Genomic DNA, 143,823 nt, shown 5'->3' with positions numbered 1-143,823 from the left:
AAAAAAAACATTGAAGAAAAATAGAAGAGAAAGAGAAAAATTCTACTTTGCACCAGAAAAAAAGGTGGTGGACAAAAATTCTCAAATGTCTTGACCTTCTAGGTCTCTCAATAATAGATAAATATGCTTCCCTTTGGAAACCACCTATGAAATATTTTCATGTTTTAAATTTGTTTTGGTTATTAAACTTATATAAACTACTGAAGCAGAAATTAAGTTAGAAAATTCTTGTCAGGGTTGAAAGTGGCACTAACTCATTAATCTAGACCTCTTTAACATGAGACTATTTCTTGGGGCGCCTGGATGGCTCAGTTGGGTAAGCATCCAACTCTTGGTTTCAGCTCTGGTCATGATCTCACGTTTCATGAGTTCAAACCCCACATGGGGATCTGCACTGAGAGTATGAAGCCTGCTTGGGATTCTCTCTCTCTCTCCTTCTCTCTGACCCTCCTGTGCTCCCCCTCTCAAAATAAATAAATAAACTTAAAAATAAAATTAAATGAGACTATTTCTTGCAATGAATTTTTTTCTTTTCTTTTCTTTTCTTTCCTTTTCTTTTTTTTAAAGTCATCTGCATACCCAGAGTGGAGCTCAATATGGGGCTGAACCCCACGACCCTGAGATCAATACCTGAGCTGAAATCAAGAGTCAGATACTCAACCGACGGAGCCACCCAGGCACCCGGCAATAAATGTTTTTAATTTCTAAAATGCTTGTCACCCGAGACCATGCAATTACCAATACTACAAATGGTCCCATTTTCCTGTAAACAAAAATATTTAATAATATTTTGAACGCTAGATAGTGTTTTTTATGGGAGCTCTAACCAAGGTCACTGTTAGCCCCATGAGGGAGGTATACCTTGAGAAGAGAGGATTCTATTTGGTAAGGGAAAAAATGGGCACCGAGAGGCCAAGTGACCTGACATTTTACCAGAGGAACAAATGAAGCTCTGGAGAACTCTAGAAAGCCCAGAGGACTTCTGGAGATCACTGGCCCTGAGGAAAAAAGGAAAGGTGAAGGCTTAGTTTGTCCTATGTTGACTTTTTTTTTTTTCCTTTCAACCTTTTAACTCACATATGATACTGACCTATTCCCCACTCTTATATACCATTAGGGCACACATTTAGAAGAGCTTTCCTGGTATTTTGTGTTTGTCAAACATGAAGAGAGCACAGTGTAGCAGAAACAAGAGTATGCTGAGCTCCCTTGAGTCCCGGCCCTGCCAATAACCAGCTGTGTGTCCTTGGGCACCTCCCTCACTACTCCAGCCTCAGTTTCTCAGCCGGCAGGAAGGAGAGGTGGAACAAAAATGGGCATGAAGCTGTTTTTCAGTAGTAATAGTCAACACCATGATTCTTTTGCTTTATTTCCTTTTGAGTTTTGTTCTTTACAACAAGCTCACAAGAGACACCCCACGACAGAAAGGGTGAAGTCACAGTTGATGCACATAACTTTCTCCCTTCTGGTTTTGGTTGGGTATCTAATAATTCGTTTCTAAAAAATTATTTGCTCGGGAGCCTGGGTGGCTCCGTCGGGGAAGCATCTGACTTTGGCTCAGGGCATGCTCGAATGGTTTGTGAGTTCGAGCCCCCACAATAGGCTCCATGCTGATGGTGCAAAGCCTGCTTGGAATTCTCTCTCTCTCCCTATCTCTCTGCCCCTTCAGCTCTCTCTCTCTCTCGCTGTCTCAAAATAAATCAATAAGCTTAAAAAAAAGTATTTGCTTTGTGTGTTTTCACAAAAAAAGGAGTAGTTAACCACCAGTCTGGGTCATAAGAGAATGTCCATTCTGCTCAGTGGAATTAAATCCTGTCTAGCAAGGGCAAAATTACTGCCCACAGGTGAAGATGCTGCAGGGGGTTCCTGGCCATTGATTGGTCTGATTTCATTCTGGCACCTTCTCCATGCTAACCTACTACCCAGACCTTTCCCTTACACCACATGGATAGTGAATGGTTGCCTTCCGTTCTGCTTTGCTGTTAAATCACATCAATATATGCGTACCACATTTCTAGAAAATAATGTATACAGTATGGGGAATATAGTGATGTCAAGGCACCTCCCTACCCTAGTGAGATGCGGATGGGCATTGAGAAACGTGCTCTTTCTTTTGGGGTATGCCACTTGTCTTCCCGTTTGTTTGAGACTTTCAGTTGCAAAGATCAGAACACTCTAAAATTGCCCTTAGCAAAATGAGGAACTCCATTGGCTTTTCACACCCAATAATTCAGGCATAGCTGGATTGCAAGTCTTTGAGGATATCACTGGAGTCAGGTCCATCGGTTGGCTAGATCTCCCCCGTGTTGACCTTGTTGTCAGGCAGGCCTCTGTTGGAGAGGTGAAATCCAGCAAGCAGGTGGCCTAATCCCGACAGCTTGCATTCAGCAGCATATAGAGTACCCATTGCCTGGTCCCTTCAGCAAAAGTGATGGCCTCAGCTGAAGTGGTCTGATTGAGTGGGGTGCCATCTCTGAACAAGCCACGGTGACCGGGGGTTGGGGGTACAGGGGCGCAGGGATGCTCTGATTGGTCTTAGTTACACGTCAACACAGGGAGCTGAGAACGTGCTCAACCCCACCCATCTCAGAGGCAAGGGCTGTGAGTGGTGGAGGAGAAGTAATATTTCCAAAGAGAAAGGCGGGACAACATCACTCCAAGAAGCGTGAATGAATGCTGGGCCGGCAAAGAGGACCAATACTGACGTTATCTCATAACATGAATTGATTCAGAATAATAAGTGAAGGGGGGCTGGAAAGGCAGAGAGGACCAGGAGGGCTACCAGGTATAGGCTAGAAACTTGACCAGCCCAGGGTGGTCTTGTGCCAAGGATCGACTGGAGTAAGTACTATATTCACTATCTACTTCTCCGGTTATTTTCATCAGTATTTACAAGTTAGAACTCTTACAGATCCTTGGGAAAGCTGTTCCTTACAATGAGTACCAGAGTTTTAGTACACGATTATTTAAGTGTTGAAAAGGGTTTCTTTTTTTCCTCCCTCATTGCATTCTGGCTTTTCATAGGGTGCAATTTTGCTGCATTTATAATCATTATGTACTTTGTTTGGGGAGAATGCATTTTGTCATAAAAGCTTTTCATACAGCGAGAGGAATGATCAGCCTCGCGATCAATATTCCGGCCCAACCTGCTTTTTCCCTCCGAGAATATTGAAAATAGGTTGCAAAACTCAGACATATAGCAGTTGAAAAGCTAACGCCAACTTGATTGTCTTGAGAAAGAATTCATTTGTGCATGACAATATTAGAGCTCTACAAAAAAAGACTCCGTGTATGCCTCTCACTTTCCCTTTCACAAAGTTACCATTTAAATCTAGCTTTGTTTGTGACATAATAATGCCGTGCTTGTGCACAAAGTGAGACTAAACTAACGCAAAGACTTTTCTTATGAATAGGAAAAATGAATGTTTTTTTTAATTTAAAGGAAACTGTATTTAAAATGTAATTTTTGGAAAATATAATAAAGTCAAACATAAATATTGTGAACAGATGTTTCTTAAGAAGTTTTTGAAATGAATAGTCGCCATCTGGAGCCATTTACAATGAGAAGAAGGTGAGCACGCACCTGTTCTTTTCTTTAAAAAGATGTAATTTCTGCACCAAATTATAAACAAGTATGGCAGTTTCCATAAAAATGCAATATTCAATTTGCCAAACTGTTTAGAAAAATATTGATAAGAGTGTGGTTTAGAAAAGGATGCTTCTAAAAGGCTCAGTCTCTTTTCAGATTCCATTGCTTACTTGTAAAATTTTATTAAATTTTTTTTTTAACGTTTATTTATTTTTGAGACAGAGACAGAGCATGAATGGGGTAGGGTCAGAGAGAGGGAGACACAGAATCTGAAACAGGCTCCATGCTCTGAGCTGTCAGCACAGAGCCCGACGCGGGGCTCGAACTCACAGACCGTGAGATCGTGACCTGAGCCGAAGTCGGCCGCTTAACCGACTGAGCCACCCAGGCGCCCCATTACTTGTAAAATTTTAAGGGTAAAACTCAGGATGCCTGGGTGGCTCAGTCGGTTAAGCGTCAGACTTCAGCGGGGGTCATGATCTCTCGGTTGGTGGGTTCGAGCTCTGCGTCGGGCTCCGTGCTGATGGCTCAGAGCCTGGAGCCCGTTTCCGATTCTGTGTCTCCCTCTTTCTCTGCCCCTCCCCTGCTCATGCTCTGTCTCTGTCTCTCAACGTTTATTTATTTTTGGGACAGAGAGAGACAGAGCATGAACGGGGGAGGGGCAGAGAGAGAGGGAGACACAGAATCGGAAACGGGCTCCAGGCTCTGAGCCATCAGCCCAGAGCCTGACGCGGGGCTCGAACTCACGGACCGCGAGATCGTGACCTGGCTGAAGTCGGACGCTTAACCGACTGCGCCACCCAGGCGCCCCTGTCTCTGTTTCTCAAAAATAAATACACATTAAAAAAAAAAAAAAGATAAAACTCTTCAGAGCGAGTGACTGTTCTATGTTGTTGGAGACACACACAAACCTCAGTGGCCACTGCCACTGCTGCCACCACCGTCCAAGGGCCCTATTTGCCCATCACCACAATTTAGATACTCCACGATATGACCTGGACCTCCAATCCTTGCAGCCTTGGTAAACTGATCACATTAGTGGCTCCCGTTCATGGTCTCCCGCAACCCCATCCTTTGCACCAAGACGTGGAGTTTTTTTTCTCCATCCTTTGAATCAGAGCTGACCTTGCAACTCGGTTTGAACAGCAAAATGCAGGATAAGGGACAGCCTGCCAGTTCGGAGCTTGGCCTCCGGGGGATTTGCACATTTTCATGTGCCTCGTGGAGCCCTGCCACAGCCGGGTAGATGAGCCCAGGCAGCCAGCTGAGACCCCATGGAGGAGAGCCCAGCCATCCCTGCAGGGCCACCCCAGAGCAGTCTGCAGCCACCCGAGTCCCCAACATGTGAGAGAACCAGCCGAGATCAGCAAAGCGGCCGGTATCATAGACACTTAGGCTTTTGCTGACAGCAAGAGGAGTTTAATTTTTTGACGATCAGTAATTGACGGGGGGGCGATGCGGGTTGGTAAAGAATTTTGCCTTCTGGCTGCTGTATTATCTCCTTGAACAATAGTCAGGTAGTTCAAAAGAGAGGATGCAGGGGACCTACAGGTAGGTCTCAATCTACAGAGTGGAAGTTCTGAAAAAATGAAATAGGAAAAACAAATTGGATGCAAGACTATGGTTAAATAACTGAAGAGGAGAATTGGTTTTTAATAATTACAGCATAATTTTGAATATAGTTACAAATAAGGCTAATCGCTGTGTTGAAACCCATTCCTTCTGCGAGTGAATGCTTCTTGTTTCAACACCTGGTTCCACATGCTGTATGTTTTTTTTTTTTTAATTCAATTAATTCATTTACACATGAATTCTACTTGTTTCCTGGCTGATGAATCTTAATTAGAATAGTTTCACCGTAACTGCACTGATTGGGTTATATTAACTCGATTAACAGAGTGACACGTTAGCTATTGACAACGGATTTCAAAGAATAAAGCAATCCAAGGTTGTCTTTTACATTTGTGATGATCATTTACTGGTCACCTCCCTGGCATCCGTCTTCTACTTTTCCTTCTGTCCTTCAAGATTTCTTTCCCTTGGTCATGTGATTTGGGTGGGAATAACCTTACTCCACATTCCAGGGAGAGGCTCTGGTCAGCCTGTTCCGTGGCCACTTGTGATGGTTCTGGGGTAAAGCACAACGCAGTCGAAGTCAGTAAGATGTGTTTGTTGTTTTCCTGATATGGAGAAGCTTGGCTGTTTCCCAGCATGACGTGAGATCTGGAATTATGGAGGTCATTTTTCTCTAAGGAGAGAAGATTCTGGAGTTGTCAGGGGCCACGAAATGAGACCTAAGGGTGAAGCCACACCATAAAAATTAGAAAAGGGGGGGGGGAGGGCTTTTGAGAAACAGTTTGAACTGCTGGATCCAGCCTTGCCTGAAGTTAATTTTGCCTGTGGAGTTTTCTCGGATGTGACTAACAAATCCCTATTTTTATTTAGGTCGCGTTGAGTTGTTTTCTTCTCTTGTCGCTGAAAGATCACTAACCAATGAAGCCTCTGTCTCTTACTTTCTAGCTTTGCTGCAAGCATCCTAATTCCATGTGCACTGGCAGGACAGTGGTAAGCCTAGCCGCCTTCCGCGCACCTTCTTCGTTCAGGCTCTCCTCCTTGCCTGGACTATTGCAGTAGCCTCTTTTTTTTTTTTTTTCAACGTTTACTCATTTTTGGGACAGACAGAGACAGAGCATGAACGGGGGAGGGGCAGAGAGAGAGGGAGACACAGAATCGGAAACAGGCTCCAGGCTCTGAGCCATCAGCCCAGAGCCCGACACGGGGCTCGAACTCACGGACCGCGAGATCGTGACCTGGCTGAAGTCGGACGCTTAACCGACTGCGCCACCCAGGCGCCCCATGCAGTAGCCTCTTAATCACACTGTCTACTTCCAGTCTGTGCCCCTCTGATCTATACTTTCTCACTGAGTTAACACCTTTTAAGCGCAGCTATTATCATCCTCTGTTGCTTAAAAACCTTCAGTGGTTCCCCAGTGCCTACTGCATTAAAAACAAACATCTCTTTTTGATATTTCAGGCCTGCCTCAGTGGGCCCCAGCCTCTCTCCTTAAGGCTTCCTTTGATCTCCATTCCACGTTGGTAAATACAGAAGATAATTTCTACTCTTTCTTATTTGACGGCTCGGGAACATTTAATATTGTTGGTTGCTTTCCTAACACATTCTCTGCCCTGGTTTCTGAGATATCGCACTCTCCCTTTTTGGTCAGCTCCTTCTCTACCCAATCATTAACGGTTGGAGATTTTTTCCAGGCTGTATTCTAGGGCTGGTGCTCTCAGACCATACATATTTGCTGGGTGTCTCATCAAGTCCCGTGACTTAAAAATTCCTTTTAAATGTCAATGACCCCTCAACGTGAGCCTCCGACTGAGACTTCTCTAAATTTCCGACTTAAATATCCACTTGACCATTGGGCATCTCCAATCTCAGACTTGTCATCTGATCTTCAAACCTGCCCTTCCTCCAGGGTCTCCCACTCTCACGGGTACGTGTCACCACCTATGTGGGTGCTCAAGTGAGAAATGTGGAAGTTGTGCTTGGCTGTCCCATCTCCCGAGTCCTTCAAATCTAATCAAAACACCAAATCCTGTCAATTCTTACTGCTGAACAGCTCTTGTCTTCGTCACCTCTCTCTGCTCCCTATTATCACCCCTTACTGCAAGCCAAATCACCTGTCCCCCTAGACTGCTACAATAGTCCCCTAACAGGCTTCCTTGCCTCCACTCTGGCCTCCTTGCTGTCTTCCCTCCACCTGGGTATTATCTTTTTTAAAAAATGTAAAATATGGGGCGCCTGGGTGGCGCAGTCGGTTAAGCGTCCGACTTCAGCCAGGTCACGATCTCGCGGTCCGTGAGTTCGAGCCCCGCGTCGGGCTCTGGGCTGATGGCTCAGAGCCTGGAGCCTGTTTCCGATTCTGTGTCTCCCTCTCTCTCAGCCCCTCCCCCGTTCATGCTCTGTCTCTCTCTGTCCCAAAAATAAATAAACGTTGAAAAAAAAAATTAAAAAAAAAATGTAAAATATAATCATGCCACTCTCTTGCATGTGACTTCTCGATGACTTCCTAACGCCTTGAGAATCAAGTCCAAATTCTTACCATGGCCTGTGAGGTCCTGATGAGCCAGCCCCTGCCTACTTCCCCAGCCCATCTTGGGGCCGTTCTGCCTTCCACTCTGTTCACCACACTCTGCTTTGTTCTTGGGCCACCTTGGGCTGTTTTCTGTACCAGTGATATTGTCGTCCTCCTTTCTGCTGCCCAAACTCAAGGGTCCCAGCCCAAATATCCTTCCCCGACGCCCCCGGATTGGTGGCAAACCTCTCCCCATCCTGAGTCCCCTTGTACCTCTTTTCTTCTTACGCTGTTTATACTTGTGACCTGTTGTTCAGTGTCTGTCTACTCTCCTGGACCTTAAGCTCCCTTAACGTGGGGACTGTATCTGTTCTGCATAGTTTGCCCCTGAACTTTAATTTTCCATTGGAAAAAAAATGCTTGGTACAAAGAAAATGAAATCCAAAAAGCACCTTCTTTGGGGTGCTTACCTAAAAAGAAACACAAATCATTTCTTTTTTTTTTTTTTATTCATGTTTATATAAACATAAAGAATTGGAACTAAGCTTAAAAGGAAAGTACATGTTTTGCATAAAATAAATTTCTTAAAATATATTCCTAGCTCTTAAAATAAAGAAGTGTATACAGATGCCCTTTTTAAAAGGATATTTAAAACCCATTATTTAAATAAGTCTCTTACAAGGCAATCAATTCGGGGAAGCAAAGAAGGAAACTCTCAAACCTCTCAAACATATTTCTACTTTTGTACCTATTTGTTACAGCAGACGGAATTGCTGACAAAAAAAGTTAGATAGGTGATGTAAATAGGCAATTGCTCACGACAAGGTTACAAGTTAAAAATTTGAATTATAAACATTGACTAATTGTCACTACACGCGATTTCTTTTGATAAGATCCTTTTAAAACTAGTCCCAGTTTTAGTTTAATGAGCTTAAAGATAAAATGTATTTATCAAAAGAAAATGTGGGCTGATTGTTAGTTCAACCTTTGTATTTGGGGTAAATGAGTCAGAACCTTCTAGCACCTAAGCTTTTCATAGGTGGTAGACTAAGATTCTTGGAAATATTTATTAACTCTTTCTAGCCCCAGAAGCAAGTGTTGAAGAAGCTACCGTTTGAGAGCTGTGCTAATGGAAAACATAGGAGAGAACAGAACGCCCAAGGATTTCCTTTTCCTGATTCACTCAGTAAAGTTCCTCCCCATGGCCATCGGTTATCAGAGCCTTACTTTTAGATAGTTTGTTTTTTGTTCGTTTTAAAGAGAGATAGAGTACGAGCCAGGGAGAAGGGCAGAAGGAGAGAGAAATTCTTAAGCAAGCCCCATGCTCAGCTCAGCGCGGAACCTGACGTAGGGCTCGATCCCACAACCCTGAGATCGTGACCTGAGCTGAAATCAAGAGTAGGACCCTCATCCGACTGAGCCACCTAGGCACCCCGAGATGGTCAGTTTTAAAAATTAGCATATTATAATTATATTTAACGTCCCAAACGCAGCAAACATAATTTTAGGTATTTTGTGATCTTAATGATAATAATTGATATTCTTCATAACATTATGCTAAGTGCCCTGCCTACATTGCCCTGTCTAACTGCCACAAAATTCCTATGTGATAGGTACTGTTATTTTTTATTTCCTTAATGCAGTGGAGGTAACAGAGGCTCAGAGAAGTTAAGTAACTTGCCCACCGTCACACAGCTCGGGGGGAGCCAGAATCATCAGCCGTGTTTCTGACCCCAAAGCCAGTGGGGTCACCACTGTCACAGTAGGGTGACCACAGTCACCACAATGGTGTACTGACACTTGTCAGATTATGAATTTAAATGCTACCGTTCTGGTAAGGTGTGGCAATGATGATACCAACCCCAGATTACACAATAATAAAAAGTTTAATTTGTTAACTATATGTAATTTTTCTAACTCAGGAACTATTTTCCCTCACAAAGGGTTTTAACAATCAAACACGTTTCTTTTTTTCTCCCCCGGAAAGGAGAGGGCTTCTCCTATCTCAGAACAAACAATGGCTGTCAGTATCGGTTTGATTTTCATTTTTTTTTTTTTTTTTACGTTTATTTATTTTTGAGACAGAGAGAGAGACAGAGCATGAACGGGGGAGGGGCAGAGAGAGAGGGAGACACAGAACCGGAAGCAGGCTCCAGGCTCTGAGCCATCAGCCCAGAGCCCCACTCGGGGCTCGAACTCACGGACAGTGAGATCATGACCTGAGCGAAGTCAGACGCTTAACCGACTGAGCCACTCAGGAGCCCCTTGGTTTGATTTTCAAATACTTCTGTTTTAAAATAGTTTCGATGCTATGTATGTAGATAAGGCCTGCCCATCTCCCTATCGGTCCAGAGCGAGGATATCCTGGAAGGCAGTCTGATGGGAAAACTGCACACAGCCCTGGGGAGATCTGCCCTGGGGAAGGTAAACTACACAGACACTTCGAAGATTGGAACATTTTCTGAAAAAATAATACAGCTTGGGCATAGAATCGGGAAGCCTCCAGTCCGGCTCACAGCAGTGAGTGCTGATACCGATCACAGGCTGGGTGCTGGCCTCGCTATTTTTACCTGGTTTTCTTTCTTCCTGCGGCCCTCCCCCCAGAGCCTCCTGTGCAGGTTGGAGTCTGGCTGGGGCTCTACTGAAACATACACGAGTCTCCCTTTTTTCCTGCCTGTGCTCAAAGACACATCAGTAGGTTCCTACCGGCAGTGGAAAGAGAAGCACACAGGCCAGTCCCTAAGCCTGGCATTAAATGAGCAGCAGGCATGGGGCGCCTGGGTGGCGCAGTCGGTTAAGCGTCCGACTTCAGCCAGGTCACGATCTTGCGGTCCGTGAGTTCGAGCCCCGCGTCGGGCTCTGGGCTGATGGCTCAGAGCCTGGAGCCTGTTTCCGATTCTGTGTCTCCCTCTCTTTCTGCCCCTCCCCCGTTCATGCTCTGTCTCTCTCTCTGTCCCAAAATAAATAAACGTTGAAAAAAAAAAAATTAAAAAAAAAAAAATGAGCAGCAGGCCATTAAACGAGCTGAAGTGACCCCACTCCATGGCTACACCTTGCCCTAGGCCGGTTTCCATCCCGATTGTGCCCCAGGACAGAAGCGGGGAGGTGGGGGGGAGTGAAGAGGCATCCAGAGGCTCCGGAGGCCCAGGGAGGAAATGGCTAGGTGCCAGATAAGGACAAATCATGAAAGCAGTGAGCGCTGGGGAATTTATGACCTGCGCTGCCAGGGCTCTACCTTTATCACCACCAGCCCGAGTGAGGTGAGATCACTGCAGGTCACAGAGGGGGACTCTGCGGCTCAGAGAGGCCGTACGCCCACCGTCACGAAGGCAGTGCAGGACTGGGATTTGAGGCCTGGAGCGTCTGACTCTGATCCAGCCCTCTCTCCCGCAGCACGGAAGGCAGGGACAGAGGCCGGGGTCCAGGGACTCAAGGCCTGCAAAAGCGCAAGGATTAGGCAGCGCCACTCAGCACCTCCAAGGCTGCGACAGCCTGGGACGTGGTCCCTTGGCTTTTCGGGAGGATGCAGTCTCACTTGCTCTGGGACTCCAGTCCAACAATGATGCCTACGCTTGACTGCATATTCCAATCTCTCGCCTCACTTACTATTTTCTTAATGTTTATTTATTTATTTTTCAGGAGGGGGCAGAGAAAGAGGGAGACAGGTAATCCCACACAGGATCCCCATTGTCAGCACAGAGCCTGACGAGGGGCTCAAATTCATAAGTCGTGAGATCGTGACCTGAGCCGAAACCGAGAGTTGGACGCTTAACAGACTGAGCCCACCCAGGCACCCTTTTCCCCTCACTTCTTTTAAAAAAGATTTTTTTTGGGGCGCCTGGGTGGCGCAGTCGGTTAAGCGTCCGACTTCAGCCAGGTCACGATCTCACGGTCCGTGAGTTCGAGCCCCACGTCAGGCTCTGGGCTGATGGCTCAGAGCCTGGAGCCTGTTTCCGATTCTGTGTTTCCCTCTCTCTCTGCCCCTGCCCCGTTCATGCTCTGTCTCTCTCTGTCCCAAAAATAAATAAACGTTGAAAAAAAAAAAAAAAAAGATTTTTTTTTAATGTTTGTTTATTATTGAGAGACAGAGAATGAGCAGGGGAGGAGCAGAGAGAGGAAGAGACAGAGAATCTGAGGCAGGCTCCAGGCTCCAAGCTGTCAGCACAGAGCCCGGCGCGGGCCTCGAACTCACAGACGGAGAGATCATGACCTGAGCTGAAGTCCGACGCTCAGCTCAACTGACTGAGCCACCCAGGCACCTCTCCCCTCACTTCTTAATAGGCTTACATTTTCTTTATCTCGGGGGGGGAAAAAAAGGTGAAAACCTTTTCCTTGACCTTGCTTCACCTTTAAGCACCCACTTTATTTTTCTATTTGTTGCCCAATATCTTAGAAGTTGTCTACACTAGGGAGGGAGGAGTGGGGCGTTCTCATTCAATGGGTATAGAGTTCCAGTTCTAGAGGTCGAAAAGGGTAATAGAAAATAGATGGTGATGGTTGATATGTACTTAATGCCACTGAGCTGTATGAACACTTAAAAATGGTTCAGATGACTAAATATCAACAGTATTTCAAGAAATAAAATGGTTAAGATGGTAAATCCTATAGGCATTTTATTCCAGTAAAAAAAATTGCGGTAAAAATGGCCTCTACACCACGCACCGATGCTTAGATGAACAGCAGTAGCTTCTGGAAGACAGGACTTTCAGTGCTAAACCTTAGCGTGTCCTAGACAGACCAGGACAGACGGGGACCACAGCACCACCCTCACTCACTCCTCACGCCGGGCTGTGTTCAGATTTCTCCTTAAGAATCTGCCTTTCCCCTTCCGTACCCACGGAATCAGATGTGAGCAGATAAACCTGGTGGTCATTTTTTTAGTCCTGCAGCATTTCACTGGTGAAGGCCTCCTTCTTGAAATCCCTTTTTTAAAACCTTATTTTATTATTTATTTTGAAAGAGGTAGAGAAAGAGAGAGGGAAGGAGGGAGGGGGGAGGGGCGGAGAGAGGGAGAGAGAGAATTCTAAGCAGGCTCCGTGCTGTCAGCACAGAGCCTGACGTGGGGCTTGATCTCATGAACCATGAGATTATGACTCACCCGACATCAAGAGTCAGACGCTTCAGAAGGAGCCACCCAGGTACCCCTTTGAAATTCCTTTTTTAAAATGTTTCTTTCGTGACCCTCCGTAGCCTACGGCTTTACGATCTTTTTCTCCTAACAGCTCCTTCTCTGTTTCTTTCATTGACTCTTCCTGCTACTACTGAATCCTGGCTTCAGACATTGTGAGGTTAGGCAGGTCAAGTTCCAGTCCTTTATTTATGGACTATTCAATCCCCCTGTATCTCAGCTTTCCCGTCTGTCAGACAGAGCTAATAATGCCTATGTGCAGCGTACCCTAAGAAATGGGAAAGGAATGTTTACAGCATTTAAGGTAGTTCTTGGCAGAAAGTAAGCCCCCAATAAGTGGTGGTCATTGTCATGACTTCATCGTCTCTTAGCTTCCACTTGCCTTTCTGTGCTGCTCACTGAACTTCAACCTCAGGGAGCTTTTCTAGTTCCACGACCATATTCCAGTCTGTCTTCCAGCTCCGTCAGCTCAAAATATTTTAGACCGAAGCCATCTTCCCCTCACACCCACTCTAAGATAAAGTGCCTCTTCCCGTTTTTAGGATTCCTAGAGATTCAGGTTGAAATGCTCCTGGCTGTCTTTGACTCTCTCTCTTCTCTCTCCTCATCCACGTCTAAGCAGTTCCAGATCTGATTAATTCCCTCTGAGGCACAGTTTCAAGTGCTTCTCCTCTCCTTTTGATTCCCAGCGTCACTGCTGGCCCCCTGCCCCTCCCATCTTCGTACCTCATTAGCTTATATCTGGACTATTTCAGTAACCTCTTAACCAGCTCCTCAACCCATGAAGATGTGGTGCCTACTTCTGCCTGAATAATTTTCCTAATGCAAGACTCCGAAGGCCTTCAGAATCAGGGCACAGACTCATTAGCCTGGCTTTCAAGGCTCAATTTTCAAGCCTTTCCAAAAAGGCTCCATAAACTGACTGGTCCACACCATTTGCTTAATAAATGCTTTTCAACTATTCAGATTCCAGCCAATTCCAGAAGAAATAATGGCATTATTTCTGCCAGGTGTTCCAATCGGGATTTTGACAGCATTCTCCAAAAACGTTGTTCTTTTCCAAGTCGCGATGACCTCATAGTACCAATTCCTATAATCACTTTTCTGTGCATTCATGTTACCCCACCTCTGGGCTGTAGGCTTTTGTGTTCCTTTACATACTTTCTCTCCTTTGCCATGATGAATGGAGTCAAGAATGATCCTGACGTTTTTAGCCTGAGCAACCTGAAGAATGGGGGTAGGAATATGGGAAGGGATGAGCTGTGTTGAAAAACAAAATTCACTGGTGCCTGGATGGCTCAGTCGGTTAAATGTCTGGCTCTTGACTTGGGCTCAGGTCATGATCTCACGGTTCGTGAGTTTGAGCCCCGCATCAGGCTCTGTGCTTCATCACAGAGCCTGCTTGAGATTCGGTCTCCCTCTCTCTCTCTGCCCCTCCCCTACTTGCTCCCTATCTCTCTCTCAAAATAAAATTTAAAAAATAAAAATAAACTTAAAAAAAAAAAAAAAGACTACGGTGCACTTCTGGGAGAGCTTGAAACGATAATTAGGTTAGGTATTAAGTCTCAATATGGTAACTTGGCCTAAGTGACTCCATTTTAGTTCTGTGGTTTTCTTTTTGCAGATAGAGAAATGGTGGCTGGAGATGGGACGGTTGATTGAGACTACAGATGAGATGCATAATAAAGGAGTATAGGATAAGAAAATCTACAGACTACCTTGGGAGTAAGTGACTGAGGTAGAGTAGAAACAAACTCATTAGAAATGAGAAGATTAAGGGATGCCTGAGTGGCTCCGCCGGTTAAGCTTTAAGTGTCCAACTCTTGATTTTGGCTCAGGTGATGATTGTAGGATTGTAGGATCAAGTCCCACATAGGACTCTGCACTGTTAGTGACAGCCTGTTTGGGGTTCTCTCTCCACCCCTCCCCTGCTCTCTCTGACTCTCTCAAAATAAATAAATAAACAAAACAAAACAAAAAAAGAAATGTGGAGATTAAGAAAATGAGAGGCCAAGATACTGGGAAGAATATTGTAGATTGTAAAATCAGCAAGCGTTTTGAGAGCACCGTGTAAAACTCTCAATATATGTCTGGTCAATTAAATCAAGGAGGGAACATTTTCTAGAGATATCCTAAGAGGAATGTTGAGACTAGAACATTACTCTGAGAATACATTCCCATGCCTTATAGTTTCAGTTAGAGGTGAACAAACTTTTACCCTAAAGGGCCGGGTAGTAAATACTTCAGCTTTGCAGTTTGCACAGTCTCTGCCGAGGTTGGCACAATCAGGCACAAAACAGCCATAGACAATATGTGAGTGAGCATGGCTGTGTTCAAATAAAACTTTATTTATAAAAACAAGTGGAAGGTCAAATCTGGTCCACAAACTGTAGTTCCCTGACTCCCGGTCTGAATCAACACTGCCCAATAGAAACATGGTTCAAACCACAAATGCAAGCCACACATGTCATTTCTTTTTTAACTTCAAATTTTGTACTTTTTTTTTTTTTAATGGCTTCAGGAGTAGAATTTAGTGATTCGTCACTTACACATAACACCCAGCGCTCATCCCAACAAGTGCCCTCCTAAATCCCCATCGCCCCACCCACCTCCCCTTCAGCAACCCTCAGTTTGTTCTTTGTATTTAAGAGTCACTTATGGGGGCGCCTGGGTGGCGCAGTCGGTTAAGCGTCCGACTTCAGCCAGGTCACGATCTCGCGGTCCGTGAGTTCGAGCCCCGCGTCAGGCTCTGGGCTGATGGCTCATGATGGCTCAGAGCCTGGAGCCTGTTTCCGATTCTGTGTCTCCCTCTCTCTCTCTGACCCTCCCCCGTTCATGCTCTGTCTCTCTCTGTCCCAAAAATAAATAAACGTTGAAAAAAAAAAAAATTAAAAAAAAAAAAAAAAAAGAGTCACTTATGGTTTGCCTCCCTCTCTCTTTTTGTCTTATTTTTAGTTCCTTCCTCTACGCTCATCTGTTTTGTTTCTTAAATTCCACGAGTGGAATCCTATATTTGTCCTTCGCTGACTAATTTCGCTTAGCATGATATACTCTAGTTCCATCCACGTTGTTGCAAATGGCCAGATTTCATTCTTTGTTTATGGCCAAGTAGTATTCCATTGTGTATATATATATATATATATATATATATATATATACCACATCTTCTTTATCCATTCATCCACCAATGGACATTTGGGCTCTTTCCTTACTTTGGCTATTGTTGATAGCACTGTTTTTCATTTGTTTATTGCTAGCATACAGAACTACAGCTGATTTTTATATATTGATTTTATATCAAGTAACTGTCCTTTTGAGCCAGTATTTTCTTCTTAAAGTTTTCTTCTTAGATGACTTCCCCCCTTCCTCTCCACCCTGCCCCATAGGTGATATATTTACAATATTGAATCTCCACTCCATTTTTTAAATGTTTTATTTATTTATTTATTTATTTTTTCAACGTTTATTTATTTTTGGGACAGAGAGAGACAGAGCATGAACGGGGGAGGGGCAGAGAGAGAGGGAGACACAGAATCGGAAACAGGCTCCAGGCTCTGAGCCATCAGCCCAGAGCCCGACGCGGGGCTCGAACTCACGGACCGCGAGATCGTGACCTGGCTGAAGTCGGACGCTTAACCGACTGCGCCACCCAGGCGCCCCTGTTTTATCTATTTTTGAGAGAGAAAGAGAGACAGAGTGCAACTGGGGAAAGGGCAGAGAGAGAGGGAGAGAAAACCTGAAGCAGGCTCCAGCATCCTAGCTGTCAGCACAGAGCCCGACACGGGTCTCAAACTCACGAACCGTGAGATCATGACCTGAGCTGAAGTCAGATGCTTAACCAACTGAGTCACCTAGTGCCCCAAATCTCCACTCCATTTATGTGATATACCTGTTAGTTTACGTAGGTCTTTTTTTTTTAATTTACTTTATCAGTATTTTGTAGTTTTCTGTGTAAGGATCTTGTACATATTTTATTACATTTATACCTAAGTATTTATCTCTTTTGAGGGTGCTATTGGAAACTATCGAAAATATTATTTCTTGTGTGTAATGAACATAGGGAGTATTGAGTTATTTTACATTTTTTTCAAGCTGAGTCTTCTAAATCTCATGTATTTGCAGCACGTCTCAATTTACAGTAGCCACGTTTTAAATGCTCAATAGTCATGTGACTAGTGGCTATTGTATTGGACAAGACAGATCTGGAATTTTTCTTGCTTACTTAAGATCGAAAGCTAAGTGGAAAGTAAGAAGAACTCTACTAAATTTCTATTGAACCGTTTGTTCTTGGTCTCTAAAGCTGTTCTTTTTGTAGATTTTTTGGTGGTAAAATTGTTGTCACTTGTTTTGGGCAAAGTTGAGTTGGTTTTATAATTTAAAAAAAATTTTTTTTAACACTTACTGATTTTTGAGAGAGAGAGAGAGAGAGAGACAGAGCACGAGTTGGGGAAGGGAGAGAGAGACGGAGACACAGAATCCGAAGCAGGCTCCGTGCTCTGAGCTGTCAGCACAGAGCCTGATGTGGGGCTCGAACTCACGGAGTACGAGATCGTGACCTGAGCCGAAGTCCAACACTTAATGGACTGAGCCACCCAGGTGCCCCAAAGTTGAGTTGGTGTTAAAGGAGTATCAGTTAAAGCAGGCCATGTCATGCTGTGGTGACAAGCAGCCCCGGTGGCTTCACAAAAGTGTCACATAGTGTATTATAACACAACTTAACACAATCAAGCACATAAGCAAAATATCCACTATGAGTCAGTCATTCCCGAGTCAGGCAATGAGGCTCCATGTTAACCCACGAGTCAAAGTCTCAGGGGCAGGAATGGGGCTATGTCTCTTAAAACTCATCGTTTGGAAGTGTAATATGTTACCTTTGTTTCCATCTCATTGGCCAAAAGCAGTTATGTGCTTACACCTAACTTCATGGACGAAAGGGAAATGAAATCTTACCTTGTGTTTAGAAGACCAGGAATTTGTGTGATGAGCCCTGGTATCTATCACAAGTCAGCAACCTGCAGACTTCCCCAAATGCCAAAAATTGAGAAACAATCATCATCTAATAAGTGACTACTCTGATATGCCTGATTTGTAAAAATACATATAAAGGAAAACCAGGGTCAAGGACTTTTCAATATTCAAACGTCAGTTCTGGCTAGATTACAGACAAAAACAAAACTCTAAAACTTTTAGGAGAAGACATTAAAAAAAGTATCTTTATAAGTCCAGGGTTGGGAAGGGTTGATTAAGGCACAAAATGCACAAATCATTCATCCATTAATTCATTTCTCCATTTACGCAACAAATATTTATTGGAAATCTACTGGATGCCAGGCACTGATCTAGGCACTGGGAAGGATAAGACAAACACAATTCCAGTCTAAGGCCATACCACCCTGAACGTGCCCGATCGCATCTGATCTCGGAAGATAAGCAGGGTTGGGCCTGGTTAGTACTTGGATGGGAGACAAATACAATTCCTAATCCCAGAGAATTTATAGTTCAGTGGAACCACAGAGGCAAAGAGGATTACAAAACGTAATTAAATCAAATTTAATTATGTTACTATAAAACCCTAATTAAATTACATTTAATTATGTGAAAATGAAAAAGCTTCTGAAGAACAAAAGGTGTCATCAACAAAATCACAAGACAGACCACAGGCTGGAAGAAGATATTTACAATGTACACAACAAAAAAAGATTAATATCTGGAATATATAAAAACTCTTCCTTTTTTAAAAAGTTTTTTAATGTTTATTTTTGAGAGAGAGAGAGAGAGAGAGAGAGACAGAGCACAAACAGGGGAGGGGCAGAGCAAGAGAGAGAGAGAGACACAGAATCCAAAGCAGGCTCCAGGCTCTGAGCTGTCAGCACAGAGCCCGTCGCGGGGCTTGAACCCACGAACGGTGAGATCATGACCTGAGCTGAAGTCGGACGCTTAACTGACTAAGCCAGGCGCTCCTAAAAACTCTCCCTAATCAAAAAGAAAAAGACAACCCAAGAGAAAAATGAGCAGGAGATATAGAAAAGGAAAGCTGGTCAATAAACATAATGAGATGTTCAGCACCATTCATAATGAGGGAAATGCCAATTACAAATGCAAATCATTAGATACCATTTAATGCACAGATTAGCAAAAATCACACGTATGACAATACCATGTACTAGCCAGGCTGTCGACCAGTAAGACTGCTTATACAGAGCTGTGGAAAGTGCCAGTAAGTATGACTTTTGGAGAGCAATTTGGCTAAAGATATTCTTACCCTCCCACCTAGTGATTCTACTTCTCCCTACACACCTCAGTGAAAATGTTTGCACCTGAGCTCAAGGGAACAAGCAATGTTTATTGCCGCATTGTGACTGTGAAGAAATGAAACCAATTGAAATATCCGCCAGTAGGAGATTAGATACATAAACACATTGTAATCTGTTCATGCTACGGAAAAGGATTCAGCAGTTAGATGGCCTTGAACTGCCTGTATCAAAATGGGCACATTTCTTTTTTTTTTTTTTTTAATTTTTTTTTTCAACGTTTATTTATTTTTGGGACAGAGAGAGACAGAGCATGAACGGGGGAGGGGCAGAGAGAGAGGGAGACACAGAATCGGAAACAGGCTCCAGGCTCCGAGCCATCAGCCCAGAGCCCGACGCGGGGCTCGAACTCACGGACCGCGAGATCGTGACCTGGCTGAAGTCGGACGCTTAACCGACTGCGCCACCCAGGCGCCCCAAAATGGGCACATTTCAAAAACATAATTTTGAGTAAAAAGAACCAAAACTGAAAACAAAAGCAAACACCATGCTCCTATGGTTGCAGATGATACTAGGTTGTCAAGTTTTAAGGGGCGCCTGGGTGGCTCAGTCGGTTAAGCGTCCGACTTCAGCTCAGGTCACGATCTCGCGGTCAGTGAGTTCGAGCCCCGCATCGGGCTCTGGGCTGATGGCTCGGAGCCTGGAGCCTGCTTCCGACTCTGTGTCTCCCTCTCTCTGCCCCTCCCCCGTTCATGCTCTGTCTCTCTCTGTCTCAAAAATAAATAAACGTTAAAAATAATTTTTTTTAACTTGCAAAGCAATGCTGTACCTTGTTTATGAATATAAAACCAGATAAGAAAGGGTTGAAAACATACTTGTGAATGAAAATATTAAATTTCAGGGGAGAGGAGACAAAGGAAATAGGAAAGGAGAGAGAGCTGCAATTATTATTACTTTAATACGATCAGAATATTACAGAAGAAAAATGAAATTACGCGACAAACTTTTTTTAATGTGTGTGTTTGAGAGAGAGAGAGACAGAGTGTGAGCAGGGGAGGGGCGGAGGGAGAGGGAGACAGAATCCGAAGCAGCTCCAGGCTCTGAGTGGTCAGCACAGAGACCTACAGGGGCTTGAACCTACAAATCTCTAAATCATGTCCTGAGCCAACGTTGGACATTGAACTGACTGAGCCACTCAGGTGCCCCAAGACAAACTTCTTTTTTTTTTTTAATGTTATGTGTTTATTTTGAAAGAGAGAGCATGAGCAGGGGAGGGGCAGAGAGAGGGAGAGAGAATCTCAAGCAGGCTCCATGCTCAGTGAGAAAACTGATGCAAGGCTCAATCTCACGACCACCAGGAGATCACAACCTGAGCCAATATGAAGAGTCAGAGGCTTAACCAACTGCGCCACCCAGGTGTCGCCAAGACAAACTTTTTTTTAGTTTGAATCATTTACAAATAAGTGGTTGAGGGGCACCTGGGTGGCTCAGTCAGTTAAGCCTCCAACTCTTGATCTCGACTCAGGTCATAATCGTGCACATCATGAGTTCAAGCCCCGTGTCAGACTCTGCACTGGTGTCGTGGAGTTTGCTTGGGATTCTGTCTCTCCTCTCTGCCCCTCCCCCGCTTGTTCTCTCTCTCTGTCTCTCTCAAAATAAATAAATAAACTTAAAAAAAATTCTTAAAAAAAGAGTAAGTGGTTGATGGGGCACCCGGGCAGTTCAGTTGCTTATGCATCTGACTCTTGACCTCAGCTCAGGTCTTGATCTCAGGGTCATGAGTTCAACCCCCAAGTTGGGCTCCAGGCTGGACATAAAGCCTATTAAAAAAAAAAAAATAGAAGTGGTTGATGACATTATGCCCATCAGAACTCAGGAAGTTCAACGTGTATTTTCTAAAACAAGAACATTTATCTAGATAACAAAAATACCATCCTCAAAATGATGAAATTAATATTGATATTGCTGTTATCTCGTCTTCAGACCCCATTCAATCAAAATGATTTGATTTGGAATCAAGCACCGCGTTTAGTGGTCATGTGTCTTTAATCTACTCTGTCATGGAATGGAATGGTGCCTCAGTCTTTTACTGATTTTCACGGCCCTGTTTGGAAGATTACAAGTCAGTTATTTGCAGCACATCTTTCAATTTGGGTTTTTCCAATGTTTCCTCGTGATTAGATTCATGTTATGCGTCGTCAGCAGGACGATCACAAAAGCGATACTTCCTATGTTCTCCCAGTTTGTCAGATGGTGACAATTTCAATTTGTCTCATTACTAATAACGTTCATTTGGATCGTGTGATTACAGTGGTGTCTCGCGAGCTTCTCTATTGTAAAGGTGCTGTCTTCTCCTTTAGAGGTAGTAACTATGTGACTTTCCCATTCTTCTTCAAACACTCAGTTTATGCATTTGTTTAGAGCTGTATGGGCTCACGATTCCTGTTTTATTCAACCGGCTATACTTTATTACTGTCGTTTAAGTTGATGTTGAATCATGTCCTTTTTGACCATTGGGAGCCCATTCTGTCTCACTTCTGTGTCCTTTGACAGGCCCTCACCACTGTTTGCCTTCTTGCTTTCTGGTACAAGATGTATATTCCAGGCTCAGCTTGCACTTTCTTAGTCCTAACTCTGGAATCAACCAGTCCTTCAAGAAGCCCCCACTCCCCTTAATGGAGAATGGGATTTAGAAGTCAAGCTCTGAGTACTGGTGTGCCCACTGTTAATGGAGTGTTACTGCTCCCTCTGGACAGAGCTAGGAAATATAGGTATATGTACGTGTAAACATGCATTTACATCCACCGTTTTTGTTGTTGTCGATCTCTATATATGGAAAACCATATGTTTTTACCAACATATCTAATTCTAGTCCAACATCTCAGAATTTATTCTAGTTTTCTCCCTTTCCATAGAAACCTGGCTCCTATTACCCTTATTATATTTATATATTATTCTATATATATTTATATATTAGTATATATATTATATATTATTATATTTTATATATATATATATTATATTATATTGCCTGAAATATGGTCATCTCCTATCTCTTCCAGCACCCTCTTCCCTATGGGAAAGCTTTCTTCCTTTCCCCCCGTGTAGACATCCTCCTCACCCCTCCTGGGCTCTGACTCTCCACACCCTTTCTTTCATGTGGGGGTCTCTTGTATCTATTGTGCTTAAACTTTGTTTCTCCATACTGGGCCACTGTGGGTCCTTCTCCCCAGTCATGGAGGCCTACCATGCTCTATCTACCTAAAAGGAAAGAAGAAGGGAGAAGGGATAGGAAGAGGAAGGAAAGGAAGGGGAAAGGAAGGGAAGAATGAAGAACAGAACAAGAAGGGGAAGGGCAAGCAAGGGAAGAAGAAGCAGGGGAGAGACAGGAAGGGAAGAAAAGGAAAGGAAGCAGGAAAAGCAACGTGTAGGGTTTTATCTCTTAAAAAAATGTAAAGACAGGGGTGCCCGGGTGGATCAGTCAGTTGAGCATCCAACTTCGGCTCAGGTCATCAGTCGTTTGAGCATCCAACTTCGGCTTAGGTCGTGATCTCATGGTTTGTGGGTTCGAGCCCCACGTCGGCCTCTGCGCTGTCAGCTCAGAGCCTGGAGCCTGCTTTGGATTCTGTGTCTCCCTCTCTCTCTGCCCCTCCACCTCCCCCAATTGCACTCTGTCTCTGTCTCTCTCTCTGTCAGAATAAATACACATTAAAGAAAAAGGTGAAGACAAATATGGCAAAATGCTGAGATTTGACAAAGCTTGGGTATATGAATGTTTTCTAAAGTATCCTCTGTGATTGGTTTGCTTTACAAACCATACGTGGTGAAGTGTTTTTCTTTTTAAATTTCCGGCCCATCACAGGCTAACATCTTTGTAACTACAATAAAAATGAACATCTAGAAAAGAGAAATTAAAAAACCAAACACATAAGATACAGGACCCTGAATTTTTATTATTAGATGCAACATAGTTCACTCCGTGAAATCGCTATGAAAGTTTCTCTTTTTTTAATAAATTTTTAACGCTTATTTATTATTATTGAGAGACAGAGAGACACAGAGCGTGAGCAGGGGAGGGGTAGAGAGAAGGGGAGAACAGAATCTGAAATAGGCTCCAGGCTCTGAGCTGTCAGCACAGAGCCCGACGCGGGGCTCGAACCCACGAGCTGAGAGATCATGACCTGAGCCGAAATTGGTCGCTTAACCAACTGAGCCACCCAGGTGCCCCCGCTATGAAAGTTTCTAAACACACTCTCTCCACGCCTGCAATCTACCCTCTACTGACCAGAGTGGTTGTGGGAGGCAGCAGCCAGTCCTGGCCCGCAATGTGAGTGCCACTGCAGCCCACGCTTTTGATGCAGGCTGGTGGGGCCAAAGGACCCAGAGAGGGGGGGCTCGCAGCACCCAGCCAAGAGGGTCCTTGACTTCACGCAGGAAAGAAATTGAACATGAGCCAAGAGGAAGTGAGAACAGAGTTTCTTAAAGATATAGAAGAGTGTAGATATGGACAGAGTGTCTGGGAGACTCAGAAAAGAAAGCAGCATGAGTGCTGCCTTTGCTTGGGGCCCATGGTTTTCGCTGGGGACAGTGGTCCGGTGCAGGTGTCTTCTCAGGTATCCAGGAGCAAAGACGGGTGTTTAGCTGTCCTCCATAAGTCACCTATACTCCAGAACCTGGCGACTCGATGAGTCAGTGGTCTTGGAAAACATTTGTGATGACCAGTCCCTCCTTAGATGTTATCTATTGGGCTGGAACATGCCAAAGAAATCATCAAATCCTTGACCTTTACGAGGACACACATGGTCTGTTCTATAAGGCATGTGTAAGGTGGGGGTGTAGGTCCCAGTAAGAATAGAAGCAGGAAAAGGAGTGAAAAAAGTAGTTTTTCATGGCGTCCCTTTAGTTGCCCTGTCTCATTTTTTCATGCTTCACATGACATAAAAAAATAAATAAGTAAAAATAATAATAAGAAGAAGAAGATTAGGAGCACTGGGGTGGCTCAGTTGATAAAGCACCCAGCTCTTGGTTTCAGCTCAGGTCATGATCTCACAGTTCATGAATCTGAGCCCTGCATCAGGCTCTCTGCTGTCAGTGAGGAGCCTGCTTCAGATTCTCTATCCCCTCCTCCCTCTGCCCTTCCCCCACTCGTTCTCTCTCTCCCTCTCTCTCAAAAAATAAAATACAATTTAAACTTTTTTTTAAAGTAAGATTAAAAAATATAATAAAGCCAACGGCCCAGATTCTACTTTGAAAAGTCAAAGTTTTGCTCTTGAATTTGCGGGTGTCTATATGAGGGCTCCAGATTCTTTTTTGCAGGCATTCATCGTTTTTTCTTTTTAATTTTTTTTTAACGTTTATTTATTTTTGAGACAGAGAGAGACAGAGCATGAACGGGGGAGGGTCAGAGAGAGAGGGAGACACAGAATCTGAAACAGGCTCCAGGCTCTGAGCTGTCAGCACAGAGCCCGACGCGGGGCTCGAACTCACAGACCGTGAGATCATGACCTGAGCCGAAGTCGGACGCTTAACCGACTGAGCCACCCAGGCGCCCCCAGGCATTCACTGTATTGTCAAAACATTTTGCCAAAATAATGGTGTTTGGGGACCAGAAAGGTAAGGTGCCCTGACCCTGACCTCCTGGAATCTAGGAAGGAAAGGAGGGAAGGAGCCAAAAGAGTAGGAGAAGGAAACGGTAAAATGGTGGCCCACAGAGCCATTAGAAGTCCGCTTACAGAGTAAGATCTTCTGCTGGGGAGGAAGTGGGCAAGCATTCCCGGAAGGTTACATTAGAAAAGTTGCATCCGGGGTGCCTGGGTGGCTCAGTCAGTTGAGCATCGACTTTGGTTCAGGTCATGATCTCGCGGTTTGTGAGTTCGTGCTGTGCATTGGGCTCTGTGCTGACAGCTTAGAGCCTGGAACCTGCTTCAGATTCTGTGTCCCCCTTCTCCGCCCACCCCTGCTTGCGCTCCGTCTCTCTCTGTCTTTCAAAAATGAATAAACATTAAAAAAAAATTTTTTTAAAAGAAAAGAAAAGTTGCATCTGTGTTCCTGGCACCGCCCTAGACAAGGCCAGCTCCTTTCCATCGTGCTTCTGGCTCCTGAGCCTGAGTCACCCGGCGAGGGCTGGCGGCCACTCTGAAAACCCCACCTTTGGCTCTGCAGTTTGCAGACAGGCTATCTCCCTGGGAGTCTTGTCTTCTGTCCTCTGCGTGGAGCGTCCACAGTCCCTGTCGTTTCTGGGATCCTTGTAAACAGAACCACCATGGAAGACGAAAGATAAGGAACAGATGTGATCACCACCATCGGAGAAACAAAACAAAACAAAAAAGAGGTACTGCACAGTTTTCTCTACCGGCCAACACGGACAAGACTCAATCCAGATTTCCAAGTTGAAGTTCCCGTGGTGCGGGCTCACAGCGGGGAGCGAGCGTCCTCGGCACAGAGAGAGAATGGGTGTCTCAGGGATTTCCTTCGAAGGTACATGTTTTTAGAGCAGCCATTTTGATTTGAAAACATTTCAGGCTAATGCCCTCTCCCTAGGAGCCGCAAACGCCATTTCTTCAAGTGTGATTTTCCCAGCAAAATATTGACCAGCTTTTTTTTTTTTTTAAAAAGTACATTTAACTTGGAATTTTCCATAATATTTCCAAATGTTTTTTTTTTTTTTAATGAACTCTTCAGTGCAGCCATGTGGAAAATATTATTCTTTATATTTCCTCTGCTAGAAGACTTAGACTGCATTTTCCTTCAGGCGAATGGTGCTGCTCTCTATTGGCTGACAAGCCACCTTGTGAGGTGGCCCTGAGAATTTTCTGGAGGCCACTCCCAAGGTGGTCTGAGCACAGGGTGTTCAGAAGCTAACTCTGCATTCTGGGTCTGGAATCATCCCTTAACTGGCTCCTCAGAGTAGTGCTGCTTTGCTCTGTGAGACTGTTTTCTTTCCAGTGCGTGAACCGGGATTTTGGGCCGTATGTGCGCATTAAGAAAACCCGTGTCGCTTGTCACAAGCGTAAAAAGAGTGTTTCAAATGTTCCTGGAAACCTTTCAACTGGCTCGTGTCCATGCCTCGGTCCTCCCTGCGACTTTTCTTAGTCCTCCGCTCCTCACGACGCGGAGAGGAGTTCCTCCTGGTGCAGAATGATTGCAGGGGTTCAGCCAGGCAGACAGGCTGGGCGTAGGTAATGGATGAAGTCATTGATGTGAATGACTAACTGACATTGTAAAGTTCTTCAGGGATGGGGTGAGGGGGTTGCCGGGCTGGGTTTCTGTCAGCGTGGCCAAGAAATAAGATTTACAACCCATCAAGGATTTAATACCCTTTTGGGGCGCCTGGGTGGCGCAGTCGGTTAAGCGTCCGACTTCAGCCAGGTCACGATCTCGCGGTCCGTGAGTTCGAGCCCCGCGTCGGGCTCTGGGCTGATGGCTCAGAGCCTGGAGCCTGTTTCCGATTCTGTGTCTCCCTCTGTCTCTGCCCCTCCCCCGTTCATGCTCTGTCTCTCTCTGTCCCAAAAATAAATAAACGTTGGAAAAAAAAAAAAAAAAAAGGATTTAATACCCTTTTGCGGACATGCTCCCAACGGAACTTATTAAATACAGAGGCTTATTCTAAAGCAAGGAAACCTGATGGGTGTGAAAGTACAGGGGAGAAAGCCTAGCCTTTATTTCCAAACATTTGTTCAGGACAGGATTTTTCCCAATGAAACTCCATTTAAGTGTGGTTTTTCTGATGCTGTTTGATCCCATTTGTTCTAATCTCTGACTACCAACAGAAAATGTCTAGTGAGAGCCTTCTGCATTTGTAGCCAACATTGTTTATTTTATTGACGAAGGTAGCACTAATTCTAACCCAATGGCACGGTGGATCACTAACCCTAGGGGATCAAGGAATATTAACTTGCACCCAAAAGAATCTGACTCTTTTAAAAAATTTTTTCGTTTTATAATTTTTTTTTTCAACGTTTATTTATTTTTGGGACAGAGAGAGACACAGCATGAACGGGGGAGGGGCAGAGAGAGAGGGAGACACAGAATCAGAAACAGGCTCCAGGCTCTGAGCCATCAGCCCAGAGCCTGACGCGGGGCTCGAACTCACGGACCGCGAGATCGTGACCTGGCTGAAGTCGGACGCTTAACCGACTGCGCCACCCAGGCGCCCAAAAATTTTTTCGTTTTAAAAAAATGTTTGTTTATTTTTTAGAGAGGCAGAGACACGGAGAGAGTGCACAAGAAGGGGAGGGGCAAAGAGAGAGAAGGAGTCATAGAATCCGAAGCAGGCCCCAGGCTCCAAGCTGTCAGCTCAGAGCCTGACGCAGCGCTCGAACTCACGAACCCGTGAGATCACGATCTGAAGCTGAAGTCAGATGCTTAACCAGCTGAGCCACCCAGGTGCCCCCAAATAATATGAAGAATGAAAAGACATGCCACAGCCTGGGAGAAATGCTTTTGCCAAACATGTACTTGATAAAGAACCTGTATCCAAGAGATAGAAAGAAATCTTAAAACTTAGCAATAAAAAAATAAGCAGTCCAATTGCGAAATGGGCAAAAGACCCGAACAGATACCCACCAAAGAAGATAAGCAAATGGAATAAGCATATAAAAAGGTGCTCAACATAGATACCATTAGGGATCTGCAAGTTAAAACAATGGGATGTTACTAAATTCTTCTTAGAATGATGAAAATCTTAAACACTGACAAACTCCAAATGTTGCCCAGCATGTAGAACGTCAGGAACACTGCTGGCGGGAGCGCGAAAATGGCACAGACACCTTGGAAGACCCTTTGGCAGCTTCTTACAAAGCTAAACAGTCTTACCATCCGATCCAGCAATCGTGCCGCCAGGGATGTGCCCAAATGAAAACCAGGTCCAGACAACACTCTGTGCACGTGAATGTTTATAGCAGCTTTATTTGTGATGGCTCAACACGGAAAACCACCACAATGCCTTTTCATAGGCGAAGGGACAAATAAACGAGCGCACCACACAATGGAATATCACTCAGTGATAAAAAAAGAAATGAGCTACCAAGTCATGAAAAGCCATGGAGGAATATCAAATGTATATTTCTAAGTGAAAGTAGCCAGTCTACACACGCCACATATTTTATGATTTCCACTGTATGATATTCTGGGGGAAAAAGCAAAGCTATAAAGACAGTAGAAAGATCAGTTGTTGCCAAGGGTTGTATGGGGTGGGGGAAGGACGAAGAGGTGAAGAACAGGCTTTTTAGGGTGGTGCAGCTATTTGGTATGACACTATCATGGCAGATGCATGACAGTGTGCTTTTGTCAAAATCCACAGAACTGCACAACACAAAGAGTGAATGCTGATATTAGTTGAGGCCTCTGTTAATAATTACATACCAATATTGGTTCGTCAATTGTAACAGACGTACCACACTAACGTTAAGACGTTAATGATAGGGGAAACTGTGTGTCCGTGTGGGAGGGGTTTGTGGGAACTCTGCATTATCTTTCCATTTCTCTGTACACTTAGAACTGTCCTACAAAGTGAAGTCTATTAAAACAACGACAACAGCAACATGACTCAAGTGATCAGTTTTCATCCTAAAGGAAAACTCTTATCTTCTGCTTTCTTCGTCTTGTTTCTGTGCCCTCGTCTATCTTGTCTACCACTGTAACCCCATGGCACATAGTAGGTGCTCAGTAAAGACGGCTGAATGAGTCTGCTCACAGAAGTTTAGCCAACAAAACTCTGCCCTTGTGCCTTTTATACTCTAGTTGATCAGATAAACTTTGACCAACTGCAATTCACTGTAATAACAGTTCACATGTGTGGAACATTCAACGTGTTGTCAGACATTTTTCTAAACGCTTGACGTGTAGTAATTCATTCATTCCTCATAACAACCCTATGACATAGATAGTCGTTTTACAGATGGAGAAACTGAGCCATAGAAAGTTTAAGTAATTTGTCCAAGGTTAGAGGACTAATCAGTGGTAGAGGGAGGATTTGAAGCCTAGCTCCAGGGGCCCCACTCTGGACAATTCTGCTAATGTAGGAACTGTGGGAATAAGGAGATGTATCAACAAATAACCTCCTTTAAGGAGGTTATCCTTAAATATCCTTTAAGGATATTTCAGCCCATCAGGATAGGCTGCACAAAGACTGCAAACAATAATAGAGGCCTGACCTCTTTCCATTGGAATGTTCACTCAGGGCCAGTCCAAATTGGCATGTGTCAGGCTGTTGAGTTGTTTCTCTGTGTCCTGAGTTTAGTTTTCCCATTACACACCATCGCAGTCAACATTCAAGAGCTTTTGACATTACCAACTAATTGCTTCCTCTGTGTTTGTCCACCACCAATTAGACTCAAACTCCTTTAGGTCAGGGATAACTTTTTATTTTTAATTAATTTTAAACAATTTTTTAACGTTTTTATTCATTGTTTGAGAGACAGAGAGGGACTGTGAGCGGGGGAGGGGCAGAGAGAGAGAGGGAGACACAGAATCTGAAGCAGGCTCCAGGCTCTGAGCTGTCAACACAGAGCCTGAGGCGGGGCTCAAACCCACGGAACAGGAGATCATGACCTGAGCCAAAGTCTGCCGCTTAACCGACTGAGCCACCCGGACGCCTCAGGGATAACTTTTTTTTTTTAATTTTTATTTATTTTTAAAATTTATATCCAAGTTACTTAGCATATAGTGCAACAATGATTTCAGGAGTAGATTCCTTAGTGCCCCTTACCCATTTAGCCCATCCCCCTCCCATAACCCCTCCAGTAACCTTCCGTTTGTTCTCCATATTTAAGAGTCTCTTAGGTTTTGTCCCCCTCCATGTTTTTATATTATTTTTGCTTCCCTTCCCTATGCTCATCTTTTCCGTGTCTTAAAGTCCTCATATGAGTGAAGTCCTATGGTATTTGTCTTTTTCTGACTAATTTCGTTTAGCGTAATACCCTCTAGTTCCATCCATGTAGTTGCAAATGACAAGAGTTCACTCTTTTTGATTGCCGAGTAATACTCCATTGTATATATATATACCACATCTTCTTTATCCATTCATCCATCGATGGACATTTGGGCTCTTTCCATACTTTGGCTCTTGTTGATAGTGCTGCTATAAACATTGGGGTGCATGTGTCCCTTCGAAACAGCATACCTGTATCCCCAGGGATAACTTCTTATACGTCACTCTCTACCTGCATGGTAGGTGGTTAATATTATTGCATTGATTAACTATTGGGAGAATGCTCAATAAGAAAACAAATTTAAGTCCAACTTTCAATAAAATAGAGCTCAAAAGTTATCGTGTGTGTGTCTGTTTTTTTTTTTTTTTAGGACTTTCCATGGCAAATTTCCACTTTATTTACATTTGATTAACTATGAAAGTCCTCATGTTTCATATGCACCATTATCTTTGATGGCCCATGAGAGGGCAAAGCGCTTGAGTAAACCATTAACCTACAGGTAGAGAGGAGCTCACCTTTCCATCCGAGAGCTCAGAGGTCAAGGGTCAGAAATCACCAAACCTATAGGGAGAGGAGTCAGTCTTGGGGCATTGGAGATCTGTGTTTTACCCTGATATTGTCACAGACTGTGTGACCGAGGCAGATCATTGAACTTCCCTGAGCCTCAGTTTCCGCATCCATTCCATGAAGCTAATTCTAGCTGCCCTGTTTATTTCTCGATGTTTTTTTTTATCAACCGAGGCTTTGGTGGATGAAAGATCAGGATGTTACATAACTTGGAAGAGAGAAGGTGATGGGAAAGGATAGCGATGGAGTATTTTGTGATTCACCTTTATTATACTCTGCATCAGAGGCTTATTGTTTGAAACAGGGCAGCATAGAACCACTTTTGTTTGCTGCTTTAAAATATACGAGTTTCCAGAGGAGAGTTTGCTCATCTGGGTCAAGGACTGCTGAAAGACACCAGGTTTAATCCCGTTTTCTCTCTTGTTAAATTTCCCTCGAATGGGCTTGAAATATTCGTAACCACTCCAGTGTGTGGAACTGAGTCGTGAGAACTGAGTGCATACTGGCTGCTAACGGCAATGACTGTAAAAGTATGTCTCCTACTGGGGGAAAATTGAAACAAGGACTGAACCATCATTCCACAGTTTTTCTACCAGTCAATCGGTGGTTAAATAAAGACGAATAGCAATTAAGGGTTAATACATCACCTACATTCTAGGTCATATTTGTTGGCGGCCATCAGAGCACTCTACCGTCATTGGTAGGTGACAGACACAATTACCAGGCTACCCAAGAAGAGTTTTTTCCAAGAGTCAAATATCTCTTAAAGAATTGACAAGGTACGCTTACGATGGTATCTTGACCAGCCTTACCTTTGGAACCAGAAGTCAATAAATAAGGTTTTGAGAGCTAGATCCAGGCTCGAGGAAGAGGTATGAGAACGGTTGAAGCAGGGATATGGGCCTCTTGCCCCTTCACGTTCGCCTCCATTACCTCCCACGGATACTGCTATTGATCCCATCTGTAGGCATGAAGACAACTGGACAGGGAGCTTGTCCACTGTCCAGCCATCACTGTTCCTTCTTCCCATCCCCAGAGAATAAGGAAGCCGAACAGCCTTGACAGAAGCTCCAGAAGCAAGCTCCGCCAATGTGGAGATGGCCGGGAACTGTCAGGCTCAAGGCACACTTGACCAGTCTTTCCCCCACTGCCTCCTCAGCAAAGAGGGGTGGCGCCAAAGAAGGAAGAGAAGGAAGCCTCATAATTGGGAGCCATTCCAATGTTTCAGTACCTGCCCACGGTCATGAACTACTTTGGAGCAGAAGCCCTGGGGGAGGGAAGTTTGAGGTGTGTGTGTGTGTGTGTGTGTGTGTGTGTGTTTCCAGTTGAAGGTTCAGAAAACCACTTTGCAGTTTGGAGGAGGCACTTTGGCCCCTGGAAGTTAGTTTGTGAGACATGGTGCAATTGTCTGGAAGTGAGATATGGGAGGTGGGAGGAGGGGAGGGGGTAAGAAAATATTTGGGGAGAAGGATGCCACAGTGGGGACACTGCCCAGAGCAGTAGCTGAGATAGAAGACCCCTTCAGGACTAGGTTCTGGAGCCCCACACTCATGCAGGATACTGTCTGAGTTTGAGCCCCCATCCATTTCGGAGCCTTTGGTGAGGTGCTGCAAGGTGGTCCTGATGTACCCCTGGGTACATACAGCCTCGGGAGACATTTCATGGTAAGAGGCAGGGGGCTGAAGAGGGTGGAAACTATTTGGGACTACGTTACTTAATCTTTCCAGGCCTCATCTTCATCATTGGTAAAATAGGATAATAATGATCATTTCTGACCAGCAATTCTGCTTCTGGGTATTTACCCGACGGAAACGAAAACACTAATTCGAAGAGATATATACACCCTTCTGTTCCCTGCAACATTATTTACAATAGCCAAGGTATGCAAGCAACCTAACTGTCCATCGACAGATGAATGAATAAAGAAGATGCGATATATATGCAATGGAGTATTGCTCAGCCATAAAAAAAAAGAATGAAATCTGGCCATTTGCAACAATGTGGATGGAGCTAGAGGGCATTATGCTCAGTGGAATAAGTCAGACAGAGAAAGACAAATACCACATGATTTCACTTACATGTGGAGTTTAAAGAACAAAACAAATGAACAAACAAAAGAAAACAGAACTGATTCGTAGATGCAGGAAACAAAATGGTTGGGGTCGGGGGTGAAACGGGTGAAGGGGATTAACAGGTACAAACTTCCACATAAAATAAATAAGTCACAAGGATGTAACGTACAGCAAAGGGAATAAAGTCAATAATATTGTAATGACTTTATATGGTGGCAGAAAATAACTAGATGTATCGAGGGGATCATTTCATAATGTATGAAAATGTTGAATCACTCTGATGCACATCTAAAACTAATAGAATAGGGGCTCCTGGGTGGCTCAGTTGGTTAAGCGTCTAGCTCTTGATTTCGGCTTAGGTCATGACCTCATGGTTCGTGGGATTGAACCCCTGTCCGGCTCTGCCCTGCCTGCATACAGCCTACTTGACATTGTCTCTCTCCCTCTCTCAATGCCCCTCCCGTGCTTGTGCACTCTCTCTCTCTCTCCCACAAAATAAATAACTAATTTGCAGAAGTGAATTGCATATATGCAAATCACTCCCACCTGATTATTGAGTATATTCATCTTTGTTTGTTTGTCTTTCAGGAGCTGAAAGCCCCTGGGATCAAGGACCTTTTCATATTCTTCTAGATATCTGTTCCTGGCAAAGGGCCTGGCTCATGGTAAACAATGTGGAAGCTATGTCTGGTGAGTGAATGAATGAACGAGTGAGTGAATGAACGAACAAACAAATGAAAAACACACCGAAGTGAAGAAAATGGGACTCTGAGAACAACGTGTGATTCCACGTGCCTGTTACTTTTGCTTGAAAATTAATTCTCAGATCTCTGCTGGGATCTTGGCTGACATACATTTACTGGGGTTGACTAGATTATATAATTGCTGTTTTCTGTCTCTAACTACTGTGATTATGACTCAAGCAGTGGATACATTTACGGTGCTATGTAAATAATGATTATTTTAATTATGGTTTGACCTGTACAATGTCTTCTAACAACGTAGCTGGCTGTGCGTTTGGGTATGTGTACTCTCCAGAGTGGTGGAGAGATCTATTATGAAGGTACAAAGGCATCTCCCCTCCATGCACATGGTAATTTTAGAATTATAACACAGAGAAGTACAATACCACTGTAATTATAGCAAGTTTGCAGAAAGAAATGGCTTTGAAATAGTATATAAGTGTGTTGTATTTAGATAATATAAACTTTAATTGTATTGATATTATTGTATTCTTGGTGCCAGGAAAAGTGGGTAACAGCAATTTTTTAGGCTTCCTGTAAGATTATGAAAGCGCCTTATACATTTAAGTGTGATTTGAGCAACGTAACTTGTGTCACATGTCACTGACATGTCACTGACACATGTCACATGTGTCACTAAGTCAAGTGCTTGGCGTATAGTTAAGTGCTCACTAAGTATTAGATATCATCATCTGGCAACAAGCATATATGTAAGTAAGCATTTGATGTAAATGCTGCGCTGTATGCATTTTTAGAATGATCTCCAGGAGGAACTCAAATTTCATCCACATGGTACCTGGTAGACCATTATCGACTACAACAAATGTTATATTTTGTACTTGAAATGTACAAGGGACCATTTTAGACACTGGATGGGGTGGAGATAAGGTTGGGGCTTTTGGGTAGGATGCAAAATGAATACCAGAGCACCTGCTTCTAAGGCAGTTACAATAAAATGAAAGAAACAGAATGCTTATGGAAGAGATCTCTAACTGAGCACTTACTACTTGCCAGGCACTATTCTGGGTGCTTTACTCCTACTAATTTTTGCTTATTTTATTTTATTTTATTTTATTTATTTTTAATGTTTATTTATTTATTTGAGAGAGATGGGGGGGAGGGACAGAGAGAGAGGGAGACGGAGAATCCAAAGCAGGCTCCGCACTATCAGCACAGAGCCCTCTGGGGGCTCGAACCCACAAACTATGAGATCATGAGCTGAGCTGAAGTTGGACGCTCAACCGACTGAGCCACCCAGGCGCCCCACTCCTACTAACTCTTGTGATCTCCATACAGATGAGGAAACTGAGGCACAGGAAAGTTAAGTAAAGTGTCACAGATAGCAAGCAGCTGACAAGGCTCCAATCTAGGCTGTCTGACCCTAGTCCACACTCCTGACTCCTACCGTAGATTGCCCCTCCAGGGTGTGAAAACGGCAGGAACACAAGTATCATCTTCAGAGAGGGGTAAGAAGACCGCTCCGGGGGTATTCCAGCCAAGAGATTGGGAAGGCCTCTCCAAAGACTGGCTTCTGAGTTGAATTTCTGAAAGACTGGGGGAAAGAAATGTCGAGCAAGAGAGAACAGTGTCCTAGAGCCTTTGCCGGCCCCCACCACACCCTGTAATTCTGGCGCGAATGCCTCCCATGGCTCCTATGTCAGCTATAGTCCCCCGCCCCGCTGTAACCCTTACTACGCTTGGCTGCCCTTGCCTGCTTACCCGTCTCTTCCCCCATGAAACATACACGCTGGAAGTCTCTGTATCCCGAGCACCTAAGAGACCCTCAAGGGTTTACTGCTAGGATCTACCACTGATTACTGATTTTCTGAAATTAGATGTTTTACATAGCAAAATGACTACATTGAACTTAAAATACCAGTGCCCTGCAGAAATGCACATTTATATGGTGCTAAGATACACTGAACACACAGCTCATTATTTGAAACATACTTCTGCAGCTAAATCAGTAGGATTATTGGAGCCAAAGTAAACCTTTTAAACGCATATGTCACGGAGGATGAATGCCTTCCAATTATCTGGAAGTTAATATGGCATTTTAAATGAAAATGACAATAAATCCTACTCTTGTTCTCATCTGAATACTCTGTATTTTTCTATTCTACTCACACACAGAGAATGCTTAGCCTCGCCAGTCCAGTAGGGAAGGCAGAGCAGCGGTTGTCAGATGGGTGCTATTTGATGGAATAGACTATCGAGGAAAATCAGGTGTGCACAAGGGAGGCTGCACACATTTAAGAAATACACATTACCAACTTATAAAAATTAATGCATTTTCTCTTTTTTTTTTTTTTTTTAGTGCTTATTTATTTTTGAGAGAGATAGAGACACAATGCAAGTCGGGGAGGAGCAGACAGAGAGGGAGACGCAGAATCCGAAGCAGGCTCCTGGCTCTGAGCTGTCAGCACAGAGCCCGATGCGGGGCTCGAACCCAGGGAACAGGAGATCATGACCTGAGCCGAAGTCAGATGCTTAACCAACTGAACCACCAGGCACCCCAATCAATGCATTTTCAAAATTCTTGCCAGAAATATTACTTTTCACATTATTAAATTCTGTCCCTATTGTTATTGAAACAGTAGAACATTTGCAGCTTATTTCTCCCTACCCTAAAGCTACTGGCTTTAAGATCTGAGTCAGCTGAGCTCCCAATTCCTATACTGCGCTGTAGGAATAATTAAGTCCCTTAATAATTTAATGTCCCTCTTGGGAGACATCAGGGTGCTTCCTGGGCATATGGAAGGCTATTTGATTTTGAAAAAAAAATTTACTTCCTAGAAAACCCAGACCTTCCCCCAGGGACTAAGTCATTTCTTCCTTTAGAAAACCTCTTTGGATGAACTTCAACTCTGCTTTTTTTCCCCAGAGCCTTCCTGCTCATGAATAAGCTCTGGGCTGCTTGTCTAAGAGTTGCTGGTTCATCCCTCAGGTCTCTCTGCCTGTCCACTTCTGGCTAAGCTTGTCCAGGCACCCAAGTAAAGACACCTTCCTTCAGTGGATGTCAAAACTCCACATTCAAGGATGATATTAAACATTATTTCACTCATAGTCTAAAATGGACTGGATTTATTCACTTGTTCTTTCAATAAACATTTGTTGAGCGCCCAGCCTATGCCAAGCACTGTCTCCCAGGCGTAGGGGCTAGAGTAGTTTTCAAAGGAGACAGATTCCTCGTCTTCATGAACTTTACAGTCTAATGGGACAGACAGAACAAAACCCCAAAAAACCCCACAGGGAAACAGAAATATGTAACTATAAACTGTGATAAGTGCTGTGTGATTAGTTCTGTGAAGGGAAGCACAGGAGGGAGCGGTCAGAGATCTCCTCAGGACAGACTTTAAATAAGCGACAGGAAGGGTGGGAGAGAGGGTGGGACAGAAGGAACTTTTCCCAGGCTAAGGAAGAGAAGTGTGGTGGTCCAGAGGTGGGAAAGGGCTTGACAGATTTGAGAAGATCAGTGTAGAAACAGGAAGAGAGTGGGTGTCACTGGGTGACATTGGAGGGGTAGGCAGGGCCACTTTAAGGAATCTGGGTTTTCTTTTAAATTCATCGAGAAGCCTTGAAGGTCATTAAGTAGGAAGTGATATTGGTCAGATTTATGACAGCCCACTGTCCATGAAAATGACTAAAATGAAAAAGACAGACAAACATCAAGAGTTGGAAAGGATACAAAGTGAATGGAACACTCATAGTTTGCTAGTGGGGGCAGTGTCCCAACACATTGGGACATTGGCAGTATCTACTAAAGCATGTACATTTCATGACCCAACAATTCCACTCCCAGGTATATTCCCAACAGAAATGGGTTCATAGGCTCACCAAAAGATAGGCATGAGAAGGTTTATAGCAGTATTATTCTTGATAGCTAAAAGCTGGAAACTACTCAAGTATCCAACAACAATGGGATGGTTAAATAAATGGTGAATTCATACAACAGAACACTTTCCAGAAATTAGAATAAACAAATTACAAGTACAAGCAACAACATGGATGAATTTCATTAACAAAATGTTTACTGAAATGAGTCAGACACAGAAGAGTACACCCTGTATGATTCTATTTATCTATGATTCATATAGAATCTGTAATTCTGTGACAACGTTTTCAAGCAGGTGAAAACCAACCAATGGCGTTGGAAGTTAGGACAATGGGTACCCTTGGAAGAGGCTAGTGTAGAAATAGCGGAAGAGGACTTCTGGGATACCAGTCATGAGTGTGTTCATTGTATATAAAATCCCTGAGTTATACACTACGGTTTGTGTTCTTTTTGTATATATGTTACATTTCAACAATATATATTTGACTTACATAAAAAAAATAAGAGTTTACATTTTAGAAAGAGTACCCTGACTGCTGTGTGGAGAATGGATTGACAGTTGGCAACAGAAGATGTAGAGAAACAACTGGAGGGTGAGTCCCGATGAGAGGAATCTCTTGGCACTAGTGGGGTGCAGTGGAGAGGGAGAAGAAGGGACAGATTTTAGATATTCTTGGAAGGTAAAATCGATAAAACTTGTTAATAGCCTGCATATGGGGAGTCAGGGAGAAGGAAAAACAAAGGAAACACCTGTCTTTGAAGCTTGGGCAACTGAGAAGATGGTGGTCTCATTATCCGAGATAGGAAAAACTAGAGGAGAACCAAGCTTGGCTGAAAACCCATAGTTTGTAAATCAAGGCTTCCCAGCAGCTCCACTGGGTACAAGGCTGATCTCAGGGGAAGTGAAGAAGGTCAAAATGACTCAGAACACCTACAGCCTTGGGGTGCCTGGCTGGCTCAGTTGGTAGGCTTGGTAGGATGTGCAACTCTTGATCTCACGATCTTGGTTTCTAGCCCCATGTTGGATGTGGAGCAAAAAAAATAAAAATTTAAAAATAAAATAAAATAAAAACAACCTAAAAAACCCATCTACGGCCATGTCAGACCTAAGAGACAGAAGAGAAAAAATGGGGAACATTCTCATTCACAATGAGATCATTTCTTCCTGGGATTTTACTGTCTGTTTCCAATCGCTCCCCACTCCCTTAGTTCTGGATCTAACATGCAAACTTCTGCCCCCGGGAAGGCCACAGGGATATCCCTATATTCCTCTCTCAGCCATAAAGTAGAAAGTTCCCTTCTCTTCCCCTTTAGTCATAGCTAGCCACAATGGAAGAAAAGACTTTTACCGGAAATAAAAGGAAAGGAACCCAAATGTCAGCCAGAGAACATGAAGACGGGAGGAAAGCAAGAGTGTATTCTGAGTTGTCTAGGGTCTGGCTCAGACAACGGGGCGCTGGGTGTCTGTCATGCTGAAAGTGCTGGGTGCAGACAGAGATGTCATACCAAGGCGAAGCTGGGGCGGGGGGGGGGGGGGCAGCCAGGACCCTTTATGGTGGGTTTTGCAGGCTGTGCCAAAGGTTCTGGAACTTGATCTTATTGGAGTTGGGACAGGCAGTTGGGAGGCTGTGATCAGTCTAGAGGAGAGATGGGGAGACGGGCTAGTCAAGGATAATGCCCAGGCTGGAGGGACCTTTTGGACTGTGATATCAACAAGTGAGGGAATGCAGGTCAAGGAGCAGGTTTCGAGAAGTAGCTTGAATTGGGTCAGTTGAATCCTGACCTGGTGACAGCTTACATCTTGCTTCCCACAAAAATCCCCATGGCTCCGACCACATCCAAGCCCCCACCCTGGGGACTTGAATGAATGACCCACCGCATTTGTTCATACGCTAATGGGTGCTTCTTTTTTTTTTTTTTTTTTTTTAATTTTTTTTTTCAACGTTTATTTATTTTTGGGACAGAGAGAGACAGAGCATGAACAGGGGAGGGGCAGAGAGAGAGGGAGACACAGAATCGGAAACAAGGCTCCAGGCTCTGAGCGGTCAGCACAGAGCCCGATGTGGGGCTCGAACTCACGGCTCACGGACCGCGAGATCGTGACCTGGCTGAAGTCGGACGCTTAACCGACTGCGCCACCCAGGCGCCCCTAATGGGTGCTTCTTAACACATAGATTTTAAACTTCTGGGGATAGCGTTCTATTTCTTGAAATTTCTTTGGTGTCTCTTCCTGGCCGCCTAACACCCAGCTTTGCACATAGAACGTCTTCAAAATGCCTTTAGAAGTTTGTGGCATTTATACAGTGTGAACCATAATAATAGGAAAAAGGCCCAGGAACATGAAAACCTACCCCACTCAGATTCCAGGAGGAAAAAAACATTTTACTTCTGACTTTCTTGGTTCACAACTCTACCCCTATTATGTCCACATAGACTCTTTTTTTTTTTTTTTTTCAACGTTTATTTATTTTTGGGACAGAGAGAGACAGAGCATGAACGGGGGAGGGGCAGAGAGAGAGGGAGACACAGAATCGGAAACAGGCTCCAGGCTCTGAGCCATCAGCCCAGAGCCTGACGCGGGGCTCGAACTCCCGGACCGCGAGATCGTGACCTGGCTGAAGTTGGACGCTTAACCGACTGCGCCCCACATAGACTCTTTTTAACTGCAAAGAGCATGATGGTGGTGGGGAGACCACTGCTGGGACCCGGGAGGGTGTCCGTTCTTCCCCTACCTGGGAATGATGGCTTGTATAAGTCAGCAACCTCTCCTACTCAGTGTCTGTGTCACTGTTCCTTTTGCCCACGGCTGTGAGGGACATCGGATGAGCTCGCAGATTCAGGAACACTTTTGGAAGGTGGAAAATGGCATGGGAGCATGGGGGTCGCAACAGCGGAATAGAAAAACTGAAATGAAAGTGACCTGTACCTCCAGCGTCTGGATTTGAGAGTATCCGAAACACTGAAATGTTTTTCATCCACCCTTCAGGTAATATGTAGATACCGCTGGCCTTCATCCTCTGGATGGTAGGCGTGATGGTGGGGTAAGGATGAGCTATTTGCCACACGGCTTTAGAATGAAACTTATCAATGGTTATGGACAGGGCTGTGCATTTTAGCCGAGCATCTTGGCAAGATCACGGTGCTCAAAGACCAAATAGTAGGCAATACTCACAGTACCCATCAGACCGGCTCTTCCTCAGTCATCCAGGTGGGGTGGGGCAGGGAACTCTTGAATGGCCAATTCCACTTTCTCAGGTTTTATTGGTGGCTTGAGGGAAAGCAGACAGCACTCAGATAGGCAGATAAGATAACCACTATCTGAAGTGTGAGTCCGCACTTTTAAGTTGTCTTTTATTTGGAAATACATTCAATCTCATTTAAATAGTGGGTCAAAACTTAAAGATTCAACTCTATACAGCTATAGACAACTCATTTTTTTAAGTGGGCAGAATAACATCATGTGAATTAAAAAGAAACTTTTTAATGTTTATTTTTGAGAGAGACAGAGAGAGAGACAGAGAGAGAGAGAGAGAGAGAGAGCGGAGGAGGAACAGAGAGAGAGGGAGACACAGAATCCGAAGCAGGCTCCAGGCTCTGAGCTGTCAGCACAGAGTCCGACGCGGGGCTCACACTCACGGACCTCCAGATCATGACCTGAGCTGAAGCTGGATGCTCAACCAACTGAGCCACCAGGCGCCCCTATAATGGGAATTTTTACCTGCAATAATAGTTTAGTAGGCTAGGTTATTGGGTTACACCATCAGAATTGTTGATGCATAACCAGTTTGGGACCCACAGAGACAGTAGTTAATTATGCCAGAGTTGTCAAATTTACCCCAGCTTCTGTCACTGGGAAATTCAGGTGACTCAGGGATCTTCATTTATAGCAGTCATTCTTTACCTTTCGTGTGACAGTCTGGCGTGTCTCTGATTACCACAAGGAGTACTGAAATACATCTGAAATGAAATTTACAATCATGCCACTGTGCCCTGAATTTGGTAGACGATGGGTTTGGGGCAGAGCATTGAGTGCAAAGACCTGAAGTCATCCCAATCTTGCCTGAACTCAACTAAATTGGAAATAGGTGTTGGATCTCAACGATCAAAATTCTTCTTAGAGATAAGTGTGTCTGTTGTTATCTGTGTCCGTAGTAACATGACTCAGCCATAAAAGCATGAGTGTTTTTTAATCGGATAAATCACTCTTGTTCAACTGGCCTCACTGTTTCCCAAGCGGAACAAGGGGGCTCACCCACAGTAATAATATCAGGGTTTTCACAGGGCTGCCGTGGAAAACTATTGGATCAGAGGTATTTTCCTCGATGCCTGCCCCTTTCAGAGGGCCATTTCCATAGGACAACCTCGGAAAATTACATCTTTTAGCTCCGCAGTGCAGGACAGTCTGTCCAAACACTGTTCTTGTGGTAATACGTGCAAAATGTACTACGATATTCCTTACCCGCAGGTAAAATTGTTGTTTCAGTGTCTGAGACTTCCAACAGTCAATGCAGACTAAATGTGATGGGGCACTGATATTTGTTACAGGTGCCAATTTTAGACCTTTTAATTTGAGCTGAACTTAAGCGCAGGTCCTGAGTTAGCTCTTTGAAGTCCTCAGGCGCGGGATGGAAACTGGCTGTAGTGCTCGTTGCATCCTGTGCCCTCCCCCCCTCCTCCCCCCTTGTACTGACACACAAACCTTAGTGTTCTGAGGATGAGCCCAGACGGGGTCAGACCTTCGAGACGAATCTCCGGCTTGCTGAGGGCTGGCCTGGAACTGAACCAGTTTCTAGGGGTGACCGGGGAGTCTTAGGGAAGGGAGAGGCCCTGAGCTGGTTCGTCTCCAGTGTATTCGGGAACCCTTGGCTTCTTTTTCCGGCACTAACGTGGACTTGCGGGGTGGACTTGGATTCTGAGCCGGCCTCTTGCGCCCTCTAGTGGTGCAAAGTCACAGTCGGGCAGAGGTAGAACTCCGCCAGGGGTCTGGCTTTTCTTGCTTTCATTGGAGTTAACCACTTAGACGTCTACCAGTCAGTGAAGTCATTTCATAAACACACTCAGGGAGCAATGCAATAATTAACCAAATGCACACACAATAAGGGAACTGGTAACATTTTGTATTATCCTCGATGGGCCTTGGGTTCTCTGTTTTGTAATGCAAACTCTATCTAATAGGCTGTATGTACCCAGTGGATAATTGAAAACGTGCTTTAATCAAAGGCAATCATTCTGTCATTGTCAGCCTGTGAAACATTAGCTCAGGGAGTTGGATGACAGCACGCCTTCCTCTTATCTCCGCAAGACAGCCCCACCCTCAGGATGATAGAAGAACCAGGTTTGGCTTTGTCTCGAATCTCCGTTATATTCAAATTTCATGATAGCCAATCTCAAGGGAGCGGAAGGGTCTCTTTTGAACAAGGACAATCCCCTAGATGAGTGTGTTCAATCATTCTGTGATTTGGTATCAGAAAGTTACCGTTCCTTGGGGCACCAAGAACTGCCATTTCCAGAAACAGCAGAGTACGTTTTGTTGTCTTTCTACCTGCCCCAAACAAAACATTTCTCGTGGGACCTAACTTACTGAATGACTTAAAAATAATAGCAGAACATAGCCACTTTCCTCAGAACTGCATGCAACTTTAAATAGCACCTCCTCAGGGGAGCCTCAGTTGGTTGAGCATCAGACTTTTGCTCAAGTCAAGATCTCACAGTTCGTGGGTTCGAGCCCCGCACCCGGCTCTGTGCTGACAGCTCAGAGCCTGGAGCCTGCTTTGTATCCTCTGTCTCCCTCTCTCTCTGCCCCTCCCATGCTTGTCTGTCTGTCTGTCTGTCTCTCTCTCTCTCTCTCTCTCTCTCTCAAAAATAAATAAACATTTAAAAATAAATAAATACCACCTCCTCAGGGATGATTCCTTGAGGTATGGAACCAGCTCTGGCTTCCTGTGATAGGCTCGTGGGTCAGCAGATGACAGCAGAGCTCTTGTCACATCTGCCATTTAATCAGGGCCTGGTTTGTTTTCTGTCTGTCTCCCCCCAGCCCCCCAGAAGCCGAGCCCAGAGAGCAGAGGTCTTGTTTGTTTCTCTACCACAGCATCCCAGAGTCTCGCACCATGCCTGGCACAGGGTTGCTGAATAAACATTTGTCAACTGACAATGTCCAGAATGCTAAGGAGACAGGCCACAGAAGAAAGCTGGTTTCCATTCTTCTCTTAGGGCTATGAGGGACCCCTTCACTCATTATGAGCTGGAAGAATATATGCTTAAAGACTCAGCGATACCTGCTTGGAGGGTCGGGAACAGCCCTAATACCTTGGCACATTTGCAGCTATGGATATAGAGCAGGGTGAGGAGAAACTCAAGTTCTCTTATTAAATTCCTGCGTCAATCAGAAATCATCATCTCCTGGCCTCGTGGGGCTGCATCTCTGCCAAGGAAGGGTCTGGTGGTGGAAGTTGACCTAAACTCCGTGGCTGTTTACCTGCAGGATCGTTTTATTACCTCAAAATGTGGGCGTGAAGTTTACCTCTCGGCAAGGGCATCTTTAAAGTGGTTCAAAACCGAACAAGGACGTAAGTATGTTAAGGATCTGGAGGCAGCAAAGAGAGAAGGCCAGAAGTGTGCAGACTGTAAGAATGTAATTAAGGGTAAGAACAGGACCCTAATGAGGAATGAAAATAGGAGACCAGGAGAAAGGGTGGGGGAGGAGAACTCATGCCTACTTCCTGTTGTTTCTTTCAGAGTCCTTTTTCTAGAAGCGCTGACTTTCCAAAGACAAATTGAGTAGGTAGCATGTCTGAATCGCATGTTGTAACACACACACACTTAGGTCCCACAGGGATGTTGTTAATGTCAGCACGTCAGTGGAGACACGTCCAGGTCTTGGTAGGCTTAATGGGGATGTCATACAGCTGTGTATGTGCTTCAGCCCTTCTATCCCCAGACAGTTTTCAGTTTTGAGTGAAGGTGACTGTAGTTAGAATGAACAAACGCTTTCTGATTTTGTTAGTTAGCCTCAAGCTGGGCTGCCGGTAACAGAAAAATTCAAAATAAGAGGCGTCATGAGCTAGAATTTTGTTTTGCCTACATTTTCAAGAAGATAGTAGGGAGTCTCTCAGGGTTTGTTTGGGGCTTCACAGGTTGCAGACCTTCCATGTACTACACCATAGTGCGTGGTTTCCATTTTCAAGGTTGCCTCATAGTCTAAGATGGCTGCTGAAGCGCCGGTCATACATCTGCTTTCCATTCAGCAAAAAGACCAGATTGAGAAGAACGTGCCCTCTACTATTAGGGACATTTGTTGGCAGTTGGACCCACAGCTTCAGCTCATCTGCCGTTGGCCAGAGCTTTTCTTCATGACCACATCTAGCTGCAAGAGAGACATGAAAGAAAGGTTTTGTCCCAGGAAACAAAAAAATCAGAGTCTCAATTACTGAGAAGGAAGAGACATTGATTACTAGGGGACAGTATGTAATCTTTGTCACTGAAATCATATATATATATATATATATATATATATATATATATATATATTTATTATTTTTTTTTTCCCCCTGAAAATGAGCCCTACTTCAGTCTCTCCAGTGCATGGTAAGGGCTGGGGGTGAATGATAGAGGGCTAGTACCTGAGGATCCTTTGGACAAGAATCCGGCTTCAACCACGCTTGGGTCTTTTGGTGATTCAAATCCAAATGTGGATACAAAGGTACATCTAAGAGTGTGAATGATGGAAACAAGAATCTAGTATTGCCATTCATCTCATAATTAAAGCTCTCATGGTTTCATAGAATGCTTATCCGCATTCATATACAAAGCCAGCAGATATGTTCGGCCACAATTGATACTGTTGGACTTAGATGGTAAGTGTAGCTGGCTCTTTTAATTCAACCAACTCCGAATCAATCCATTGTCTGGATTCAGAGCTGAGAGCCGAATATTCGAGAGATAAAGATTGCCGGCTGTTCCTTCTCAGCTGCTTCTTTGCCCACCAGAAAATGTTGGGAGTTACCCAACACTCCGTTCTGGATTTTCGACTCATTTGACTCTTGCCTTCCTGAGGTTTTCAAATGTATCATCTTTAGGAGTGGGCTCAATGTTTTCCTTCCCAAATTTGGTTCCTTTTGTTCCCCAACTGAGTCAACAACACCAGCTATGGCCTAAACCAGAGGCTTCACTCCCCCCCCCCTTCCCCCCTCCACCCCAGCTGGGGGGGATGTGCATTCTGTCAGGAGGGATGTGCATTCTATTTGTCCCTTTCACATTCACTTTCTTCAAACCCCTGCTGTTAACCCTGGGGCAAGGGAAGCATCCTCTCTTGCCAGATTACAGCAGTAGCCTCCCTGCCTTCTGGCTTCATTCAGTCTGATCTTGCCTAAAATTCAGCTCTGTTCCAGTCTTGTCCTTCCGGAAACCAATTCTGGCACTTCCCTAACATTAAGTCCAGACTCAACGGGACCTGGAAGGCCCCATGATCTTGCTCCTCCCCATCTGGCCTTTTCCAAGTTCCGGCCATTCCAAACCTCTTTCGCTTCTGATTACCTTGTGCTGTCTCTCACCTCCAAGTCCCTGCGCATGAGACTCCTCCCCAGCTAGATGATCATTTCTCTTAGGTTCAAAGAGCAGATGTCCCTTCTCTCTAAGAAGTCCTCACTGGCCCCCACGTTGGGTTAGGCTCCTCGTATGTGCTCCCCATCGCTGTGCTCCTCTAAAATTTGCTAACAGCACTGTGGTGCAACTGTACGTTTAATTGTTTGTTCCACTAGCGTATAAACTCCATGAAGGCAGGGCTGTGTCCTTACCACTTGGTACAGAGTCTTAGGCATCTTAGGCTCGGTAAGAATATATTGCGTTGCATTGGAGCTCCTCCCAGCCCAGGCTGGAGATCCCAGTTGTCCACAGGCTGGAGAGTTTGGGAAGGTTCTGTGGCCCATGATTCAAAACTACGCTTCGTCTGGCTTCCCTAGCCGTCTTCTTTCGTAAGAGTCTCACAGAGAAATGAGTGTGGGTCCAGTGAGCGCTCTCTCAATACTCAGCAGGGAGGCTGCAATGGAGGAAACTTTGGTGGCGAGACAAGAATATTCTAGCAACTTCCCTGAAGGCAAGGACCCTATCCATTCTGCTTACTACTGTATCCCCAATGCCTAACAGAGTCAGACCCAAGGCAGATGTTCAACAAATGCTTCTTGAATCAATGAACCAACTCTCCAAAGCTGAGAAGAAATTCTGATTAGTGGACACCATGAAATTTTGATGAATTAAAAAGTGAGAAAAGCGGGGCACGTGGATGGCTCAGTCGGTAGAACACGCCACTCTTGATCTCTGGGTCATGAGTTCAAGCCCCACGTTGGGTGCAGAGCTTACTTTTAAAAAAAATGGAAAAAGAAACTCTTCCAAAACCAAGGTTAGGGGGAAGTCTGCTGGGGGAGGGTAGCCACGAGAGGTGCGTGCATGGGACACTTTGCCCTCCCAGGGGCATCCTCTCCAAGTGAGGGCAGGGCGTCAGGCGCAGAGCCCCACAAGACACCCAGAGGGTTCCCTCATGGATCCTTACCTCAAGTTCCCCATGCCAAGGCCTCCGCTTTCCTGCAGACCCTCTGGTTGGTGATGCCAGGCCTGTCTCCCATTTTTGGTCGCTCTCTTTATCCTTCCTGGCTCCCCCTCCTTCTGCCCTACCTCCCAGGGCCCCCTTTTTTGGGGAGGACCTCAGACACTGGGGAGTAATAGCTGAGAATCCAGATGTGCCTCGCCCCCTCCTTGAGGATACGAAATAGAAAACTAGACTGGCTTTCGCCCAGCTTTTGAGGCCAATCCAAGGGACCTGGCGATGGGTGTGACAGTCATTATGTCTGTGGAAAAGCCTGAAGAAGGAAAACAGGGACATAATGCAGACCTTATGCCTATGTGTGCAAGTAAGGAAACTGAGGCTCAGAAACATGACCAGTCTTCACTAGATTACACAGTACCTGGAACTGGGACGTGGCCAGGCAGATTCTGGCACGGCCGTATGCAAATTGCTTACCCCCTCTGACTTTGTTTGCTCCTCTGCTAAACGGGGGTAATCTCGCACAACCCCCAGGGTTGCCTCAGGGATTAAATAGAATAATGCCTCGATTAAATAACGTTGCCCTTATTGAAACTTATGTACCACACTTAATGTCACTGTGGGACACGGGTCCCTATGGCTTTCCACTATCCCAACGCCTCTGCTGGATTTTTTTTTTTTTTTTTTTTTTTAACATCACAGGGTCCTGCTCTACTCCTGGGACTCCCAGAGGACAAGGCCCTTTCTTCAGTCAGCCTGACCTAAACGCAGCTGTGTGTTGGAAAGCTGGACACTCAGGCCCCTAATAAAGAGCAGACCTCCCAATCGCTTCAATGCCTCTCCCTCCCCTCACGTAGGGTTTCAAATTAAAAGTAACTAAAAGCTAAATCCTAAGGAGCAGAGGCAAGGGGGCGGGGAGGGAAGCCAAAAATATCCCGAGATGAAGGAAGTGGGGGTCTCTCCCTAGGAAAGGATACTCTAAAATCCAGATCCAGAGAGGGGTTCAGTCCTACCACATCTTTCCCAGCTCTCAGGAGCGGAGGCCCGCCTGGGCTGGGCCACAAAGGGGAGCGCACAGTCTGCGGGCCTCAGGTCCCAAAGCAGGCTGCCTGGTGGTCGTCAGCCACAGGGAACTGCTTTCCATTTCTCCCTGGACACAAATCTTCGGAGAGAGAGAAAGAGAGAGACCCAAGGAACCCAGAAGAGACGCTGCACCCTTAGCTAGCCAGCAACCGCCAAGGAGAGGAGGTGCGCCGGGGGTCCTGGACGGAGAACTGTCACCCCAAGTTATACACGCCAGTCTGAACCTTTTTGGAGAACTGTTCCTCCTCCTTTTCCAAGACCTGGGCCTCTCTGCATCCTGAGCGTTCAAGGACGCTGGCAGCAAGCTTCGAAGCCTCAGCTGGGGCAGACCCGAGGCAAGGGCGGAGTCCTCGCCCGGTCTCCCCGTGGGGACCCCGCAACTGTGCGCCACGTCCGCACGCCTCCCCTGAGCGGTCCCTTCGCGGGGCCCTGGGAGGCGGCTTTTCCAGGCGCTGGCAAGTATTGATGGCGGGGTGGGGTGGGGTGGTGGGGGAAGGGGCAGTTAGCGCCGTTTTCTTTTTCAAACCACCAAACGGCCCTTCATTTTCAGACTATGAAGCTAGAAATGTGCCCCCGTCCCGTCGACTTTATGGGGGGGGGGGAGGAATCATAAGTTTGTTTAACTGTGATTTGCACAACTTAACGGCTTTGATAACTACTACAACCCCAAGTCTTCTAAAGCAAAAGGGCCCTCTGAATTCCCGGAGGAAAGCAGAATTGGGGGTGGGGCTGGAGGGCGGGGGAGTAGAGGGGAAACAAAAAACCAGCTCAGCGGGGAAACGCCCCCGAGAGCCGAAGGTGTGCCTCCCGGCGTGGAGGCCGAGGCTGCGGAGGGGTGGGGGCCGCAGGAGCGAGCCCCGGGGCAGGGCAGGTGGGTGGGTGGGGGGCGATTTTTGTTTCTTTTCAGGGACCATTTTGGTTTGGTTGTGCGAAGTTTGCGGGGCCTTCTTTTTGATGGCTGGTTCTACTTCACCCCTTTTACACCCTTGCACCCAATTTTATGTCGCCTGCGGGCCTAGACGCGCGAGGCCACGCCAGAACGGCCATGCTCTCTGCCCGCCCCCCGCACCCCATCCCACCGGCTTTCCCCAAACTTCTCGACCCAGCTCAACTCCGAGTTAGGCCTCCTTCCCAGAAGGTTTCAGCAACCCCCCACCCTCAACCCCGGACTCCCGGTTTGGGGAGAAAATTCTCATTTTTAACCCCATGATGATCCCACAAGGAAGAGACACGAGAGGTTAAAATAAAAAGCCGGGGGCGGGCTGGACCTTCGCACAGCTGCCCACGTCCGCAAAAGTCACTGCTAGGCGCGCGCCGGGTGGCCTGGTGCCCCGCGGTGCCCGGGGCAGGAGCCAGGGGAGAGGAGAAAGGACCTCGTCGTCCGCCTTGGCCGGCGGCACTTCTGGCCCGCGGCTGCTCCAGGACCACCCAGGACCCCGGGCGCCCAGGGAGCAATCTGGAAGGATCTTAGAACAACAAGGGTAGAGTGCGGCTCGCCGCCCCCCCCCCCCCCCCGCCCCGCCCCACCGCCCGGGCTGACTACGCGGCAGACCCGTCCTCTCCCGAAAGCTCGGAGCCGCGGCGGAGGGCGGACGGCAAGATTCAAACCCGCCTATGAGCCGTGGGAGGCGCGGGTGGGTGGTGGCTGCAAGGGCAGGACGCGTTTTAAGGCACGAACCGCCTCTCTGGTTCCTCCCGACCACTGGGTTTATTTTGCTTTTGCAGGGGAAGCAGATGTTGACCTCTCTCCGTCTTTGCTCGGCCCAGACTCGGCGAAGTGATGCCCCAACCATTTGCTTCCCTGCGCCACCCCCCACCGGTGCGCTATCCCGGGAGTCAGCCTCCCAGGCCTTTAAACCTTCTGGAATGTCACACATGGAAACCTTTAGCAAATGTTTGTTAATGATCATAACAAAGGCATCATTCAAATTAGGCAGGTAATTACTACCAGAAGGACAACTGGGTGCTTTGCTCACTTGCTCATGCGTTCTCCATGCTTCAAACTCGCGAGGAGTTACGACCCGAAGACACTCCCGCCCAGCCTGCTCTTCGGGCTCCTTGAAGCATCTCTGAAATGAGCTGTGAAGTTACCATTTGTGGGCGGGGAGCCCTGTGTTCAGGAGACCCCGACGCGACCGGGCGGGCCCTTTCGCAGAGCCTAACGGGCCTTCCCGGGCAGCCTCCCTACTTTGTCTCCTATTCATTTGGGTAGTCTCTATAAAAACTTCGACTTCACTTGTTTTTATTAATGAGATGAAAGCCAGCACCCGCCTTGTCCATTATTCCGCACTGTGATTTTTTTGGGGGTCGTGCGTCCCGGTTCATTATCTACAAACATTACGGTATCCTGTTAGCATTCCGAACAAGGGGCCGTTCATATATTTGCCTTCAATGATTTCCTGAAGGAACATGTGGAAGTAATAGTGAGCAGTGCAGTCGCCCGAACTGAAGATGCACGAGAGGCGGGCGCGCAGAAGAGCTGGGGGAATGGGGCCCCTAGCGCAGCCCCAGGCGTCTTCCCGAGCCTGACACCCCAGGACCCCATCCCAGTTAAGCGCGAGATCCCTCGGAGCCCTTTTCTGGGACCCTTTCCTGCCGGCTGTTCCCTGTCCACCTTCCCGATGAAGGAGGTGATGGCTGTCCGACGTTCCAGGCTCAAGCTGGCCGCCCTAGCCGCTCCGAGAGTGTAGGTGGAGTGGGCGTGGGGATAAAAAACGACCCCCTCAATCCTACGGGAGAATTCAAAATTAGAGAAGGCGGGGAAGGTGAGCGCGCTCCCCTCCCCCCTCCGTCACTTGGAAGCCCCACTCGGCCCGGTCTGGTTCCTGGAGCGTCAGCGCCCCCTTTCCTTCGCGAGCAGAATCGTTCTCTCCCAGTACCATCTCTTGCCTCGCGCCTTGGGCACAGGATTTGAGGCCCCGCTCAACCCCAGGGCGGCAGTAAGTTCAGCCCAAAGCGGCAGGAGGGAACCCGCGGAGGTGAACCTTCCCTGAACGCGGAGGTGGCAGGTTTTTTGCAAGTGATTCCTCGAACCGCCAAGCCCGAGCCTTTTTGTGTGCGTGATAGAAGCCAGGGCAACCTCGCCTAGATAACCCCCAAAACAAAGGCACGACAAGATAAGTGCTTCCGCGGGAGTAAAGGTCGTTCTGTCGGAGAAAGTTCCAAACCTACGCAGACCCTCGATTGTTTGTACCTTCTTTCAAACCCGTTTTCAAAGCAAAGCAAAACAAAAACAAAGACCATCATCTTCATATTGGACTCCACAGTTTGCCTGCATCCCATTTAAGGACTGGCAGCTACCCGGCATTTGCCCTAAAAGACCCCAGGTTGTAAGGACGCCACCGCTGGGAGACCTCTCTCGACAGCCCCCCCTATGCAGTTGGGCTAGGAATTTCTACAGAAGGCACATTCTCCATTCCAGATGTATACTCTTTCTGGGCATTAACTGCAATTTCACGAGTTCTTTTTTTCTCTTTCAAAGAGAATGCAAAGCAGTGTAGCAACATAGGAAAATATCCCCCTAAGTCAGGAGGCAAACTCATTCTGGAATTGATGGGCAGTTTGTATTTTCACGAACCTCTTTCCCGGCAGAACATCAACACCTCCCCCTTCCACCACCCCCACCCCATCTGGTCTGCCTCTCTCCGCCCCCCAGTTGTTGTCGAAGTCTGGGGGTTGGGGCTGGACCCCCTGATTGCGTAAGAGCAAAAGAGCGAAGGCGCAATCTGGCTGCGTGGAGAGTCAGAGCGCACGGAGTTCGAGAGAAACTTTTATTTTGAAGAGTCCAAAGAAGGGGGGGGGGCGCTTCATTTCCTGACAGCTATTTACTTAGAGCAAATGATTAGTTTTAGAAGGATGGACTATAACATTGAATCAATTACAAAACGCGGTTTTTGAGCCCATTACAGTTGGAGCTAGAGGGAGAAAAACAGGAGGGGACTACGGGAGAGGACTGCAAGCCGTGGACATACTTTTTACTCCATATGTAGGATTTTTCATTACGCATTGACATAGGAGGAGAAGGTAAGAAAGGAGAAAAAGCATGATTTTTGTTTCTAAGAAAAGTACTTGATCAGGCCCTTTGGGCTAGCAGTGAAGTAACTTCACTCAAACTTTAGGCGATGAGGAAAAAAAAAAAAAATGGAGTTGAATTCCAACTGTGTGTCCAGAGTCATTTATTTTGAATAAACTTTACTTGGAGGAAAGATAACCATAGAGTTCGAAAGTCTAGGGATTTAAAAAAAAAAAACACACACATTTTCCAGACCTATTTTTAAAAAGCAGTGTTTTTCTAACAACTCTACAGTCTCCCAAAGAAATTGTTTAGGCTTACATTTTTGAGGTTTCTTTTGGGGCTGGGGGTGGTATCCGTGTATACCGGGACGAGCACCAAGTAATGCTGGGAGTGGGGGCAGAGGTGTTTGCCCTCTTCTTGGCAGTAGGTCCTGGAAGGCGACAGGTTTTTAATGAGTATTTTCATTCCTCGCCCGCGGTTTGGCGGGACAGCGCTGCAGCGGGTGGTGTGGAGCGCGGCAGGAGGACTGGGGGAAGTGGGGGGGAGAAGAGCGCCGAGTGGGGCGCGTAAGGGGTTGCGAGGAGGGGAGGCGTGAAGGGCTCCGCAGGAGAGGGCCGGACCTTGGGTGGCAGCCGGGGGCACATGGCGCCGGCCGAGGGCGCGTAATTACTGGACGGCGCAGCGCCGGGTGCGAGCCGGGGCCAGACTCAGCACAACCGTGGCGGCTGCGAGAGGAGTAGAGGGGGCGCGGACGTGGGCGAGGGTTTGGGAGACTCCCCAGCTGTTTGCAGGATCGGTGAAGTGAGAAGGAGAGAGGGCGCCAGCCCCGCAGTGCGCTGGCGTTGCGCGACCCTAGCGCGGGGGCGAAGGCGGCGCGGGCGGGCGGGCAGACGGTCTGGAGTAATGACAAACACATTTGGCCCCGAGTGAAGAAGTCGTCGTCGCCTCGCATTCCAGCAAGTGGGATTTGAGGAATTTAGAACTGCGCTCCAAGGGGCCCTCCTTGTGCGCTGTGGTCCCCACCCCCACTCGTCTCTGCGCGCCCCCTTTCCTCGGTGGAATCATTTTTGCAAAGCCCGGGGCTCTGCTGCTGCCCAGTCCCAGCCACAGGAAGGAAAAAAGGAAGATTGCCAGAGAAGTGCAGAACTTCTGGGGAAGTTAGGGACGACTTGGAAGAGAGAGATTTGGTTCCCAGGTAAGAGAAAGATCGTACGGGAACCGCCCTCGCCACCTCTCTCCAGGCACCTGAGCTCTGGACCCCCCTCGCGGGTCCCTTGCCTCGCGGGGATGCGTGGCACTCGCCGCCTGCACTCGCCCTGCGCTGCTTCATCCTCTCCAGTGCCTGTGTCTATTCCAGTCCTTGCGCCGGCCTCCTTGCCAGCCTCGGAGCCGGCTCCTCGCGCCCCTCCCTCCTCCTCCGTCTGTCCCCTTGGAAATCGGCTTTTACTTGTGAGACTAACTTCCCCCGGCAGCGCCGGGGGAACGGGCGGCATACATTTAGCTCGGAAACAACTGGGATCAGCGGTTCTGTTCGAAAAGGGTCGCAGCCAGCTCAGAGCAAGAGGGACCCGAGCACGGCTGCCCTAGGGGCGAGAAACCGGGTTGCCTGGCCAGGTGTGCGGGAGCTGCCAGTGCTCTGGCCAGGCGTCTCCGACGGGAAGCAGTGCTGGGCTGCCTGAATGTCGGCTGTGCGTCTTTCCAGCAGCCGGAGCGCCCGTCCCTCTCTTTGCTTCCTTAGCCCTGCTAAGACCTCACGATTTCGGAAGGCTTGCCTGGAAGAACGTGCCACTCACTCCATCTCTCAGGGTGAGAGGCAAACCCGGGCTGGAGAGGGAGCGTGGATGGCCTTTATCAGGTCCGGACTGCCCAGAGCCCGGCCCAGCTGCCTGGAAAAGCCCTGGGCTGTGCCGTGTGGGAAATGGCTTTTTGGCTTCGCAGCCGAATTGCTCAACGTTTTGGACCGACTCGTCTCGCCGCAGTCGCTCCCAACCAGAACTAGGCAGCTTTTTAGAGCAGAGTGACATCGGGCAAACGGGGGAGACAATCGGCCGCACCGCTCTAGGGACTAACACCCCCCGGAGCCCAGCGGGCGTCTGGGCAGCTGGAGGGGAGAGGTCCTGCGGGTTTGCGCACTTCATCCGCAGTCGTGCTGGCTCGGGTTTTAACATCCCTCACCTTTACCCGCATCTGCCCCACTAGGATCCTAGCGCTGCGGCTTTGTGTCCCTTCCCTGTTGTTTTCCTTTGCTCTTGGTTTCCTTCTTGCCACAATCCCATGATAAAGGGGGCCCTTCCACCGCTCCCGGACAGGCTAGGGCCCGTCCATCGTCGCTTTGACACCCTGGCTAGTCCCTGCTTCGAGGCTCTTGCACAGTCTCGCGTTTGGTTTGACCCAAATGTAGCTTGGGTGAGTCCCCAGAGCGGGTATGGGAGTGGGAGTGGGGGGCTGAGAGAGGAGGTCGAGGCGGGAGGCACCGGGAAGGAGCGGGGAGCTGACCCTCGGCCCTTGCGCCAGTCCTTAGGTGGACCGAGAGGGACTCGAAGCAGAACGCTGGCTCCCGGCCCCAGGTCTGCTTTCCTCCCGGGGCGCGGACTGGGGAGGGGAACAGGGGGAGGGGCATCGGGCCGGGCTTTCCAGCTGCAAACGCGTCTGGCGCCGAGGCGGGCCCGTTTTGTGCCTCCTGGGGACCGGCCGTGGGCGGCGCGCAGCGCCTGGACGCGTCCTGCGGACGTGGTGGCCAGCGCCTTCCTGCAGACTCCAGCGGGTGGGACTCCCTCTGGCCTCCGGGGAGCTGCGACAGGGTTACATGTTGCTGATGGACGAGTGGCAATTCTGGGGGAAAAGCTAAAAGCTCGGTGACTGAAAGGTGGGGCTCTCAACGTCCCTTGAATCTGGCTTCAAGGGGCCCACGCACAGCATCAGTCGTCGGGGTGTGAGGGGGGAGGTCCCGCGCGGGATGCAAGCTCTGGGCAAATTGCTTTGCCCCATTGCGCTCTAGTCCAGGCTCTGCCGGTCCATGTCTTTTGCTGAAGTGGCTCTGCGGCATTTCCTTTTGTTTTAAACTGAACAGTAAGCCAGGAATCGGCTCGAAAAATAGATTGGAGTAGCTAAAGAGGACCTTAGACTTGGGGCGCTCCCTCCCAGCCAACCGCAGTCTTCCCTTTCCCCTAGAAAGGGAAGCGAGGGGCGCAGGCGGGCGCGAGTGTGTGCTGGGCAGCGGGGACACAGGCGACCATCGGGCAGCGGGGCGCAGGGGAAGCCGGGTTCTTGAAAGACGAGGGGTCGCAGTTTCCGCGCACCGCGGCCTTCTCCGAGAGCAGCTGCCCGCGGCCGTGCCGCTTTTGGGCCCATAGGAGGCGCTGGCGCGCGACTGTAACCCTAAACCCCCCGGCCCCTCTCTCTCCACCCCGCCCGGCCCCTCTCCCTCCACCCCGACCGGCCCCCTCTCAGGTCTCAGCCGAAAACAATGCAAACGCCTAGCGTCGTGCCTAGGGCGCCGAGGCCGCTGCAGCTCTGAGGCCAGGAGCGCGACCGACAGGGACGCTAAACTCCGAGCGGGCGGTCGTCGCCACCAGCTCCGGGGCGACAGAGCGGCCCAGGGCGTGGGGGCGGCGGGAGGAGGAGCGGCGGGCGCCAGTTGTGGGGGCGGAAGGGCAGGAGGCTGGACGGTGCGGAACGTCCGCCGAAGGTGGTGGAGCTGCGGGGCGGGCTGCGCTGTCCGGGGACCGCGAGCCGGAGCCGCCGGCGGGCGGGCGGCCGAGCGGCCGAGCCGGGTAAGATTCTCGGGGCTGCTGCGCCCTCTAGCGGCCTTCCGGAGCGCGCGCCGTCCCGCTCTCCGCCAGCCTCGCGCGCTCCGCGCCGCGGCCGCGTCGGAGTTTCAGCGCTGAGCCCGAGGGCCGCGGGCCGACTGACCTTGTCACCCTTCCCGCTGCCGGGGGCCTCGGATAGACGCCTGCAACACGGTGGGGGCTCGGGAGGCTCGGGGTGGGGGGAGACTCAGGAGGGGCGGGAGGGGGCAGGGGGCAGGGTTTGGGGATAGGCTGGGGGCGTCGTAATGAATTAAGCGTGGGACAAGCGGAGGGAATGGAGGGGGTAGGGTTCCGGGCGCTGTTAGGGGGTAGCCGCCGACTTTTGTTTTGAGGCCCCTCGCAAGGTCCGCTGCGGCGCGGGCGGCCCCTGGCTGTTTGTTTGTCTTACAACTCTGCGCTATTGAGCCACGGGAACAGTCGTTTCCAATCAACCGAGGTTCCCGGCCGCGCGGCCGTCGCGGCCCCCGCCGGGCTGGTTTACGAGGGGTGACAATGGCCTGCGGATAAATCGGGCTGCGCGGCCCGGGCTACGGCGTCGCGGTCCCCACCCGGCGCGGCCCAGGTGGTGTCGCTTCTGCGGGTGGGTGCCATCCCCGGGGCGGGGACAGAGTGGGGGAAACAAAGCCCTGGATCACCCGAACTCCTCTCCAGTGGCTTCTCCTGCCGAACCCTCTGAACCTGTGCCGCCTGGGATGGCAGCGCTGTTTTCCGGGGCTCCCGAGGCCCCGCTGCCCCAGCGGATTCGTTCGCAGCGACGGTGCTGGTGCCTGTCCCTCACCGAATTTCTCCTGGGGCCCCGCGGACAATTAAGCTTTTTCGGCCGCAGTTTCCCTATTCCTGTTTCTATTCTGTGGGCTCCGAACTGAGGTCACCACGAAACCTAAAAGTATAACCCAAGAAAGGAAGAGATTGGAAGTTAAGATTTGGTATATTTTAGCACAGAACTTGTAGCCGCATCTGTCTCCGTGGACCCCGGGACGCATGTCCTTGGACCAACACTGTCATCTGCTGGCCGCACTTGAGAACTGCAACGACCTTCTGCTGGGGGTGGGGGGCGGCGGAGGGAAATGGGCTTCGCGGAGATTCTAAGCAAGTTGCGGCATCGGGAAGATGCATTTTCTGCCTGGTAGGACCCAAGCAGAAGATGATGACTGGTTTCCTTTTCCTAGGAAGCGGCAAGAATCACTGGGCTGAGCACATTTATTTTGTGGACCTTTGTGTAGTTTTTTCGCCTTAGTTCATTCTTTGCATTTGTGTGATGAGTCAAGTACTGACCTACCACATCTGATTATCAAAGCCGACCTGTGAAGAAGTTGGGCAGATACTTGCATATCCCCCCCACTTTTTAAAACTATTTATTTATTTTTAAGAGAGAGACAGAGTGTGAGCAGGGGGAGGGGCAGAGAGAGAGAGAGACAGAGAGGGAGACACCGAATCTGAAGCAGGCTCCAGGCTCTGAGCTGTCAGCACAGACAAGAGTGGGGCTCAGACCCACTAATGGTGAGATCATGACCTGAGCCGAAGTCCGGAGCTTAACCTACTGGGCTACCCAGGCACCCCTTGCATATCCCTTTATGAGTGAAGCCTTGGGGGTTGGGAGCTTGGTGACATTGAGTTCGAGTGCCCTGAAACTTACTACACCCAGGTTATCCCATTAGGAGTCACACCAGTTTGGTGGCAATCAGAAGGAAGTGTCATTTTAGTGTCCCGTGGTTCAATATCTGAGGCAGGAAGAGTAGAAAGGTTTATGAGCTCAGATTGTCCGGTAAAATGCTCCCACTTAAAAATACTCCAGCCAACACCCATCCCCGGAATGTCCCACGGAGCTCAGAGAGATCAGAACAACAAAACAGGCTCTGGTGGGGTGCAGATCCTGGCGAACACACCCTCCATGAAACGCCACCAATGTAGCCCAGCATTTGGATTGCCTGGGCTGATGTTACCAGACAGAGCAGAACATTTGTCACAGGGAAAAAGCAGGATATGTAATTTTCACAGTTAGAATTAACTTAGAGCTGAAATTAACCGAACCTCCGAAATTTGAATCTTATAGCCGTCAGTGGCTTTGGGGACTGTGAGAGTTTCCTGTGGCCTTTAATCACGCTAGGGTGGGGTGAAATTCAGTATTCAGTGGCTTTGCAGTCGGCTACACTGAGCAGTTGGTGATCGGGAAGCTAGCTCTCTGGCTTTCTGAGAATAAGATCATGCTCTTACTTCCGGAAATAGTGCCCGTGTTCTGTTTACTCTCTAGCTTAGCATGTTGTCTTTGATTATTGAGTCTCACTTAATGGCTCTTTCACTTTTGTTTGCAGGGACAGAGGTGCCGAGTTGTTAAACAATAGCGGCTCCAAACGGATTTCTTTTTCTGTTTTCAAGACTGTGTGTATAGGTTCCTGTTAAAACAGCTTGGCTAGTTCATCGGGCCTTCACGGAACCCGAATTTAGATCCACTTCTCCACTATGCAGGTGATGCAGGGCAAGTCGAATGACCCCTGGGCCTGACTTTCTCAGTATGTAGACGTGGAAGTCAGCCCTCTGACGTCCCTGTCATCTAAAACATCTTCAGAGTCTGCAGGAGGAGTCCATATAAAAACCCCATAGCTGCAGTTTTCAAAGCACTTTTGACTAAACTCTGTAATTCAGTCCTTATGATGATGAAGTAAGGCAAGCCAGGAAGTCAGGTGTTACTAGTTCCCCTTTATGGAAGAAGAGCCCGAGGTTCAGAGAGCGGGACTGAGTGTCCGATGTGGGATGAGCCTAGTCCAGAGCAATTTCCATCATGCTTCTGAGAGAAGGAGAGAGACAAAAAAGTGTGAAGGAACCACAGGTCACTAGCCTGACAGTGAACGTGACCGACCTCTCTTTCCCCTGTTTATTTCTCTAACTCTCGGTTTTGCTTCTTTTGCGTTGTGGCTGTAGCGGTCGGAGGCTGAAACCCAACCTGTAGTTGGCACGAGAGATAGGATTCTGATTTTTTAAAAACCAGATTTGGATGAAGTTCCTCCTCGTGAAGTGATTTGTTCTTGCTGACTCCTAATATGCCAGGTTTCTCTGACATAAGCGTGACCTCACTTGCTTCTGCGCGCACATCTGACTTTTGGGCCAGCTGCAGGATAGAGGTTACTGATTGAGGATGAGCCTTTACACCCAGAGCAGGTAGAAAAGCGCCAGAAACAGCAAGCCGGCCTCCCAGAGAGTCTCACTGCAGGACCAATAGGCAGGGAGCCCTCCACCCTCTCGTGTTTTCCATTACCTCCCCATAGGGCACACACTGTGCGATTATTCACGAGTAAATTGTCTTGAGTTACCGATGAGTAACGACATGAAACTTCACAAATGCCCTAGGTTTCTAGCCAGAGAACTACGTTTATCAGAGAAGGGAGTTTGCAATCTGCAGCAAACACATGTTGATTCTCAGTATTCGCATCATTATCGCTGGCTCGGAGGCCCTGTTTTCATTGCCCACTTTGTATGTCAGTAAATAACCCTCTCTGGCAACAGGTCTGCCGTATCTGCGTGCACAGAAGGAAATCTGGTGGGGCTGGGCCAGGGCAAAACGCTCCTCGGAGCCTGCCCTATAAAAGCAGGGAGCCCTTCTCTTAAGCTCGGGAATGCTTTAAAGATGCATCATTGGCAAGCCCTGCTAAAGAAATACAGGATATAAATGTGATAAAACCCAAGACATCAAGCTGGCTCTGGAGGGCTCCTTTGAAGTTCGCTAAGTGGATTATCAGTGGGAGGCTGATATTTATATGTACAAACATACAGGCCGTTCCTGCTAATTGTGGTACGTCAGGCTGGCCGGGCTGGCTCTGGGGCCCGCTGTGCCCGTCACCACAGCAGTGAGGAAACCCTGCAACCCCCCCGGGCACATGCCAGGATCCGCAGAAGCCATCAGCGAGCCAGCATTGTGCAAATTGCATTTGGGTTCACAGCCCTGCAATTGTACTTCTCTCGCTGGGGTGAGCAGAGAAGGAAAGCCAGGCCCCAATTTGCATTAGGAAATAGTGTTGGGCGGGGGAAGGAGGGGACCCACAAGACTGAAACCTTGACCTTTCCTTGAGGGAGACCATATGGTGAATTGGAGAGAGCATGGCTTTTGTGTCACATAGACTTTGGGTTAGAATTCTGGCTTTATCACCAGCTGTGTGACTTGGGGTGAGTTGCTAAACTTCCCTGAGCCTCAGCTGGCCCTTCTTAAAATTAAATATGTGTCAAGGCTATTATTTTTTTAAAAAATTTTTAATGTTTATTTATTTTTGAGAGACAGAAACAGAGCACGAGTGGGGGAGGCGCAGGGAGAGAGGGAGACAGAATCTGAAGCAGGCTCCAGGCTCTGAGCTGTCAGCACGGAGCCTGACATGGAGCTGGAACTTACAAACGGCGAGATCGTGACCTGAGCTAAAGTTGCACCCTCAACCGACTGAGCCACCCAGGCGTCCCTCAAAGTTATTAGGTTATTATTAACAGACACGACATAATGACAGCTTTGGCTTAGTAAATACTTTTTTCTCATTCCTGCCTTGGAGAGAACAGAATTATTGTTTTTTTTTGCTGTCTACCCCCACCCCCTACACACACCATGGTTACCAGCATTCTGCCTTTCACTCTTTCTTCCTCCTGGTAGAATTCAGTGAAGCAGAAATCAGGTTTGTGCATATGGGTCACCTTAAAGCGGAAATACATGATCAGACTCGCCCAGAAATGACTAGGCTGTTATCTGCTGGATCTTTTCCAACCAACCAACCAACCAACCAACCAAACAAACAAACAAACAAAAACAAAACCCCACAAAACTACAGGTGCTTAACACAGGCATACGTTGAATTTCTCTTTTTTGTTGTGGTTGGTTGGTTGGTTTTAAGCCAATTTACTCAGGAATCGTGAACACACATCTTCGTTTCCAAAGCCCATGATGGAACCAGTTAAATCCCATGAACTCCTTCCACTGCATGCTTGGGGTTTTGAGCAACTCAGGGGCCCAGTACATCCCCGGCCAAGGCTTAGGTGACTTTTTTATGGCATATCATATTGCACCCCTGCCCGGGCCCCTCAGCGGGGCCTCTCCAGTTGAAACTTGGGTGCACGGTTCTTTCCCTAACTGCAGTCAGATCACTTTATCAGTGATGTCATGTGGGCAGTGAAGGGGGAGATAAAATAAGGTAAGCGGGATGTGCATGAAAAGGAAGAGATAAGGAAAAGGGGGCCTTTTCAGAGGATTGCCCAGAATAGGCTGTTCGGTGGTTTCACCTCGGGGCTGCCTTGATCCTTCTTTAATGTTTCCCTGCTTTCCTGGTTTGTGTCTTCCGGACGTTCAGTTTCAGTGTCTCTCCCCACTTCTCTCTTCCCCTGCTCACATTTTGTGGCAGGAGGTTGGAGTCGAAGACTTGGTTTCTGCAGCTACTGTCACCCGATTGTGAGAATCCCTCGTTGGTCTCTGCTGCATTTTATCGTGTGGTTTCCTGCGTCCTCGGGAAAAACGGGCATTCAGTCACGCTTTCCTCTCCCGTGTCCTCTCCCTGCTTCACCTGCTTTACTGCGCCATCCACTCCCACGTCCTGGGCTTCGGGTGCCTTGTTTAGCCCCACTGAGGTGCAGCAGGCCCCCGGGGGAACGCGGGCCGGGAGCCCAAGGCCTGAGCCTGGTCCGGGTCTGTGCACGGCAGAGTGACATCGTCTAAGTGACGTTGGTTAGCGGGACTTTCACAAACCCTAGATCAGAAAGGCTTGTAAGTATGGAGATATTTGTTGTAGCCCAAGCATCTCTTGCAGAGCTTGTAGCTGATGTGAGCTTCATGTACTTTCTGTAGCGAAACACAAAGCAAAGGACAACGTGTTTTGAGTGAAAACAGCTCCAGTTTGGAAGTTGAGTAAATAGATGTGCTCGTGTTTCACATTCTTAATTTAAATGGCTTAAAAGGAACAGTTGTCCTACACTCTTGGACGCATTCTAAGACCGTAAAGCAAGGCTTTTTGGAATTCGAGAGCCACACGCAATCAAAAAGGGTTTCAGCTTCACGTGGTTTCTGCATGATCTTGGGGTCCCATCGGACCATGCGGTGACCATTTTAACCATGAATCTTAGATCGAGGTGTTTTTCACTAAAACGATGCTGTTAACATGTTCCCTACTGCGAAGCACAAGAACGAGGCTTACCAGTCATTTTATTGGCTAATGCTGTTTCTGTTTGACTTTTGATTTTCCAGTTTTCCAGAATTATGGGGACTTCCCACCTGGCGCTCCTGGTGTTAGTCTGTCTCCTCACAGGTATGGGTCCCCGTTCTCCTCGAGTTCCTTGTTCTGGGGAAGACTTGCTTTCCAAGTTCTCTGCTCCGGGAATGTTATTACCTGGACTCTGCAAACACAGTCCACAAGAGTGAAGGAAAGCAGAAAATTGTGAGAAGTTATCTAGAATGACCACAAACCTCCAGGCCCTTCTGCTGTATCGCACTAATTCCAGGTCAAAAAGAATGCTTGCCAGTGGCAACTTTAGCGTATGTGTGATCCTGGCCTTGAATCGTGGGAGAAATAATAGCCTAAATTTCCCCACTGTTTTTTATTTTTCCTGGGACATGGATCTCCAGTAAAGGGGATCAGAGACCTTCAAGAGTGGTCAAAAGAAATAAACAATGGAAACTTGTTTACAGGAAATCATACCTGTCTTAAGTGGAAGATGCTTACATTGCTGGAGAAATCTTAGAGCCGCCTTTTGCCTTCAAATCTAATTGGTAGCCTGTTTGACTCTTGGGTAATCTTATTAATGCTTTTCTACCAGGAGGATACTACTTGGACCATTTGCTGAAATGCTTACTGGGAATTTTTAGTTTCCATCCAGATGTTTATACATCACAGATGTTCATCACGAACCCAATGTTTTTCTAGTCTGAGGAGTTAACTTAAGTCTGTTAGTGTCTGTAGGGCTTATCTATAAGGGCATGTTAGAAATGAGCGGTTTGGCAGTTCTGAACTCCAGCAGGAATATGCCGCCTTCAGGACAGAGGTGACCAGATCCACTTACGACTTCTGCCGTAAGCTGCAGGAATCCTAGTGGGCACATAAGTGAAGTTGGGTGGGTTCCCACATTGGGCTCCAAAGGAGATTAAGAGGCCACTGATGAACAATTAAGCCATAATATCTCTTCTATCAGTTTTATAGACAGAGACAGCTAGACTGAAATTTTAGGTTGTAAGATGAACCTAGAGTTTTCACTCTTGGACTTCATGTATTCTTACCTTTTTTTTTTTTTTTTTTTTTTAAAGTTTATTTATTTTGAGAGAGTGAGAGAGAGAGAGATCAGGGGAGGAGCAGAGAGAGGAAGAGAGAGAATCCCAAGCAGGATCCGCACCGTCAGCATAGAGCCTGACATGGGGCTCGAACTCACCAACGGTGAGATCATGACCTGAGCCCAAATCAAGAGTCAGACACTTAACCGACTGAGATACCCAGGTGCCCCTGCGTATTCTTACTTTTTAAATTAGAATCTACATCATCCGGCTTGGGCTTCTGGGAAGTCATTAGAGAGAAGGCACGCCAGAGTGTCGTGAGAAATGGAAACCGTGTAATTCTTGAGCACAAATCTGCCTTGTGCTTTGTTCAGTCTCCCTGGTCCTGTTCTCATCCTGTTTCTTACTAAGGGAAACCTCCGCAGGGAGTGTGGACAATAAAGAACATGTATGTGCTTCAGCCTATGCCGTCTTGGGATATTTTATGGTCACCCATGAGCGTGTAAAATATGGAATTGGGATCAGATGTCCTCTCTCCATTTGAGTGTTTGGACGGGTGAATCTAGGGGTTGGGGGGGGGTGCTGTTGAGGCCTTTGGAGCATTCGCTGCTCTCGGCAGATGCAGCGGCCGTTATAATGGGGGGCCTTTCATGGGCATCCAGGCTAACGGATTTTTGCGGAGAAATGGTCATTGTTCGTATAAGCTGCTACTGTTGTTTCTGTCAGTTCTCTGGGTGAGACTGTCCTTTCTGGCTGCATCCTATTCAGAGCATGTTTCCTTTTACAGGACCGAGCCTAATCTCCTGCCAGCTTTCATTACCCTCTATCCTTCCAAACGAAAATGAAAAGGTCGTGCAGCTGAATTCTTCCTTTTCTCTGCGATGCTTTGGGGAGAGTGAAGTGAGCTGGCAGTACCCCATGTCTGAAGAAGAGAACCCCAATGTGGAAGTCAGAAATGAAGAAAACAACAGTGGCCTTTTTGTGACGGTGCTGGAAGTGGTCAATGCGTCGGCGGCCCACACGGGACTGTACACTTGCTATTACAACCACACTCAGACGGACGAAAACGAGATCGAAGGCAGGCGCATTTACATCTATGTCCCAGGTGAGCTGTGGTGGGTCCCCTGGGCCAAGCTTCTGGCCCTGTCTCTCCTGTTAACTGTATTCAAGTTTTAAAAAATACAAAAATAATAAATATCTATTGGAGAAAATGTGAAAAACCACAAGAGGACGCACAACGGTCAAGGTCATTTGTGACGCCGTTACCGAGAAATATGTATCGTAAACATTTTGGAAGTGTGTTAAGTTTTGGAAATCGTTTTCATCGTGGCACATCTTTCTTTTTTTTTTTTTTTTGGCATTGTGCAAAAACAGCTGAAATGTACTCATTTCTGTTCAACCAAGTTTGACAAATATCTGCTGTTTATTTATTGCATGTCAGGCACTATGCCAAGTGTTGGGGACACAAAAATTAGGTAGGTCCTCTCTTGGAGCTGCTTGTAGTTCATTATAATAGCTTCCAAATAACCGGGCTATTTTTCAGATTGAATAAAACATATATTTACTCTTGATTAATTAGATGGGCTTTTTTTTTTCTTTTTAATTAACATTTGGGGGCAAATTCCATACTAATGATGTTGTCTCCTGACCTGTGAGATGCAGACGGCAAGATAGGAGTAAGATGGGATTAAACACGCTAGGGTTTGATTAGGGGAGAAGCCTGTGGGAGAAAATGGGGAGGGGGGGATGCCGCAGAGCCTGCGAAGGCTCTCTGCCAGCACTGTACTCGTGACTCTGAAAGGAGGAGAGAGGGAAGAAAGGTGGGGTAGATGAGTCGGGGAACTCCGTGGAAAGGAAGTCTAGGAGTCCTGCAGCCTATGGAGCCCCAGTTCCACCCAGTCTGTGGCTGTGGCTGGCCACGCCTCCAGAGGGCGTGGCCTTGGCTTGTGATGGATTTCAGGGCCTGCCCCCTACAGTGGAAGATTGTGTGGCTCTTTGTCACAGCAGCCCTGTGAATCAGCTAGGCTTAGCTATGAGCTTGAGGTTCATTTGGTTTACCACCCGCCTGGCATTCCTCGTAATGATCTAAATCTAAATCTGTAGGGGCGCCTGGGTGGCGCAGTCGGTTAAGCGTCCGACTTCGGCCAGGTCACGATCTCGCGGTCCGTGAGTTCGAGCCCCGCGTCAGGCTCTGGGCTAATGGCTCAGAGCCTGGAGCCTGTTTCCGATTCTATGTCTCCCTCTCTCTCTGCCCCTCCCCCGTTCATGCTCTGTCTCTCTCTGTCCCAAAAATGAATAAACGTTGAAAAAAAAAAAAATTTAAATCTAAATCTGTATATATGTCTCTATCTGTATCTGCATCTTTGTCTATATCTCTATCTAAATCTATATCATGTATATCATGTATATCTGTGTCTATCTATATCTGTACCTATATCTGTATCTGTATCTATACCTTTATGTCTATATCCATATCCATATCTGTGTATCTGTATCTGTACCTGTATTGGGTACCTGGGTGGTTCCGTTGGTTGAGCATCTGACTCTTCATTTCAACTCAGGTCATGATCTCACAGTTCCTGGGATTGAATGCCCCACCTCCAGCTCTTGCGCTGACAGCACAGAGCCTGCTTGGGATTCTCTCTCTCCTTCTCTCTGCCCCTCCCCTGCTTGCACGCTCTTCTCAAATAAACTTAAAAAAATTGCATCAGTATTGGAGTGCCTGGGTAGCCCAGTCGGTTAAGCGTCCGACTTCAGCTCAGGTCATGATCTTGTGTGTGGTTCATGAGTTTGAGCCCCGCGTCGGGCTCTGTGCTGACAGCTCAGAGCCTGGAGCCTGCTCAGATTCTGTGTCTCCCTCTCTCTCTGCTCCTCCCCTGCTCGTGTTCTGCCTCTCTCTCTCTCCTTCAAAAATAAATAAAAACATTGAAAACAATTTTTAAATTACATCAGTATCTATATTTATGTATTTGTACCTGTGTCTGTACTTAGATCTGTATTTAGATATACTTAGATAAGACTTAGATTTGTACCAATATCTATATCTGTATATATTGGCTTCTACAAGGATAGTTGTTAGAGGAAGGGCCATGATGTTTTTTAAACATTGCATAGCAAAAATAAATAAATAAATAAATAAATAAATAAATAAATAAATAAATAAAAATAAACATTGCATAGCTAGTGCATAATGGTAGGGAAGCTGTGCATTTTAAAGGGAGCCGTGGCTCATGTGTTATGGATACCAAGTATATATCTTAACCTGAAATGAATTCGGACTTTTGTTCGCTGAAATCTTTACTAACAGGGTTCAAGGATTTGGAACTCTAAACATAAATTCAGGTAATGGCAATCTTCGTATGTGATTTAAAGGAACTATAGCTAGTGTTCTTGGCCTTAAAACAAACATACGAATATTGATAACTCTTACCATCCTGTTTTGGCAGAGGTGAAATAAGGTGGTCTCCAAAGTACGTCTTCCTATTTTCCCATCTTTTCAAGTTCTTTTTTTTTTTTTTTTTTTTTTTAAGTCAGCTACTCTTCTCTGTAACTGTGGGCGCTTCACGGACCTAGACCCTGTTCACTTCTTTCATGACACTCTTATTTATCTGAACCTTCCTTCCTAACAATAAAAGGTTTTGTTTTAAGAAAGGTAGGTATTCAGAACTATCACCCCAGCTTTGTGCACACATAAATGCCCCTTGCTTTGAACAGAATAGTCGGAATGTGGGCTTGTTAAAGTTATATATGAGTCCTGGAGTTTGATCACCTAAGCTTGTCTAAAAATTCTTGTTCCTCCCCCACCCCCAGCACAGACATCACCCAAGTAGGCTCTGCACTGGTGTCAGTTAGAGATCTTTTTATTTGTAGTCGTGGGGAGTAAGGGGCCCTTCTGATGTTTGAGTCTCTTAGTACTTTGTACCGTGGTAGCCTCCGTAGCTGGTTTTCTTTTGAAAATAAAATTCTCAGGTTATGGAATTATAAATTTTATTTGTTACTTGACAGATTATTACTTATTTATTTTTAATGTTTATTTACTTATTTTTGAGAGAGGAAAAGGGTGCACGCACAGGGGAGGGGTAGAGAGAGAGGGAGACACAGAATCCGAAACAGGCTCCAGACTCTGAGCTGTCAGCACAGAGCCTGACACAGGGCTCGAACTCATGGACCATGAGATCATGACCTGAGCCAAACCTTAATGGACTAAGCCATCTAGGTGCCCCATTGATAGATTATTTTTTAATAGACAACTTTCTGTATTGCTTTTCAATAATACTACCTATAGGCAATAAGAATTTTTGAAATCATGAATATTTCTCTTGTTTTGAGTAGACTTGATTATTGATCATGTTTTTAGTAGTGTTTAAATTTTGATTGCAACGTATTTATATTTATCACCAGTCTTTTTTATTGGAGTATAGGCAATTTGGTGTTGTTCATACTTTATTTTTTGTTTTATTTTATTATTTAAAAAAATTTTTTAAATGTTTATTTTTGAGAGAGAGAGCGGGAGCAGTCAGGGGAGGGGCAGAGAGAGAGACACACACAGGATCTGAAGAAGGCTCCAGCGCAGAGCCTGACACAGAGCTCGAACCCATGAACCGTTAGATCATGACCCGGGCCGCAGTCACTTACCCAACTGAGCCACCCAGGCGCCCCCTGTTATTCATGCTTTAAAATCACCTTCTAGCTGTGATGATGATTAATGTCAGCGTGGGGACAAGTCTGGATATATGTGAAGGTAGAATTCATACCTAATGTGACTCAGGCCAGCGGGATGATTTTTCTGTATGTGTGTGTAAAGGTGAAGTTAATGCCTAACATGTTTTTCTTTCTTTTCAAAACCACAGACCCAGACGTAGCCTTCGTACCTCTAGGAATGACAGATTATTTAGTTATCGTGGAGGACGATGACTCTGCCATCATACCTTGTCGCACAACTGATCCCAAGACTCCGGTTACCTTACGCAGCAGTGACGGGGTGGTACACGCCTCCTATGACAGCAGACAGGGCTTTAATGGGACCTTCAGCGTCGGGCCCTATATCTGCGAAGCCACAGTCAGCGGGAAGAAGTTCCAGACCATCCCATTTAATGTTTATGCTTTAAAAGGTACTTGTACCTTCTCTCTCCTCCTTTAAAGAAGAGTTAAAGGCAAGATAATTAGATGTATATATGATTAAAAAAATAAATCACAGTCCCTGGTGATGGAGACCCTGAATATTTGGGGATTTAGGACCCAAATATTTAGGACCCCACATTTACCGTACAATGTTAGGCTGCCCTCTGTGGCGATAATCATACTAAGTGTGGCATTACTAAAAACAAGTGCTTCTTTGCTACCGTAAGATTTCATATTTCATCAGTTGACTTCAAAATACTGTAAGGAATTCTTTTCTTGCATAAGCCTCTTACTGTTTTACCCACATTCCTGACCACAGAGGACCTAAAAACAAACACATACCTGTGGGGGGTGGATGCCTAGATTAACTTTAGTAACTTAAGAAAAGTGATTTTGATTTTGAGAAAAGCTTGTGATTACAGTCACCCCTTTGATGTGGGTGGTTAATGTGAATGGAGGGTATAATACACGTTTGGGGCAGCAGATTTATTGAACACTCACGTGCAAGAAGGCAGCAGCAGAGGGCCATTGGACTCTCGGTAAGGGCTTATTTTGTGCCAGCACTGTGGTAGGTTCTAGAAAAGGGCTGAGAATAGCCCGGTAGGAGGGTGGGAGAGAGGAGAGAAAGGGTAGGGTAGGAGTGCCCCGAGCAGTGCTGGTCAGTAAAGATTGGTTGAGTAAATGAATAAATACATCCATAAAGGTGATTGCAGAAGAGGAAAGCCATCATTGACCCCAATGCTAAGGAAGGTGATGTTCTGTTAAATTGGAATTTACTTTTACTATCGTTACCGTTTTGTATGTAGGTATTTGTGTGTACGTGTGTATGTGTAGGTGTGTTATTTTATAACTATATGCCAGATTGTGTATGCCAACATAAAATCAAGGCTCCTGAGACTTCAAAAATTTCTTCTTGATCACAGTGGTTTGAAAATGATTTTTCATTTCTTTTTAAAAAAGAAAACAAACCCCAACCTTAGAAGATTCTAACTATACTGTGGATATTGAGGTCCTTGTGTTTATTCTTTTTTTAAATAGCAACATCAGAACTTGATCTAGAAATGGAAGCTCTCAAAACTGTCTATAAGTCAGGGGAGACGATTGTGGTCACCTGCGCCGTCTTTAACAACGAGGTGGTTGACCTTCAGTGGACTTACCCTGGAGAAGTGGTAGGTAGCTTCTGGGCTCCTGGTGGAACGGGGTGGGGCACAGCAGGACTCAAAAGACCCGTCACTGACAGGGCAGGACATGAGCTTGTCCAGACCTCAGCTTGCCGCCTCTGTAGTGAGCCCATTTGTCTAGATGACTTTCTGGCTTTTCGGGCTATGGAAGAGGCTGAGACAAAAGCCGGACCAGACCCTTCAGAATGCATAAAGGCTGCACGCTCAGCCTTCTTATTCATAAGTTAGAAAGAAATAGGAAAGCTCTATGGCTACAACTTAACAACCAAAAAATTAGAAAAAGCAAAAGGGGGTGGTGTTTACAATTTATGAACTGCTGAGAGAGTCATTAATTCCCATTTTCTTGGCTCCCATCCTTTTGGGTTTTGAGGCATTTGATAATGTCGATGGCCCGCCCCCTTTCATTTCTGCTTCTTTGCCACCCAGGACGCTGTTCTCGCTCCTTTTGGCCTGGTCTTTCTTTGCATGGCCTGCCTTCAGTGAGCAGGCTTAACTTGAATCATTAGGCAACGATTGAGGAATGTTTGCTAAATCCCAAACACTCTGCTAGAAGCTGGCCCATGCACCAGAGGAGGGAGGAGTGCGGACAGAATTGGGGAAAGGGGAACCCCATGCCAGCTCTAGGTCCCTGGGGATTTACACACACACAGGGCCTCATTCATTCTGACGCATTGTGATAAGCGTACAAGAGAACCGTGTGTAAATGGCTGTGACTGTCCGATGGAGTGATGCTCAGCAGGGCTTAATGCAGCAGCCTCATGGAGAGCAAAAACCATGTATATATTTGTATATGATTATATGGGTATATATGGTTATGTATATGTGTATATATATGTATATAATATGTACTTTTTCCCCTTCAGTCCTGATTTGCAAATTTCTGCTCCCTGCTCTTTTTGGCAATTGAGAGCTTCTCTCCTTTTATCCATTTTTCTCCGCTGTGCTCTTACTGCCCCTTCCTTCCTTTCTCTCTGGGGCATCTGACTGGAAGTTGGGCATTTTCACATATGACCATTATCACATATCACATTTTCACCTACTACCTTCACATAGACCTCATGCATTGAAGAGACATTCATAGTCCAATATATGTACCTCTTCTCTGAAACATGAGGCGTTTTTATTTTACCCTTCACACTTGATTGCCCTTAGTCCTTAAAACATAAGCATTTCTTTTTATTTATTAGAGATAGACATTTCCCCCCACTCCCACCCCCAAACCACAGTACCTGCTATTTGGACCAAAAAAATACATAAGCAAAGTATTGCTTTGTAACACAAAGTTTTCATCAGATCATAAATCATGCAGGTTTATTATTTTACTATTAGAAAATTCAGAGAAACAGAGGAAAAGCCACTTCCCAGAACATCACCGTTAATATTTCAGGGAGACAAATCCTTTCAGTACTTTGTATACAAAATACATGCGACCATTAATGGGTATTATGCTTTAAATAGTACTTTGTTAGATCCTTTTTCCTTCGGCGGTATACCACAAACACCTTACTGTGCCATTGAATGTCCTCTTAAAACATGATTTTCTAAGGAGTTAGCTTAAAAAAAAGTCTTTTTTGTCAGACTTTATTGTTTAGAGCAGTTTTAGGTTGACAGTAAAATTCAGTGGACGGTACAGAGATTTCCCATATAGCCCCTGCCCCACACATGCACAGCTTCCCCCCTTATCAGCATCCCTACAGGGTAGTACATTACCATCTGGGAGTCTATACCGGTGCCCCATCACCACCCAGAGTCCAGACTTTCCACGAGGCCTCACTCTCAGGAGCTAGCTTTTTAAAGTTGGTTTTCCTCCCCTTCTGCTGTATTGTAGAAAGGCAAAGGCATCACGATGCTGGAGGAGATCAAGGTCCCGTCCATCAAACTGGTTTACACTCTGACGGTCCCCGAGGCCACGGTGAAGGATAGTGGAGATTATGAATGTGCTGCCCGCCAGGCCACCAAGGAGGTCAAAGAGATGAAGAAAGTCACCATTTCCGTCCATGGTACATTCTGCTTTCTAAAATGTCAGTCGTCCGGGCTGCTCAGGATCGATCATGTGGTAATCGTTACTTAATGGAAACTCTTCCCTGTACAGAGAAAGGGTTCATTGAAATCAAACCCAACTTCAGCCCGTTGGAGGCTGTCGACCTGCATGAAGTCAAACATTTCGTGGTGGACGTGCAGGCCTACCCCCCTCCCAGGATATCCTGGCTGAAGGACAACCTGACTCTGATTGAAAATCTCACGGAGATCACCACCGACATAGAAAAGATTCAGGAAATAAGGTAAAGAAACACCCTTCCCACGCATGCCTGTCCTTTTTATGGTGTGTCTGTAGACAGAGCGAGGTTCGCGCGTGTTTCGCAGCACAAACCGAGAATCAGTCTAGGAGATGTAACAAACCAGCACGGGAGACCCTTGAAATCAGGTACCTTTGGTGGTCACGTTGCCATGTGGTAATACTATGCTGGTAAATACTTAACAATAAAATAAGAAGAAAGAACTGAAAAGCTCTGTTCCCAATGAAAGACCGTTTCCTGCCTCCGGGAAGGGATGGAGGGAGGAACATAAAATTGGACCCACTTGGATTGAATACATTCCATGACATCCCCCCTCTGTGTGGCAACTAGACATGTTGGTGATTCCAGTGACGAGGCCATTATCACATAAACCTACATGAAACAAAACATCACTGGTTTAATTTGAAACACATCTGCCCTAGCGAGGCCTCCACAGGAAAGAAGGGTAGAGTCTGGCCAGATTTGGTTTGGAGAAAATGTACAACGACTATAGTTTGGATCCCTGCCCTCTGATAAAATAGTATATCGCTCTCATCTCTTAACTAGGGGTGGAGTTAAGTCACCTCAGCCTCAGTTTCCTCCTCTGTAATGTAGGGTTAATAATACCTTATTTTAAAATTGTTATTATTTTATTATTATTATTATTATTATTTATTATTTTTTTTTATTAATTTGTTTTACTTTTTATTTTTTTAAATTTACATCCAAATTGGTTAGCAGATAGTGCAACAATGATTTCAGGAGTAGATTCCTTAGTGGCCCTTAACCCATTTAGCCCATCCCCCCTCCCACAACCCCTCCAGTAACCCTCAGTTTGTTCTCCATATTTATGAGTCTCTTCTGCTTTGTCCCCCTCCCTGTTTTTATATGATTTTTGTTTCCCTTCCCTTATGTTCATCTGTTTTGTCTCTTAAAGTCCTCATATGAGTGAAGTCATATGGTTTTTGTCTTTCTCTGACTGACTAATTTCACTTAGCATAACACCCTCCAGTTCCATCATGTAGTTGCAAATGGCAAGATTTCATTCTTTTTGATTGCCGAGTAATACTCCATTGTATATATATACCACATCTTCTTCATCCATTCGTCCATCGGTGGACATTTGGGCTCTTTCCATACTTTGGCTATTGTCGATAGTGCTGCTATAAACATGGGGGTGCATGTGTCCCTTCGAACCAGCACACCTGTATCCCTTGGATAAATGCCTAGTAGTGCAATTGCTGGGTCGTAGGGTAGTTCTATTTTTATTTTTTCGAGGAACCCTCATACTGTTTTCCAGAGTGGCTGCACCAGCTTGCATTCCCATTAATAATACCTTATGTGCTTCAAGGCAAGGAATTAGACCTGATGACATTTTGAGGTCCCTCGCAGATTAGTTTTAAGCTCTGATTAGAATCCCAGAGCAGAAAGTACATCTTGAGGGACCAGCTACTCCCACGCTGTGCCGTCCTCAGAAGCCGTCCTAGGGAGACACAGGGCAGTCCTCGATTTCCAGCCTTCAGGGAAGAGGGGAAGAACCCTTCTCGTCCGTTCACTGAATCTTGGGATTTGCTTTCTTCTTTCTGAACTAAATCCCATGTGCAGTTGAGAAGTGGTATCTGAGAAAATGGAATTTGACAGCCTCTGTGGAACAGCGATGGAAAAAGTGGTGAATACCGAATCTGGAAGGCTTTCTGATGACATGAAATGAGGGTGTGCAAAGCGGTGGGCAGTGCTAAACTTTCCATTAGGTGTGAGGCCAGAGAGGAACAGGGTAATTCTGGCACAGCTAACACTTAGACGCTTGTAGGAGTGCTACACGTGAGCCATGATCAATAGTAATGACCGAGCAAAGCTCACCAACGAGAGGTTCGGGAAAGCTGCCTGTCACAGTGATTCAAGAGTCCCTCTAGGACATACCACTGTTCCCATTGTGGGCCAGGGACTGTGAGGAGGGAGTGTGAGGTCGGGGTGTCTGGCTTCCTGAAGCTTAGAACAGTGGATCCACCAGTTTTCTTGGCTGAGCAGGTGTAGGCATTGAGTGAGAGGACTGTTCGGTGACGCGTAGCCAGGAGCGCCTGTGGGGACTCACTCAGGAAGTCCAGGCCTGAAGCCTGTCCAGTATGGTGCAGCAGAGGAAAAGCCAGCCCAGTGTGTGCTCTTGCCCCCCGTGCTGGTGCCCAGCATCTGGGGCTAGACGACTCGACGTTTACAGGGTACTTCTGAGCCCTCAAGATGCTTTCACGCATATAATTTCATTTAACGAATTCTGAAAATGACAATGTGCTATGCATACAGTTATCCCATGCTACACATAAGGAAGCTGACGCATGGAGAATTGCAGTAATGCCCAAGGTCTCCTCACTTCCTGACCAGCACTCTCTCCCCTTCCATCCCGTTGCCTTTTCCTGCTGTGATGTTTTATAAAGAAGGAAAAGAAATCAAATGGGCCAGTACTTTATTGATGTACATACATAGAGCCAAATGTCATTTATAACACATGTAAGAAGTCTTTAGGGGAAACTTCCCTTTCGTAAAGTATGAAGAAATGGAGTTTCTTAATGTATTTATTTTTTTTTAATTTTTTTTTAACGTTTATTTATTTTTGAGACAGAGAGAGACAGAGCATGAACGGGGGAGGGGCAGAGAGAGAGGGAGACACAGAATCGGAAGCAGGCTCCAGGCTCTGAGCCGTCAGCCCAGAGCCCGACGCGGGGCTCGAACTCACGGACCGCGAGATCGTGACCTGAGCTGAAGTCGGACGCTTAACCGACTGAGCCGCCCAGGTGCCCCTTAATGTATTTATTTTTAATAGGTGATGGAATCTTGTGCATTCAAAACATTCGGACATCAAGACAGTGCATTGTAGGAAGCCTCACTCCGTCCTGTCACCATTTTCCCAGGTCCCCCTGCCTCCCCACGCAGAGAAATACCTCTGTTAGTTTCACTAGGTTCTTCTGAAACCTTCCAGAGTTTCTTTAAGCAAATACCAACGAGTAGGAATGTTATACCCTGGTGACCTCTCCATATGAGTTTGTAGACCATGTCCTCATTGTTTCTTCCAATGGTGGCCCATTGTTTGGCTGAACCACCTAAACGATGGATATGTAGGAGAAGCAAGTGTTTTTTAAAAGGTAAACATGAAGTTTTTTTTTTTTTTTTTAAAGGGAAGTTGGTGGGATATGTCTACTTTCATTCAGAAGTCAGGCCTTACCAGAGCTGATCAGTGTTCTAGCCACATAACCTATCCCTCATCTCAAGATGTCTGGTCTTCTGTTTAAGAATTAAGTGTCGGTGACACTTAGGTGGCTCAGTTGGTTAAGTGTCCGACTTCACCTCAGGTCATGATCTCACAGTTCGTAGGTTCAAGCCCGGCTCCGGGCTCTGTGCTGACACCTCTCTCTCTGCCCCTTGCCTGCTCGCACTGTCTTTCTCTCCCTCAAAAAGTAAATAAACGTTAAAGAAAAATAAATAAAATAAAAATAAAAGAATTAAGTGTTGGGGTGCCTGGTTGGCTCAGTTGGTTAAGTGTCTGACTCTTTTTTTTTTTTTTTTTTTAATTTTTTTTTTCAACGTTTATTTATTTTTGGGACAGAGAGAGAGACAGAGTATGAACGGGGGAGGGGCAGAGAGAGAGGGAGACACAGAATCGGAAACAGGCTCCAGGCTCTGAGCCATCAGCCCAGAGCCCGACGCGGGGCTCGAACTCACGGACCGCGAGATCGTGACCTGGCTGAAGTCGGACGCCCAACCGACTGCGCCACCCAGGCGCCCCTTAAGTGTCTGACTCTTGATCTCACCTCAGGTCTTGGTCTCGGGGCCATGAGTTCAAGCCTGTGTTGGACTCCATGCTGCGCATGAAGCCTACTTAAAAAAAAAAAAAAATTAAGTGTCTATAAGTCAGACCTTCAACATGTAGAAAGTGCACCGAAAATCCCAGAAAAGTGATGATGTGGTCAAGAAAATAAGTTGTTTTTCCTTTTTTTTTTTTTTTTTTTTACAAAAACAAAATTTAAATTGAACGTGGTAATTGCTTGAATGGCTGGAATCTATCTGGCTACAACCTGCTGAGACAGAGTACTTTTCTTGTCAGGTATCGAAGCAAATTAAAGCTGATCCGTGCGAAGGAAGAAGACAGTGGCCATTACACTATTGTCGTCCAAAATGAAGACGACGTGAAGAGCTATACTTTCGAACTCCTAACGCAAGGTGTGTAAGGGCAGTACAAAGGTAATGTCAGCTCAGGGAATAAGTTCACGGGTGTCCCCCAGGGAGGGTTTAGCACTATTCGCCCAGGTCGCGGAGAGAAAAGCAACACTTCATGGGAGAAGCAGGGGGTGTAGATGTCACGTGTCAGGGAAAGCTTTGTCGGGCTTAATGAATTCACGCAGTTCTGGGAAGTTCCCGGCTCTGCTCTGAAGCACCCTGACTGGGGAATTCCTAGGTTACAACACCACCTGCTTCTCAGTCTGGCACCTCCAGTTCTGGGAAGAGGAAAATGATGCTTTTTTTTTTTTTTTGTCCAGATGATCTTTAGATTGTTCCGGAGACTTTTGGCCTTTTTGCTTAGCTTCCCTTGAAGATATTGGACAATAGCCCTTAGCAGGAGGGAGTGCCTGAGTCTGTTTACGTTCAGGCTCAGCACCTGTTTACCTAGGTGCCTACCTTGTGCCAGGGACTGTCTTAGGTGGGCTCAGTTGACCCTCGCAGTACATCTGTGATGAAGTGTTAGCATATTTCTAGTTTGTTTGACCACAGGGGTGCCTGGCTGGTTCCGTTAGTAGAGCACGCAGCTCTTGATCTCGGGGTCATGGATTTGAGCCCCACATTGGGTGTAGAGATTACTTAAAAATACAATCTTAAAAAAAATCTAATTATTTGATCGTGGATTAAAAAAAGTCTTTTAGGGGCACCTGGGTGGCTCAGTCAGTTGAACGACCGACTTCAGCTCAGGTCATGATCTCACGGTCTGTAAGTTCGAGCCCCACGTCAGGCTCTGTGCTGATAGCTCAGAGCCTGGAGCCTGTTTTGGATTCTGGGTCTCCCTCTCTCTCTGCCCCTCCCCCACTCATGCTCCGTCTCTCTCTGTCTCAGAAATAAATAAACATTAAAAAAAAATTTTTTTTTAAATCTTTAAAATGTAGTCACATTCCACAGAGGCACTTTGGTAGATGCTGCTTTAGATTATACTCTAGCTGAATCCATTAGTCGAACCCCAAGCTGTAATACAGTTTTAAGAGCCCTCTTTGCCTTTTAAGCCAAATAACCACAGGGGCTTTTTGCTTTCCTCACTCCAGATTTCAAACACCACAGGCTACAAATCCCCAAACACTGAAACTGTGAAAATGCTCTTAACCAAGTGGGTCTGCCCGAACTGGAGCATTATTATTATGCACATAATTGCTTTCAGCCCCTTCTTGGGCGGTTACTTGCTCTGTAGGTTCAAGTGCCACGTGGACAAGTTCTGAACTTGTGTTTCACGGGAGTTCTGGGACACAGGCCATCCCGTTCTGATTTCTTTTCCCTTCTTGCAGTTCCCTCGTCTATTCTGGACTTGGTCGACGACCACCATGGCTCCACCGGGGGACAGACTGTGAGATGCACAGCAGAAGGGACACCTCTTCCCGATATCGAGTGGATGATTTGCAAGGATATTAAGAAGTATGGAAACGAGATGTTTCTTTTCCATGTGTGGTCAGAATGTTTCCTCCTTGATAGGAAGAACTTCAAATGCATTTTCTTTCTCTTGCTGGTCATTTTCTTGTTTTTTTTGTTGTTGTTGTTGTTGTTGTTTTTTGTATTTGTGATTCTTACTTGGCCTAAGTCTCATAAACTACAAGGTAGGGTTCGAAACCCGGGCCCGGTCTGCACACGTGCACGTTATGTATGCGTGTGCATTTGTGTGGTTGTGAAGAGACGTAAGGAGAAGGTCCGTGGCTCTCACCAGATTCTCAAAAGGTCCCTAATCAGAAAAGAAGACGGGGGCACCTGGGTGGGTCAGTCGGTTAAGCATCCAGCTTCAGCTCAGGTCACGATCTCACGGTTCCTGGGTTCGAGCCCCGCATCGGGCTCTGTGCTGACAGCTCAGGGCCTGGAGCCTGCTTCGGATCCTGTGTCTCCCTCTCTCTCTGCCCCTCCCCTGCTCACGCTCTATCTTTCTCTGTCTTTCAAAAATAAATTTAAAAATGCTTACAAAAATTTAAAGAAATAAAAGAAAAGAAGATGAATTTAAAGGACTACAGCGATAAGAGGATTTTTACTATCCTGGCCCACTTCACCTTTCACTTCTTATATGGTGAACTTTATTTGGGAGCTAGACTGGCATGGGAACGTAAACGAAAATATTGCCCATGTGACTGCTCACGTCATTTGCCTGCCTGCTGGTTTGGCAGGAGTTACCCCACCGGTTCCTCCCATACCCCCCATTTGTGAACCTTCCATGATGGGCGCTTGAGCGACATGGTCACACTTTGACCCGTGGTGACTGGTTGTGTTCAGAAGCCTTGCCTCGACTGTTTCTGCTGGAGGCTGAGACTCCTGGACCTTCCCCTTCTTGGGGGCTGAGAGCCTGGACTTAGATTTTGACGAAAGCTGGAATCTAGGTCTTGTAACTCAGCCAGGGATCACTCCAAACCTTGCGACATCTTACGGGCTGTTGACAGTGCAAGTGGAGAGAAAAGGACAGAGCCAGGCTTTTTCAAGGGGTGGAAAATGGGGATAGTTAAACATTATTTTTTTCAAATTAATTTATTTATTTGCGAGAGTGAGTGGAGGAGAGGGGCAGAGAGAGAGGGAGAGAATCCAAAGCAAGCTCTACACTGTCAGCTCAGGGCCCAACTCAGGACTCCATCCCACAAACCATGAGATCATAACCTGAGCCTAAATCAAGAGTTGGACGCTCACCCGACTGAGCCACCCAGGTGCCCCTAAACATTCTTGAGGTGGAACTGTTCCGTTTGCTCATGGGGTCCAGACTTGGGATTGGTAGTTATATTTGATTGAACTTATTTCTACCTCGTGTACTTCCTAACAGTCAACTTTTTTTAAAATTATTTTTTTTAAATGCTTTTATTTTATTTTTGAGAGAGAGAGAAAGGAGAGAGAGGGAGTGAGTGCGCCAAGGAGGGGCAGAGAGAGAGGGAGACAGAGGATCTGGAACAGGCTCCAGGCTCCATGCTGTCAGCACAGGAGCCCAACGCGGGGCTCGAACTCACGAACTGTGAGACTATGACCTGAGCCGAAATCGGATGCTTAACCGACTGAGCCACCCGGGCGCCCCTATTCTTTTTTTTTTTTTTTTTTTTTTAATTTAAATCCAAGTTAGTTAACTTGTAGGTTGACCTATGTGTACGTTTCAACAGTTACCTTTCATTTATCCACCTATAGGTTATTCTCTCTTGGGCGTGTGCAAACAAGTTTTAGCGTTATTATGTGCATAAAATGAGAAAGTCAACCTGTAGCACCCCCAAATGTAGGCAAGGTCAGAACTGCTTGCCACCTTGGAGGAGTCTCACTGCTTCAGTCACCTCCATTATCCCGATAATTGGCTCTACACTGATGTCCTCTTTCTCTCCAGATGTAATAACGAAACTTCATGGACGGTTTTGGCGAACAACATCTCGAACATCATCACGGAGGTCCACCGCCGGGACAGGAGTACTGTGGAGGGCCGAGTGACGTTCACCAGAGTGGAGGAGACCATCGCCGTTCGATGCCTGGCCAAGAATCTTCTTGGAGCCGAGAACCGAGAGCTGAAGCTGGTGGCTCCCAGTGAGTGGCTCTTAGACATCAGCCAAGCCCTTCCTCCCTCAGCCAGAACTTCGAGTCCCAGATGGGGTTCTAAAGGAATGAAGGCCCCAAGGCAGAAATTCAGCTCCGAATGCTCTCAAAGGGCCTTCTCTGGGCATCCCTATGGGAGCCCTTTTCTTTCAGATTTTGACCCCAAACTGCATCTCACAGAAGCATCCTAGGCATTTCGCTTGTCTAACAGGATAGCTGCTCAGTCTCTTTAGTCTGAGCGGGGGAGGGGAGGGGTGGTGAGGGGGAAGGAGGATCTTCTGCCTTGTTGCTCCTTACAACCCTTGAGACAGGTTGAATTCTTAAAAAAAAAAAATAATAATAATAATAATGAAGCCAGAAGTGATAGAAACACACTGCAGCCTTTCAAAATAAACTGAACTTACACAGCGTTCAGTGTCATTTGTCAGTCTTTATATTCCCAGTTCACGTTCTGTCTAGAATGTTAATGCTGCGGCACCCTTGGAGGAAGTATGGCATTTTGCGCAGTTGTGTGCACTTTCACAGAGTTGATTGAATTTTGTCCCTTTCTCTGCTAAGGGAAGAGACTGGACTGGTTTCATGAGCGTAGGTGATGGAGAGATGCTATCGCCCGTCCCTAAAATAAGCCAAGCAGCCTCCTGCTTTTCCACCAGCGGTGTGAGAGTTCCGGCCCAGGCACACCCCCCTCGCCTTCCTGCGCTCTGGCACATTTGTACGAATTCTTCACCATGCCTCTTTCTCCTCCAGCGCTGCGTTCTGAACTCACAGTGGCGGCTGCAGTCCTGGTCCTGCTGGTGATTGTGATCATCTCCCTCATTGTCCTGGTTGTCATTTGGAAACAGGTAGATATTTTCTTCAGAGAACGAAAGATACGAACAAGGAGCAGCGCAATCTAGTTCAGTGCTTGGCACAGAGAAGGAGCTCAGTCGTTACGTGTTGAACGAGAGTGTCGCTCGGTCCTACTGTGTGTGGTCGCCTTGTTGTAGTTAAGTTTTGGTGCCTTTGGACTTTGGTAATTCACCAGCTAGTTGTCCCGGTCATTTACAGAAACCGAGGTATGAAATTCGTTGGAGGGTCATTGAATCGATCAGCCCCGATGGACATGAATATATTTACGTGGACCCGATGCAGCTGCCTTATGACTCTAGATGGGAGTTTCCAAGAGATGGACTAGTGCTTGGTAAGCGCCTACCCGGCTGATCTCCCAAGACTCCCTTTTGATTTCTACATAACTTTACTTTTTATAGCCTTGTGCAGGAATAAGGGATCTGGGCTTGCTTAGCAAGAGCTAGGCAATGGAAGTTGGCCGTCAGAAGTATTTTTGTCTTGAAAATGAGTTAATTGCATCACCGCAGTAGTTTTTGGGTTTTTTTTTTTTTTTAAATCTTGTCCTGTAGCAAATTATGGTTAAAGAAAATTTTACAAGAGGAGAAGAGAATATGAGGAGGTCCTGCCAAAGATAACAAGCAAAATGGCTTTGCTTTGGGAATGACACAAATTGAAAATGAGGCGAATTTCGGTGACCGAAAAGAGATGAGAAACGAATGAGGACAACCACAAAGGGTATTTTAATCCAGTACATTCTGAGGATGTATTAGATACTTCTTTAGAATATACATATTTAATAGGTACTTTTTTGGGGGTGCTCGGGTGGCTCAGGCAGTTGAGTGTCTGACTCTTTGATTTCGGCTCAGATCATCATCTTGAGGTTCGTGGGTTCGAGCCCTGCGTCGAGCTCTGCGGTGACCGCCTGGAGCCTGCTTGGGATTCTCTCTCTTCCTCTCTCTGCACCTCCCCTGCTCTCTCTCTCCCTCTCTCTCTCTCTCAAAATAAATAAAATAGGTACTTTTCAAAGCAGAACGTGTAAAAATAATCAAGCCAACTTCTCAACTATTGCAATCTTGGGCTGAGACCAACTACATGAAGCTTTAGTCCAAGGGTTTTGTTTTTTAATTTTAAATCATATTCAGAATGAATGAAAACAAGACAAAGACAAATGAAAGAGCTAGAAGTTGTGTCATCAGGAATATGCTAACGGTATGTATTTCAGAGGATGCCAGAGGCAGTGTTTAATTATCCACTTGTCTCATTCCAGAGTATGGCAAGGTTAGGTCTTCTTAGAGACTTACTTAAGCTGAAATCAAATATGGTATCCTAGCTACTTCCAAGTTCAAATATTACAGCTGGGAATTTAGCTTTCTTTATTATCTCTCTCTGCTGCCAGTCCCACCCCACCACCACCCCCTAATTTTACAAAATGGAGCGAGGAACTTAAAGTAATAAAATGTGGTGGAAAAGGGCGACATCCCTAATATGCTAAGAGGCATTTCTATGTCTCTCTCTGCTCCTGTGTATTTCCAGGTTGCTAGGGAAGCAGTACCTTTCCGGGTGCAGCTTCCGACATGAAAACATTCAGTCAGAGTTGCTGCTGGCCGGGGCGCCTAGGTGGCTCAGTAGGTTAAGCGTCCAACTCTTGACTTCGGCTCAGGTCATGATCTCATGGTTTGTGAGTTCAAGCCCCATCTCGGGCTCTGTGCTAACAGTACAGAGCCTGCCTGGGACTCTCTCTCTCTTTCCCCCTCTCTCTGCCCCTCCCCTGCTGGCACATGTTCTCTCTCTCTCTCTCTCACAAAATCAATAAACATTAAAAAAAAAAAAAAAAAGAGTTACTTCTGGCTATTAGTCCCTTATGAGCTGAGTCTTTTCCTGGTTTGGCTCTGCGTGGTGGGGCTGGCCACTCTGGGAAGCATTCCTTTTTAGACTGCGAGCTCTTTGGGGGCACCTGAGTGGCTCAGTTGGTTAGGTGTCTGACTTTGGCTCAGGTCATGATCTTGCGTTTGTGGATTCAAGCCCCGCGTCGGGCTCTGTGCTGACAGCTCAGAGCCTGGAGCCTGCTTCCGATTCTGTGTCTTCTTCTCTCTTTGCCCCTCCCTGCTTGTGCTGTCTGTCTCTCTCTCTCTTTCTCTCTCTCTCTCTCAAAAAATAAAATAAAACCTTAAAAAAAATTTAGACTGTGAGCTCTTTAAGAGTGGGGACAGCAGCTTCCATTTCCTTTTGCTCCCAGGGCGTGTTTAGCCTTTGTTGTGCCTGGGCTTTCTGACAAGCAGGCAGCTAGGACACCAGCCTGAAGTTTACTCCGTCATTCCTCGGAATCAGCGATATCTTGAATGCTGCAGTCTTTCCAGTGGATAAGGACTTATTGATGCAAAAGATGCCTGTGGAGAACAGAAGGGTAGCGAGGCAGGGGGTTTTGGGTGAGAGCCACAGAAAACGAGCACATGGGAGCCTGCAGTCTGGCCCAGCGCTGGAGCTAGCCGACAGGATGCTCACCCCAGGGAGAGCTGCACCCTCCCTATTCCTCCCTGCGTTTTCCTTTTCCTTGCAAATGTTATTTGACAAAAGCAATCGTGCTAATGTCCTTCCCCGTGGGTTCGGTGTTGGTCTTGACATGGTGACTTGGAGGAACCATTAGGCTTACTCCACGCTGGAAGAATGCCCCCGCTGTGCCCCTGCGAGCGCTGGCCATGGGGAATAGAACTGAGGGGACGCCACCATCTGCCTGAGTTAGTGGTTCTGCTCGCCCACAGGTCGTATCCTGGGATCTGGTGCGTTCGGGAAAGTGGTCGAAGGAACTGCCTATGGATTGAGCCGGTCCCAGCCTGTCATGAAAGTAGCAGTAAAGATGCTAAAACGTAAGTGCCCCATCCTGGGATTTCTTCGAAAATGGAGATAGTAAGTGAATCGCTCCAAACCCCACAGCCAGTAAATGCCAAACTTAGGACTCGATCTTGGTTCTTTCGACTCTAGGTTTCATGGGTAGTTAGACTCTTTTCTCAGTCGGGTTGTTTAAATTATTCTTGTTGCCTGTATGTTGGAAAATCAAGAGTTGTTATTTTTGGTGACTTCTTTTTTCCCTGAAGACTTGGGATTAGTTATCAGTCTAGACCAAGTCACTATGTGTTTCTCTTTTAGACTCTTCGCTAAATAAAATGACATCCAATCACAGGATTAAAGCCATGTTGCTGGCTTTTTCTGGGAAGTAAATCAGTTGAACTGATAAGTGATTTATTTCTTCAACAGCCACAGCCAGATCCAGTGAAAAACAAGCTCTCATGTCGGAACTGAAGATAATGACTCACCTGGGGCCCCATTTAAACATTGTGAACTTGCTGGGGGCCTGCACCAAGTCGGGTAGGTTTCCTGACCTGGGGGTAGGGATGTTTTATAGATCTATAGTTGGGAAGACTGCCCAGGATTTTTTTTTTTAATGTTTATTTATTTTTGAGAGAGAGAGAGAGGTGCAGAGAAAAAGGGGAACAGAGGATCCGAAGCAGGCTTTGCACTGACAGCAGAGAGCCTGACGTGGGGCTTGAACTCACAAACTGTGAGATCAAGACCTGAGCTGAAGTCAGACGCTCAACTGACTGAGCCACCCAGGCACCTCCTTTTTTTTGTTTTTGTTTTTTAAAGTTTACTTATTTTGAGGCAGAGAGAGAGAGAGAGCCTCCCAAATGATCTCATGACTGTGAGATCATGACCTGAGCAAAGTCAAGAGTCAGATGCTTACCTGACTGAGCCACCCAGGCTCCCCTGTCCAGACTTTTTTATTTTATTTTATTTTTTAATTTTTTTTAACGTTTTATTTATTTTTGAGACAGGGAGAGACAGAGCATGAACGGGGGAGGGTCAGCGAGAGGGAGACACAGAATCCGAAACAGGCGCCAGGTTCTGAGCTGTCAGCACAGAGCCCGACGCGGGGCTCGAACTCACGGACAGTGACATCGTGACCTGAGCCGAAGTCGGACGCTTAACCGACTGAGCCACCCAGGTGCCCCGTCCAGACTTTTTTAAACCCTCCTTCTCTCCCTGCAAACATGCCCACAAATATAAGTCCGTGAATGGAGTTGCCTGGATTCCACTGAACGGAAGGTCATTGTTTTTGAGCCATATCTCTCGCCAGCGCGCACAGCATTTCATGACTTTTCTCTTCTTCATTTTCATACCCATTTCTAAACTGGCCTTGGTTCCCACAGGCCCTATTTACATCATCACGGAGTACTGCTTCTATGGGGATTTGGTCAACTATTTGCATAAGAATAGGGACAGCTTCCTGAGCCGACACCCAGAGAAGCCAAAGAAAGAGTTGGACATTTTTGGGCTGAACCCTGCTGATGAAAGCACACGGAGGTGGGTGCAGAGGGACACGTTGCTGTGAATCGTATTGTTACAAGTGGGGAGAACCCACGTCGGGATAGAATCCACGTCTGCAGATCCAGGGCCGGCAGGTGGCAAGAGTCCAGCTCCCCTGCCCATCATCCCATGATGGTGACACGTGCCGGTACATCCCATGACACGGTGCTGGTGTTTTGGACCAGATATCACCTGAGGAGGCCTAACTGAGAGGTTTGAATGGAAGCAAAAGTTGGACTCATTCTGGGGGCCAGTTTGCTGTTTTTGTGTGTTCCACTTAAGACCCGTGATTGCAGCTATAAATCAAGCCAGTGGTAGTGATCGTAACTGCAGGAACTTACAGGTGGCTATAAAGATCTCTGTAGATTTCAAGTTCCGTAAGATCAGAAAGTACAAGTACCCTTTGTATCGAATTACTCGACGGCCACCAAACTGGCACTGAATTTACGGAGTAGCAGGAAACGTCTGCCCGAGCCATGTTTGTGGCCTGTTTATTGTAAAACGGAGCAAGAATAAGGACAGACACACCTGAGTAGATGACCCGTGTGTTTGTGTGATTACTGATTAGTGCTCATCTCATCTACCAGACCACCCCACGTGAGGGGTACACACTGGTTTTGCTTTTGCTCACCCCGGCCGCCCCCCTACCCACCACACTACCTTGCACGCGGTAGGCACCTGGTCGTCCCCTACTGAATGTTGAATGAGCACCCCCGAGGGGCACCCCGAATCAGGTTTCTTTTTCTGTTTTTACAGTTACGTTATTTTATCTTTTGAAAACAATGGTGACTACATGGACATGAAGCAAGCTGATACCACACAGTACGTCCCCATGCTGGAAAGGAAAGAGGTTTCTAAATACTCGGACATCCAGAGATCGCTGTATGATCGCCCGGCCTCGTATAAGAAGAAATCTACGTCAGGTAAAAGTGTCAGTGTGTCCTCTTGGCCTCTTCGAGTGCCTTAATGATTCAGGTGTCCCCTGCTCCCCGCAAGTTTTGTTCGTGCCACTCTGCTTTTATGAAAGGCCCACGTGAGTATCTGTTTTCGCTTGCCGAGAGAAGTCAATCCAAAGCGGATTTGCTTCTTCGCTTTATGCCGTTTTGGCTTGCAGAGGGTTTCATACGCATGCTCTACTTTCGGATAGTGGTAAATTCTCAGGGGAAGGTGAGCAGGTGGGGTAAGTCAGACTGTGAGGCTGTGGTCCCTAAATGCAGGTTTGCACAAGGGGGTCTGTGACGTGCCTTCAGAACTTTCTGGGCTATGACTTGAAGAACAAGAATAAAGATGAACTTAATGCAATGCATTTTCATTTACTTGAAATGTAAAACTTCTAAGGAATTATTTATTCTGATATAACGATCTTCCTTTTCTTGGTGTGTGTGTGTGTGTGTGTGTGTGTGTGTGTGTGTGTGTTAATGAAAGTATGGGGGTAATTGATGTTTTTTTCCCCCCTCAGTGCCCTTACTTGGTAAATTTAAAAGTTGGCTACCTTATATTGGTTCCCAATAGTATTTAAAAATTTTTAACCACATAAGTCTCTGATATCGATGAGTTCAGTAGCCCTTGCTTTTGGCTTTGCTAATATCCACTTTGTGATAGAAGCTGGAAGGTAGACAATTTAAGGTTATATTTTCTGACAAGGGTGTTGAGTGTTTGTACTGAACGTTGTTTGAAGGAAGATCCCGTCTAATCTTTCAAAACAGATGAACATGTGGCATAGTGGCATTGATTTGTGAACTCCAGGGAGCCTAACCGATGCCCATAGCAGATGGACTACCCCACTTCTGCTGCGGGGAGACCCTTCTAGGTCCCCGTCTAATCCCAGGCTTGGAGAGGGGAGGACGTCCTGCTGGGTCTGAGGTTGACCAGTCTCTCGATTTTGTGTTCCTGGGCCTGGGCCCTCCCCTTGGTCAATGCAAAAAAGTGTTGAGCTGCCATGGAAATTATTTTGTAAATCACTGATATGCTCTGGATGCTTGCGGGGTTCTTCAGTGAAAGGTACAAATCCATTTAAAAAAAAGAATGTGCTTGTTTTGCAAAGCTCCATACATGAGAATATTTTCCATTGCTGCAGTTCCAAGTTCCATTCACTCCTCATTGCCAAATGGGGGAACTTCCAAGCCCTTTTAAAAGATTAGCCAATGAGAGCTGTCGGAACAGTGCTTCCTCTCCCCTCCCGTATTGTTAAAAATAGTTTACATTGCTTCCCAGGCTGGACCTGGCTCCAGATGTCAGGGGAACCTGATTCATGCTCAGCCCGGGCCCTGTTGGCAGGCACGCTCCTGATTTCTGGCCTTCTCCTGGCTGGCTGGAAAAATATGAATGGTTGCACTACTCTTCACTTGCCTGAAAGCGTTCAAAAAGAAATGAGAACGGCTGGCCTAGATTACCTCCTTCCTCGAAAACCCTGGGACCCTTCCAGAGGGGACTAACTGGGCAAAGTGGACAAGTTGCAAAAGGAACTAAACGCAGAGTCGATGGCACTGACCTTTAAGATCTTTCCCTCTAGTCTGACTGGGTCTTGCTTTAATACAGGAAAGAAGCCAAATACTATGAAGGTGGCTTTAACAAGAAAAGAGAAAGGCAATTCTTAGAAGCTACTTTTTTTTTTTAATGTTCATTTATTTTTTAGAGAAAGAGAGAGAGACACACACACAGAGTGTAAGTGGGGGAGGGGCAGGGAGAGAAGGAGACACAGAATCCATCCAAACGAAGCAGGCTCCAGGCTCTGAGCTGTCAGCACAGAGCCTGATGTGGGGCTCGAACTCACAGACTGTGAGATCATGACCTGAGCCGAAGTCAGATGCTTAACGGGCTGAGCCACCCAGGCACCCCAGAAGCTACTTTTTCGAAGGGCCCTCATGTATATTCATCCCGTAAGATTTAAAGATGACTATGTGACTTGCTAACTAAGGTTGAAAAAAGAAATCTAGGAGGCAAACAACAAAATATGTGTGAGACCCCATTAGACTGGTCCCCATGGACACACACACACACACACACACACACACACACACACACACACACCAGATATATATTTCTGCAGGCATACTTCTTTTTAATGGTGGAACCTCTGTGTGGTTTGCGTCCCCACCTGCGAGGTCTGGAAACACTATAGGAAAAGAATTTTAGATTTGTTCTTTGGACAAGCCTGCGCAGCCCTGTGGGAGAGCCCCCCGTGGGTGACGTTTCACGCTGTCCTCCAGCACCAACACACTTAATTCCTTTCCTGCAGACTCGGAAGTCAAAAACCTCCTTTCGGACGATAACTCAGAAGGCCTGACTCTGCTGGATTTGTTGAGCTTTACCTATCAAGTGGCGCGAGGGATGGAATTTTTGGCTTCCAAAAATGTGAGTATGTTCCCGGAACGGAGTTCTCTGTAGATCCGGGCCTGGAGCGTGGTAGGCCTGGCAGAGGCTTGTAGCAACGGCTGCTTCTCCCTTCCCTTCCCCCGAAGTGTGGTGGGGCGTCCGGTCTCGTCAGGCGTCTACTCTGCTCCAGAGCCTTCTCCTTCGTGGGGGTGGCCAGGATGAGAGCCTGCAGGCCGTGAGCTCTTTGCTCCAGGACAGCCTCCCTGAGGTGTCCCGGGCAGCCCCAAGCACCACCACGAAGTGGCTAACCTTGCAGGGGTGAGGTGGTCTGGCGGCAGATGGACAGACTCTGTTGTTTCTTCCCTTCCCACGCAGTGTGTCCACCGGGACCTGGCTGCTCGCAACGTCCTCCTGGCGCAAGGGAAAATCGTGAAGATCTGTGACTTCGGCCTGGCCAGGGACATCATGCACGATTCAAACTACGTGTCCAAAGGCAGCGTACGTGCTCTTTCCCCCCGTTTGACTCGCTCACCTTTCCTCACTGAAGCTCTGAAACTAGGCATTGCTTCTGGCCATTCAGTGTCAATATTTGTTGTTAAATATTAAAAAAATTTTTTTAATGTTTTATTTATTTTTGAGACAGAGAGAGAGAGAGAGAGAGCATGAGCAGGGGAGGGGCAGAGAGAGAGGGAGACACAGAATCCGAAGCAGACTCCAGGCTCTGAGCTGTCAGCACAGAGCCCGACGCAGGGCTCAAACCCACTTATCTTGAGATCATGACCTGAGCCAAAGTCGGACGCTTAACTGACTGAGCCACCCAGGTGCCCCTTAAACATTTTTTTTGAAGTTAATTTATTTATTTTGAGAGAAAGAGAGCATGTACGTGTGCATGCGCAAGTGGGGGAGGGGCAGAGAGAGAGAGAGAGGGAAAGGGGGAATCCCAAGGAGTCTTCATGCTGTCAGAGCAGAGCCCAATGCCGGGCTTGATCCCATGAGATCATGACCTGAGCCGAAGTCAAAAGCCAGACGCTTAACCGACTGAGCCACCAAGGCGTCCCCAGCGTCCATATTTTAATGTGGAGCCCACAAGACTCATGAATGGGCTCCTGGGACCAATACGGAAAGCACAAGGTCTGCAGCCAGACTGCCTGGGTGTGAGTACTGGTTCCAGCACTTACTACTGTGGGGATTTGGGGCAAGTGACTTGACCATTCTGTATCTTGGTTTCCCTATCGGTCACAGCGACCTGATAATAGTACCCATCTCCTGGGTTGCCTTGGGTGGTTCAGTCGGTGACTTTAAGTTAAATGCTTAGGGCAGTGCCTGGCACATACGAGCCCTCAGCAAGTGTTAGCTATTAATGTGTAGATCATGTGTGCCTGTGCACCTGCATTCATTTCCAAAGAGAGCATCTTTAGCTTTTATCAAATTTGCAAACGGTGTCTGTGACCCCTAAAATGTTGCGACCCTATGAGTTAATAGATCTTAGAAGCACAATTTCCTTAAAGATGCTCTTTCTCCCCATCCCTTCTACCTCTGAGCAGATGTAGTAATTTAGGATACATTTTCCACTTGTACGGACAATTCCAAATCACCCCACTGCACTAGTTGTGAGACAGCGTGGGGTTGCTGTGCCTACCCACAGAAGGCCACTGGTCTGTGTCCAGGCTCCCTGTGAGACCAGCTTTAGGTACCCTGAACAAGTCAGTGGACTTTGGTGGAGCCAATTTCTCACCTGCCTAAAAAGTTGGGGCGCCTGGGCGGCTCAGTGGGTTAAGCATCTGACTTCAGCTCGGGTCATGATCTCACAGTTCTTGGGTTCGAGCCCCGCGCTGGGCTCTGTGCTGACTGCTTAGAGCCTGGAGCCTGCTTTGGATTCTGTCTCTGTGTCTCTCTGCCCCTCCCCCACTTGTGCTCTGTCTCTCTCTCTCTCTCTCTCTCTTTCTCTCTCAAAAATAAATAAACATTAAAAAAAAAAGTTGATGAATCTGTGATCTCCCCATGAATTTCAGAAGGCTGAAGGTTGCTAATGTGGTTCCTTTATATTGTATATCTGCTTCAGTCTTAGTGTTTCCACTGGAGTTTGTACAGCCTCCCAAAAGAAGCTGCAAAATTATCATAACGTCATATTTATAGTGATAGGAAATGAATTTCTTAAAATTCAGTAATGTAATTGGTTCTCAGCTCACTGGATCTGTTTTGAATTTTGTTCCTAGGAACACCGGCAAATAGGAGAGACTGGTCCAGTCAGGGGTTTTGCTTTTTGGGTAAAACATTCAGGATTAAATATTTTCAAATGTTATTCCTTGGGAGGACCTAAGAGGCCACATCAACTATCCATCATTCATGAAATATTTATCGAGTACCCACCCGGTGCCAGGCACTCTCACGAGGGTGGAGAACACAGCCCTGGACAAAAAAAAAAACACAGGGAGATACTTACATGGACAAGGTTCTCAGTGCAAGTTATTATTAGTCCAAAAAGGACCCCTACTATTTCCGCTGCTGTGGGTCATTGGTGCGTATGCTGGGTTTAATTTCCTCCCTCCTTCCATGCAGACCTTTCTCCCCGTGAAGTGGATGGCTCCTGAGAGCATCTTCGACAACCTCTACACCACGCTGAGTGACGTCTGGTCTTACGGCATTCTGCTCTGGGAGATCTTTTCCCTTGGTACGGGCCTGACGTCTCTGCTCGCTTGGGTCGTTTTGGAAAAACACTGGGAGGGAAACACTGTGTTTTCCAGGCTCCAGGGTGTTAACAATGTTAAGATACCTGCTGTGAGTCAAGTGCACTGCGGCAGATTAAATCACACATTGTGCACTTCTGGTGTCAGGAGTATGCCCGTGCAGACAGCCAGGAGTTTTGGGGGGCTGCACCCTCACGTCTGGCCTTTGCCCCCCCTCTCCTTTGGGCTGTGCTAGAATGACTTTCTCCCACTAGAGATGTTCCTGAGCACACCCACTCCCCAGCTGCTTTTTCACGGGGTCTTTGGGTTAAGTGGGTTCACCAGTGGTGATCGAGGCTCAGGTGAAGAGAAGTGTGGCCAGGAAAAGAGTGTGATTCCCCTTCCTGATCATCTCTCTGGAGGAGAAGAGCCTTCTAGTCATTGGGTTCGTCAGTCACCAGGTCCCAAACAACACAGGTACCCTGTGCTGCCAGGTGAGGGCCCTGAGGGCGGAGTGATTCATGACCCTGACCTCTGACAGTTCATCTCGGATAAGATAAGACTTACACATAGCAATAAACGGGGTGGTTCTGATTAAAATTGTAATGGAAGAGAAAAGGGGAAGGAGTTTTGGAGTAGTTTTGGAAGGCTTTAGAGAGGAAACTAAGCTTGTTCTGACTGTGGCCATAAAAACGGAAATGTTTCATGAATTCTGTTATCTTAATGTGGTAGTAAAGGGTTTCTTCCTGCCTGGTCTCCTTCTTTGATCTCATTTGTCCCTGCTTGGATGTCACTGCATCATCCCGGCGTGTGGCTTAACTGAGGCTCACAGTCTACTAAAAGCAGAGAATCACCTAGATGTTTCAAGCCTCAGCTTTGACTTTTGCTCTAATTATTAAACATTTTTGGTGAGAATGATTTTTTTTAAAAATTTTTTTGGCTTTAGTGATTGAGAATTTCTCTTCCTTTTCTATTTTGCTTTGTATGTGTAGATCCAGGGATCAGAAACATTGAAAAACACTTGTGTGCTTTTCCTAAGATGTAGCATCTTTGCCTAGGGTGTCTGGACTTGACCAACCCAGAAGTCCTGGTTACCTTTACGATTCCGGGCAAGCCCGTGAAGTCAAGGAGATGGTAACCCTTCATTTCCTTGCAAGAACCAGAAGTCCAAGTGGAGATCCCCAAATGTGTTCTGTAGGTGCTGTATGACCCCGAGTATCTCAGCAGTGTAACGCACGCTCGTTAATCCTGGTTGTTCCCTTTGGTTTTCAGGGGGCACCCCGTACCCTGGCATGATGGTGGATTCCACTTTCTACAACAAGATCAAGAACGGGTACCGGATGGCCAAGCCTGACCACGCCACCAGCGAAGTGTGAGCCCCCTCCCCATCTCGTGCGCCTTGCGTTCATGCCCGGCGGGCGTGTGGGGTGGGGCGGGGGTGCCCTGACACTCCTCCCTGTGCCCACTCGGAGTTGTGTGCTTCCGCAGCTATGAAATCATGGTCAAGTGCTGGCACAGTGAGCCGGAGAAGAGACCCTCCTTTTACCACCTGAGTGAGATTGTGGAGAATCTGTTGCCGGGACAATATAAGAAGGTTTGTCTGGGCCCCTCCAAGCTGGGTGGAACGGCACGGGCAAAGGGAGAAGTCAAGAGCAGGCAGTCACGCGAGCGAGCAGCACAGTTCAACGCTGTTTTAAAGGAACGTTTCCAAAGGGGAGGAAGATTGTTTGATCCAGTGGCCAGGGCTTTCATAGCGTGCTCCCCCGGCCCCTGGTAGCGATGATGAATGAAAACCCTCCCCTCTCCTCAGGGCTCCCCTTTTATCTCAAGTGTGCGACACCTGTAAGCACTTTATTCTCCAGATGTTCGAGTATCTGAAGCTACCGTGCAGTTAGAAGTCTCAGGGCATCCACAGCCATTAAATCGCTAATTTGAATGCACTTAAATCCATGTGAAATTGGCTTTCACCAGCTGACTGGAAGGAACAACCTCAGCTGTTATCTGTGGCTCCAGCTGGTTTTTTTGCGGAATAGGAAGCATTGTTCAAAGGAACAAATGTAATTTCATGGAGCCAAGCAGGATATGTTAATAAATGAAACAACTTTCTGCCGAGATGCTGTGAAGGAGCCCCAGACACAGTTGTATCATCAATGCAATTTCTAAGATTCAGGTTCGTCAGTATGTAGAGTCTTCATATTTATTGCTTGTCCTTCTCACAGAGGAGCAGCGTTAGGTCGTTGCATGCTGAACTGGGCGTTAAATACTTGTGTCTACTGATTATCTCACTGCCCGTTACAACTCCCATAAGTGAGGCAATGAGGAGGCAGAAGGAAATTAATGGTGGCTCAGTCAAAGATGCCCTGGCTGGTTAAGTAAGATGTATGGGTGGGAAGAGACTGGAATTGGTCTGGAAAATGAAGTCTTTTTAGATCCAAGTTCTGTAAGTTTTGAGTTAGATTTCTCCAACGTTTAAGGGTCAGGAAGGTTTCAGGGGTGGTGCTTTCAGTGGAAGTCCTTGTCCCCTCTTATTGAGACCCATCCACGCCCTGAAGGGACTATGTATTGGGACCAGAAGGCTCCCCGCTAGTCCCAGAGAAGGGAGTGTGTGTGCATGGAGGTGGGTGGGAACACAGTCATAGCTACCAACTCAGTGAAGGGGTTCATTGTATCTTTTTTTAAACAAGTTTATTTGGAGAGCGACAGAGAGAGCGGGGGAGGAGCAGAGGGAGAGAGAAAGAGAGAGAGAGAGAGAGAGAGAGAGAGAGAGAGAGAGAATCCCAAGCAGGCTCAGTGCTATGCGGGGCTCAAACTCAATAACTGCGAGATCATGACCTGAGCCAAAACCAAGAGTCAGTGGCTTAACCCACTGAGCTACCCAGGTGCCCTGGGGCTCATTGTATCTTAAGGAGAATGAGAGATCCCATTGGTAGGATGGCAGGAGATCTCTGCCATCAGTGGTCCTTTCCCCGTGTCCCACATCCCTGGGATGTGACAGTTGACAGCTGACTCTCCTTCAGTTGTCTCAACCCCGCATCTGTGCGGTAGCTTGGAAACACAGACGGTTCTGAGCGTCCTTTCTGCAGTTCAGTGGGTGACACTTGGTTAACCACGTGAAATGCATATCTGCAGAGCTACGAAAAGATTCACCTGGACTTCTTGAAGAGCGACCACCCTGCCGTGGCGCGCATGCGCGTGGACTCGGACAACGCCTACATCGGCGTCACCTACAAACACGAGGAAGACAAGCTGAAGGACTGGGAAGGCAGCCTGGACGAGCAGAGGCTGAGTGCAGACAGCGGCTACATCATCCCTCTGCCCGACATCGACCCTGTTCCTGAGGAGGAGGACCTGGGCAAGAGGAACAGACACAGGTAGGGCCTCCTGCAGAGCTCCCCTCCACCCCCCAGCGCACCTGAAGGAGGGGAGCCATTGCCCTGGCGACATCAGTGCATCTGTTCGAGGGGAGGGGTGGCAGAGCCTCCGAAGGGTCTGTTTCCTTATGTAAATGCTTCCCAGATGCTCCTCATACCTGCCCCGTGGGGCTGGGGGAGGTATAGGGCAGGCAGGGTGGAGAGTCTTTGACCGGAGTCCTCAGGTGTTTTGATCAGACTGTTGCAGCCGCTCTGATTATTGAGATACTAGAAGCCTCTCTTGCTGTTTTCTGCACTGGTCATGGAATGGAGGAGAGAGCTGAGAGAGAGGCCAGACTGGGCTATTGGATGCTTCATCGGTGGATCTTACCCCTAGCTGTAAGCTCGGATCACCTGGGGAGACTAGAAAACCGATCTATGCACATCACCCAGACCAACGAGTTAGAATCTCTGGGAATGGGACCCAGGCGCTTCCTGGCTGATTTGTTCTTCCTTTTTAACTTTGTATAATGGAAGACTTCTAACGTGCCCGACTCAAGTTGTACAGTGACCTGTCAGTTAATCTGTCACCCAATTTGAGCGTGCATGAACTCATGGCCAGAATGCATGAATCGACTACTACTCTCCTTGGATTATTTTGAAGCCAGTCCTAGACATTGTGTCATTTCACCCATAAATATTCCATCATGGGTCTCTAAAAGATAAAGGCTCTATTTAAAAAATGTTTTAAGTGTATTTATTTTGAGACAGACCGAGAACGTGAACGGGGGAGGAACAGAGAGCGAGGAGAGAGAATCCTAAACAGGCCCTATGCTGTCATCGTGGAGCCTGACCTAGGGTTCAGTCGCACAAACTGTGAGATCATGACCTGAGCTGAAAGCAAGAGTCAGGTGCTTAACCGACTGAGCCGCCCAGGCCCCCTATGACTCTATTGAAAGAAATAACTGGATTATTAAAAATAAATTACGATATCATTTTCTCACCCCTCCCCCACCAATTGACAGTAAATTGTTAGGAGCATCAGATATCCAGTGGTCAAATCTCCCCAACTCTCTGATAAGTATTATTTTGCATTTGTTTTATTCTAATTGAGACGCAAATTAAGAGTGACACATGGCCTTTAGTTGCTTTGTCTCTATGCATTTGTCTTGCCTCTTTTTACCCACTTTGCATAGTATGTGTGAAGGACCTGGAGCGTTTGGCCATCACGTTCTCACGTTCAGAATTTTGTTGATTGCATCCTGTAGTGTGTCTTCATGTGCTTTATCTCCTGTATTTGTTGTAAACTGGTGGTCTAGAGGCTTGATCTGACTCAGGTTAGATTTTTTTGGCATGTGTGCCTCAAAGATCATGCTGTGTCCTTCCGTCGGGAGCTGCATGCTGTCCAGTGGCCTCCCCTTTTGTGACATCAACAGCCATTGTTGATCATTACCTGGATCCATTAACTTACGACCAAAGCGATGCTAATACGCAGCTGGGAGTAGAACCATTGGTTTGAACGTCCAGACGAGGGGACTGTGTCTTTGGTCTCCACTGTCTTTGCAGGGTCCTTGAACAGAGGCAGGTGAAAGTGATGTGTCTCTTTTTTCCATCTTCATTGAGGATGTTTTTCTCCCTTCTTCCTCTTTTGGTTAGCTACATGTAATTATTTAGGCAGAAGCATACGGCATTATTATTTTGGAGGCTTGTGATTGTGACATCCCTTGCCGTTGGTGTGAACCAGGTAATTTAAAAAAGTATGATTGTGTTTTTTTGTTTTTGGAATGGGTTAATGAGGATTGGAGATGGCGCAAAGCGCTCTGACTTACCTTTGCAAAAATATGTTTGTGTTGTTTTAGCGAAACGTTTCTCCAGCTTTTGGAGATCTGTGGTAGCCCTTGACCCCAGATCTGCCATCCATTTGGTTATTTTGTATTTAGGGGCTCTGAATAATATTTCAGTGACAAAAAAGTTTTGCCTCTTTTTTTTTCTTTACTTATTTATTTTGAGGAGAGAGAGAGAGAGAGCCAGTGAACAAGCTGGGAGGCACAGAGAGAATCTCAAACAGGCTCCATGCTGTGAGCTTAGAACCCAAATGGGGCTCGAACTCACAAACCGTGAGATCATGCCCAAATCAAGAGTTGGACACTTGACCGAGTGAGCTACCTAGGCACCCCAAAAGGTTTTGTTTCTAAATTAAGTTAGAAAGTTGTAGGGACTTTCACCATTCATGAGTTTGAGCCCCGTGTCGGGCTCTGTACTCACAGTACGGAGCCTGCTTGGGATTCTCTCTCTCCCTCTCTCTCTGTTCCTCCCCTGCTCTCTCTCACTCTCTCAGAATGAATAAACTTAAAAAAAGAAAGTCGTATTGATAAATAACACAAGAAAGGTGCCCAGAACTTTTCTAGGCGTATACCAGGCTGTAATGCAGAGTTTGACGTATATTACGTGGAGAGAACAATTCTAGTTGATAGAAAGTTGTTGTGTTAGATAATTAGAACCTCTGGAAGGGCAATACATTTGGTCTTCTAATTGGGCAGAGTATGTCCCAAATGACTACACCAGGTCAGGCGAAGCTGTGGTCCTCACAGATGGGCTGAGCGTGGGGAATGTCTTGGTTAGCTTGGGCTGCCATAACACAATACCGTAGACTTGGGGGCTTAAACAATAGACATTTATTTTCTCACAGTCCTGGAGGCTGGCAGTCCAAGATCAAGGTGTTGGCAGGTTTGATTTTTCCTGCAGCCCCTTTCCTTGGCTTGCAGATGGCCATCTTCTTAATGTGTCCTCTCATGGTCTTTTTCTGTGTGTGTATCACAGGTGTCTCTTCCTCTTACAAGGACACCGTTTCTATTGGGTGAGAGCCCCACTTTAATGACCTCATTTAACTGTGATTACCTCCTTAAAGGCCCTATCTCCAAAGATAATCACAATGGGGATTAGGGATTTCACATGTGAGTTTTGTTGGGGGGGGGGGAGGGGGACACAGTTCAGCCTATCCTAGTGAAGGGGGATCCCAGGGCTGAGATGCTCTAGGTCTAGGAAAGCATGATGATCCTGTGCAATCTTCTTGGGCTCAGGGGGCTTGGCCTTGGGAGGGGAATGGGTATGAGAAAGACTGGGCCTTGCTTGCTATAGAGGGTTTGGGGCTGCTGGGTCAGGGATATCAGGAGCCAGGCCCTGGGCCACAAGATGGGCACTGTGGCTTGGGACTCAGAAGTAAGCCCAGTCATCAGCTTTAGGACCACCATGAAGCCTGGCAAGCTGCAAGGATGATCTCGTGCTGAGTCTCTGTGGAAGTTAGCTTCCTCCACGCCCATACCCTTGCCTTCTCTCTGTGAGGTAGACTGGCCGAGAGAGGAGCATGTCAGGCCCAGGAGAGTCAGTGCAAGGGGAATGACTCCACTGTAGGACTCAGCTGTAGAACTTGCCCCCAAGAAGGGGACCTTAGTCCAAATCATGGCATCTAGAGCAGTCTCATAAATGCAGGTCCTGGCGGGGTTAGGGCCATCTCCAAACGTTGACTCCAGCCTCCAGCTATTGGCCAGGGCCCCATGAACCGGGACTGGCTTCCCAGAGAGAGAGGTTGTCGGGACAACATGGTTATCAAGACCAGCCAAGTGGACTTGGGGTTCACAGTGAGGCTGCAGGACCAGGGTGTAAGCCGAGGGGAGGGTAGAGTACAAAGTAAGAACAGAGACAGAAGCTCTCAGTCCTAGGGAAATGTCCAATCTGTGGGGTTGTGAAAAGACCCCTCAGTGTAGCCACCCTGCAGGTTCTAAGAACTCTCCAGGCCACCTTTGGGATGGATGGCAGCAGACCATTTCGCATGGGCTTCTATATGCCAGGCTCAGTTTTCTGCCTGGAAACTGAACTGACCTAGAGAGGAGGGGGAGAGACAGAGGAGTCAGGCCTGGCCCTTCAGGAAGAAAACAGCCAGCAGGGCTGAGAGCCCCTATTGGGCACGTGTGTGAGACTGCTTCCTCTGGCTGGCCAGCCAATGGTATGGTTTCTGTGTTATGTCTACAGTTGCAGCCTCACGGTGAGAGCAGACCATCCTGCCTATCAGCAGATAACCTGCTTGTGGCAAAAAGATATATATAGAAATTTCGCAATCCAAGGCAGGATAATGATAAGGCGGTAAGAGTTCAGAGACAGGAAGACAGGGAATCATGACGGGCTAGAGACTAGGGAGAATTATTTTTCTAAAAATCCTTGTGAGAAATTTTAAACGTTCAGAAAGATTGAGTGAATCCATCTACCACTTAGCTTTAGTAGTTGTTAACATTTTGCCATGTGTGGTTTATCTAACCTTACATATATATGCATATATACGCGTATATACATATATATGTATATATATGTAGTTATACCTATGTTGTGTCTATACATAATATATAATAATATGTACTACATATTCTTTTTAAGTTTATTTTGAGAGAGAGCGAGCACGTGTGTGAGCAGGAGAGGAGCAGGGGGGCGGGGGGAGAGAGAGAATCCCAAGCAGACTCCACACTGTCAGTGCAGAGCCCAGCGTGGGGCTCGATCTCATGAACCATGAGATCATGACCTGAGCCCAAATCAAGAGTCGGATGCTTAACCGACTGAATCACCCAGGTGCCCCAATACTACATATTTAATAACATATGATATGTAAATATACATGTACCACGTACACACCCCTGCTTATTTTTCCTTGCTAAAACATTTGAAACTCCTGCGAACATCTCCTAAGAATAAGGATACTCTCTCTCTTACATAATTATAACAGCATGATCACATGTGAGAAAATTAACAACTGTTTCCTGATATCTGATATTCAGGCCCTAATCAGGTAAGGATTTGAGTGATAGCAATAATAATAGTAATAACTAATATTCATTGGACACTTAGTATGTTGTAGGTCCTGTGCTCAGTGCTTTATGGTTATTACCTTATTTAATTTCCTTAACAGATAGGAATACTGTCAGGTACTATTGTCATCTCATTTTATTTAATGTAATTTTTAAAAAGTTTTTATTTACTTAGTTTGAGAGGGGGTATGAGCGGAAGAAGGGCAGAGAGAGAGGGAGAGAGGGAGAATCCCAAGCAGGCTCCGCGCTTTCAGCACAGAGCCTGACGCAGGGCTCGAACTCATGAACTGTGAGATCATGACCTGATCCAGAATCAAGAGTCGGATGCTGAACTGAATGAGCCATCCAGGTGCCCCTGTCATCCCATCTTGTAAGCCAGGGAACAAGTTCAGGGAGTTAAGTGACTCGTGTGACTCCCACAGCTACTAAGTGGTGGGTGATTCCAGACCTAAGGCTTTTTGACGATAGAACGCTCCCTTTCGGCCGCTACTCTAGTGAGTAAGGAGCCTTCACCCGCCTTCATGACTGGGGCCAGGGAACGTGGGGGGTGGGTATAAAGAGGAGGGGGAGGAAGGCATTCCAGGGGCGTGGGGTCAGATCCTGACAACACCATTTGGGTGCTCGGGAAATTTCACAGCAAGGGACTGGCTGGGCTGTGGTTTGCAGCTGATTTCATCCCCCTCTGTCTTTTGACCAGGCACTGCCCACTCTCTTTTCCACTAGGACTGGGTAGGGAAAGAATCGTGGCAGCGTGTTAGCAGCTCTGCTGAAAGATTTGACGGGAGAGAAGGAAGGCGGAAGGGTGAAGGTGACCTGGGGGTTCTTGGTTTTCCACTGGGCCCCCTGCAGTGTGGTGGATGATGAGGAGCTGTCTGGCTTGGTGGCAGGATCTTGCCTAATTCGGTGGCCAAAGGATCTTGCAGAAAGAGTTCCTTTGCCTTTGTGTGTGTGGGGGGGGGGGGGGGTGGGCGGCCACCTTGGTCACACAACCGTGGTCTCGTCGGTCTGTACCTGGGCTTAACCTTTCCTATTCTCTCCCTCCACCAGCTCGCAGACCTCAGAAGAGAGCGCCATTGAGACAGGTTCCAGCAGCTCTACTTTCGTCAAGAGAGAGGATGAAACCATCGAGGACATCGACATGATGGATGACATTGGCATAGACTCCTCAGACCTGGTAGAGGACAGCTTCCTGTGACTGGCAGATTCAGGGGGTACCTTCCACTCTTGGAGCCACCTTGGATCCCTTTAAGAAAACCACTTTATTGCAATGCAAAGTTGGGGAGGAGGACTTGGACGATGTGTAAAGAGAAGTTCCCAGCCAAGGGCCTCAGGGAGCCTTCTAAATATGGATGAATGGGATATTTCGGAATGAACTTTCTTAGCGTTGCCCTTGCAATGCTTTAGTAGCATCTCAGCGGTGTGTGAAGTTTGGAGATAGATGGACAAAGAAATAATAGGCCACGGAAGGTGAACTTTGTGTTTCAAGGGCATTGGTGAGAGTCCAACATACACGATTTTTATTTACGAGAAAACTCCAGCATTGTAATTATGTAAATAACTCTAACTGAGGGTGTGTTTAGATTTCTATTAACTGCTCTGGACTTCTGAAGAGACCACTCAACCCACCCATGTACTTCCTGCTTGAAACCTGGTATCAGTTGCCGTTGAACTTTCCTGGGAAGTACATGCAAAACCACTTTTGAACCTTAAAAGGTACTGGTACTATAGCATCTTACTTTTTTTTTTTTTTTTTCTTTTTTTTAGTGTTAAAGAGATAAAGAATAATAATTAACCGATCTTGTTTACTAGATTTGGGTCATTTAGAAGCCCAGACACTCATTTTCCTATTGTAACCTACTGTTATTCAGTAATGCTACATGTGTAATGTGTAACACGTTTTCCCTACAGAGAAAGCACAGTTTAAAAAAAAAAAAAAAGATTCTTACTAAGTAGGTGACAAGTTCGACAGTTTGTGACATTTGTATCAAATAACCGATGTTTCTCTATAAAATATGGTAATAGCTTTAGTGGATTAAATGTAGTTGAACATAGAGAACAGTAAAAGTAGCGTCTTCCAGAAAGTCAGTGTTTTTAACTGTGTGCCGAATAGGTTCCCTAATCCGTTGTACTAAAAACAATGAACTGCCCTCTGAAGTAATGGGATTTGAAAGAAACAAAACCCCGAAATCCTAAATGTTCGCAATCTAAAGGCATAAGCCCATGCCTAACATGACTTGTCATGTTACTACCCAGTGGAAAATACAATCATCAGTAAAAAAGACTGGATTTGCAGAGGTCGTTTTCATGCTTGGTGATAACGTTGGTGGATCCCCAAATCTGTGTTTTTAAAATTTTACAAACCCTAGAAGGGTCAGAAGGATGCCTGGAATATCAGCCCCCTTTCTTTCACCTCATACCCCAAAGAGAAATAGTTTGAAACTGTGAGAACATAAAGGCATTATTTAATGAATACTGCATGTGCATTAGCCTGGATCCTTGGTTCCCAAATGGGATCGCAACTGGGAACACCAGATTCTAGGTCCCCACCCCAGATCTTCTGAATTATTAAGTCTGGTCAGGAGTAGGAACCTGTCTTTTTATAAACTCCCTGGCTGTTTTGGTTAGCCAGGTTTGGGCAACACCAGCTTAGGGTACAGGAAGTTGCCATGGGACACAGATAATTTGAAATTTGGAACTAGGCTGGAAGTCAGCCATGCAGGAAGCCTACCATTTAAGTCCTTGGCTTTGGGTCAGTGACGTTTAATGCCATATATGTGGCAATTGCTGCCCTTAATTTAACTTTCCAGTCTTAGCTGAGGCTGCAAAAGCAAAACCTTGGTTTAGCAGGTCTTTCCAAAAGTAAAGACATTGCTCCCTACTGCATGGGGGACCTGAACTTGCCACCCGCTCCCCCACCCCGCCCCAGCCCCCCAGAGGCATGTACAAAAATGATGCGATTCAGAGTGCCAGGTCTCTGTATAACCAGGTTAATATTTTGGTGAAAACAAAAAAAAAAAAACTAAAAAGTTGTGCTGAAATTTTGGGGTGACATAGCAGGACACATTGTCACCTCCATCCAAACTGTCAGACGGATTGGGGTGGGTTCATTGGCATCCTCTGCACTACTGCTTAATTGCTGACACCATACGAATGAAACATGGGCTGTGATTGCCGCAATCACCGTCCGTGCTCCTTGGAAGAGGTAGCAGCAGAAACAAGGTACTTGACTACCTAGTGGTATGATCTCAGTGCAAACCCCAACGTTCTTACCCACCTTTTTCATACTAAGTGTGAAGACTGAGCCAGATTGGCCAATTAAAAAAGAAAATCTGACTAGGTTCTGTAGAGCCAATTAGACTTGAAATACATTTGTGTTTCTAGAATCACAGCTCAAGCACTCTGTTTATCGCTCACTCTCCCTTGTACAGCCTTCTCTTGTTGGTGCTTTGCATTTTGATGTTCCTTTGAATTTTGTGTGACATCATGGGGCTGGATGAAAATTCTCAGACAAGCAGGTTCCAGTCCTAATGAATACTCCCACCTAAGTTTTTGTGTGACTGCATCTTATTTTTTTTTAACAGTATTTTCATTGTATCACAGACTTGTTTCCTTTTTGGCCTCCTGCAAAATCCCCAGATGAAAATTTGCCAATCCTTCCTGCTTTCTGTTTTTATGAAGACAATCAAAGCTGGCCTGAGACACACAATTTGTGACTTTTTTTTTTAAATGATCAATGATGTCCTTAAAATGTGGTCTGCCAATCTGTACAAACGGTCCTATTTTTGTGAAGAGGGACGTGACATAAAATGATGTTATACATCAATATGTATATATGTATTTCTTTATAGACTTGGAGAATACTGCCAAAACATTTATGACAAGCTGTATCACTGCCTTTGTTTATATTTTTTTGACTGTGATATTCCCCACAGGCACATTAACTGTTGCACTTTTGAATGTCCAAAATTTATATTTTAGAAAAATAAAGAGAAAAATACATAAGTGTTTCCAAAACAGTGGTGTGGTGAATGTTTGTGAAGTAACTCAATAGGTAGGGTCTACTGATAAAAAATGTTATTACAGAATGCCCCGTTCGTGTTTTTGTTTTAAAACATGTAAATGAAGATCTTTATATTTCAATAAATGATATATATAATTTAAAGTTACACTAAGGTCCCAGCATTTTTGTTTTTAGCTGAATCACATAAATTGAAGCAATCTTGTTCAATGCGCTTTCTGAGCAGTATTTCAGTAGGGCATCATATCGTGGTTTTGATGAAACCAATGGGAATTTTAAGATTTAAACGTTATTTGAGCGCGTTAGTTTTCAGACACAGCGTTTAACTTAAAGATAACCGGCACTTGGCTCATCCTCAATCCTATTGTTTGCTTGTTTGTTTGAATAGCATTTTATTGCATCGTGCTTTTCTCCCCCGCAGGAGCACAGGAGTGCATTTGCAACATTCAAACATTGTAGGTGTGTGTGATACGAGCGATTAAAGGCTTTCTTCACTGTATCTTCTTCCCTGTCCCTGTCCGGGTTCCCAGAGGCAGAATTGCATCTTTCATCTTTCCGCTCTCCTCTCTGTGCATCTGCTTATGTACCCGTATATACATCTCTATTTTTGCTTCATGTTTTACCTAAATGGTATTTACTTTACGTAACGCTTTGCAAAGTGCTTTTTTTCCTTTTTTTAAATCGGCTTTATTTCCTACAGCAGTTTTAGGTTCACAGCAAAATTGAACAGAAGGTACGGAGGTTTCCCGTATACCCGCTCTCCCCACTCATGCAAAGCCTCCCCTATTATCAGCATCTCCCACGAGAGTGGTACATTTGTTCCAATTGATGAACCTATACGCATACATCATTATCAGAGCTTATACTGCTCTTCTCTTTTAATGCTATGTTTTACAGAGCTCTGTGAGAAGTACATATAGATAGACCTCCCTCAATTTTTATCAGCTATATAGTTTCTCATTATGTGAATGTACCATAATTTATGCAATCATGTTCCTATAGGTGCATTTATAGGTTCCCATTCTTCGCTACGGAAATGACTTCTTGAATAGCCTTGTGCACACATAGGAGTGTCTTGTTAGGGTGGAATCCTGGAAATAAATTGCTAGGCCAAAGGGTGTGCGGAAATAAATTGATGTTAAGCCCAAGCCTTCACATCCGACTGTCACAGTAAATTTTGGGACGGGAGTCACCTGCTTTGCAGATTATTTTATTAGCCCTAGTTTTCTCGGGTCTCCTCTACCTCTCATTGCTCGCTGTGAAGTCGTAAGTGTCAGGAAGGTGTCAGTTTTTGCACTCTGAGGCATGCCGAATCAAACGACACGGATTTACAAAACAAAAATTGTATAATTCAATTTATTTTCTTTTTAAAAAATTTTTTTTTTACATTTTTTAAAATTTATTTTTGAGAGAGAGAGAGAGAGAGATACAGAGCACAAGTGGGGGAGGGGCAGAGAGAGAGGGAGACACAGAATCTGAAGCAGGCTCCAGGCTCTGAGCTGTCAGCACAGAGCCCGATGTGGGGCTCGAACCCACGAACCGTGAGATCATGACCTGAGCCGAAGTCAGTTGCTTAACTGACTGAGCCACCCAGGCACCCCTATTTTTTATTTTTAGTTTTTATTTTTATTTTTTTTAATTCAATTTATTTTCAATTTCCGGTTATGGAAATTGATTGTTATTAATAATTGGAATATAGCACCCTATTCCAACAGAACTCCTTCTGGCCCATATTCAATCAGCCTGCAGATCAAAGTACACCTCCTTGGAGTTAAGTTAGAAGATGTCAATGTAGGCTGAGTATTGGCTCTGCTTCTGTTCAGCCCCAGAAAGGAGAGGGATCATCAGGAACAATAATCCTACTGATTAAACAATAGCTGCCTAATCTAGCATCCACACAAGGTGCTAAGCCTGCAGAAAGAACAGATCTTTCTGTTCTCCTGTTTAATGCATAACTCTACCTCTCAATATAGTATAGACAACGCAGCCTTCTTTATCCCCTCGTGGTGATAAAAGTGATTTTCACTATTGGAGGATTTTCCAGCTTTTTCAAAGATCCTGTTCACATTCACTTCTTTTGATTCTCAAGATGGGATTTTGAGGCCGGGAAGAGAGTTTACAGATGAGGAAACCCAGTGGCTTCTAAAAATCATACAGCGGAGTGATGAGAGCATTAGGGCCAGAAATTCGAAATTGTACCAATTCCAGTGCTGTTTATACCACAACAGACCAGGGAAAGCAAGAGATACTGAGAAGCCTTGCTGCCTGAGGTGTTTCAAAAGACAAGTGATGGATTAGTTGGCCTATGGAAGTATTTTACACGTTTATAATAACGATTTCCTTTTAGGCTATACTACAACAGCTGTAATAATGGATATTATGACTTTAACAGTTATATGCTTCATAAAATGCAGCTCGGGAAAATGACTTAGAATATCTGAATCCATCATAAACTAGGCAATTTTCCCCAAGATAATGGCTATAGAAATGCTTCATTATCTCTGACTCCGAATACATATAAGGATCAAACCCAATCATGTTGTTACAGCAAAATGAATATACCGTGCTTATAACAGACACAATTTTTTTCACCCCTACACTTAAGATACAGGTGAAAAAATATGTATGTGGCCTTAATTAGCAGATTATAATGTTCCGTTCCACCCGGTTACATGAATAGCACCTGTGTCCTAGAGAATAATGAACGCATCCTCCAAAATCTATTCCTGTGTGGCTAATGTTTCCATCACCTGCATCCTAGTCCACGTATAGAGCAGTGGAGATATCAAGGACACATGGTTTCACATGGCAGGGGGAGCATATTTGCTCCCTGTTTCTGGTTTAAAGGCTAATTGGAATTTTAAAAAGATTTGCCACATTATCCTGGCAGATGGTATTTTGCTTTATCATTATTCATGGGTATTAATGACTTCCCTCTGGAGCATGTGTATCCTGTCTATTTTGAATTTCATTACATTTCATGCTGACTGCTCCGCACAGAATCGGATCCAGTGCTTTCTGTGTGGTGCTTAAGCTGCAGATTGTTGGGTTGGTCAAAGTTTTAGACTTGATGAGGAATTAAGGAACGCTTTGAAATGAAGAAAACGTTTTTCTTCTCTGACCTGAGTATTCCATCCCATTTCTCGTTTTGTTCGAGCTTGCTGTCCCACAGGGTAGCCTGTCATATCTGGTGTATGTGGAGACAATTCCAGAGTGGATACATTCTTCGCCAGCCTGAGATTATTAGACACCCGTTCTTTTTCCCTAGAAACGTTGGGGTTAGTTTCCTAAGTGCAGAAAATGCATGAGGCCATGATGTAATGATCTGGCCACAGAAAATCATCTTTTAAATTAATCTCTTCAACAAATATTTATTAGAGAGCAGCCTCTTCTTTGTTTAGGTGATCTCTAGGATATGTAAGCCTCAGTGAGGCAGCTGGTGGAGTTGATTCCAACTGGCTAATTACCTGAGGGGAACATTACATCACAGGGCAGAGCAGCGCAGAACAGAAAATTGTGGTGGGTGGAGGCCACATTCTGTACGTGGGAGTCACAAGCAGCCGGAGGACTATATCATGTATGTTCTGAGTGATATGGATTATAGCTCTAGGGAGCCTTCTGATAAAACCAAAGCTTTTCTGCAACCAGAGGACACAGAGTGTTGTTGGAACATTTGAGAATGGGAAGGTAGGGCCGGGGGAGCCAGACCTGGTGGATTTGCTTCCTGAAGCCTCTGTCCTAGCTTGATTCCAGATACTCTATGGCCAACTTCACATCCCTCCTCCCCAAATTGTATTCCCCTATCCTTAGATGTTGTTGAGCTAGGCACTGTTTTAGGCACGGGGATTCAGAAATTAACACGACAGACAAGATCTCTACATCATGGGAGACAGAAATAGTCTTTCTCCAGAGCAGAAAGCAGATTTGTTTAATGGCCAGTATAATAAAGACGATGTCCCCTTCTGGGACAAATGTTGATCACATTCACTTGCAGCCCATAATAAAAGACTGGTGCTTCCTAAGCTTAGGGCTCTTGAGCTGTGACACAAAGCCAGTGCCTGAATAGCACCCACCCAGGACACATTGCATTACCCCCACAGGGCTTGGGGGGCAGGGAGAACTGATGTAAATACCAAGTTCATGGTATTTACTGGATTGTGAGTAGTAAAGTCCTGTTTCTGACTTAGGAGTCTCTTGTGTTTTCTGGCAGCATCCATGAAACCGTGGTAGGCCAATTTGTTAGCTTGCAATTAGGATAAAACCTCAGACTCTTCATAGTTCTTAACACTAACTGAGCTCGGTACCAGCCAAGTAAGATCTCCATCTTCTTACTTCTTCTCCAAACGATGCCCCCCATTAGCCCTGAAGGGACTGTGAGTAGGGAAGGAATTAAAAAGCTCTAGTTGGGGAAGATAGAGATGAAACTGATCACCATCACCTTTTTAACGCTGTAACCTTTCCTTCGCCTTCTTCAGTAGGTCCAAGATGGGGAAATAGAAATTAAACCTTCTCACGAAGTTCAGAGTTGATATAGTTACTATACTGGAGGAAGTAGAGAACATTTCATTATCTAAGCATGACAAAAAATGTCAATGGGTTGATTCTAAATTTCATCCAAAGGGACAGGAAGAACGAACTCTACAGAATAGGTATGTAGGGGAAGTTATGGGACAATAATTAATTAAGGTTGTTTTCTATTCTTACACATGTTCAACCCAACCATTGCACCTCAACTCTACAGAAAACAGGGAAAAAAATAGCAATTTCCTACTTCTTGTGAGAATGATATATTTTGGTGCAGCCATTCAGCTCCTATCATAGCTCCTTTTGCAACCAGAGTGAGACTATAGTGATGGTAGAATCTAAGAGATGTCCACAGTGAGGGTAAGGTTGCAACACTCTATGATCTATTTATGATTTGGGAAATAAGAATCCTTCCAAATCAAAGCACAGAGTGATATTTTGTCATATTTTTTCTAAAAAGACATTTATTTAGTCGTTACTCAACAACCATTTCTCATGTATTAAGTCCTAGGGATACTAATATCACTCATGTTCAGTGAACATTGTGGTAAATCAAATTATGCTTTAGAACTATATTCCTCCCCCTCATCTTCACAGGGGAAGTAGATATTCTCACTGCATTGATGTTAGACTTGACCATGTAACTCTCTTTGACTAACAGGATGTTAACGGACATGATACAGTGGATGCTTGAAATTTGTGTTTAGGGCTTATGCTCTTGACATCTCAGCACTATTGAGTCTTCCAACATGTGGGCATGATTACCTCTGTAGTTAGTTCGGTCTTCTTTATACTAATATCTCAGTTATAAAAACTATATTTTATAGTTTTATGTATTTACCTACATTCTGTTAATTTTTTCTAAATATTTCATTTTTTGATGCCATATATAGCATTTTTTCTATATCTATTTATAGCTGGTATGTAGAAATGCAATTGACCTTATATTCTGCAACTCCGTAGGTTCCTAAAAAATTTTTTTTATACAGAAAGTGATGTTATCTGTAAGTAAAGACGATTTTACTTCTTCCTACCCAATTTGGATGCCTTTTATTTGTTTCACTTATCTTATTTCACTGGCTAGGAATTCCACTACATAATTAAATGGATGTGGTTGATTAGGAAAGCTTTTTCCTGCATCTATTGAAATTATCATATACTTGTTGCTCACAGACTTTATTTTACTCCACAAGATTCTTAGGACAGTACAATTATTTATCTAAGGTCCTTATTGCTTACATTATCCGCAGGTGTCTTTATCAAAGTGTTCCCTCCCCTGGGGCACCTGGGTGGCTCAGTCAGTTAAGCTTCAGGCTCTTGATTTCAGCTCTGGTTATGATCTCACTGTTTGTGGGATTGAGCCCTACATTGGGCTCTGTGCTAACGGTGTGGAGCCTGCTTGGGATTCTCGTTCTCCCTCCCTCTCTCCCCTACCCTGCCCAGTGCTCTCTCTTTCTCTCAAAATAAGTAAATACACATTTTAAAAAAGTTTCCTCCTCAGATGCTTTATGGCTGGGGTCTCTCTCTCTTTTTTTTAATGTTTATTTATTTATTTTGAGAAAAAGAGAGAGTGTGAACATGAGTGGGGGCGGGCAGAAAGAGAGAGAGAGAGAGAGAGAGAGAGAGAGAATCCCAAGCAGGCTCTGAGCTCTCAGTGCAGAGCAGAGCCTGAGGTGGGACTCTATCTAAGTGTGAGATCATGACTTGAGCTGAAATCTAGAGTTGGAAGCTTAACCGACTGAGCTACCCAGGCGCTCCAAGTCTTTTTTTGTCCTAAGACTCTTTTATTTTTTTAATTTACTTTATTTTATTTTTTATTAAGTTTTTAATTTTAATTACATTATAGTTAACATACAGTTTATATTAGTTTCAAGTGTACAATATGGCGATTCAACAATTCAACAATGTATTTATTACTCAGTGCTCATCATAAGTGTACTCTTAATCCCCTTCAGCTATTTCACCCATCCCCCCCACCTGCCCTCTGATGTGCTTTATTTTAATAGAGTACACACAGTTAAAGCTTTTTTTTTCTCTTCCAACAAGAATATTTTTTTACTTGAAGCATACTTCAGAATATGTGGTTCTAAAAGATATATATAGAACATTCCATCCTTATTCTTAATGGGTATTGACTTATAGTTTTCTATTCTTGTCTTTGTCTTAGTTTGTATAAAGGTAATAAAATGGCCTTATATAATGAGTTGGGACATGTTTCCTCCTCCTCTGTATTCTGGAAGAGTTTGTGTAGAACTGGTATTATTTCTCCCTTAAATGTTTGATGTAATTCATCAGTGAAGCCATTTAGGCCTGGAAATTTCTTTGTTGGAAGGTTGCAAATAATGAATCAATTTCCATAAATGTAGGGCTCTTCAAGCTATCTAATTATTTTTGAGTAAGTTGGCTAGTTTGTGTTTTTAAAGAAGTTTGTCCATATCCATTATGAATATATTAGCAGAAAGTTTTTTACTTTATTGTCATGAAGTTGTTGGTAACATTTCTTATTATTTTTTAATATTGTAAGATCTGTAGTGTTGTCTCCTTGTTCATTGATGATATTGATAATTTGTGTCTTTCTTTTTTTATTGAGGATATTGACTAGAGGTTTGTCAATTTTAGGAACAGTTTTGAAAAAAAATCAGCTTCTGGTTTCATTGCTTATTCTCTAATGTTTGTCCCATTTCTATTTTATTGATTTCTACTCCTTATTACTTCAGGTTTAATTTGCTTTTTCTTCTCTGGTTTCTTAAGATAGAAGCTTAGATAATTTATGTAAGACCTTAATACTTCCTTCTAAGAGTTGTTGTAGATGCATTCTACACATTTTGGTAAAGTGCAGTATGATATATACTATATAATTCAAAGGATTATCAAAATACAGAGAAAAAAGCTTTTAATCAATCCAAGGAATGTTGCAGAGAAGTGTTTGAATTGGCCTTTGAAAGATCTTTATCCCCCAGGCAGAGAAGGAGGTAAGAACATTCTAAGCCAAAAGAACAATAAACCAGGATTTATGAATTGACCTTTCCTTTATAAAGTGTGCTCATGAATATTTAATAACTATAATCTACAGATAGAGCATCTCTTTGAAAGACAGGGACAGAGCCAGTCATTCCCATAAACCAAAAATGATGTTGAGGCTGAAAGTTTGGGTCTTGAAGTCATCCTTTTAGTTGATACCATTTCAAATGAGAATAGTATAGGCCCAATAGAGTAAAAAAACAAGTACTGTCATGTGTGAAATTCTTGGGTATTGATCAGAACAAAGGTAAAATGAGGTGGAAATAGGGCAGTGTCTGGTTATAACTCTTAGGTATAGATCATTACAAAACACTCATTTGTCAGAGAGATATTACCTTGGAAATCCCAATTTCTCATCTACTTCTACAGTCACGAGACCTTTGTCTCTGCCTGATTTCTACCCTCTGCAGCAGATATTATAGATCGGCTCACTCAACATCTTTCTGTATATTGTTTTTATTGCTTTTTAAAAATACGAATGTTGGAAAACAAAACACTCATTCCCTGGAACCTAGAATTTGGCCATGTGACATGATTCTGGTCAATAAGATGGGAGTATAATTTCTGGGGAGGACTTCCTTATTGCATTAAAAAGGCAAAGATGAGAAAAAGTTTTTGTCTTTCTCACATTGTCCTTCCCATTTCTTCCTGCCTGGAACTTGAAGACACTTCCTAATGTTGTAGCAGCCATCTTTTGACCATGACATTAAAAACCCTAAAAATGGCAGTCCAGGAGACTGCAACAGGTTTCCTGATGACATTTTTCGCAGGTGCATTAGCCCTGACCTCTATAATTCCACATTCTTTTTTTTTATTCTTGCATGACAAAAAATACATGTTTAAGTGACTATGTCCATGTTTTCCATCACTTGCAATAAATGCATTCATAAGTGATGCAACTTTTTATAATAAGCAAAAAAGTTGTGTGGGGACGTCTGTAATTCCAAGTGGTAATATACTTTCTTCACTGGGTTTCCAAGACATCAACCTCTCTTGGTTTTCATCTGGCACTGCTGGTCGGTTTTAATCACTCTCTGCTGATCCTTCTCTTCTCCTGGTCTCTATTTATATTGAAGTGCCCCAGGGCAAATTCTGAACCTCATTTTTTTTTCTGGTCTCATCTAAGCTCACGGCTTCACATACCATGTATATGCTGGCAATTCCTAAATGCATATTTCCAACCCAGTCCTCTCTCCTGAACTACAGATTCATGTGTCCAACTGCATTCTCAGCGTATTCATTTGGATGTCAGATAGTTGACCTCTTAACTTCAAAACTTGACCCCCCGCTTCTTCCCTCAAGCTTTGTCCATCTTCAGTCTCCCTCAATTCAATTGATGGCAACCCTAATCTTCCAATTGCTTATGCTCCAAATCTTGGAGTCATCCTTGACAATTCTTCTTCTCTTTCTCACACTCTGCGTTTGATCTGCCAAAGACTTTGGTTCTACCTTAAGCCTAACCAAGTGGATTCAGAATCTGGCCACTTCTCATTAACTCCATTGCTACCTCTGTGCACCAAGTCACCATCACCTTTTGCTTGGATTACTCTTGGGTCTACCTTGCTTTGCTCTTTTCCCTCCCGTAGTACACTATTTTCAATACCACAGCCAGAGTGACCCTTCAGAAATGAAGTCAGATCGCAGTTACCCACTTGGCTCAAAACCCTGCAACGGCTCTCCATTTCACTCAGAGTAAAACATAAATTGCTGAAAAGAGGTGTCAAGGCCCTTCAAGGTGTGACCTCTGCCACCTCGCTAACTTCTTCTCCTCTAGTTCACTCTCTTCCAACCCCCCTGGCCTCGTTGCTAAATCACAAGAACACACTCATGCTATGGCCTTTGAATTGGCTGTTCCCTTTGCCTGGAATCCTCTTCCCCAGCTATGCTTGGATAATTCACTCATTTTCTTCATATGTCTGTTCAATTTCATTTTTTTCCATGAAGCCAAGCCTGACTGCTCTATTTCGTATTGACATCGGCACCATCCACCACCTTACTCCCACACTGTCTCTCACCTCCAACACTTCCTTTCCGCCTACCCTCCTCTGCTTTTTCTTTTTTCCTCCACTTATAAATTTACCGTATAATTTATTGTTGTGTTCATTGTTATTTCTGTCTCCTCTGCTAGTATGTAACTACATGATTATAGGATTTAAATCTGTTTTCTTTACTGATATATCCCTGGTACCTAGAACAGTGCCTGGTCCAGAGTAAGTGTCTAGTAAATATTTGGTGCAGGATTGAGTGAACCACCTATCCACAGAGAGGGTAGTTACAGGAGGCTTCGGGTCAGCAGAGTAATTGAGAAAGCAACACTCTGCCACAACTCTGGCAATTCTGGAGGCCAAATTCAATGTTGACCCCAAAGCTCCTGCCCGTATGCACCGATCTAAAATGCCTGTTACATAATGGCTGTGCTTTTCTCTAGTGAAAAGAGGAACAACAATCATGACAATGAATGTATGGGACGTTTTTAGTAGGACATATTTGCAAAGTGCTGAAAAGTGTCTAAACAGAGCTTCTCTTAAATCCCCCCAAATCACACCTTCTTCTGAATGCCTTCATTTACCATCATAACACATCTTTCAGACTTATGGGAAGAATTACGTTCCTTATTTTGAATAAAACCCAAAGTTTTTAAATAATTGAAGTATAATTGACATCCAATGTTATATTAGTTTCAGGTGTACCACAGTGATTCAATCTTTGTATACGTTGCAAAATGATCACCTCAATAAGTCTAGCTACCGTCCATCACCATACAAAGTTACTACAATATTACTGACTATATTCCCTGTGCTATACATTACATTCACATAGCTTACTTATTTTATAACCGAAAGTTTGTACTTCTTGACCCCCTTCACTCATTTCACCCCCCAACTCCCGTTCCCTCTGAAACCACCAATCTATTCTCTGTATCTATGGGCCTGAGTTTGTTTATTGTGTTTTTTAGATTCCATGTGTAAGTGAAATCATGCGGTATTTGTCTTTCTCTGTCTGACTTATTTTTCTTAGCATAATACCTTCCAGATCCATCCACGCTATCACAAATGACAAGATTCTATTCATTTTATGGCTAAGTAGTATTCTATTGTGTGTGTGTGTATATATATATATATATATATATATATATATATATATACCACATCTTTATCTATTCATCCATCAATGGATACTTAGGTGTTTCTGTATCTCAGCTATTATAAATAATGTTATAATGAACCTACGGGTGCATATATCTTTTTGAATTAATGTTTTTGTTTTCTTTGGATAGATACCCAGAAGTGGAGCTGTTGGATCATATGGCATTTCTATTTTTAATTTTTTGTGGAACCTCCATACTGTTTTCCATACTGGCTACACCGATTCACATTCCCATCAACAGTGTATGATGGTTTCCTTTTCATTTTCACCAACAGTCGTTATTTCTTGTCTTTTGGTAGTAGCATTCTCACAGATGCGAAATGATATCTCATAGTGGCATTGACTTGCATTTCTCTGATAATTAGTGATGTTTAGCATGTTTTCATGTGCTTATCGGCCATCTGGATGTCTTCTGTGGCTTTCTATACAGATCCTCTGCCCATTTTAAATCAGATTCTTTTTGTTTATTGAGCTGCATGAGTTTTTTGTGCATTTTGCACATTAGCTCCTTATCAGATATATGGCTTGCAGACATCTTCTCCCATTCAGTAGGTTGCCTCTTTTTCATTTTGTTGATGGCTTCTGTTGATGGGCAGAAGCTTTTTAGTTTGCAATCTCACTTATTTCTTTTGCTCTTGTTCCCCTTACTTTTGGAGTCAGATCAAAAAAAAAAAAAAATCTCTAAGACCCATGTCAGGGAGCCTACCACCTATGTTTTCTTCTAGAAGTCTTCTGGTTTCAGGTCTTATAGTCAAGTTTTAATCCATTTTGAGTTAATTTTTAGGTTATGGTGCAAGGTAGTGGTCCAGTTTATTTTTTTGGCCTGTGGCTTTCCAGTTTGCCTGGCACCGTTTATAGAAGACCTGTCCTTTCCCCATTACAATGGGGGATTCCTCCTTTGTTGTCGGTTAATCGACCATATATGCGTGGATTAAATAAAACCCAGCACTTTGCTGGAAACCTGTCCAAGCCTGGAGTGAGGCAAAAGGAAGAAAAACCAGAGGCGAAATCCTGAGCACTGTTGGAATGAAGTACATAAGTCGTGTCGAGTGGTGGCTACTTTCATGAGAAGCATTTCTTTGTATACGTAGAACTTGAGGCGAATTTCTCAGAAACACTGACTTTTACCTCACTAAGACGGAGAGTTTGTCCCACTTCCGGTGTGAATAAGCAAACAGTGTTTAGTCTCAATTCCTCTTCAAATTCAGGACTCTTAGGTTTTGATGGAGGCTACTTGGCAAAGAACCCAGTCTACCCATAGAGGCATGCTTCAGTGTGGAGGATAGCACACAATAGTCCGCATTATGATTATGCTACAGCTGAGGACTAGCCACTTGATAGAGGTTCTCTATGTTAATGGTGCTAGAAAGGAAATTCTTTATCTGTGGAGCTGTACTGTAGGGTGGGGATCAGGGGGCACTCACAGTCAGAAATCTCAAGTGCCTCCTTAAATTTTGCACCCTTGGCATCTCACTTACCTCACCCTGATCATTGTCCTCATCTGTTCTCATTCTGAACCAAGTGGAATAAGCATTAAGTGGTCTAGGAAGTCTAGAGTTTCCTCACGCTGAGTTCCCATAAATAGTCACTCCCCATCTTGACTGTGATACTCTCTGATGAGTCTTGGACAAGCCCTTCCCTGTCAGCATCTTGAAACTCTGGAGGGCTATCTGTGGGAACTTCATTATTTCTTAGAACAACAATAATGCCATTTTGCTTATGGAAAAGACCATTTTCCTTCTATTTACTCCCTTTCCCTCCACAGATTATCTCCCCCTCCTTCCTGAGGCATCATTTATTCCATTTATTGTGTTTGGAACAGCAACAATTAAGAATCTGGTGGGAAGTTTTTATAAACTAGCAATTAGATTTAATAAAGGCTTAATGGTCAAATTCTGTTTAGCTGAACTCCTGAAAAAGTCTAACTAGAATGATCATAAATCCAGCCATCCTTTTATACACTAGGGGAATGCTTTTTCCTCATTTTCCTTTTTTTTAATGCAGAGTTTTATATATGATACTGCATCGTGTAAGTCCAAACAATCCAACTCGTTGTAGCTCTGTAACTGTTGCTTGAATTTATCTGAGTTCTGATAAGATACTCTTCACCTGGACGGGCACGATGCTTCATGAATATGATTCATTGATTATATCGTCAGGGGAAAAAAACATCAGAAGCTGATTTTGCCGGGAAAAGGTACTAACAGATAGGATTTTTGAGGGCTAATTATAAGAATGGACATGTTTATAATGTGCAAAGACTATTATCACATATTTGAAGTAAGCCTCATGACAATCATACGAAGTAACTCATTGCTATTATTCCTCTATTTTAGTTAAGCAAAAGAAAGTTCAAAGGAAGTAGCATGTCTAGAATTACAAAGGAAGAGGTGTGATTATTTTTCCACCTTAATTTATAAAAATAAAGGGGACTGAGTGATGATATGGAGAGGTCAATGCCATTGAAAGAAGATTCTTCTTCCTTACATTTCCTGAGAGGAGGGAGCTCACACCACATCATGCAGGACCACATGGGAAGCATTGGAGTCAGTCAGGAGGCAGATGAAAAGGGGGAAATATGAGTAGTATAGGTTTAAGTTCATTGGGTTTCCAGCCAGGAAGGCAAGGCAGGGCAGGGTAGATGTCTTAGGACTCACTCATTTGAACGAGTCCAGTAGGCTTTGGGGCTTAGGAGCTGTCCCCGGTTGTTCGGGTTGCTTTAGGATGGAGGAAATTGACATGGTGTGTGTGAATTAGATAGGGGCTGGGGGGTATGAACTTGGGACTGGTTGGGGGGTTTGTAATGCCATTTCTGTGTACCTGTGACATTTGGATTGTAGGGGAGATATAGACAACTCGTTAGTTTGGATCTGTGATTAATGGGTGTCAAAGACAAATACAGCCTCAGAAAATACAGTTAGAACCAGGCATCAAGGCAGGAGCCTTACTCCAAATGCAAGACTCTTTCTACGAAAACCATTTGAAGTTTTCATCAAATTCTCCTTCTTGTGATCTCTATACCCCCCAACTCTTCTCCAAGCCTCCTAAGTTTGCAACATCAGGTATTAGCACTACCAGCTGCTTGGTTGCTTTAGTTAGTAAGCTAAGCCATCTGCTAAGTCCTTCAGTTCTAGTCCCAAGTATCTCTTCAGTGTTTCCTTCTCATTCTTTATGTTTACTACCTTTGCCATGGGTCAGACTCCCTCGGCTTTGCTCTCTCCTCATCCATCTTTTCCTCTACACCCATGCGCAACCCAGCTTCACCCGGTTTCCAGAATGAGCTTTGGTAAATGCCAGGTGTGGTGACATCACATCCTTGCTGACCTACCACATGTCTCCCTATCTCCTTCAAATTTCTCGGCAGAATATAGAGGGTCTTTCATGATTTGACTCTTGCCTATCTGCTAGCCGTGTGTCTTACAAAAGTATGATATGTTGTGCCCATCTATTTACCCAAGCCACAATCATAAGGTTGGTACACAGTAGAAGCTAATTCAATGTTTGGAGGATGGAGAGATAGAGATAGCAAATGAGATCAAGAGAGAGCCAGAGGTGGGGAGAGAGATTCTTAACTGAATTGGTTCTCTTAAAAGAATTGAGTTTCACTGGTGTGTAGGAAATAGTCAGTGCTAGCTTTATTTTGATTACTGTTAACTTTTTCTTGCAAGGTCTACAAGATTCTTGTGCTTGAGACAAGGATTCTAGTGCATTCAAGGTCAAGAGTTGGGAGCTGGAAGGGGTCTGGAACAGAGGCCCAGAGCTGCAGATTGTTTCAAGTTCCACAAGGGGATGCTAGAGAGCAATAGAAGTTCTAAAGAAACCTAAACTTCCCCTTCTGTCCACATCCTCATTTACTTAGTTTCATAGAAGTGAGGGGTTTTCTTCCATTCGGGATTATATTTATTTAGCAGATATGGCTCTGCCTGGGTTATTCATATTTGTCTGCTTGTGATACCAGTGTCCTTTTTTTTTTTTTTTTAAGTTTATTTATTTTGAGAGGGCAGGGGGAGGGGCAGAGAGAAGGAGGGGAAGTGGGGGAGAAGAGAGAGGGAGAGAGAATCCCAAGCAGGAGAGTGCAGAGTCCGATGTGGGGCTCAAACCCATGAACCATGAGGTCATGACCTGATCTAAAGTCAGATGCTTGGGGCGCCTGGGTGGCGCAGTCGGTTGAGCGTCCGAATTCAACCAGGTCACAATCTCGCGGTCCGTGAGTTCGAGCCCCGCGTCGGGCTCTGGGCTGATGGCTCAGAGCCTGGAGCCTGTTTCCGATTCTGTGTCTCCCTCTCTCTCTGCACCTCCCCCGTTCATGCTCTGTCTCTCTCTGTCCCAAAAATAAATAAACGTTGAAAAAAAAAATTTTTAAAGTCAGATGCTTAACTAGCTGAGCCACCCAGGTGCCCCAGTACCAGTGTTCTTTAATCCAATCCGTCCAAGTGCTTCATTTGTCTTCTTTGCTGTTTGGAGGGACTGCTAAGATGTTTTCCTATTCCTCAACTTCTTTTTAAAAATTTTTATTTTAGCTTTTAAAAGTTCTAAAAAATTTTATTTATTTTGGGAGAGAAAGAGTGTGCAACGGAGGGGCAGAGAGTGAGGGAGAGAGAGGATCCCAAGCAGGTTCTGCTCTGTCAGCGCGGAGCCCGATGTGGGACTCGATCTCACAGGCCACGAGACCATGACTTGAGCCAAAATCAAGTGTCTGATGCTTAACCGACTGAGCCATGCAGGTGCCCTCCTATTTCTCAACTTCTTAAATGCCATCTAAATAAATGTGGTTTTCAGAGGAAAGGAATAAGGTGGGCCCATGTATCTACAGGGAACCAGCTAATACATCAAACATCTTTGTCTCCATTTCTAAAGGAAGCCTCTTATGGGTGAACAAATGGCCAAGAGTGCCACTGCTTCCTGGCTGACCTGGCCTCACCCCAGGGCAGTCTTTAGGAATTAAATTCAAGCTGGATTTCAGCTCTCACTCATTCCTTTGCTCAGGCAACCTGGAGATAGAACTCTAGAAGAATTAACGAACCAAAGGGAACTGAGAATAGCGTGAGGTGTAAACATATATCAAAAAAAAATTCTTGGGGCGCCTGGGTGGCTCAGTTGGTTGGGCGTCCGACTTCGGCTCACGTCATGATCTCACGGTCCGTGAGTTCGAGCCCCGCATCGGGTTCTGTGCTGACAGCTCAGAGCCTGGAGCCTGTTTCGGATTCTGTGTCTCCCTCTCTCATGACCCTTCCCCGTTCATGCTCTCTCTCTGTCTCAAAAATAAATAAACGTTAAAAAAAAAATTAAAAAAAAAATTCTTTTCCAGAAATTTCGTGAGGGTGCTTTCTTTGTACAGAATGGATGTGCATCCCAAGCAGCGGAGATGTCACACTATCTAAATTGTGTGAAATATTCTAAACTTTGCAATTATTCAGTTATGGTTGTTAGATCTTACTCACAATGAGCACTATTTTTGTATTTCGTTTCTGTACACGGAATTAACATTCCTGTGTGATTCAAAGATGTTCGATTGCTAATAGACTCCCAAGGGGAGGAATTTGCCATGATCTACGTTAGCTTTTGCACTGCCAGTTCAAGACATTGTGAGAAATGTGGAAAATTTCCCTGATGATACATGAAAGAGCATTTTGTGCCTTTATGCAGCAGCCTAACCTGCTTTATTCTTTCCTGTGCATTCCTACATGATCTTGAATTCACTGTCTTGTCTGATTATCACATGGATGATGTATCGGTTAGATTATGTTTGACTTCATATGCCACAAAATCCACACACATATCAGTAACTTATACAACATAGAGGCTCATTTTTTATTTCACATCCCAGAAGTCCGGAAATCACCTAGGCTGGAATGGTAGCTCCACAGTCATCAGAGACCCAGAAACTATTTTTCTGTCCATCCCTCCACCCTTCGTTCAAGACTGCCTCATGGTCTAAGATGGCCTCTGGAGCCCCAGCCATCAGGTCCAAGTTCCGGGGAGAAAACAAAGGAAGGTAGAAGAGCGAAAGGACACATACCTCTTTGTTGAGTCAGCCCCCTTAGGAGGGCTTTGTTAGCAGTCTCTTTCAGCCACTTTCATCTGTATCCCGCTAGCCATCCCTACCACAACGGATGCTGTTTTCTAGGTGGGACATACAGTCTAGGTGGACACACTGAGTCTTTTGACGAAACTGGAGTCTGTTACTGAGGCAGAAGAGAGAATGGACGTGGGGTAGGAAACTAGCTGCCTTGACTACATATGAGAATTCAATTCTCTGATGCCCAGAAAAATACAGAGATTAAAAGCAAAATGCAAGAGGAATTCTGATGCAGAGAGTTGCTGCGCTGTCTTAACACAGTCGCCGAATGCCCGTATATTCAACGGCTGTTAGGTGGAGTCGCTTGGCCTTTCTTATCTTGAACTCACCTGGCTTCATTTACCATCAATACGTTCTCTATTTCCATTGAGAACTCTCTCTGAGTTCCAAACTCGCGTAGCCAATTACTGACTTGATAGCTGTTGATGGAGGACACGTAGGATCCTCAAATTCGGGAGGTCCCCAAATAAGCCCAGAGACCTGTTCCTCTCCTAGAGTCCATGCACCAGCTGCTCAAGTCCCAGATCTGGCAGTCATCTCTGGCATCTTCTCATACCTCCTTACACTCTCCAAGTTCTGCTTCCTAAGTCACTCCCAAATCTTCCCCCACTCACCTCCATGACCACCACCAAGGGCAAGCCCACATCACTTTTCACCTGGACGGCCACGGCAGCCTCTTAGCTAGTCTAGCCCTGTCAACTCTTCCCTGCCTCCGATCCATGCTCCCACAGCCGCCAGAGAAATGATTATTTTTTTCAACGTTTATTTATTTTTGGGACAGAGAGAGACAGAGCATGAACGGGGGAGGGGCAGAGAGAGAGGGAGACACAGAATCGGAAACAGGCTCCAGGCTCTGAGCCATCAGCCCAGAGCCCGACGCGGGGCTCGAACTCCCGGACCGCGAGATTGTGACCTGGCTGAAGTCGGACGCTTAACCGACTGCGCCACCCAGGCGCCCCTAGAAATGATTATTTTTTAAACAATGCAAACTCCATTATGTCATTCCATAGCTTCCTACCAATCAATGGCTTCTTACTGCTCTTAGGGAAAAGTCCAACTCAATGACAAGTACTGAAAGCCCCTGAGTGATCTGGCCCCTGCCCGCATCATGTTGTGTCACTCTCCCTTTTGCTCTGGTTTCCATGATGGTCTTGCTAATGAGCTAGGTTCTTCCCCATCTCAGACCTTGCCATGCTCAGTTTTTGCTGCCTGGAATGCTCTCCCTTGGATCCCTACATCCCTACATCTTTGTTTAGTGACTCTCCATGCAGTCTTTGAGGTATCAGATCCACGCATGCCCAAGCCATGCTGGATTCCTGTCAGTTCCCACAGCACACTGTACTTGTCTTTTGAATTTATCAGTTTTCTAGTTACTTGCTCAGTTGTAAGTTCCTTGAGGGCAAATCTTGTCGCCTTCTGTATTACTGGTGCCCTCGCTCTTAGCACCTGTTCATTCGATGACACAATCCATCATTCAATTACTTATTACCTCAAAAACATTTGTTGATCCCTGTCTTCATTAATGGTGCAGTGGTGGAGAAAGTCACCTCATAAGAGTTCTGATTAAGACTATAAGTAAAAAGATAGGGCATTACGAATGTACACCAAAGAGGGATCTGATCTTGTGTCAGAAGGACAAGGAGAATGGGAAGTTGATTTTCTATCAAGGACATAAGTAGGCATGTTTTTCCGATCTCCACTCTAACCGTCCTCTGCATCCGCACCCCAGCCTTAAACCTGACCAACAAATATAAACCCGGTGTCAAACGAGTTCACTTGAAACATCTTTTAAGCCATTGGTTACCATAGTGCTATCTTCTTGGAGTCTCTGATTTCAAAGAAAAACAAATCTAGGAATGGGCTGCTGATCCCTCTGCCTCTCCATTCACCATTTTTTCCTGCTCATTTTCCTACCTTCAGACTCTCTCTGCCACTTTAGACTGGTTCTGCTCTGTTGGAACCTACATAGAACAAGGCTCCATGTTTACCAAGCTAAACATGCCCCCTATTTACCATCCCCTAGGGTCCTGAATTGGGCACCATGGAGAAGTGAGGTTGTGGTCCTTATAATCTTGCAGGCTGTGATGGCCCCAGGATAGTGAACAAGAAATGCTTAGAAATGGCAAAGGAGGGGCGCCTGGGTGGCGCAGTCAGTTGAGCGTCCGACTTCAGCCAGGTCACGATCCCGTGGTCCATGAGTTCGAGCCCCGCGTCGGGCTCTGGGCTGATGGCTCAGAGCCTGGAGCCTGTTTCCGATTCTGTGTCTCCCTCTCTCTCTGCCCCTCCCCCGTTCATGCTCTGTCTCTCTCTGTCCCAAAAATAAATAAACGTTGAAAAAAAAAAAAAGAAATGGCAAAGGAGCTGGAAAGGGATCTCGGGTCCTATTTTTTTTAATTAAAAAAATTTTTTTAATGTTTATTTGCTTTTGAGAGAGAGACAGAGTGTGCGCAGGGGAGGGGAAGAGAGTGAGGGAGACACAGAATCCGAAGCAGGCTCCAGGCTCTGAGCTGTCAGCACAGAGCCCGATGCGGGGCTCGAGTCCACAGACCGTGAGACCATGACCTGGGCTGAAGTCAGACACTTAACCCACTGAACCATCCAGGTGCCCCAATCCAGGTTTTTTATATCAATAAAAATAGCAGTTTCAAAAATGCTTTTATTCAAGTTTATATAACATTGAAGGAATATACACATAATGAAAGAATAAAGACACCAAGGAGAGCTGGGAGGCAGCTTTGATGGAGAATATGGGGTGGTCAGCCACCAACTAAGTCTCCTCCCCCGGCCATCCTTTGGCATCAGCCATTGCTTACAACCTACTGACATCCTCAAGATGTGTTGAGCTTTTGCTGACAGGCAAGAGTTAGCCCTTGAACGACCGTAAAGTTCCCGGCTGGCATTAGGAGGTCAGACACTCCATTTGTGTACTTAATTCGTTGGAGCCTCAGCTTTATTGTGAGCAAACCTCCACCTCCCTTACCCACACGGTAAGGATTTTATGTAAAATCTGTGGGCAGGGAGTTTGTGGGGATCCCCTCCAGACCATCAGACTCAGACCCAGGCTTCTGAGTAGGTACATAATCCCTAGCAAGGAAGACCTTGGGAGAGTTCATTACTTCCTGTCCAAAGCAGCAAGTTGGCCACAAGGGGGAAGCATCATACAGAGATAGTGTTCTGGCTGGACCTGCTCTTTGTTCTGGCTTTCCTATTGTCATCCACAAAAGGCAGGCAGGTGAGGCCCACCGCCTGTGGCTGTTGCTCAGCTGTGACCCTGTCCTTCTGTGGTCTTGAACACAGCCGCGCGGCCAATAGACGCTCAATGAATAGTAATTGACATGGATGAATATTCAGGACTTAACTCATTAATGAGAGTAAGCAAATCACCGAAACAGGTAAGTAGAGATGGCAAATTCTTAGATTCCGAAGATTGGTCATATACTGAAAACTGGGAACCAGAAAATCTGGTCCCAGTGCTGGCTTGCAAGGCACTCAGTGTCCTGTGCTTTTCGGCAACTCTCTCCTGGCCGTATCCCTCATATGCTCCCCACGGCCTCTTTCTGTCTATGTTACAGTGCGGACCTGAGGATGAAGCGAGAGAACGTGGGGGAAAATGCTTAGGAAAATGGTAAAGCCGGATTAGAAGTTTACCGGCACTACAGTTTCGACAAGCAAAGAAAATGCAGCTTGCTATTTCTCTACAGTGATGTGATCTTTCTGAAGTGGGGAGTGTGTGTGTGTGTGTGTGTCTCAATTTAGTGCAACTTGGTTTAAAATCTTAGCTCAAGGTAATCATTTAAACTATCAGCTCTTCAGGCTAAGGTACTGTCTTCATTCACCAGGACTTCCCCAATTTTAAACTCAAAGTCCTGTGCCTGAATAGCCCCATCAGTCTGTTTGGGATCATCGCTCAGTCTTTCCAATGTCCCCTGCTCTTTTCTCTTCTGCAAGAAGGCACTGGTTTAAAGGGGAAAGGTGTAGTTCACCTGACTTGCACCAGTAAAGAGGAGCCCAGGTCTTTGGATCCCTGTAAAATTCTCTGGATCCTGTCCACCTACCTGTCTTGGGGGTAGCTTTGGAGGAAGAGCAAGGAGGACTGGGCGGATTTGGACTGCTTGGCTCTTGCTCTGGGCCCACGGCTGGAGTATGGCTCTTGCTTGAGGCCTTTGATCTCAGCGTCTTCACCTACTTCCTCCCCCTAACTGTGCCTTCAGGGCAGGTCACCAGCCCTCAGTGGCCTTGAAGACTGTCTCTCTGGGCGTGGGCACTTCTGAGTCATCCGCTCATCATGGGCTCATTTGATTATTCCCTCTGCCACAGTGTCCATCACTGCTCTTGTCATAGTAGGACAGATAGCCCCATCAGCTGTGGGCTCTTCCCAAAGGCTTGAAACCTTCTCCCAGGATTCAAGGGAAAGTGTGCACTAGCCCCGATGTTTTCCATCTGACTCATATCTGGGTGTTTGTGACTGCCTGTGGTGGGCAGAATTCTAAGATGTCCCCAGAGTCCGGGCCCTTGTTGTGCTCACACCCTTTCCCAGTATTCAGTAGAACACTAGCCTAGGTGCTGCTGTGAAAGGATTTTGCAGATCAGTTGATCGTAAGAGAGACAGATTACCTTTCTCTTGAGCCGGACCCGATCACACGAACCCTTTAATGAGGTCTGGAGGTCAGAGACAGGGTCAGAGGCATTGGAAGTGTGAGACATCCTATGGAGAGGGACACACAGAAAGGCACTGAGGGCCATCCCTGGGTGACAGATAGCAAGACAGGGGACCCAGTCCTATACTTGCAAGAATAGGAATTCTGATAACAACTAGAATTGGCTTGGAAGCCGATCTTTCTCTAGTTAACCCCCCGGATAAAAATACAAATACCTTGAGATCTGTCTTGAGAGACCCTGTGTTGAGCTAAGACATGCTGGACTTCTGACCCATGGCAAATGTAAGGGAATAAATTTGTGGGGTTTTAAGCCACTCAATTTGTGCTAATTTGTTACACCACATGGAAAACAAAGAAACAAAGACAATGTCCCTCTTTAGGGTGAGGGCCCCAAGAGAGGGAGAGGAAGCATGCTTGTATCTTCCTCCCTTCTCGACCCTTTTCTCCCTTCTCCTTCCTACAAGTCTTCTGATTGGAAGGGTCAGGCTTTTCTTCCTCCACAGTAGCCAGCCCCGTAGCCTCACTGTCCTGGGGAAAGGATCACATTCTCTATGGTTCTGAGGAAACCTCTGATCTCAAATCCCCACACAGGAAATGACTCTCGCTCCGGATGTTTGAGAACTACTAGAACCGAAGACAGCCAAGGATGAATCTGGTGGTTATCCTGAACAGTGAGCAAAACAATTTATAATCACTATTTTCTGAATAGGTCTTCCAACCTGCTCAAAGTGGCTGGTTCTTTCTTTTCTCTTCCAAGGTAACCAGTTTCACAAATATCGTCTCAACTCCCTGATACAGTCAGTGCTGTCGAGCCTGAACTACCAGACAGATTTAGTATTGGCAAATCACCAATATTTTTGAAACACGAGCCCATTAGTAGGGAGCACTCAGCAAAGTGTTAGAGTCTGTTAGAAGTCATGGAACCAAAGTAGTGCTTTATACTGGCGAGTCAGTTTTATTTAGAGATTGGGAGAATCAGCTAAGTACTTTGGATAGGTAATTTAAAACTTATTTGTAATATTTAAAAGAAACAGTCATGGGTTTTGGAGGACAATGGAGCATGCACGTGAATCTGCAAGATGAACACAAGTTTTCAAGATTTCAAACAATTCATAGGCTTGTTTTAGGCCGTGATGCAGACCTCAGGAGCCATGCGGCCATTCTCTTCCACTACTGACAACCCATTGGAAGAGGAGTTTAGAAGACCATTGCCCAACCATACGGAGAAAATGGAGAGGGAGGGAGAGAGGAGAGGAGGTGCCCCTCAGGAGTTTATGGGAAGAATGAAAGATCGGGGGTAGTGTGACCCATCACCACGGGAGGATCGCTGAGCACCCAGGGCTGTTTGGGTTCAAGTCATAGAATCATAGAATGTTTGAGTAGAAAGCTTTAGTGTATCAGTTAGTTTCTAGCTATATAAATGGCACTATCCTTTTCTTGTGTGTGTGGGAGGAGACATTATTTCCAAGTATTCAGCAGAGGCACATCTCCAGAGAGGACCAGGATTTTTATAGTTGGGATACAAGAAGAAATAAAGCGTTGAGTTGAAGTACTGGCAGCCCAAATAGACTCTTGATGCCTGTTTCAGCAATAGTAGCTGGGAAAGCCATAGATTGATTGCCAGAGCCAGGCACTTGAGAGAAAAAGAGTCTATTTCTCCAAATTCCAAAAGCTTTTCTTTAAATATGGAGGACCAGAGCTTGGAAGACCAAACGTAAATTTTTCCCTTTATAAACTAAAGAGAGAAGAGTGTAGCATACGACAAATTCAGTTTCTTACTACACAGAAAGGACATTTCAAACTTTTGAACTGGAAGGAGGAAGTGGGGCAAGAGAAGAGAGCCAGACAAAGGACCCTGGGGTAAGGTGGGCCATGAACCCTCCGTAGGTAGGTTTGGGGATGAGAGGACGGAGAAAAGTTCTACCCCGTATCCTGTGGGAAGGGAGATCATTGAACATCCTGTGCCCATTCAACGATAGAATTACATCTTCAAATTCTGCAAGATATTCCATGAAATTCCATGAAATTCTATGATTCTAAATCTTCCTATGCAGATTGGGTGGATATTTTAAACATCCAGATTATCATCTTTGCTGGAATGTTCTGAGTTTCTTCTGATTGAGAAATGCTTGTTGTATTGGGATAATCAGAACTACAGGGAGGTTATGAGGTGAGGATCAGAATGCTTCTGCTCACAACTTCCTTTTCTATCATGAACTGTGGTGTGGTTTTTCGGCTTCAGAAGATAACTTCCCCTGACCTCTGTGAGAACTCTGAGCCCCATGAGCCTTTGTATTTCCTTCTTTGCACTTAGAGCATAGTTACAGGAAGTAAAACAGTGACCTGTGGAAAGAAAATCCTGATGAGAAGACCCACAGGAACTCTTGATCACTTCTCACCTTCATTTTTAAAAGATCTTTTTTTAAATGTTTATTTCTTTATTTTGAGAGAGAGAGAGAGAGAGAGAGGAAGGGAGAGAATCTCAAGCAGGCTCTGCCCTGTCAGTGCAGAGCCTGACTCAGGGCTTGGGGCTCCAACCCATGAACCACGGTATCATGACCTGAGCTGCGATCGAGAGTAGGGTGCTTAACCAACTGAGCCACTCAGGATCCCCTAAAAAGAGCTTTATTGAGATACAGTTTACACACCATACAATTCAACCACTTAGAGTGCACAATTCGGTGGTTGTTAGTATATTTACAGGTAGGCACAGTGATTACCACAGTCAGTTTTAGAACATTTGTGTCACCCTAAAAAGAAGCCCCGTATACTTCAGCTTTCATCCCCCTTCCCCACCAGAACCTTCCTCCCTTAGCCCTGGCAAGTACTAATCTGCTGTCACTATAGATTTCCCTGTTCTGGACATGTCATATGTATGGAATCATATAACATGTGGTCTCTTGTGACCGCCTTTTTCACTCCTCACAACCCTTCGAGGTTCATCCATGTTGTAGCATGTATCAGAATTTCATTTCGTCTTACGATCAAATAATATTCTGTTGTATGGATATGCTATGTCTTGTGTATCCATTTATCAAATGATGGACATTTGGATTGTTTCCACCTACACTTCATGTCGTGGGTCCTGTAGTGTTTGGGGTTCTACTACTAGGCACCTAACAATGAGACCCACTTCCCTTTCCTGAAAACATAGGTAGACTAAGAAAACCTGGTGTATCTGGGATTCAGACAAATCAAGTTCTGTATGTGTTAAAGTGATGTCAAACAGAGAGGCCAGGGGTTTAGGACCTTGTAGTGGAGTGTCAAGATGGCATCCAGGACAGAGCCTCAGAGAGGACCAGGCCCTCACGTTCCTTCAGAGATGATCAGGCTCAGGAGACCTGACTCACATTTACCCAACTTATTAGAACTCCCACCCCAAACTGCCTGATGAGCCAAGGATCCAGTTTAGGAATTTACAGTGTCTCCAAACAGACCTGGAGTCAGGAGTTGGCTGGTGTATACATAACATCTCTGTAGGAAGGTCTGCATGAGAACTCAAATTACTATCAGAAGTTTGCCTTGTAAGCACCACCGTGGGCATAGGGAACTGGACAACTTTAAGGAATTGACAGTTAAGCCATAATAGCTGGACACACTTTGATATGTGGGCAAATAAACACCCTTCTGGTCAAGATATCCTGTTTCTCGGTAGTGTTGGATAAACACTGATCAACTCTTGCTATTTTCACGGTCTCCTTCTCATTACGAGTTGACCACCGTCTCTTTATGTACACTGAGGTTTTGTAATTACTTAGAATAGCAATATCCCAGCTTTATTTTATTGTTCACCCCTATGACTAAAACTTTTTGGCCACTAAAACCACATTTATTTATTTACTTATTTACTTACTTGCTTATTATATACCCATACTGCCATCAATTTGTATGTTAAAATGAAGACCATTGGGGCACCTGGGTGACTCAGTCGGTTAAGCAGATGACTTCAGCTCAGGTCATGATCTCACAGTTCATGAGTTCAAGCCCTGCACTGACAGTGCAAAGCCTGCTTGGGATTTTCTCTCTCCCTCTCACGCTCAGCACCCACGACAGCGGGATCCCCCACTTGAGCTCTCTCTCTCTCTCCCTCTCTCTCTCAAAAATACGTAAGTGAACTTAAAAAAATAAAATGAAGATTTATTTATTTCTATGAATGAAGTTGAATCTAAATTGAAGTGTTCAATTTTTTCTCTACCCCAAATGGTCTTATCCTCCCCATCAAAAAACACTGTTTTTGTTTTTGCAGTAAATCCAACACAGATCTAAAGTTATACTCTAATGATCTGCTCTGTTAGTTGTGTTTACTCTCAACTGCACCATCTTACAAACCTATCTTTTTTTTTTTTATTTTTTATTTTTTAAAAATTTTTTTTTTTCAACGTTTATTTATTTTTGGGACAGAGAGAGACAGAGCATGAACGGGGGAGGGGCAGAGAGAGAGGGAGACACAGAATCGGAAACAGGCTCCAGGCTCTGAGCCATCAGCCCAGAGCCCGACGTGGGGCTCGAACTCACGGACCGCGAGATCGTGACCTGGCTGAAGTCGGACGCTTAACCGACTGCGCCACCCAGGCGCCCCTTTTTTTTTTGACAATACAGTGATACCTTTATTTATTTATTTTTTTAATATATGAAATTTATTGTCAAACTGGTTTCCATACAACACCCAGTGCTCATCCCAAAAGATGCCTTCTTCAATGCCCATCACCTACCCTCCTCTCCCTCCCACCCCCCATCAACCTTCAGTTTGTTCTCAGTTTTTAAGAGTCTCTTATGCTTTGGCTCTCTCCCACTCTAACCTCTTTTTTTTTTTTTTTTTTTTTTCCTTCCTCTCCTCCATGGAGAAACCTATCTTTTAAAGTAGATTATTTTGATGAGATCAGAAAGGCTACTTCAGGTGTTTTTTAAAATTAATTCTATTACTTTTCATTTCAGTTAAGGTGTCTTTTTCTGTTTATTTCCCAAGATTCCAGGGGGCAACCTACTGCAGCCTTCTCACATGGACTAAAACCTTGCAGGGGAGCTAATGTTCTGCACTTTGGCTTCTCAGGCAAGAGGAACGGTGAGAGATGAGTGTCTGAGGGTGTCATTCCTAGCAGGAACGAGAGTAAATGGCACCAAGAAGGGAAATTGGGGTGAGCAGAACTTGGGAATTGGCAAAAATCTTTGAGAACTAAAGCTTGTCAGTGGTTAGCCTCCTGGAAGCAGGCCCTGTACTCTGTCTAATTATGCTCCCTGATGTATACATTGGATTGTGGAGATGCTCCAAGAAATACAAGTGACGTGTGATACCCAGAGCAGAGAACATGACTGTTCCAGAAAATTCTTTGGTCACAATTGGAAGACACCAGTGAATTAGGATTTGAGTACCCTAGAGAGAATATAAAATAAAAAATAAAATAAAAGATGGGGTTGGCTCAAAATAAAAGATGGGTTGGGTTCCAGATAAAAAGGAGAAAACTCCATTCTTGGACTATGTCGGTGGTTCTTCACGTTGGTTGCCAACTGCAATCACCTGAGGGTCTGTTAAAATTCCTGAGGCCTGAGTCTCATCCCTAGAGATTCTGATTTCATTTGTTTGGGATGACGCTTGGCCACTGGGGCTTTTTTTTTAAAAAAACTTCTGATGGGCACCCAAGGTTGGGAACCATTGGGTTAGAGGGTGGAAGAATGGAGTGACCTTGGAAGTCACAGGAGGAAACTTGGAGGGAAGAGGAAGGGCCTGGAACAGCCTAAGTAATTAGAGAAGTTCGTACTGCAGGGCCTTCTGCGACCCCATCCTCCAGGCTGCCATAAACACTGTGAAGAGAAGAGCGAGAAAGAGAAGGAAATAGGGAAAGGCTGGGATTTCAGGACGGTGGCGTGGAACTGGGTCACGGAACCTTCTGTTCGGGGGCTGCTGTTGGTCTCGGTTACAACAATAGCTGTGACGCAGCAACTCCCCGGTGAGGCTGGTACAAGAAGCCGAGAACATGTAAATGGCGTCTCTTGCGGGAGTTTTTTCCTTCTCGCTCCGCTCTGGGCCTCTCTGCACAGGGTATGCTGTGCCTAACATCTTATTTCCCTTGCATTCTGCATTTTCCAGGCATGGGAAGGAAGGCAAAGAGAAGGCTTCCTCTGACCGGGAAGTATCTGGCAGAATCTGGTATAATCTGGCCTATGGTCTGCGGAGTGGATACTCTGGAGCTGCATTTTCCCCAGTGTGTTCCTTAGACACTGGCTCCTCCGGGTGTCCTTCCCCGGGGCCACACAAGCTCGGGAAAGGCAGCGAGCCTCAGCGCCCTCACTGACGTTCGCAGTGCGCGGTAGTCATGCTCTGAGACCTCCCGCAGAAAGAAACCTGTTTTGTTTTGTTTTCTTAACCCTCCTGTCCCTAACTCATCTGGCCGTGGAATTGTGTTTTTTTTTTTTTTTTTCTCCTTAGCACATTAACATCTTGCCTCTTTCTCATGACACACTTTTGGGAAACTGCCCCAGGAACCACAATCAGTGGCTTCATTCACAAGGGACAAAGAAGGCAGCTGCATCCTGCACTCGCGAAACGGGGCAAGAACCCCAGTTGGGCCCTGGCCTCTCACTGTAACTGTGCCCTTCTTCCACCCCTTCTGTGGCTTCCTCCCGGTTGCCATGGCTACGCCCCTGGAGAGTCAGGACCAGGCCTTCTCTTTCTTCCCCACCGCCCCTCCTACCCACCCCTTTTGTGTCTCCAAGGGCGCCGAACACTGAGTAGGTGATGTTTTGAAACACTGATTGATTGAGAGTTTGGGATTTCATCTGGGCCATCTGCAGGTGAGCTGGGAAGGAGAAGAAGGCAGTGCCGAGGCTTTGCTTCTATAGAGCCGGTAGACGTGCGGGGCTAGAGGGTGGGAGAGGGCACGTCTGCGAGCTCACACAACCTCGGCGTCGCCTTTAAAAAAAAAACAACGCTATGATCACAAATATTTCACCAATTAGGAGTGGCAAAGGGCACAATGGAAAAAGAAAACATTTTGGTTTCTTGGTATGTGTGGTTCAGGGGTGAATTTTTCTTTCAGTAATATTTCTGGTCATGTTTCTTGCTAGGATGTTGTTTTTGTAATAAGTAATTTTCTTTTAAGTTTGAGAAGAAAAGAATGTCCTACTTTCTCCTCTGTCTCTCACTGGCGATCATGTGTTCAAAGCCCCAAACCAGGACACATGGCCTGATGCACAGCCTGACAGGGTATTTGAAATAGGGGCTCTGATGAGACAGAGTGGTTGAAATGAAGGTGCCCGTTTGAGAAAATTTGGTCTCCTGGCTGCTGACGTTGAGTAGGGTCATTTCTAAATTATAGAGACAGTGAAGCCCATTTTGGTATCCATTGATGAAAACTGGGTGCCCATGCATTTTCCAAATTGATATCCACATTAAAAAGAATCTATTTATTGCTACAATGTCAAGAGCGGCCTTCTCAGAGGGGTGGGGGGAATAGAAATTCTCTTCAGTGCCTAAGTGCATGAAAGACCTGGTTATTTCTAGTCTGCTCTCTACCCAAGGCCAGGCTTGGGTGTTTTATGAATGAAAGGTTTGTGGACATCTGTTTCATGCAAACCAAGTGCCTGGGAAAACCTCACACTACTGGTTCTGTCTCCCAGACGGCTGAGAAGGCTTCCCAGGGTCTGAAAGTATCAATTCTTAAGGCGTGAGCACCAGCGGAGGATTATAATTTAAATCAGCTGGTTCTTAATTTCTTAAGTGTGGGAAAAAAGTGGGTGATTAGGAGTATGGGCGTGTGTGTGTGTGTGTGTGTGTGTGTGTGTGTGATGGGTTAACATTTGTGGAGTATCTGCTATGTGCTGAGAATGTTATATATCTATAGTATACATAAACTGATATCTATCTCTCTATAGATTTGTATCTGAAAGACATGTATACTTATATAACTAGTATTTATATATCTGGTATATGTATAATGGCTATATACATATACATTGATATAACTGTGTATCACTTTTTAAATTTTTTTTTTTCAACGTTTATTTATTTTTGGGACAGAGAGAGACAGAGCGTGAACGGGGGAGGGGCAGAGAGAGAGGGAGACACAGAATCGGAAACAGGCTCCAGGCTCTGAGCCATCAGCCCAGAGCCCGACGCGGGGCTCGAACTCACGGACTGCAAGATCGTGACCTGGCTGAAGTCGGACGCTTAACCGACTGCGCCACCCAGGCGCCCCATAACTGTGTATCACTTTCAGATATATATATCTGAATATACATCAATATGTATCCATATATCTGACTATATATCAATATGTATCGATATATGTCTATATATCTATATCTGTTTATATACATCACTTTATTTTATTTTTACAGTTTGGTTTGATACTGATAAGGAGAAAAGGAGCTAGAGGTCAAAATTGGGCAGATAAATAGGCTTGCCCAGGGTCACACAGTGGAGACTTATTCTCAGCTCAGGTCTGTCTGACTCCAAAGTGTTCTTTCTGCTGCACGTTTTTTTTTTTTTTTTTTTACCATATCAACCTTTATAATCACCGGAAATGTATTCATTAAGACAGAGATGAGGTGGCAAACACGAGCCAACGATTATGCAGTGATCTCAGTCCCCATCTGAAACTCTCCATTTAAAATCCCACTTTCCTGGGGCACCTGGGTGGCTCAGTTGGTCAAGCATCTGACTCTTGATTTGGCCTCAGGTCATGATCTCACGGCTCGTGAGATCGAGCCCCATGTCGGGCTCTGCACTGTCAGGGCAGAGCCTGCTTGGGATTCTCCGTCTGCCTCTCCCCTGCTCTCTCTTTCTCTGTCTCTCTCAAAACAAATAAACATTATTTTTAAAAAAATCCCACTTCCCTGACATGACTGTCTATTCTTCTGCTGCCTTTTTCGGGCCTTGTTCCCTGGAGCTGTTCTTTGACCCCAGCTGTGCCCTCCAGTCCATCAACCTCTCTCTTGTCCCACTGGATTTCTTGCCTTTCCTTAGTGCATCTTTATAGTTCTTCCCTTGCCCACCGAATATGGCCGACCCCGTGTGCTGCCCACTGTCCTTCCTGTCTTCTTGTTCTGGAAGAACCAGTCCCAACACCTGCCTTCTCTGTGCCTGCCTCCCAGCTGATAGGGGATTTGGGAAAAAATCTCACAGATTGGTATTATTTCAATAATGTTCAACAATCTCGACACTGCCCAGTAACCTTATTGTGTCTTTCTAATTAGCTGGCTGCCCCCCCGCTCTGCAAACACCTGACTTCCCCTTCCTCCGTCCCCCTCACTCTGAACCAGCGACTTCGCTTTCACACTTCTCGGAGAGAGTAGGTAACACCAAGAGGAACGCACCCTCCTTCCCTCCGCCGAATCTGCACGCCTCCCGGTGTTTGCACTTCACTCCCTTTCCTTGGCAAGGCTGGCATCCGCTGCCCTGAGTCCAGCCAGGGCCAAGGACGGGGGCCTCCGTGCTGCTCCATGGGGGCCTCTCCGTGTGCCCGGCTTCCCAGGGCAGCTCCCAAAAGAGGACACTAATCGGAAGCTGCATCGCCTTTGAGGCCCTACCTCAGAAGTCACGGGGCATCTTTTCCAAAGTGCTCTATTGCTTAAGGCATTCACAGAGACCTGCCCCGGGGGCAAAGGGATGAGACGAGGAGATGCACACTCGGCCACTTGACAGAGGAGTAGCAGGTTCTGGAAGAGCATGTGGGATGGACGCGTGGTCCTGACCCTTTGAGGGAAATACAATCTGTTGCAATTGATCCTTTTCCTTTTTTTTTTCTTTCAGAAAGAGAGAGCGAGAGAGCAAAAGCATGGGTGCATGTGTGCACCTGAGCAGGGGAGAGAGGCAGAGAGAGAGAGAGAGAGAGAGAGAGGGAGAGAATCCCAAGCAGTCTCCATGCTCAGCACCCATGACGCTGGGATCATGACCTGAGCCGAAATCAATAGTTGGACGCTCATCTTACGGAGCCACCCAGGTGTCCCTGCTCTTTTTCTTCTAGTTCTCGTGTAGAGTCTGGGTTCCATGTCACCCATCTGTCTAGGTTAGTTGCCCCAGACAAGTCAAGGCATCCCCTTCCTGCCTTTGTGGTTTTTATAAAAATTTTGCATTACACAATTATTCCGGTGGCAGTTTTGTTTACCATTTGTTATTCAGTGTCTTGTCGCTAGTGTAGACTGGGTGCTTCTCAAGGACAGGACTGTGTTTTTCCTACTCACCCCTGATCTTCAGCGCCTCCCAGTACCTGGCATGCAACAAGCCCCCAAATAAACACCCACCCATGAATAATCTGACGAGGGGTGAATAAAATCTGCCGCCCCCACCCCCTAAAATAACATGAATTCCGATGGCGTCCGGTCGTGAGTTCATCCTGAACTCATACATCAAGTGACTGCAAACGGAAAGGGGTGAGATGCAAACTGCAGTTGTAACGTGGTAAACGGCGTTGATTCCGCTGGTGTTGGTAGATGTTCAGCCCAGAAAACCACAGAAGCAAGTAGGCGTTGCTCCAAAGGAGGCACTTTCAAAACCAGGGGCACTTTCAAAACTTCTCTCGGAAGTTTCATCTGAGAGACTGGTTACTGCTCAGAGGGCTGATGTCCTTCAGCCAGAGGGGATCTGGCAAAATGCACAGAAAGGAGAACTCCTCTCCCTGACTTTAACCTGCCCACCTTCCATCAGAGACTCTGGGCTCAAATTAAATAAAAGGATGGTAAGTAATTCATTTAAACTCAGAATTGTAAACTGTTAGAGAGCCAATGGGTGCAGTTTTTTTTTCATCTATAACAACATAAAAATTCCTATTTTCCTAAGGTAATTGGTAGGAAGGTTCACACCGAACAAATTAAGAAAAGATATGAAAGTCTGGGAGCCTTGGACTGTGTCGATTTCTGAAAGAATGACTGGTTAGCTCCAAGTAATGAATAATTAATGGCATTTCGGTGCCCTCCCTCAGGAGTCTAGACTAGGAATGTAATGAGAGCCACAAAAATGAGTCACATATGTAAATCAAATTGTCTAGTAGCTGCATGAAAAGAGTGAAAAGAAAAAGGTGAAATTAATTTTAACAACGTGTTAATTTCACCCCGTCTATCTAAAATATTATCACTTTAACATATAATAAATATGATGTTATTAACGAGATATTTGACATTCCTGTTTTTGGTACCTCATCTTGGAAGTACCGTATATATCTCACACTTACAGCACATCTCAGTTCCAACTAGTCACCTTTCAAGTGCTCATTAACTACAAGTGCCTGGTGGTTACATTTTGGAGATAAGGTTCAGGCCGAAAGCCAGGCCTCTTGTACCAAGTCGCCAAGCTGAGAATGTAAAGGAAAAGTTCTCGAAGGGAATTAAAAGTGCTCCTCGAGTGAACCCACAAATGATAAGAAAGCAAGAGTCTTGTTGCTGATACGGAGAAAGTCTGAGTGGTGTGGACAGAAGATCAAAGCAGCTACAGCATTCCCTTAAGCCAAAGGCTAATCCAGGGCAAGGCCTTAACTCTCTTCAATTCTGTGAAGGCTCAGAGAGGTGAGGAAGCTGCAGAAGAAAAGTCTGAAGCTAGCAGAGGTCGGTTCGTGAGGTTTCAGGAAAGAAGCCGTCTCCATGACATAAAGTGCAAGGCAAGGCAGCAAGTGCTGATACAGAAGCTGCAGCAAGTTACCCAGAAGGTCTCGCTCGGATAATTCAGAAAGGTGGCTACACTAAACACTTTCAATGCAGACGAAACAGCCTCCTATTGGAAGAAGATGCCATCTGGGACTTTCACAGCTGAAGAAAAGTCAAGGGCTGGCTTCAAAGTTTCAAAGGACAGGCTGACTCTTTTCTTGTTAGGGGCTAATGCCGCCATGACTTTACACTGAAGCTAATGCTAACCATTCTGAAAGTCCTAGGGCCCTTTAGAATTACACTAAATCCACTCTACCTGTATCCTATAAATAGAACAACAAAGCCCGAATGACAGCACATCTGTTGACACCGTGGTTTACTTAATGTTTTAAGCCCACCGTTGAGACCTACTGCTCAGAAAAGAAAAGATTCCTTTCAAAAGATTACTGCCCGTCGACAATGCTCCTGGTCACCCAAGACCTCTAACGGAGATGGACAATGAGATTAGTGTCATTTGCAGGCCCTCTAATACAATGTCCATTCTGCAGCCAATGGATCAAGGAGTTGTTCTGACTTTCAGGTCTTATGTCATAAGGCTATAACTGCCATAGGTCGTGCTTCCTCTTAGATCTGGGCAAAGTAAATTGAAAACCTTCTGGAAAGGATTAGTGATCCAGGATACCATGAAGAACATCCATGATTCATGGGGAGAGATCCAAATATCAATATGAACAAGAGTTTGGAAGAAGTTGATTCCAAGCCTCGTGGATGACTGGGAGGGGTTCAGGACTGCAGTGGAGGAAGTCACTGCAGACGTGGTGGAAATAACGAGAGAACTAGAACGACAAGTGGGGCCTGACGATGTGACGGAATTGCTACAATCTCAGGGCAAAACGTGAACAGATGAGGGGCTGCTTCCCATGGACGAGCAAAGACAGTGGTTTCCTGAGATGGAGTCCACTCCTGGGGGAAGATGCTGTGAAGACTGTGGAAATGGCAGCAAAGGAGTTAGAACACAGAATATGACATAAACATAGCTGCTAAAGCAGCAGTAGGGGTGCCCGGGTGGCTCAGTCAGTTAAGCGGGCAGCTCTTGATTTCAGCTCCGGTCATGATCTCACAGTTTGTGAGATCGAGCGCCACCTCGGGCTCTGTGCTGATGGTGTGGAGCCTGCTTGGGATTCTCTCTCTCCTCTCTCCGTCCCTCCCCTGCTCACTCTTTCTGTCTCTCTCTCAAAAAAAAAAAAAAAAAAAAAAAGATAAGAAAAAGAAAAAGAAAAAGCAACAGCAGAGTTTGAGAGGACTGACTTCAATTTGGAAAGACGTTCTGTTGTGGGTAGAATGCTATCAAACAGCATCATATGCTACAGAGAAATGTTTTGTGAAAGCAACAGTCAATCGATGGGACAGGCTTCATTGTTGTCTTATTTGAAGAAATTGCCACAGCCACCACAACCTTCAGCCATCACCACCCCGAGGAGTCAGCAGCCTTCAACATCAAGCCTCCAACCAGCAAAATCATTATGACTCACCGAGAGCTCGGATAAGGGTTAGCATTTTCTAGCAAAAAATTATTTTTCCATCAAGGTAAGTACATTGTATTTTTTAGACATAATGCTATTACACATTTAGGCTACAATATAGTGTAAACAAACTTTTAATATGCACTGGAGAACCAAAATATTCATTTGACTTGCTTTATTGCAATATTCCCTTTATTGCCGTGCTCTGGAACCAAACCTGCCATATCTCTGAGGTATGTCTGTGTGCCATGATACATGTGCCCATTTATCTGTTTAACTTACGTTTCCCCCTAGAAGACAGAAAGTCTTGCGTACAAAACATTATTCTAGTCCCTAGATCTAAAGCACTGAACCAGAATTTAAAGTATGTCCCTGCTTGTCTAAGGTTTAATTTTTAGTGGAGGGACACTGAAAATAAACACATGAATGAGCACGTCGGCCATATCATGTATCACATCCTTCCGTGGTCTATCATCTCATAAATCACTTAATGAGAAAAGCAATGCAGAAAAACAAAAGAGGTAAGGGAATAAAGAACAATATGAGAGAGGTAAGGTCTCTTGTTTTAAGCAGAATGCTGAGGGAGGAGTTCACTGCTGATGCCTGAACAGACATGAATGAAGTAAAGGAGTGAGCCATGCAGGAATCTGGAGGGAGTGAAGTCTCGGCAAGAAGAATAAGTAAGTACTAGGATGTTCATTGACATGGAGAAGTACTTGGAGAAAACTGAGTAGTGGGAGGTGGGAATCAAGATTTCAGTTGGGCCCTTTAAAAATTGAGTTGCCGGGGCGCCTGGGTGGCGCAGTCGGTTAAGCGTCCGACTTCAGCCAGGTCACGATCTCGCGGTCCGGGAGTTCGAGCCCCGCGTCGGGCTCTGGGCTGATGGCTCAGAGCCTGGAGCCTGTTTCTGATTCTGTGTCTCCCTCTCTCTCTGCCCCTCCCCCGTTCATGCTCTGTCTCTCTCTGTCCCAAAAATAAATAAACGTTGAAAAAAAAAATTAAAAAAAAAAAATTGAGTTGCCTACCTAGTAGGGGTGATATTAAAAAGTATCAACAGATAGGGGCACCTGGGTGGCTCAGCCAGTTAAGTGTCCGACTTCAGCTCAGGTCATGACCTCACGATTCATGAGTTCGAGCCCTGCGTCTGGCTCTGTGCTGACAGCTCTGAGCCTGGAGCCTGCTTCAGATTCTGTGTCTCCCTCTCTCTCTGCCCCTCCCCTACTCATGCTCTGTCTCTCTCTGCCTCTCAAAAATAAATAAAAACATTAAAAAATATATGTATCAGCAGATGGGACACCAGGCTGGCTCAGTTGGTGCAGCATGTGACTCTTGATCTCACGGTTGTAAGTTCGATCCCCATATTGGGTGCAGAGATTACTTAAAAATAAAATCTTAAAAAAAAAAATATCAACAGATGTTCAACAGATGCGGGCCAATCAGAAAGGATTCTCCACTATTCAGAGCTGATGACACTTATAAACCAATGATAATACCATAGTGAAACTTGCCAGTGAGTGTTAGCTCTGTCTATGAGATGTCCAAGTGGAGACATGTGATTCTGGAGTTCAGGAGAGGATCAGGGCTGGTGATGAGTGGTTTAAGACCATGGGATTATGGGAGGTGACAGGGAGGGGAAAGTGGGTGACGGACATTGAGGAGGGCACCTGTCGGGATGAGCACTGAGTGTTGTATGGAAACCAATTTGACAGTAAATTTCATATTAAAAAAAAAAAAAAAGACCATGGGATTGATGAGATCATCAACTGAGTGGGTGTAGAGATATACAAATGAAAAGGTCAAGCACTGAGAAAAATAGTCTGCAAAGGTGAGAAGTGACCATTGAGGTAGAGGAAAACCAAGTAGGGGTGGTGTCCTAGGAGCCAAAGGGAGAATGTATTTCACGGAGAGAGCAATCTATGGTGACAAGTGCTGTTGCAGGGTTAAGAAAATCACCGAAGACCCATCGTTGGATTGGAAACGTGGAGGTCATTGGCTTTGACCAGGATGGTTTTAGTGGAGTCGCTGGGATAGAAGCCTGCTTGGAATGTGATCAAGAGATGACCAGAGCTGGAAAGTCTGCTTAACTCTTTGAAGACGGTGTGCTGTAAAGGCGAGCTGAGACATGGGGCTGGAGCAGGAGAGGGATGTAGGGACAACCAAGATATGTCCGTTATTTGTTTCTTTGTTCCAGATGAGAGAAATGACGGTGTTTGCTTACTGATGGAAACGATCTGGCATAGAAGGCATCGATAAGAAGCTACTGCAGAGCAAATCTTTGAGCAGGTGGAAGGAAATTGAATGGAGTGCAGAATAGAACATAGACAGGTACATAGTTCATCCTTTGCACCAGGGAAGGCAGAGTTTGTGGGCATGGATGTGGGATTGGTAGGGTTGGTGGGGGAGAACGTAGAAGTTCTCTTCTTCTTGCTTCCACGCGCTCAGGGAGATACAAAACAAGATCAGTGTATTTGGAAGGCACTACTCCAAGATGCTATAAGTGTTCCGCTCTCATACGTGGAATTAGGGGCATTTTAAATGATCTCTTTGTCTTTTGTAGTTTTGATTTCTATCCGGTGTGTAATATTATACATTTTTTCTGAGTAACATGTGTCTTCTCCACTGTCCTCCTTTTCTGCCGCTCAGAAAGATGATCCTGACCATCCTGCCACTCACCAGTTGTATGTCCTTGAACTAGTTACTGACATTTCTTTGTGTCTTAATTTCTTTATTAGCAACGTGGAGATGATAATGTCTGTGCTATTTAGTCTGCTGGGTTGGAAGAGTATTAAATGAGAAAATGTATGCAAAAATAATTTAAAAAGAATCAGCATGGATATAAAATGTTCCTAGTGTGGTTATTTCTGGTCTGTGTAGGGAAGTCTGAGGCAGGGGCGGAATCTAAGAATAGGCCGATCACCCGACCACCTCTTACGAGCTAAGTCCTGAGAGCAAAAACTACTTTTCTGATTCCAACAGTGCTGCCTCCTTTTATCAAGCGTCTAATTAAGATTAAAAGCTTTGTGCCCAACTCTAGAAAACAAAATAGAGAGCATGTTTCCTTTGCTGTTACGTTAAGTTAACTTTATTACTTGGCACTCTAAGTGAAAATGTTTCCTACTGGGCCAGGTTTCTCTAGTTGGCTTCAGATACATTAATTGTGACATTTACCACAATTTTTGCATTTGTATTCAAAACCACCCAGAGAATATATGGCCCTGATTATTCTTTTGTTATTTTTTTTCTCAAATTACCGTGATCTCATTGTTAGATATGCTTCAGCACATGGGTCCTGCCGGCTTGTCATATTAGACACATTCATAGAAATCTATAAATAAAAAAAAAAATCACAAGATGAAGATAAAACCACTTATTTAAGACACTTTGTATGAATTAAGTAATGATAGCGGAGTCGCATAACTCTTCTGCAAGTACAATCCTGAAGTGCTTTTGTGTTTCTTGGCATTTGAATATTTCGTTGTGAGCCTCGAAGATTATAAAATGGAAAGACAAGGACTGGGGTGGTGGTTGTTGTACCATGCGGACACGATTGAAGATAAATGCTCATTAATCTTTGCTTTCAACTTATTTACATCCTCTCCGTTTTTACTGTAAGACAGTATAACCCCAGCGTTAAAGAACGTTTTGAAAAATAAGAAAAACACCACCGTCTATCTCATCATCTGAATGTAACAATTTTCCCTTTTGTGTATTCTTTTTTTGTTTGTTTGTTTAAAAAAAATTTTTTTTAGCGTTTATTCATTTCTGAGAGGCAGAGTATGAGCGGGGAAGGGGGAGAGAGAGAGGGAGACACAGAATCCGAAGCAGGGTCCAGGCTCTGAGCTGTCAGCCCAGAGCCTGATGCGGGGCTCGAACTCACGAACTGAGATACCATGACCTGAGCCAGAGTCGGATGCTCAACCGACTGAGCCACCCAGGCGCCCCACCCCTTTTGTGTATTCTTGGTGCATCTTTGTTGTTCCACGTACATAGCTTTTCATGGTTGCAATCATAGTATGTATGCAGTTTTGAGTATAAATTTCTAGTGTTGCATTTATTTATTTATTTATTTAAGTTTATTTATTTTGAGAGGGAGAGAGAGTGGGTGAGGAGTAGAGAGAGGGAGAGAGAGAGAATCCCGCACTGTCAGCATGGAGCCCAACGTGGGGCTCGAACTCATGAACCACGAGATCATAACTGATGAGGTTTTGGGGGGGTGATAGTGGGTTCATGGAGTCCAGAGCCAATGATCAAGAAATAATTTTTGAAGATGTCTTTGGTGCAAAAAGGTGATTTTGTTGAAGCATAGGGACAGACCATGAGGAGAAACTGGGTCTATACTATGGGGGTGGGGGAGGTAAAGTCCAGGGGAAGTTTCTAGTGAGATTTTTATATGCTAAAGAAGAGTCACAGGATCCTGGAGGCCTAGCTATTGTCAAGCTAGGATTGTTTTTCCCTCTAGCAAAGCGTTAACATTAAGACAGTAAGGAGTTCCTGGAGAAACACTTTACTCTGCCGGCCTCAAATATTTGTCAACAGGCTACAGGTTGTAAGGAAATTTAGTTCTATCTGCCATTTCCTTCTGCCTCTGTTTCCCGCATCACTATGGAGGGGTGATGGAGACTTAGGTCCTGCCGGACTCTGCTCTCTATCAGTTAACCATTTGTTTTCCCCCTTTCTTTGTTCTTGGGCAGCCAGGAGTGCCTGAGGAATATCACACATATCCCACCTGGTTTGGGGGGGGGGTGGGTGGGTGTTTGTGGCGTGTGGCTTGCCTTATGCTCCCTCGTCAATAACCTGAACCAAAATCAAGAGTCGAATGCCTAACTGACTGAGCCCCGAGGTGCCCCTAGGATTGCATTAAAAAGAGGGTGTTCTGGGGTACAGAAAAATTGCCCAAGTTATGTTTCTACCTTCTGTTAAAACTAGACTGTAGTAGAAAAACCCTGAGGTCAGACCTTACAGAGAGGAAAACCCTCTTGGGGGGTGGGGGGGCGGTGGTTGGAACACAAACTGGCTGGTTATGGCTGATGTCTTCTCAGGCGGTCCTTGATTAAAATTTTGAGTACTTTTGGCTTTGATGTTGATGAAAATCTTATGGTTTATACTATCTCAGAACAAATTTCAACAATGAAATGTATTTCACAATTGCCGTCTCTAATTTCACAGACCATCATGTTTCACGATTGTGTATGGTAGATTAATTGCAAATGTGGGCCCAAATTTTCATCCCTCCTTGGACCCACATCTTTGCCACATGACTTTGCTGCCATTCCCTGGAATGTGGGTGGGCTTCTATTATGCTTTGGCGCATGGAATGCAGTGGAAGGTGATGGAATGTCAGTTCTGAGCTTAGGACTCAGAGCTTGTGCACACATCCACTCCAGCCTGGGCTAGCCTGATGGAATATAAGAGACCAAGTGGATCAGGGCCAAGGGAGCCCAATGGAGGCTCAGCCCCGGCCAACCACAGCTGCCCACAGAGGCATGGGTGAGCCCCATCAAGGGGAGCCGATCTCACCCAGCTGAGCAGAACCACCCAGTGGAGAAGTCATCCCAGGCTGTTGCTCTTTTCAGCCACTAAATTGTGGGCGATTTATTGTACAGCCTTAGTTGGGTAATATGTAACCGATAAAAAGTTCTATCACATTCTGACCTTTCGGACAATTCTAATTTCTCCCCTTGGGTTTCTGCTGTAACATTAAGTTGCAGAATTGGAGTGGAAGAACATGCCCTATTGCCATTGCCATCACCCTTCTTCCACAAAAGGCTAAAGATGGGTGAAGACTGTAGATTGACTGAAAAGTACTTCGACTCTCCATTGAATGCTTGCGCTCAGACGATCTACCTGAGGGCTTGTGTCCTGCTTTCTTCAATGAGGTGAATGTGAGGTAAGACTGCCTTTATTTTATTTTGTTTTCTCTCTTTTTATCCAATCTATCAAGCCTACAATCTGTTCTCGATAGATTTTCTCAAGCGAGCAGGAAACTAGAAAAGATAAAGGTTTGAGTGGTATTGTTACAGGAGAAATGGTCTGGATGGCCGCAAGGTAGCATCTAATTAACCTCAGATGCTGGCCCCGAGGCTCCTGATAATAGAAGTGCCCAATGCACAAAGAACTAACAAACTGCCTGAAATTCAAGCAATTCACCTTTTTGTAGGGGCGATTCTGCGGCTGTTGTTACTTATTTTCATTCCAATATTAAATGATTTAGGATATAAATGTGGCTTTATTCCCATGCGGTGTTTCTCAACACAGCAGCGGGTATAAGAAATTCCTCCTATGAAATTATGCTGTTGCACGGGCTTGGGCAGCTCACAGGTCAGGCGAGTTCCCAGGGAAAGCAACAACCCTTCAGCAAACAGCAAGAATGACATAGCCAGTCTTGTCCCCTCTGTGGTACTGAGTTCCTGATTTCTTCTTCTTTTTTTTTTTTTTTAATTTTTTTTTAATTTGCATCCCAATTAGTTAGCATATAGTGCAACAATGATTTCAGGAGTAGATTTCTTAGTGCCCCTTGCCCATTTAGCCCATTCCCCCCTCCCACAACCCCTCCAGCAACCCTCTGTTTGTTCTCCATATTTATGAGTCTCTTCTGCTTTGTCCCCCTCCCTGTTTTTATATGATTTTTGCTTCTCTTCCCTTATGTTCAGCTGTTTTGTATCTTAAAGTCCTCATATGAGTGA

At 45.5% G+C, this 143,823-nt stretch overlaps 1 protein-coding gene and 1 long non-coding RNA gene across 7 annotated transcripts in view; both read left to right on the top strand.

The window, feature by feature from the left end:
* Positions 1-49,118: 49,118 nt before the first annotated feature.
* Positions 49,119-102,762, top strand: PDGFRA (platelet derived growth factor receptor alpha). 6 transcript variants are annotated; one of them, XM_045474033.1, is made up of 23 exons: positions 49,119-51,842; positions 61,849-61,909; positions 63,653-63,970; positions 67,716-67,976; positions 69,025-69,155; positions 70,996-71,167; positions 71,260-71,449; positions 75,537-75,652; positions 76,978-77,104; positions 79,020-79,213; positions 79,970-80,064; positions 80,270-80,402; positions 82,810-82,914; positions 83,303-83,413; positions 84,256-84,409; positions 85,169-85,335; positions 87,651-87,766; positions 88,103-88,225; positions 90,287-90,398; positions 91,666-91,765; positions 91,882-91,987; positions 93,523-93,764; positions 99,644-102,762. In XM_045474033.1, exons 2-23 carry the CDS (start codon positions 61,861-61,863, stop codon positions 99,789-99,791), a joined length of 3,270 nt encoding a protein of 1,089 aa, XP_045329989.1. In that variant the 5' UTR covers positions 49,119-51,842; positions 61,849-61,860; the 3' UTR covers positions 99,792-102,762. The 6 variants fall into 6 exon arrangements, with proteins under 6 accessions (XP_045329989.1, XP_045329985.1, XP_045329988.1 ...); XM_045474029.1 differs by lacking the exon at positions 49,119-51,842 and adding an exon at positions 52,182-53,029; XM_045474032.1 differs by lacking the exon at positions 49,119-51,842 and adding an exon at positions 52,446-53,640.
* Positions 102,763-138,493: 35,731 nt separating this feature from the next.
* LOC123595978 overlaps positions 138,494-143,823 on the top strand; it is a 7,843-nt gene continuing 2,513 nt past the window's right edge. Inside the window, exons 1-3 of the long non-coding RNA XR_006711458.1 lie at positions 138,494-139,237; positions 139,332-139,465; positions 142,843-143,027. This is a non-coding gene — a long non-coding RNA (uncharacterized LOC123595978). The remainder of the gene's footprint in view (positions 139,238-139,331; positions 139,466-142,842; positions 143,028-143,823) is intronic.

This window comes from Leopardus geoffroyi, chromosome B1, assembly GCF_018350155.1.
Source record: "Leopardus geoffroyi isolate Oge1 chromosome B1, O.geoffroyi_Oge1_pat1.0, whole genome shotgun sequence".
NCBI lineage: Eukaryota > Metazoa > Chordata > Mammalia > Carnivora > Felidae > Leopardus > Leopardus geoffroyi.
Note: the sequence above shows the minus strand (reverse complement) of the source record. Positions and strands in the feature narration are given on the sequence as shown.

Excerpts from the sequence above, each read along its gene's own strand:
- PDGFRA (XM_045474033.1), top strand. The coding sequence starts at position 61,861 with ATGGGGACTTCCCACCTGGCGCTCCTGGTGTTAGTCTGTCTCCTCACA. Across the intron at positions 77,105-79,019 it reads ATTTGCAAGGATATTAAGAA|ATGTAATAACGAAACTTCAT; the intron begins GTATGGAAACGA and ends CTTTCTCTCCAG. Across the intron at positions 85,336-87,650 it reads TAAGAAGAAATCTACGTCAG|ACTCGGAAGTCAAAAACCTC; the intron begins GTAAAAGTGTCA and ends CCTTTCCTGCAG.